At 43.0% G+C, this 144,179-nt stretch overlaps 3 protein-coding genes across 5 annotated transcripts in view; 2 read left to right on the forward strand and 1 right to left on the reverse strand.

Moving 5' to 3' along the window:
- Positions 1-25,151: 25,151 nt before the first annotated feature.
- Positions 25,152-118,376, reverse strand: plekha6 (pleckstrin homology domain containing, family A member 6). Of its 3 annotated transcripts, none has more exons than XM_029501185.1 (28): positions 118,149-118,376; positions 80,142-80,225; positions 79,930-80,028; positions 73,556-73,670; positions 73,316-73,420; positions 72,984-73,056; positions 68,206-68,306; positions 62,061-62,081; positions 61,357-61,526; positions 60,113-60,673; positions 59,305-59,791; positions 56,740-56,826; positions 55,779-55,832; positions 55,522-55,590; positions 55,359-55,439; positions 54,627-54,776; positions 54,350-54,445; positions 53,558-53,669; positions 53,318-53,457; positions 52,269-52,436; positions 51,404-51,476; positions 51,091-51,194; positions 39,980-40,138; positions 39,693-39,845; positions 39,409-39,542; positions 36,435-36,623; positions 35,648-35,755; positions 25,152-27,618 (listed from the first exon to the last, which is right to left on the reverse strand). In XM_029501185.1, the coding sequence occupies exons 4-27, from the start codon at positions 73,652-73,654 to the stop codon at positions 35,692-35,694; spliced, it is 3,450 nt and encodes a 1,149-aa protein (XP_029357045.1). In that variant the 5' UTR covers positions 73,655-73,670; positions 79,930-80,028; positions 80,142-80,225; positions 118,149-118,376; the 3' UTR covers positions 25,152-27,618; positions 35,648-35,691. The 3 variants fall into 3 exon arrangements, with proteins under 3 accessions (XP_029357045.1, XP_029357047.1, XP_029357048.1); XM_029501187.1 differs by lacking the exon at positions 62,061-62,081 and adding an exon at positions 67,176-67,189 and having other exon boundaries at positions 36,475-36,623; positions 61,357-61,520; positions 68,202-68,306; positions 118,149-118,375; XM_029501188.1 differs by lacking the exon at positions 56,740-56,826.
- Positions 118,377-135,652: 17,276 nt separating this feature from the next.
- Positions 135,653-138,517, forward strand: tp53rk (TP53 regulating kinase). Its single transcript, XM_029501129.1, has 3 exons — positions 135,653-135,670; positions 136,921-137,161; positions 137,929-138,517. Exons 1-3 carry the CDS (start codon positions 135,653-135,655, stop codon positions 138,414-138,416), a joined length of 747 nt encoding a protein of 248 aa, XP_029356989.1. The 3' UTR covers positions 138,417-138,517.
- Positions 138,518-141,026: 2,509 nt separating this feature from the next.
- LOC115043054 (natural cytotoxicity triggering receptor 3 ligand 1-like) overlaps positions 141,027-144,179 on the forward strand; it is a 3,658-nt gene continuing 505 nt past the window's right edge. The window contains exons 1-2 of the mRNA XM_029501130.1: positions 141,027-141,428; positions 141,512-141,847. Of these exons, the coding sequence (XP_029356990.1) occupies positions 141,383-141,428; positions 141,512-141,847 (382 nt within the window). The 5' untranslated portion in view covers positions 141,027-141,382. The remainder of the gene's footprint in view (positions 141,429-141,511; positions 141,848-144,179) is intronic.

Below are 144,179 nucleotides of genomic sequence, written 5' to 3' on the forward strand. Positions count from 1 at the left end.
TTTTATTTACAGCTTGATCTCTATTACACCAAGGTAAGAAAAGTGAGCCGACTGGAAAAAAAAACACAACAAAAACCGGAGCTGCTTAAGAAACAGTGAGAATGAGAAATGCGATGCGGGCTGCATATGCAGCCCTGTCTTGTCACACAAGCACAACTTTTGTTACAAATCAAGTTTTTACACCATAAACCCCTAAAGTGGGGCAGAATTGAAATGTTTGGGTTATAAAAAGCTATTTTAAAATTATGATGTAGTAGTGTGGATATAGCCTAACTTTTTATCACTTTTAGGTTAAATGATGATCTTATTGGGGGACTCCATCAGGTAGTTGTAAATATTGATGTATGTCACCTCTGATGACGATGAGAAAGAGAAGAGAGTTTTTCATTGTACCCTTTTTACTCAACTACAGCTAGTGTGTTAAAATAATCATCTGACATGTAGAAATAATGTTTTAAGCTAACTCCTGGACAGCGTTTTTTAGATTGTGCTGCTGATTGTTCTTCCCTCCGGACAGTTGCAGTATGGCGCATTGAGCTCTGTCTCTATCACAGGATGCCCTGAGGAGAATTTTCCTTCAGCCCAAGCACGGATATTGACTCATATTACTCATCATCATTACTCATCATTTGTACTCATCAAAATTGCTATACCTGTACTGGATACTCGTTTCAGCCGAGTATCTGACTCAACTTTCCTAAATATAAAGAATATGTACCAGTGTATACAGATGGATCTAATCATCCAGAAACTGATAGTACTGTATCTGCAATCTCAGCTCCCGGCCAGAGTTGTGGTAAACAGAAGGACATCAGATTACTTAAGTGTATATCCAGCTGAGTTATATGCATCTGGATGGCCCTAGAATGGATTTTGCAAACTAAAATTAAAATAGCCCTGACGCGGCTCAGCAGCATCTTTGTCAGTCTAAAAATAGGTACATCCCACAATCATCAGGGTCTGGTGTTCAAAGTCATGGAGATAAACTCAAAAGTTGTTAGAGAAGGCACTGAGGTTACATTCATTTGGGTCCCTGCACACATGGGCATTTTCAGAAATGAAAGAGTGGGTAAACTGGCTAAGCAAACTGTTGAAAATGAAACAATAGACATCACAATAAAACTTTCCAAATCAGCGGGAAAGAATATTATACGGAATAAAATCAATGTTGACTGGCAGCAATACTGGGATCAGGAAACAAAGGGAAGACATCTTCATACAATACAAAATAGAGTAGATATTGACAGATACAGAGGAGGAAATAGAAGATTAGTGGTAACAATGAGTAGAATCAGAATAGGACACAGTAAAATAAACAGGACACTTTATATCATTGGAAAACATCCAACTGGTGTGTGTGTGATGTGTCAACAAGCTGAAACAATAGAACATATTATTAATTGTAGAAGATATGTCCAGGAAAGACAGAACATGATGACAGGCCATGTGGGTTAAGAGCTTCCTGTCAGCCTGCAAAACAACCTTGTTTGGGTTGCTTGCGGAAGGCTTCTTTCGGCTATCTGAAAACGTCTTCAGTCTCTTCTTTGTCATCTTATCATGGAACTGGGTCTTTGGGCCTTGGTCTTTAAGCCGATCCTGGTTGAATGCCTGATATGCTTCTGTACCAATCTTGTGAGCAGGGGGAAAGGTACCTGTTGAAATGCTGACAAACTCACTTTCTCTCGGGTCAAAAGGGTTCATCCAGTCATCTTCAAGAAGCCTCACAATGGACTGTATATCTGCTTCATCTCTGGTTATTCTAGCCATCTGCAGGTCTGGGTGGCTGTGGCGAGACATTCCACATCCCACCATCAATCTGAGCTGCTTGAGGAACATGCTGCGGTACTCCAAAGTCAGCTAGTACCTCTCCACAGCAGCCCTTTTCAAGCCCTTTATGTATCCTGCTGTCTGGGTATCTCGATTGACTGTTTCCTCAATTGTTTGATCCACAGGGATTCGGCCAAATGGATTCTGGCTCCCAAGCTGAACACTGAAGCCACCCTGCATGAACTGATGGTGCACCTCTGAGTGATCAATGGGAAGACATGAAATTGTGGCAAAGTAGTATGGCAGAAAGCATGCATAATTCAGCTTGTCATAAGCAAAGCACCATGAGATCATAGTATGGATTGATGCAAGCTGGAGCATCCAATTCCTCTCTCTTGCTGTACAAAACAAGCCCAGCATGATCACAGCCATGTCAAGGTAAGACATCCAGAAAGCTGACAGTTGAGAGCCAAGGCACTCTTGGAACATCTGGAGGAGCCGAGAGCAAGATACATCATTCAGGAGCGTTGTCAAGTAGGCCTGGGGCACTTCGTCATGGAAAATGGAGATGCTCTTGAGGGCTTCATCCAGGTGGTTAACCTCTGCTCTACGGTTTACTTGGATCCTAGGCAGAAATCCCTTCCAAGCAAACCTCATACACAATCTTATGTAGCCTGACAGCACGGTTGTATTTGCGGCCTTCCATCACAGCAGTGATGTATCCTTCTACAGTCACTCCGCACTCCACACAAACGTAACGAAGGCCACCATCCTGAAACGTCTTCCCCATGATTGATAGGAAGTTGCACATGATATGGAATGTCCCTATTCTTAGTATTATGTTCTGGAACTTCTAATGCTTACAAATTATTTCTGCCAGTCCAACTACTAAGGGTTCGATCTTCTGGGTTTGACATCCGAGTGAGCAGCCAGATCAGGTTCTTAACCCTGGCATTCTTGACTTGTTTGTCTGCATCCACATTTAGGCTAAGTGGCTGAGGGCCCCACTCTCTTACCAGCATTGTACATGGGGAGTGATGATTGTGTTGGGGAGATGCTCCTTTTCTTGGACTTTTCAATCGTTGTCTTTTCCACTTGTGGCATTGGCCCAATGATTCTGGGCTGCACAGCAATGCTGTTAACTCGATGTGATCTGCCCTCACCACTGGTTGTCTCCTCTAAGCGGGCTATGTTTTCCCCGGCTAGAGTAGTGAAGACTTCCTGGTAGATGTTGCTTGGCAGTGCCACTCCCATCTGGGATCGCTCAAGCTTTTGAAGGCACCATGCATTGTCAATTTCCTCTACCTGTGCGTATGAAACACCAGTCTAATCAGGATACAAATTAGTTCTGTGTTTCCAAACAGAATCTTGACTGAAAATGGCAGTATGATGTGCTTTGGTGGTTTAGTCTTGCCACCAGTGACTGCAAACACAAGATCACTGCCACAGGAGTTGGTGAGCTGTTCAACTCTTTCAGGTGGTTGGGGACACGCAGGCTTCCCTGTAAGCAAGGTTCGCAGAAAGATTGTGATGGACTGTGGTATGATGTGTCCTTATCCTGTTCCACATCAGGTGGCCATAGTTGGCTGGTCTCATTCTTTTTTATGTCATTTCTCAGAAGTAAAGCAGCTTTGGCAACCAATTCCACTGACTCAGCTCTCATAGCATCCAACTCAGTCTGGAGAGCATATGTTCTCTTCACAAGTTCTCTCTTACAAAGATTGCCAGTGTACACTAGAAGTTTTCCATTGTCATCAGGACAGATATGTATAGATTCTGCCAGTTCCTCCTCTAGATTGCAAAGAAGATTCTTCATGGAAGATCTGGTGACTTTGCCGGTGCCATGAGATAACATTAATTCTTCAAATCGCTTCCTGACAGTTGCCATGGGAGCTATATCATGACTGGGGAGAAGATGTGTGCTGATATACAAGAGAAGTTCCTGAAGAGCCTGTTTTTCTGCAGTTTTGCACAGATCAGCAGCATCTTGTTCAGCATCAGCCAGTCCACTGCTTGTAGCTGACTCCCCATGTGTGTATGCATGATAGCATGATCTATCTGCTATAACAAACTCCATGCTGGTGATCGCCAACAGTCTCTCATCAAGCTTCTTGATAGCTGAATCTCATATCTTGCTGTCTGCAAGCAGCTCACCGCACTTTATCAGGTTCTCATGGGTCTTCTGACCTTTGATGTACTTGCTGGCTCTGTCACAGAATACACATTTCTCCTCAAGAACCCTTGAGCTGGTTGGTGTAGCTCGTGCTGCTCTGGCTGAACTCCCTTCAGCTTGCACCTTTGGGACCTGAGCATCTAACAGTTTCTTCATGGTGAAGACCCTCCTGCATTTTCTGTGATACAACACAGGGGATGTAACCCTCAGCTCCCCAGACTGCAGCCCTCCTACCCCATGAATACACTTCGATATCCTGTCCATGAATATCACAAACAGGACTGGTGACAAAGCACAGCCCCAGCAACCCCCACCTGAAACAATTTTGACTTATTGCCAAGAACCCAGACACAGCTCTCGCTTTGGGAATACAGAGATTGGATGGCCCTCAGCAGAGATCCCCTCGCCCCATACTCCCGTAGCACCTCCCACAACATATCCCGGGGAACCCAGTCGTACGCCTTCTCCAAGTCCACAAAACACATGTAGACTGGATAGGCATACTCCCAGGCCCCCTCCAGGATATGTGCGAAAGTAAAGATCTGGTCTGTTGTTCCACGACCAGGACGGAACCCGCATTGCTCCTCTTCAATCTGAGGTTCCTCAATCGGCCGGACCCTTCTTTCCAGCCACATGGATTAGACTAGACGGTAATTGGCACACATTCTCTTGTCCCCCTTTTTAAACAAGTGAACCACCACCCCAGTGTGCCACTCCTTTGGTACTGTTCCAGACTTCCACACAATATTGAAAAGGCGTGTCAACCACAACAGCCCCTCAACACCCAGAGCCTTCAACATTTCCGGACAGATCTCATCAATCCCCAGGGCTTTGCCACTGTGGAGTTGTTCAACTACCTCAGTGACCTCCTCCCGTGAGATCGACGCTGATCCTCCATCATCCACCCCAGAGGACGTGCAAGTTGGATTCCGGAGTTCCTCAAAGTGCTCTTTCCACCTTCTGACTATCTCCTAAGTCGAGGTCAACAGTGACCCATCCTTGTCAAAAATGGCTTGGATATTCCCCTGCTTTCCCCTCCTGAGATGCCGCACGGTTTTCCAGAAACACCTTGGTGCCTTCCGGAAGTCCTTCTCCATGCGTTCTCCAAATTCCTCCCACACCCGCTGCTTTTCCTCCCTCACCACTGAGGCTGCAGCTCTTTGGATCTGTCGGTACCTTGCAACCGCCTCAGAAGTCCCCCGGGCTAACATATCCCGGAAGGCCTCCTTCTTCAGTCGGACGGCTTCACTGACCACCAGTGTCCACCACGGTGTCCGAGGGTTACCGCCCCTTGAGGCACCCAAAACCTTGGGGCCACATCTCCCCACAGCAGCTTTGGTAATAGAAGTTTTGAACATCGACCACTCAAGTTCAATGTCCCCAACTCCCACAGGGATGCTAGAGAAGCTCTGCTTGAGGTGGGAATTGAAGGTCTGTTGGACAAAGGCCTCCTCGAGACGTTTCCAGTTCACCCGCACTACACGTTTGGGCTTACCCCGCCACCTAACACAACTCATCACCAGGTGGTGATCAGTTGACAGCTCCGCCCCTCTCTTCATCCGAGTGTGCAACACATGTGGCCTCAGAGCAAATGACATAATTACAAAATGAATTATTGACCTTCGGCCTGGTACCAAGCATCCTTATGTTTGAACATGGTGTTTGTTATGGAGAGTCCATGGCTAGCACAGAAGTCCAACAACAAAACTGCTTGGGTTCAGATCAGGAAGGCCATTCCTTCCAATCACACCCCTCCAGGTATCTCCATCATTGCTCACTTGCACGTTGAAGTCCCCCAATAGGACTATGGAGTCCCCTACTGGAGCCCCATACAGGACCGATTCAGGGTCTCCAAGAAGGCCAAATATGCCAAACTGCTGTTTGGTGCATACGCACAAACAGTCAGAGTTTCCCCCCCACAACCCTGAGGCATAGGGAGGCGACCCTCTCGTCCACCAGGGAAAACTCCAACATAGTGGCACGCAGCCTGGGGCTTGTGAGTATTTGTCTGGCCCCCAACCTGGGAGACCCTACCAGGGGCATTTGGCCCCAGACAACACAGCCCCAGGTTCACAGGGGTACACAAACCTCACCACTACAATAAGATGATGGTTCTCCGGGGAGGACCTGTATAATGTGATCCACAAAAGTCCTCTGCTACTTCCTGCTAACAGCAGTATTAAAGCCGATTTTTTCGCCCTTGCTCGCTCCTGCACCTGGAGGAATTGGCACCAACTAGTGGTGCAAACAAATATTATCTGCAGGGCCTCTCTGTAACAGCAAAGGTGATCTAAATCATCAGTAGTGGCACACAAATTATGAATGTGCAACACTGGAGAATGGACACTATTGGTGTATGGCATTTTTATGTTCAAAATAGTAAATGCATGATAAATATTTTTAAGCTACTCATCTGCAAATGTTACCATACCAATTAATAACCTGGACATATATAGGAATAATAAAATAGCAACAAGAATTTGCCCTCCCTTTCGATTGTGATTTGTGGTCTGGCTCATGGACTAATCACCCAATGAATTATAAACAGTTGGAGCTGCTTTCCTGTTAGGTATTGGAAACGATGATCCGTGCGGTCACGGCTTATTGTTCTAGTTTTTTTGTTGTGCATAAGTATCAGCTAAACATTTTGCTGAGGGTACACCTCCATGTCTGTCAGGTGGGTGCTGGTTACCAGGCCAGCCGGGTCATTGGACTTTGTGTTTAAATAACCCACCGCTGCTTTTGAATGAAGACTAGGGCTGACTCAGCCGGTTTATGTTTAGGTAGGCTAGGTAAACTCCTATCACAATTTTCTGAGTTTATATCAGAGTTAGTACAGATAAAATCATGATATTGGGTGATTTCAATATACATGTAGCTGTAGAAAGTGACAGCCTTAGTTCTGGGTTGCTTTCTTTACTAGACTCAATTAGCTTTTCCCAGAGACAGTAATATGTACACCTTCTCGTCAAACTTGACAGGTCCTTTGATCTTAGTTGAACTTTTGACCCCTCCCCTCTCGACCAATGACAGCGTTTCCCGCTCGTAACCACTCCCCTGATGTTTCCACGCCCCTGGCAATGAGGTCACAACCAATCAGATCATTCGAGGTCGGGGACAAGCAGAATGGCAGCAAATTCATTTCCAGGTTGACGGGGTAAGAGGGAGGACGTGTTTTGCTAGAGTGAAAGGAGCAGATTAAGTATGTATTTAAAAAAAAAGGATGATATTCACAGAGTGTTTCTCTCTCTACAAAGAGGGAGTACAAAACAGTGGTTTTAAATTATTGTTTTAAATCATGTGAAAGTTGTGTTTTCTCCCTGCGAAGGGGTTACTTACTAGGGTCTTTTGTAATTTCCGTCCGTTGTTCAAACCTCTGTTGTAATGTAATGAGAGGAGAGGATATTGACGGTGATATTCACAAGACACATGGTGTTTCTGTCTTGATGCAAACCTTACAAAGAACAAGTCCATCTTCTCATTCCAAGAAAGGACAAGACCCTGACTTTGATGTGTTTATTACACTGGGTGAAAAGTTTTGTTTATATATGAATGGGTTAAAAAACTATCAGGGTGAATCTGGAGGGACTCGTAAAAAACAGTGTGAATGAAAGGTTAAGGGACTCTGTCTTCACATTACAAGATAGACAGAGTGTGTTAAATAATCTGAAATTTGTGAGTTTCTCTTTAGGCAAAACTTTCAAAAACAAAAAAAGTAAGAATGAAAGGTTAAGGGACTCTGTCTTCACATTACAAGATAGAGTGTGTTAAATCATCTGAAATTTTGTGTTACTCTCTAGGCAAAAAGTGAGAATCAAAGGTTAAGGGACTCTGTCTTCACATTACAAGATAGACAAAGTGTGTTAAATAAGAGTCATTTTTAGACTAATCTGAAAGTTATGTTTCTCTCTTTATGCAAACCTTACAAAGAACTAGTCCATCTTCTCATTCCAAGAAAGGACAAGACCCTGACTCTGCTGTGTTTATTACATTTGGTAAAAAGTTTTGTTTATCTATGAAGGGTAAAAAAAACTATCAGGGTGTGTCTGGAGGGACAAAATCTCGGACTCTGCGTTTACCAGAAAAAACACTCAATTGACCGTCAATCACAGATGAGTTACACCGACGTGACAGGGAGGGGTTTAAAAAAACCAAGAAGCACACAGAGGGCCACAGCGAGCACAGCCTGTGTATTGACAAAACGATCGATTGATAAGTTGTGATCAGTTGACCACTCGGAGCAACGGAAAAAAGAAATGAACAACGGTAAGTCATTTTAAGATAACGCAGTTAATTGATTGTTTCTGAAAAGTTTTTTTTTTTGTGATGTGTATATTTTCTTAAAAGACTTGTTTTTACAGACGGTCTTTTAGAGGGTGAGTTGGAGTGTCTGACTTTTGATGATTTTCCTGATGGTAAGTGTTGCGTCTTTATTGAGATTATATTCATATTATTATTTTTATTTTTTACTGTATTTTTTCCCGGTAGTTTGTACGCAAGATCTGGACGAAATTGAGAGAGTTTTCATAGAAAGTTCTCCTGCACCAGCAACCGCTACAGCCGTGACCGGGCCCATACCAGAGACAGTTCCAGCAGCCGGAGGCTCCCGGAAAGCCATGGCTGAAGAGCCGCGACCGTACGGGGATAAACAGCTATTCCAGGACCCGGAGGTCTCAAGACGGGAGGAAGCTTGAGGAGAATCTAGGAAAAGATCCAAGGAGTCTTTGAGCAGCTCTTCTTCTAAATCTTCTTCCTTTGCCGCTAGCAGAAGAGATTGTAAGTTAATTTTTTCACATCAGCCTGTACTTCAAACTGTGTACCTGCATGAACAGAGCTTCAATTGTGTATAGCTCGGTGGGAAATAATTTTATTTATTTAATTTTTTCTGACTATAGGAAGGAGAAGAGGAGGAATTCGCGCTACAGAAGAAACAGGTCCCCATCATACAGAAGAAGAATTAGATCGCCATCCTACGCGCGGTCACCAAACTGCAGGAGGATTCCATGCAGACACCTCAATAGATTCCTTGACAGGTTGTATGCACTGGCGTATGAGGTTTGAGTTAAAAAAGGTGTGACATGGAGCAAAAAGGGAATGAAGGTTGTCGGAGTTTTTCAGATGACCCTTTTCTGGCGATAAACCTAGCTATAGATGAGTTGAATCATCCTGAAGCTGTAACGAATGCTGTAAATGAACTACGTTCTGTAATTAAACGATTTAACTATAGAAAATGATTCTGTGACCGAGCCCCCCGTCTCTCCTCATTTCTCTCGGCTTGATTCACCTTCTCCACCGGTTGTTTCACACACAGAATGTTTGAATGCCATAGACAGGGCCGTACACCTGTTAGAGATTCAGGAGGGGGGAAACGCAGGTGTAGTTTCAGGGGCTGAGGAGAGGGAGAGGGAGGGGGAGGGGGACAGAGGGGTAGAGCTAGAGGAGGAGGGGGGCCGAGGGGCAGAGCTTGTGGAGGATGAGAGGGAGGGGGGCAAAGGGGGAGACGGGGTTGTGATTAGAAATAGATTCAATAATATAGAAATTAGGCGAATTTTAAATTTCCCGACTCTGACGGGCGTAGCCGATTATGGAGAATTTTACGGCTCTGTGATGGGAGCCACTCATGACCTGTTTGAAAGAGCATTCTCGCATGCACAGCCTCGTGACGTTGTACAGATGGAGCTGAGAGGGGACAGACTGATTAAGAGCGTGTCCTCTATAGTCAGAGCTGAGAGCGCTGACGGGGGTCTCTCCACCTTTCCGAATCTCCTGGACGAACTGGTTCAGTCCAACATGTCTGTCATGACGGACACCGGTCTTGAATTAGTGGTGCAGTTGACTCGCAACCCTCGCAGCGGAAGGAAAAGAAGCATAGATAAAATGTTGGATGAGGAGGTTTTGAAAAAGAGGAGATTTTTGTACGTGGTGGAAAATCTCCGCAACAAAATGTGCTTTGCTATTAATTTGGTACACCTGCTGCATCCCCATCTCTGTGATACAGAGGCTGAGAGAAAGGCCAGAGAGTTTCAGACGGCTGTAGGTTTTGATGATCAGACGGAGGTGACGTTTGATGATGTTTCAAAGTTTGAGAGGGTCTTGGATGGTAAAATTGTAGTATTTTATTGAAACAAAGGCACACGAGCCCTCCAAATTCCTTACGCCTAACCCTAGAAAAGACAAAACTGTGTTTATGTTTTTACACTAGAATCACTATTACGGCATAAAAAATGTACAATCTTTTCTAGGAGCCTGTCACGTGTGTGAGTACTGTTACACGGGGTATGACAGAGTTTGCAGCCACCGCTGTTCAGGGCGGTGCTCCGTGTGTTTGGACAGCTCATGTTGTAAAGTCAGGTTCGAGCCCGTCCTTCGTGTAGATAGTAAGCAGACCGACACGTTCTGTTACAGTCTGAGTAAGCACAAGGAGCCTATTGAGAGAGTTGGGTTTGGGTCATACGCCAGTCAATGTGAGATGTACAAACAGTGTGAAAAATGTCACAGACTGTGGTACGTCGCAATGAACAGCAAGAGCAAACCTCACGTGTGTCAAAAATTCAAATGCAACATATTCGGGGAGGTCACCGAGGAGGAGGAGTCAGGGAGCGAGAAGCATCTCTGTTACATGCAGCCTTTACAGGCAGACACGGATCATAACCAGAAAATAGTCTTTTATGATTTTGAAACCTTCACGAACGACCAGGGCATGCACGTGCCGTATCTGGTGTGCACAAACACCTTAGACGACAGCTACTTGGTCCTCAACGCCATGATAGAGCTGGGCATAAAGCCGTCCTTGGTCATGCAGGGTAGCAAAGTGATTTGTTTTTCAGAAAGCGATTACGGTCATAAATACATAGATTCCCTGAGTTTTCTGACCATGTCTCTCTCCGCCATGCCCAAAGCTTTAGGTTTTGCTGATAAAACCAAAGGCTTTTTTCCTCACGGTTTTAGCTCTGAGCAGCGTTTAAAGTACGAAGGCCCTTAAACTCGAGCTGAGGATTACTGCAGATCGACCATAGCCTCGGCCTGCATGAAAGTATTTCTCACAAATTTTCTCAAGCCCAAAACCTTAGCCATTCCTCCACCCGATCATTACAAACGTCGGTTTAAATCTTATTTGCACAACAGCATACAGTGGTTAGAATGGGTTTCTAACACCCGCGGCATCTTCATACAGCACGCTCTGAACGCTGGTGAAAAACAGCTGGGAAAGTACTTTGTAGACGGTTACGCAGAAGCGGGAGGCGTTAAGTACATATGGGAATATTTGGGATGTTTTTACCACGGATGCCCGGTGTGCTTTCCACCTCAAGAACACTCTCCTCTCACAGGGACCACATTTGAGGAGCTCCACTCTAGCACAGTGAGGAGACTAGAGAGGTTGCGTTCGAAGTACGGCGTCACACCTGTCGTCATGACGGAGCACAGGTGGGCGGAGATGAAAAAAACACACAAGGGGGTGAAAGATTTTCTTAGACGTTACAACGCTCCTCAGCCTCTGTCAACCTGCGAGGCTTTGTACGGAGGCAGGACGTGTGCCATGAAGCTAAGACAAACGGTTGATCCGTTATGTAGACGTGACCTCCCTGTATCCCTATGTAAATTGCAGTTTCCCTTATCCTCTGGGTCGCCCTGAAATAATTCTTAAAGATTTTGAACACCCCAGCAGCTACTTTGGGCTAATCAAAGCCGTAGTGTATCCGCCCAGAGGTTTGCTATTCCCCGTTCTACCGTACAGAACTCTTTCTGGTAAACTGGTGTTCACTCTGTGCCGCGCCTGCGCAGAGATTAATTTTCAGCAGGGGGCGTGCACTCACAGTAACGAGGCCAGGGCTTTAAAGGGGGTCTGGGTCACGCCAGAGTTTAACAAGGCTTTGAAGATGGGCTATCGTTTGGCCAAGATCACAGAAGTGTGGCATTTCGATCGCAGGGACAACACCGTCTTTCTAAAGTACATGCAGACGTTTTTGAAAGGTAAACAGGAGGCTTCGGGTTACCCGCCCGAGGTCGTAGATGTCGCAGAGAAAGATACGTCAGGGACTATCAGACGCATCGGGGTATTTTGCTGGACGCCTCCCAAATTAAACCAAATCCGGCTAAAAGACAAATTTCTAAATTGTGTCTCAACAGCTTCTGGGGAAAGTTTGCTCAGAGAAATAACCTCTGTCAGACGTCCCTCCTCACAGAACCCGAAGAGTTTTTCTCTTTTATGTTTTCAGAAAAGCACAAAGTCAAATACTTTAACTTCATCAACGACAGAGTGGCTCTGATCCAGTGGGTGCATGGAGATCGCTACATCGCCCCTCCCAACAAGGTAGACAATGTGTTTGTAGCCGCTTTCACCACAGCCTATGGCAGATTAAAATTGTACGGTTACTTGGAACAGATGCAGGACAGAGTTCTTTACTTTGACACAGACAGCCTCATTTACACCACTAGAAAGGGCCAAAACACACTGCCTCTGGGCAACTACCTGGGAGAATTGACCGACAAATTAGACGGGGACAGCATACAAGAATTTGCCACAGCCGGTCCTAAAAGCTACGCTTATCAAACCAGGAACAAGAAAAAAGCAGTGCTCAAAGTCAAAGGTATTATGCAGACGCATGACAGCTGTCAAAGAGTCAACTTTGACAGCGTGAAACGACTGGTGGAGTGCTATGTGAGACAGCGTGGTGAGAGTGGGGAGGAGGGGGAGCACGAGGGGAGGGGTTCATTCAAACCCCTCAGCAGAACATTGGATCAGGGAACAGGGATAAAAGGGGATTTCTCTTAAAAAATTCTTCATTTCAGAAAAAGTTTCGCGTTGTGTTTGACAAGAGACGGTTGCTGCCTACCGGTCGTACCTTGCCTTTTGGTTTTTAAAAAAATGTCACACCTTGTTGAAGAAATTGATTTTGATCCTAGATTGGTCCTGCCCTTTTCATGCCAGATTGTGGGACCCAGCGGTTGTGGAAAAACTTTTTGTAAAAAATTTATTGGAAAATTGTCAACATGTGATGAACCGTGTACCTGAGAATATTGAATGGATTTATACATCTTATCAAAGCATGTATGAAGAACTGCAGAAGAAAAATAAAAATATTAACTTTGTTGAAGGACTGCCGGATTCTTTTGAAGATGCTCAATTATTTCCCCCTCGACAAATCCATCTCATTATATTAGACGATGTGTTATTACAAGTGGCGGATCATCTGGAAGTGGTAAGAATTTTCACGCAATACAGACACCATAAAAATATGAGCGTGATGCTGCTGACCCAAAATGTATTTTACAAAGGTAAATTGTACTCGAGATCAATTTACTCGAGATTCTTTCGGTTATTTATTGGTGGACCTCACATCTGTCCAGAAAGATTCAGACTCAGGTCGGGAATACTATCTCGCCAGTGGCCGGTGGTTTACGTGCCTAAAACAAAGTGAAATCATTTACATATTTGGAGGAAAAAAAAAAACAAAAACAGTATGTCGGCGCGTATAAAAAGGAACACTCCTCTACTGATGGCCTTGAGTCGAGGCACGCCGCTGAAATGTAAAGACATTCTCCAGCACTGTTCCACAGACTTTCTTCAGTGTCTCAGCGAGCTCTGTTTAAACGTGCTGAAAGGAAACGTGCCGTTGAATGCTTGTCAATATAAAAAACACGAAAGCCGGAAGAAAATTATCAGGCTGCTGGCAGACAAAAAAACTTTTTTGAAGAGAAAACGAGGGGTTTTGATGAAACAGACTGGAGGTTTTCTTTTGCCTCTGCTCTCTGCCATGGTACCCATGTTCGGTCAGCTTCTCGGCGGTCTGATTCACAAAAACTAAATTATGAGTCAGAAAACTAGCCAGAAGACGTTTCTGCTGAACCCTCAACAGCCGAGCCGACTGACGCAGACGTCAGGCCCCACGGTTGTCCTGGGTACGGAAACTCTGGCTCAAACGATGAGACGTGAGGCCGAAAGTGATTTGGATGAAAAAATTAGGGCTGTATTAAACGAGGCGGGACTAACCCCTTACGAGAAAATTAAAAAATACAATGCCCTGTTGCAAAGATATCTCACCCTCGTCAAACAAGATGACAGAGAGGGGGCGGTGGAAGAGACAACCTATAGCCGATGCAGAAGAAGAAGAGGCGGAACCGTTGCCACAGCAACAAAAACAACAACAACAACAACAACAGGACGACGCGGTCTCTGAAGTACTGCAAAACCTCGCTCCTCGCGATTGTAAAAATGCTTCCTATATCATGAAGAAATTGAGCAAGAGTAATGGTGGGTGGACTCCAAACGGTGAATTTGTGTATAAGGGAAAGACCGTGAGAAGTTCTCATATAATGGACCTGTTTAAACATTTGTCCTCATCTTATAATAAAAAAATCCACAGACCGGTGCCAAAGGGTTGGATGTTTTTTTTAAATACTCTAACGGAGGTCAACATTCCCCTATCCTCTGTGAATAACCCTCAAGCTCACAAACAATACAGCAGACTCAGAATGGGGGTGATGTTAAAATGTCTTTAGGGTAGTATATGAAATCAGGAGGGAATCCAAAAGAGTCGAAAAAAGTCCCCGTTCCGTCTTCTTCCAGTGTAAGGGCCAACCAGTGTTCTCCGGGCTTGTGTCCCGGATGTGTGTTCACAATCATGTAGGCGGGGAGTGTGAAAGATGACGTCAGTAAAGGCAACTGATCCGAGGCCCAGACCCCGCAGAAAACATTTTCCAGTAAACGATGCATGAGAATTTCCAGCTGAAGGTTATTCATTTTTTGCATCGGTTTGACTTTTAGTAGTAATCCACCAACACTTGTCGCTTGGAGTTGATTTCCAAAATAGATTCGTAGCAAGCGATCAGGGTGGTGGTATGATGTAACGGCACCCTGAATCTCATTTCCAGCCTTAAATTTCCGTTGGAAACAGGGGATAAGGTGTCGGCGTCTTCGGCGGCGTTGAGGTTAAAGACAAACAGAGAGTAGCCCTGCTCAAATTCTACCCTGTTGATGCTTAGAGGTCAATCTTTCAAATGTCTCCCTGTGGCGGTAAACATGTTGTAAAACTCTCTGATGGACACGCCTCGGTTAAATTGAGGTTGAAAAGTTTTGCCCGGAATTTGTCTGCCGTCACGACACAGCGCCATGTATGTGTTCTACTCGTAAAAGCTTCGTGGTGCACCATAGCCAAAACAACGTATTTGGGCATGGTCCCCAGAAATAGATTCTCTTGGTTACATATTCCAGAATTCTCCGGGATGGAATAAGTTTTCAAGTTCACCCGGGCCAAAGGATAGAGAGCGTTTCCCTTTGCTAAGGCCGCAGCGTGTCCTAAACGCACCACGGGGGCCACGGTGGTGCTCTCCGGAGCGCGAGTTCCTCCCTTTAGGACGATTTCTTTCGATTGATTTCTTCTTGAGGCCTCCTTTGCGTTTTTTTACCCTCGTCCTTCCCGAAACAACACGCTCCCTGGGAGGTCTCTTCCTAGGTCTTCTAGCCAAAACAATGATACCTCCAGCGCCCTCTTGAGATCCGGGGATCTCCCACTCCCCGCCGCTGGATAATTTACCCACGACGCAGGTAAACACTTCGGAGGCTATGTTTTTAGCCGCTGTTTTGATGTGAGGTTAAGCCATCGCAAAGCCCTTTCTCACCAAAGGCGCTACAAAACGAAATAACTTGCTAAATACAGAGCCTATACCTCTCCCGTACATCACAGGGGACCTGTAAAAGCTGGGAAGTGCTCCCCCTACTTGATTTTCATAATAACTCACAAAATGGTGAGGGTCTGTTTTGAGACTCTGAATAATTTTTTTTTTATACACTGGAAAGCGTTTTGACGGGCCTGAAATGTAATTTCAACACAGTCTTGCCAAAGGTAAAATTGACAGGTAGGTTTTTATCCGATTTAATCTCTATGCGAATGTTTTCAATGTGGTTCTTGGCCACGGGCAGATAGTAAGCGGGGTTGAAATATTGTGTGATCACATCTCCGTACGTTCCCTGCACATTGACGATTCTCAAGATAGGCGCGTAAGCGTCACCCACCACCTGGTGTTGTACCACGTCTGTGTAACAGTAGAGGTGGTACATCCCTGCTTTTATATCCGCGGGATAAGGAGCCATCTTCGATTCAAACTTGATCCATTCTCCAGGCTGTACACCTAGGAGCCACCGGTCTAAAGGGCTGAATAAAGTGAACTTTTGTGTCTGTGTGGTACAACCCTTGGGCTGAATAAAGTGACATAATTTCTGTGTGGTTTACCTCTTTTCACAAACATTTTTAAATAATTTTGAACAAATTTGGAAAAGAAAATACCCCAACAAGTTAATTCACATGGACTAACAAAGTATTCCCCCATTAATAAAGGTCATGGAACATCACATATCAGAAGAATACTTGATTTTATTTTTATTTGTTTAGCATGTATTTTCAGAACAGTTAAAACATTTGTAACAGGTAATAATTGTAACATTGTATTTAGCTAATGCTGTTCAATCAATTATTTTTATACAGGTAAAGTCAACAGTAAGTGCCATGGAGGATTCTAAGCCTTCACTTCGCAGTCCAGGGACAGTGAGTGTCATGGAGTGTATCAGCCAGGTAACTTGCATGCACACTGTAGAAGCACAACATGTGAAAATGCTCTTCTCAAAATTGGCTGTCCTGAAATAGCTGAGTGCCAAAGGAAGGATAATTAAAAGATATTGCTTAGCCATGTCCGCTTACAAGTGTTACAAACAAGTGACGCATGTGTAACAGAATAAAACATTTTAAATGATCAGAATGACAATTGTTATGATAAATGATGGTAGTAATAATGATTAAACTGTCAGTTATAAAAGCAATAACACAAAAAAAAGAACAACTTACAACATTCCTTCATAAAATAATTTCAGGATTCCTTCATGGGACCAGGCCAACGCATTCAAATCGTAAGGACAAGTCATTCCCAGGCAGACAACAGGTATGGAGATTTTTCTCGTAACAGCCAATGCACTTGCATGGCTCTCACCTTTCGAGCCTGCCACAATGAAGGGTTGCATTTCAACACAATCTCTCTTGACAGAGTGCTTGAACAAGGAAATGCACTCTATGTAGGTGTTAAACGGCAGCTTTTGTTCAACAACAAATTCCAAAGTGACCATTTAACCTTAGAAGAGATGCCTAAGCAGGTATTCACCAAGCGTAACGTTTACACTGTAAACATGAACGCGTCAGATCTGATGGTAGGTGGCCTGAGAGTCAAAGAAGACAGTGGTCTGTTGTCCCTTGCCAAGAACCTGGAGTGCCTTTCACAAGACGTCCGCCATGCTGTGCTCATAGTAACTCCAGAGTGCTTTGCAGTTTTCCGAGAAAGATCTGGACGCCATGGATTGTTTGATTCTAACTCTTGATCAGAGACAGGTTTGCCACAGCCCAGAGGAACTGCCATTATGCTAACTTTCAGTGACCTGAGTGACATGGCCGAGCACTTGCATGAACTTTTCATAGAACATGGTCCAGACAGACCCCTGGGCAATCAGTGGATGAGCAGATGAGTGTGGATGCCAATGTCCCTAGGAGAAAAACGGATGTCAGACAACCAGAGAAATTGCACATCAATCAGGCAGTCAACATCACCCATCATGCTACAACAGCAATTCAAGATTTTTCCAAACTGAGCAAGGAAAGGCGAAGGAAAGCGATGAGCAAAGGAAGTGTACCACCTGGAGATGAAAGCACAGGAAGCAGTGAAATTCGGCTGAAAAAAATGCAGGCCAGTAAAACCAAATATGCCCAGGACTTTCATCATCAAAAACAAAAAAAAGAATACATCACCAGACGATGCAACACTGAACCAGCTTTCAAGAGCAGGCAGAAAATGTACCTGAGGGAGAGGTACAGTACCAATCTTCCATTTCAGAGGAAGCAGAAAATGTACCTGAGTACAAAGTATCACCACATCCCAAAATTCAGGCTGCATCATATACGGCGTTGCACTCAAAGCAAAAAAGATAGACTGGCTATAAATGTTGTTCTTCGTATTCGTCACAAGTCGCAGTGTGCACTGAGCATAAAGAGGAAATACAGAGAAGTCGCAAGCCGCCGCCCGGAAACTCCACTGTCTGTGGTTAACCCTTCGATGCAAGCTACTATCACTTCATTTCAGGAAAGGATTCGACATGGGCCCACACATGTTTGCGCAGTGTGCCACAGAGCTCTCTTTCCAGATCAGGTAAAGTATTGCAAGAGAGACAAATATGTCAAAAACCTTCACGTGGTGGCTGATTGCTTGACAGGTAAGTATATCCACAAATGCTCAGCTCCTTGCACTGTACCACAAGAGATGATGGAGGAGTGGATCTGCCACACCTGCGACAGCCACCTCACCAGAGGAGCGATGCCATCCATTGCGGTGGCCAATAACTTGGAGCTAGCACCCATTCCAGCGGAGCTAGAAAACCTAAATGTACTTGAAAGGCAGCTGATCGCAAAAATCTTACCATTTGCAAAAATCGTATCACTGCCGAAAGGACGACAATGGGCAGTACATGGTGCAGTTGTGTGTGTACCATCGGAAATGGAACGCTCTCCCGAGGCCCAGCCCCGAAGCCCAGCTACTGCAGGTCAAGTTGAAACGGAAGATTAAGTACAAGGGACATCAGAACTTCTACACTGTGAACATGAAGAATGTGCTAGCAGGACTAACGACTCTGGAAGAGAAGCATTTGGAATACCGCAATGTAACCATCAACGAAAACGTTACATTTGAAATTCTAGAGGATGATCAGCCAGTCGATTAAGAACAGGTCAACCCAGACGCTGTACAGCCTGACGAACAGCGGCCCAACAACGTGGACCAAGAGAAGGAGGATCTTAGACCAGGTCTGACTTTGGACACTTGCATGCAGCCTCTCGACATAGCACAGGAAGTTCTATCCTACAGAGATGGGATATTCAGCGTTGCTCCTGCCCAAGGGAACAAACTCGTCAGCTTCTTCAAGGTACCAAAACTTGAAGCAATGGCTTTTCCTGTCCAGTTCCCAACTGGACAAAACACATTGGACAAGGTAAGGGAAATAAAATTGTCCCCAAGTAAATATTTCAATGCGAGGCTCTTCTGTGTGGACACCCGGTTTGTGAAGGACCAAACTTACCTCTTCTTTGCGCAATTAGTGATGGAAACTCACATGGCGACCAACAGCATGTCGATCCAAGCACGGAAGGGAAAGAAAAAAACCAATGATGGGAGGAAAATTTCGAACCAGATGCTTCAGGATAAAGAAGACTTGGAAAAACTCATCCAAAACAGGGAAGTGACGCAGTTCATGCAGCCCCTTAGAAGAACTCCAGCGTACTGGGAGAAGACACTTAGAGATCTACACGCTATGGTCAGACAGTTGGGCAGGCCGACCTTTTTTGTCACCTTTTCTGCTGCTGAAATGAGATGGCCTGAAGTTATTGAGGTCATAAAAGCACAGCAAGGTGAAGAAGTGGACTTTTCAAAGCTCGACTGGAATGAAAAATGCGAGATTCTTCAAAGCAACCCTGTCATTGTCATGCGTATGTTTGAGAAGAGAGTGGATGCACTCATTACAGATCTGATCCTGTCGCCAGCGCAGCCCATTGGTCCGGTGGAGGATTACTTTTATCAGGTGGAGTTTCAAGCGAGAGGAAGTCCACATATTCATATGTTGGTTTGGATCAGAGATGCACCAGAGCTTGATCTCGAGGATGACGTTGAAATGGCCGGGGAGAAGACAAGAATCACCATCCTGCCTTGGGAGGGACTCCATAGTTGAAGATGACGAAGACAAAGATGATGACCAGAAAAAACAAGCGGATGTAAAAGGAATAGATGATGTCCAGAAAAAGAAATCCAGAGAAAAAACCAAATGCAAGTCCAACAAGAAATTTGTTGGAAAGAAACAAATGGAGGCTAAGGAAAAGTTAAAAGCGCTGAGAGACTTTCACATGGATCCAAATGAATCATTCCAGGATTTGTCCGACTTGCTGGAGAAATGTAAGATGACCCATGAAGAATACGAAGGATATGTCGATGACCTCACCTGCGGAATGATTGTCCTTAGGATCAGCTCAGCGTGACGACTACAGTTGCGTCATGTATATGATGTCATATGTATCAAAGCCAGAGCATGAGATGACCAAGTAACTCAACACGGTCATTCGCCATGTGAAGAAATCCAACGTCAACGAACGGGACGAAATGAAGCAGATCATGCAAGCTTTCGCTAAGCACAGGGAGGTCAGTCCTCAGGAAGCAGTGGCATCAGTATGCAGCCTGCTACTTAAAAAGTGCACCCGGTCAGTCATTTTCATACAAACTGACGAGGATGGTATGAAAATGCGTCTCCCAATGAGTAAATTGATGAACATGAATCCAGACGATGAGGACGTGTGGATGTCTGGATTTCCTGAGACGTACGCACACAGACCCGCAACGCGTGAATTTCAATTCATGTGTCTTGCTGAATTTGTGTCGCAGTACAGGGTTCTCTATGGCCTGCAAGCTCTAGGACCCAATGCCATTCCCCTCCAAAACGACAAAGGATTTATTCAGAAGAGAATGTCGGGGAAAGCTGCCATCATCTGATTTACTCTTTACTCGGAGGAGAATCAACCGGAAAAGTTTTACATAACTCAGCCCAGACTTCGTGAGGAGTATGTACCGAAGCCTCAACAAAACGCAAGCGTCCATTTTCTACACTGTGCGTGAATGGTGTATGAAATGTGTCTGGGGTCAAAATCCTGAACCCTTCTTTTATTTCATCTCTGGGGGAGCCGGATGTGGCAAATCCCACGTCATCAAGTGCAAGGCTACCGAGATTCTCTGCCAACTTCCCAGGTTGCGGACATGTCCCAGCCTGCAGTGGTTCTTACTGCATTTACAGGTACTGCAGCTTTCAACATTTCTGGAAAAACCTTGCATTTCATCTTGAAGCTGCCAAGAACTTTGAAGACACCATATCAAGGTCTTGGAAACGCTCTGGACAATCTCAGAGCAGTGCTGTCCAATGTGGAGATTTTGATCACAGACGAGATATTCATGGTTTTTAAGGAGCTGTTTGCCTACGTCCATTGGAGATTCCAGCAAATCAAAGGCAACAGGAAACCATTTGGAGGAATGTCTGTCCTTGCAGTTGGCGACTTTTACCAGATGCCACCTCTTGGTAGAGCCAAACCCCTCTGCGTCATTGAGGAGGATGTTCTTGATCTCTGGAGAGATTTCCAGATGGTTAACCTCACATAGATCATGCAACAAAAAGATGACCACGCTTTTGCCGAACTCTTGAACAGGATCAGAACGAAGAGGAAGACGGATTCTCTCAGTGTCGACAACAGAGCTCTGCTCAAACGGGCCATCGTTGAAGCCAAAGATTGTCTGGCCGATGCCCTGCATATCTTCGCGACGAACAAAGAAGTTGATGCTCACAATTCTGCAACTTTGACTGGGCTCAACTTAAAAGTTCAAGAAATTCCAGCAGAGGACTACAAAAAAGACCCCCGGACAGGACGAATGGTCATGACGCATATTTGCATCAAGGGCAAGAAGAGGGATTTGCCAGACAACATACAAGCTGCGTGTGAAGCACGGGTAATGGTGATTCGGAACCTGGATATCGAGGATGGGATTGTTAATGGAACTTTCAGTACAATCAGAAACATTGTCAGGAAATTTGAAAAAGGCGACAGTGACGCTGATAGAGCTTGAATTGGATAATCCAACATCAGGCAAGAAATTCTGCAAGAGGATTCAAGGACCAACAGACAACTTGGTGTACGTCGAAAGATTGGAGGAAAACACAAGCGTCAGAGGAGTGGTTCGACAGCAGTTCCCAATGAAACTGGCATTTGGTTGTACAGCTCACAAAGTGCAAGGCATGACTATGAAGCCTGCAGTGGTGTGTCTGAAGCGTGTATTTGAACCTGGAATGGCCTATGTCGCTCTTAGCCGTACAAACTCACTTGAGGGACTGAAGATCATTGAGTTTGAGGAGATTTATGCTGATCCAAATATAAGGACAGCAATGGACAATATGAATCACGCTTCAATCCAGATTACAAGACCACTGTTGCATTTTGTGAAAAAAGCAGACCACACTGGCTCCACGTTGGCAATCGTCCATCACAACGCGGAAGGACTTCCGTCGCATATATGTTTATATATATATGTATATATATATGTTTTACGATGTAAAATGTCATCATGAATTCAGGCTTGCCGACGTCTTATGCATTATGGAAACTCACTCGACTGGATCCTTCGTTCCCCCAAAGTTTCACTTGGACGGATACAACCTGTTTGCACGCAACAGACACGTCTCATACGCAAACAGACATGGCTAGACATGGCTACAAAAGAGGGCGGTGGAGTTGCAATTTATTACAAGAGCAATCTCTCAAGCAGAGTCCCGGCGATACTTTCAACATGTGCCGGATCTTGAATTTGCTGTTGTTAAAGTTGTGGCCCCCGTCAGAGCGTTGATAGCCACTGTGTACAGACCACCAAATCTCTGTCTTGAAACATTTCTTCCAAACATGCAAAGCCTCTTGAACTCCATGGAGATGATGGATTGCCAGCCTGTTATGGTTTGCGGAGACTTCAGTGAAGACCTGTTCTCCAAAGGAAAGAAAGCCATCCGTGAGTTGTTTCAGTCCAGAGGCTATAGCCAGCTTGTCTCCACTGCAACAACAGAAAAGCAGATACTGATTGATCACATTTATATCTCGCAACTGGATATTTTGTTCTTCTTTCCAAAGTCGTGGAATCGTGTCTGGGTGGCTATTTCACTTGGTTTCTTCCTTGATTTTAGTTGGATTTGGCAGCTGTTAGGCAGAAAATGATTCTCAGAAAGTATAGAGCGTAGACGTTTCATTGCAGGATGGAGTGTTGGTAGGTATGTTCATCTTTTCAGCAGATAGGACCCAGATTAGCGGTAGGTATTCTTGTTAAGCGTTTCAATTTCCTCTGCAACGTGGCTAATCTTGGAGCATGTTCTCCTTCTTTTGCAACCCTTTTTCCCTGTGTTGTGGTATGGCCTCCATCAGAGCCTGCTCCATTTGTATTGTGGTTTGTACTGTGTTCTCTCTCTGTTTCTCTTTATCTGTGTCTATGTCGTGTGCATGGATGTGTTTTTCTCAGTGTGTCTGTGTGTGTGTGTGTGTGTGTTTGTACACACTGCATTGTGTGCTAACACAGGGTACATGTGAAGCGTTAAGTGCTGTAGTGTAGTGCTTAGCGTTAGTGCATGTTGCTACTGTTGGTGCTACTGGTGCTCTGTGTGCTACTCTCTGCTTACATCCACTGCTGCTGGCTAGCCTTTCTAATGGAGGGTGATAAGAGGAGCTGACTATGTTAGTTTCAGTATATAGCCTCTCCACTACCAAGACTCCTGCAGTGCCTCCTCGCAGCCACATACGGAAACTGGGTACGTCACGGTCCTAGGCTGAACTGCAGGGGATCTCGGAGCAGCAGTGGGCCCCAGAGACGCAGCATAGAGGCCCACCACCGTGTGGACATGCCCTGGTGCTCGTCAACCACTGTCCCAGCTATGGCTAATAGCACCCTCCCAACCCCCAGGACACACTCCAGCTCCCTATCCCGGCCCACCTCACACACATGCATGACCAGTTATGTTGCATTTACCTAGATCCCACCTAACATCGAAGACAAAGCAGACACAGAGATAAGTGATAACAATGTTTGATACAAATCTGATTTGATCTTTTTGGATTTATTTCTTTGATTGTGTTAAATTATATTGAAGATTGAATGTGTTAATATGTACACAGTCATTTTTTTTCATTTTTTAAAGACTAAGTTTGTGAAATTCACAACATGTTTTTTGTGATGAATTGACGATATAAAGGAGTTATATTTTTGCACAATGATGTATCATTGAATTGCTTTTTAATATCATTTTTTATAATATTATTCCATTTTCTTTTTGTCTGAGCAAGATGAAGAAAAGTATTACTTTGGGACATGTAAAAAGTTTTGAATCTGAAGTCTCCACTTTGTTTTTTTTTTTTTTATTTCATGTTTAATAAAAATTATGTGCATAATGAACTGGTATCAACATGGTGTTTCATATGATGAATGCATTATTCACAGATTGCAATTATATGTTGTAGTAGAAAAAGTAATCACTTAAGTTTCCTGGCATGGCCTGATGCACTGTTATGTTAATCTGGCATATATCTGGCATAAAACTGAATGTTTACCAAAATGTTTTGTAAATGCTGTCCATGCTGTACTTACAATACAGTAGTAGTATGACGTTATTTATCTCTTTCTCAATTTTCACAAGAGGCTCAAACTATGAGGGCTAAAAGGAGTAGTTGAAATCACTTGTGGGCTGCTGTGCCCACAGTCTAGTGCTGCCCCCACTGTGCCACCCCCAGATGTGACGATGGGTTTACCATCTTCTCATGGGGCCCTTCCTCCTGCCATGTACCTCGATTTGCTTTGTTGCAAATACTTACGTGGTTGCCAGCCACATTTCTGGTTATTTCGTCAATTTGTGCACTGGTTTTCTACATTGTTTTCATTTTTGTTCATTTGCAGTTTGTTTTCTTCTGGTTTAGGTAACCCCCCAAATTTTTGTTCTCCTTTTCAGTTGCTGAGTGCTGCCGGCTAGGGTCCTTGGAATCTTGGTGATAGCTTCCCTTTTTTATGTGTGTGTACTGTGCACCTCCTTTTTGTTTTTGGTTTTGGTTCCACAAATAATTGGGGTGATTTGTTTTCTCCTGGGATTTCTCACACATCTTTGAGTCACATCCTCCCACTGGTAAGCCACAGCGCTGAACAGATTTCCCTTATTTTGCCTCCTTAATGATATGAATGTGACTTTTTTTTAAAAAAAGTATTGATTTTACATAATAAATAAATATTTTTTTCTCAAACTGGAACCACATCCTGTATCTACATTGAGCAATATGAACCTCTGTTTCTTTTGGTTGTTTATTACAACCCTGGTAATTCCTAGGCTGAAACTCGCTAGGTGGCGTAGTTAAATAGAAACTTGTTTTTACCTCTTGTCCACCACCCTTGCTCACCACAATTGTCTGATAATTGATTAATGGGCAGGATGTGATCTCAGGAGACTTGGCAGTGGACTTCATTGTGAAGTGTAAATAAATAAATAAATAAATAAATAAATAAATAAATAAAAAAAATATAATCAGACACTGTGATGAAAAACATATGATTCATGTACAATAACATCCACTCACTCATGGCAGGTTTTCAGAAAGCAAGCGTTTATTGTTTTCCTCTTATGATTTGCATAGTTCAAGCAATTTCCTTAAAGTACCAGTGGTTACATGTAAGAGTCAGTGTCACTGATCCAACAGGATACATACATGTTCTGGCTCCTCATTGTGACAAATGCTACATTTAGTATCAAATATCAGACACCGTCTGTTCATTCTTTAGACCCATGTCAGATTCCAGTGAGTCTAAAAATATCTGAGTCTGTCCTGGAAACATGAACACAAAATGTGGTCTGAAAAACCTATGTGCAAAAATTCTACCTGTTGCGTCCAAAGTCTAAAAAAATATGCACTGTCTGTGTGAATTTGTTCCCTTCTTAAAAAAACAAGAAAAAATATTTTCTGTCCTCCAGTTGTTTTTGTGTTGTGAACATTTCACTGTCAGTCCATTTTAATCCTTAAACACAGTACAACAGTTCTATACACACTGAGGGGAGGAGCCAAGAAAATTACATTGCAAGGGGTTTGTGTGTTTTGGGATCAGGAGGACTTTATAGTTTGCAGGTGAAGATCAACAGATATGACTAACTGATAAAAAAAAAATATTTTATGTATTTAAAAACTGCCCAGACGATTATATCATCACTGTTTACATATAACTGTTTACAGACATTGTGTATTCAATTGATCTCTGACTAATTGATAATTGTTTCTACTCAAAATTCAAACTGTATGAGTAAAGACGTGAACACACTGACAATTTTTGGACAATGGCACTAATGATTATGACATTTCACTTGAATTCATTGTCAACTGTCTCAAAGCAGACACTTAGGTCCCTTCTAGAGCCACATAAAAAGCCAATGATACACACACAAACCACAAACCATGTTGACTATGACTGGATTGCATTCTGAGGTCCTTTGAGTGTAATGGGGGGCTGAAGCACAACAGGAGCTGCACACAGGATGGCGGTCATATAGGTGATAGAGATCTTGTTTCTGTCTCACCTGAATAGGACTTGATTTTAGCTCAACAATGTAACAATGCAAAGCAGAGTGAAGATGGTGCTCATCTCATTCTACTGTTTTTCAACTGAATCTCAACGCTAATCATGCTGTAGTTTCTTTGAGAATGTGCTGAAAGAAATCTCAGGACTCCAATAGTATAATAATAATAATAATGCTTATAATATATAATAATGCATAATAATGCTTATGAACATCTGGAGCAGAAAACTGTTTCAGTGGCAGAAACCATGTGACTTCCTCTCAACACAGCTGGTCTGAGCATAACCTTTAACCACGGGCACAGGAAGCATTTAACATGTGGGTGGGACAGAATCAGGTGGGAGGGGTCTGTGAGTTCTCCTCCAGAAAAACTTGCAAGGAGTAGATGTAATGTCCTGTATTTTGTTGCCTTCTAATATATGTTTTGATACTTTGATCTGTGAGAAAAATTATGGGTTAACTTTGTAATTACTTCCAGAGGAAGTGTTTGGAATATCACATATTTGATAATATTAAAAAGCTAAAAGTAGTATCAGAAGCTGATTTGTTGAATAATTTGGAGCCTGCACTAAAAACTCCATAATGACTGCCACTAACAGTAATTTTTTAAATCAGAATTAAATTTTGTTATGTCAGCATTTGATCCTCAACTCAGCTGCGCAAAAAGAACAAGGATCAGACGCCCCGTGTGTGTGTCTATATCTACTCAATTTGTGAGAATGTGGACTACTTTCTCTCGATACACGAGTGGAAAAGATTTAATAATGAAACACTGTGAGCAATTAATCATTTTAAAAAGTAGGTGGTGGGACCTGTCCCATCCTCTTATGGTAGCTCAGACTTTGGCCTTCAGCAAAAAGGGGTTGTTGGTAGCAGCTGAGTCCCAGCTGAGGAATCTGTCTTCATTAAAGTTCAAATGAACACAAAACACAATCCTGTATTCTTGTGTTTCTGCTTCCTCTGTCTGATCCAGCGTGTGCTAATGTTTGCATATGAGTTGAAATGAAAGGAGAGGAACATGATGGGATGGGGGTGTAGGACTGGAGATCTGGCTGAAACAGGTATCACAATGTCTGTACTCACAGTCAGGTTGGAAGGTTAATTGAACATTCTCTCAGTGTGATGTTGTAAGCTTCAGGATGAGTCTTAGTCATACTCAATGACTGTTATGGGGCCTCATCCTGCTCATTCACTGGCACTAGTGTCACACTTCATCAACATTACTGTAAAACATCTCCTGACCTAAATGAAATATTACACATTGAAGCTGGTAAGAGACAAGCAACCATTTGGGGGTGCAGTGGGTTGGGGTTAGCTTTAAATCTGCCACTGGAAATCTTTCTTAACAGATTTCCATGCTTGTGGCAATTTTGGTGCAAACAAAACGAAGAGTGGAATGTCTTGGGTAATTTCCATCAGTCAGTCGATCCAATGAAACCTTAAAAAGATGCTCCATCAAACTTGACAGCAGCCAGGGCCTGAACTGTAGGACAAGCAGAGACAGACAGGTGAGACACTGTCATTTGCCTGCAGTATCATATCATCAAAAGTCAGAGAACAGGGTGCGTATTTACAGGACATGCAGATGTAAAATGCACTGGATGACTTCTATCCAACAAAAACAAATTCTCAACAAGAGAGGCTAGTATCACAAAGATGGATTTCATCTGAGCGAGGTAACTTCAGGGTGAACCCTGGGTTTTCAGTCTCACAAAAGTGGTTGTACTTTTGGTGTACATTGTCATGGTAATTTATGTGGAATGCCTAGCTTGTCCTGGAGCAGGTTTAGTTCAGGATAAGAGCTACCCAGGTATATAAGGCCGCTTACTGAACAATAATTTCTCTTGGAAAATGGCCTGCCCATTTCCAGACCATCCCACTAATGTGGTGGGTGTAGATGGCTGGGTAGTAAATGACGTGGGCTTGCTTGGGGGGTTCAGCGGTGCTCACCATTACCCGACTGGAATACTGGGCGCTGCGGCATAACGTGGCTGCGGTGGCTCTTTGGGTTTGGGGCCTCTTGTGCTCCCGCACACAGGATTTTGGGCCTGGGGAGCATGGGCCCCTGACTCAACTCTGGGCCTGGGTCACATAATGAAGAATTGATGAAGTATTGGCATTTCATGCTGGTGAATCATGCCCAGGTTGTAAGTAGAGCTCGAACACAAAAAGAAGAAACAGAAGCAAGAGACAAAAAACAGAAAGTAGACAATCTTTAAAGCTTAAGCTTAAAAAAGCTCAAAATTCGCACAAAAATCTGGCTTTCATGTCACTTTCTGTTAGACATTCCCACTGTCATGACCTCCTGATAGCAAAGGCAAAAAGGCTTTCTGGTTTTGAACATGGCAAGATTGTTGAGCTGCATCTGACATCTTGCCAGGCAGCAGTAAGACAGTCATTTAAGTTTCTTAAAAGATCCTGAGGGTTATAGGACAAAAAAGCCAAGTGGTAGACGCAAAAAAAAATTCACCTGTGCTAATCCGGAGGATCCTACGGGCTGTCTGTGAGAGAAGGGCTGTCAGACTCAGTTTTTCCGTTGCCTTGTACACTTCCTGTTTTATTTTGAAAATCTTATTGTTGTTTGCAATTTACTTACCCTCTTTGTTCTTTTTCTCGCCATGAGTTGACTCTCATTTGACTCTCATCTCAATTTTTTTCACCTGTGTTAGTTCCTGTATATTTAGACCCCGCCTCATTCCCCATGTCTCTGCCAGATTGTCTTTGTTACTCCCGTGTGCTAAGCTCTCTAGCGTTCCCAGTTGTTTGCTCCCAGCGTATGACCGGACAGTTTTTTGGTGTTTGATTCTCCTGCCTACTTCGCCTTACAGCTTTGGAGCAGTCCCTCTCCAGCCTGGGGTCCGGTGTTCAATCACTCTCGGAGCACCATCTAGCCTTGGCTGCCCAGACTAACCAAATTATGGCCCGCCTTGGTTCTATGACCCCAGCAGCACATGATTCTGTTGACTCTTCTCAACCTCGAGCATCTCCACATTTGGAACCCAAAGCACCACCCATTGAGAGGTACGATGGCTCTCCCAAGACATGCCACTCCTTTTTGACCCTATGCTCATTGACTTTCGAACTGCAACCTATTACCTTTGCCACAGAACGCTCCCGGGTGGCATATATGATAATGAACTTCACTGGCAGAGCTTGTGAATGGGCTACGGCTGAGTGGGCCAAGCAGTCCCCCACCTGTGAATCTATGACTGCTTTCTTTGCTGCATTTATCCGTGTATTTGGCCACAGGCCGAGAGGCAGCCCGAGCTCTTGGTAACCTCAGGCAAGGCAGGAGCTGTGTCATCGACCACGCCATCCGTTTTCGCACCCTAGCAACTGAGAGTCGTTGGAATAATGAGGCACTGGCAGACATGTTTTACCTCAGCCTTTCAGAGGATATCAAAGACCGTCTCACCACTGTGGATTTACCTGCAGACTCCCGGCAACCGGCAACATGACCGTGAGCGGCTCCATGGACATTCGGCCTATGAGGATCATCATCACTGGAGGCAATATGGCACTGCTACGCCCATTGTGGCCAGCATCCCAGCACGACTCAATCCACCTAACCTAACCCGACAGGAGCCCATGCAGCTCAGCCGGACGCAACTGAGTCCTGAGGAAATGCTACAACGTCAACATGATGGCTTATGCCTCTATTGTGGGGGTTCTGGTCACTTCCTCACCCAGTGCCCAGTAAAAGCCCCAGGCTCACCAGTAACTGGAAGCCTACTGGTGAGCCACTCATCTGTTGGCCCCAACCCAGCACGCTCACTGACACCAGTCCAGCTATCTATTCACTCACAGTCCCTCCTGGATGGATCTGCCCTAATCGATTCAGGAGCTGATGAGAGTTTGATGGATAAAAACCTGGCCCACCGACTTCATCTCCAGCTACAGCCGTTGGCCAAGCCCCGCCAGGCCAGTGCGCTCGATGAGCACCTGATGAGCAGGGTCACTCACCAGACCGCTCTTCTGTCATTGTGCTTGTCAGGTAACCATACGGAGACTATTTCCTTTTTTATTATTGATTCTCCTGTGTACCCTGTCATTTTGGGGTATCCCTGGCTGTGCAAACATAACCCTCACATAAACTGGACTATGGGGAGAGTTTTGGGGTGGAGTCAAGCCTGTCACTCATCCTGTCTGCTTCCTCTCTCTGTGGCTTCCAAGTCTGAAGTCGCTTGTGAATTTCCAGACTTGTCCAGCAGACCTGCGGAGTACCTAGCCTTGAAGGAGGTCTTCAACAAAGCTCGAGCCATGTCCTTACCACCCCATCGGCCATATGACTGTTCCATCGAACTCCTCCCTGGAGCAGTTTTGCCTAAGGGTCGCCTCTACTCCCTCTCTGGTCCAGAAAGAAAAGCCATGGATGAATACATCCAGGGGGCACTGTCTGCAGGGATCATTCGTCCATCCTCCTTTCCTGTAGGAGCTGGATTTTTCTTCACTGAAAAAAAAGATAAGACCCTGCAGCCTCTTAATGATTATCGAGGCCTTAATGACATTACGGTGAAGTATTGCTACCCCTTACCACTCATCTCCTCTGCCATTGAGCTCCTTCAAGGGGCTCAAATCTTCACTAAGTTGGACCTACGTAATACCTACCACCTGGTCCGTATACGGAAAGGCAATGAGTGGAAAACTGCATTCAATACCCCAAGTGGCCATTATGAGTATCTTGTTATGCCATTCGGACTCACTAATGCCCCCGCTGTCTTCCAGTCCCTGGTCAACGACATCTTCCGTGACATGTTGAACAGGTCTGTCTTTGTGTACCTGGATGATATCCTGATATTTTCTTCATTTGAAGTGGAGCACGTGGGGCATGTCTGCCAGGTGCTGCAACGGTTGCTCCAGCACCAATTGTTTGTCAAAGCGGAAAAATGTGAATTTCACAGGTCCACTGTGTCCTTTCTGGGATATATCATCTCACCAGGATCGATCAAGATGGACCCAGAGAAAGTTGATGCCGTCCTCAACTGGCCTGTCCCCACCAACCGTAAGCAGCTCCAGCACTTCCTTGGCTTTGCTAACTTCTATCGATGGTTCATCAGAAACTACAGTCAGATTGCTGCCCCTTTGCACTCACTCACCTCAGCCTCTCGGGACCAAGAAAACCTGGAAGTGGCAGAGTCTGCCACCAACCGTAAGCAGCTCCAGCACTTCCTTGGCTTTGCTAACTTCTATCGATGGTTCATCAGAAACTACAGTCAGATTGCTGCCCCTTTGCACTCACTCACCTCAGCCTCTCGGGACCAAGAAAACCTGGAAGTGGCAGAGTCTGCCTTCCGGACCCTCCTGTCCAGATTCTCTTCCTCTCCTATTCTCCAGATCCCAGACCCCAAGCTCCAGTTCATTGTTGAGGTGGATGCCTCAGACGTGGGAGTTGGAGCTTTCCTTTCCCAGCGCTCCCCTAAGGATAATAAGGTCCATCCTTGTGCCTTTTTTTTCCCGGAAACTCTCATCAGCGGAGCGCAACTATGATGTGGGGAATTGAGAATTACTGGCTGTGAAGTTGGCATTAGAAGAATGGAGACATTGGTTGGAGGGTGCTGACCATTTCTGGTCTGGAATGACCACAAAAATTTGGAATACATTTGAGGGGCCAAACGACTGAACTCAAGACAAGCCAGGTGGGCCTTATTCTTCACCCGCTTTAACTTCACCCTGTTCCCGCAACATCAAGCCTGACGCCCTCTCTCGGCAATTCGAGGCCGAGGACCACCCCCGGGATGCAGCTAACATCTTACCCCCCAACTGTGTGGTCAGAGCGGTGACGTGGGACATTTGAGAGTGATGTCCAGAGTGCACTCCCAGGTACCCAGATTCCTGATGGCTGTCCCCCCGGTTGGGTCTTCGTCCCAGGCCCGCTCCATTCTACAGTTCTACAGTGGGGACACTCTTCCCTACTGAGCTGTCATCCCGAGGTGAGTAGAACTCTGAGCTTGATCACACAGCGGTTCTGGTGGCCCTCCCTACGGGAGGATGCCCGAGAATTTGTTTCTGCCTGTCCTGTCTGTGCCCGCAGCAAGGTCACCCGCAGCCCTCCAGCTGGACTTCTGAGACCCCTGCCTGTTCCACATCAGCCACATCTCATATATCGATGGACTTTGTCACAGGGTTGCCTCCCTCAGAGGGTAAGACAGTGGTCCTCACAGTCATTGACCGTTTTTCTAAAATGGCCCATTTCATTGCCCTGCCTAAACTGCCCTCTGCCCGGGAAACGGCGGAGGCAGTTCTGTTTCACGTTTTTCGGCTCCATGGTCTTCCCCAGGATGTTGTGTCGGACAGGGGTCCCCAGTTCACCTCGCATTTCTGGAAAGAATTCTGCAGGCAAATCGGCGCATCTGTTAGTCTCTCTTCTGGCTTCCACCCACAGACCAATGGCCAGACAGAGAGATACAACCAGGAGATGGAGACAGCTCTGCGGTGTATCACCTCCCAGAATCCTTCCAGTTGGTCCCGGCAGCTCCTCTGGGTGGAGTATGCCCACAACTCGCTCCCAGTGACATCCACAGGCATGTCACTCTTCCAGTGTGTCTACGGCTACCAGCCTCCGCTGTTTCCTGATGTTGAAGGACAGGTTTCCGTCCGATCAGCCCAAGCTCTGGTTCGCCGTTGCCACCTCACTTGGAAGAGAGCCCGGGCAACCCTGCTGCGCACCATTGCAGGATATCAAAGAGCAGCTGACCGGCATCGTACTCCAGCTCCTCCCTATCGTGTGGGACAAAAGGTCTGGCTCTCCACCCGCGACTTACCTATTCGGGGGGGAGTGCCATAAACTGGGTCCCAGATTTGTGGGCCCATTCCCGATCTCCAAGATCATCAGCCCAGCTGCTGTTCATCTTGGCCTCCCTCGCACTATGAAGATCCATCCCACGTTTCATGTATCCAGGGTGAAACCTGTCAGGACCAGGTGTCTGGTCCCTCCCTCTGACCCTCCTCCTCCACCCCAGTTCGTCGCTGGTGGCCCCGTCTACACAGTGAAGAGACTGCTGGCTGTTTGCCGGCGGCGCAGGGGTCTGCAGTATCTTGTCCATTGGGAGGGGTATGGCCCTGAGGAGAGATCCTGGGTTCCTGCTCAGAACATTATTGACAAAACTTTTATTCGGACTTTCATAGACTCAATCCAGGGGTTCCTGGGACGTCTAGGGACGTCCATTGAAGGGGGGGTACTGTCAGACTCAGTTTTTTCGTTGCCTTGTACACTTCCTGTTTTATTTTGAAAATCTTGTTGTTGTTTGCAATTTACTTTCCCTCTTTGTTCTTTTTCCCGCCATGAGTTGACTCCTAATTTGTTTCACCTGTGTTAGTTCCTGTATATTTAAAACCCGCCTCATTCCCCATGTCTCTGACTCCTTGCCCGTTTTGTCTGCCTGATCCTGCCAGCCTTTTTGTGTATGACCCCTGCCTCCATTTGGATTAAAAGCTCTTGCCCTACTGGACTCACTACCTCACTCTCATCAGCTCTGACAAGGGCTGAAAGGACAAAAAATGTCTTCAAACATGTCTCCTCCCATGCCACAAGCTAGCCTGTTTGGACCAAACATGGGACATTGAAAGATGGAAGAAAGTTTTATTTTCTGACGAGAAAAAACTGTAACCTGGACAGTCCTAGTGGCTTCCAATGTTACTGGCATGACAAGGAAATCCCACTGGAGATATTTTCTACCTGGCATAGTAGAGGAGGATCCATCATGATCTGGGGTGCTTCAATGGAGCTTCATTTTGTGAAAGTGACATGAAAGCCAGATTTTAATATGAATTGTGAGCTTTTTTTAAGGCTATGGTATTACATTTTTGATCAGCTGAAGAAGAACCTGTTTGAGTTTAAATGCAGTTTTCAAATAAATTGTCTAGTTTCTACTTTTTTTTTTTTTTTGTCTCTTGCTTCTGTTTCTCCTTTTTGCATTGCAAGCTCTGTTTACAACCTGGGCATGATCCACCAGCATGAAATGCCAATATTTGTCATTTTACTACCAGTCTTAAGATTCTGATCAAGAGTGTATATATCATGTCAAACTGCACAAAAAATTGACAATGACCCATACCCTTACTCAACCGGGAAGTCTGGCAGGTTTTACCATATAAAGGGAAGATTTCATAAATCCAGCATCTAGTCAGCTCTAAATTTAACAGCTTCACATTCATTGACTATAATCTCAAGACTCCGATACAAAATTATCAAAATCTTTTCTTGCCTGTTATTGCCCGTTATTGCTGAGGGGCATGGTGTGATGGTGACAATACGCTATGCTATACACACAAGCATAGTTCATCCAAGCTGCCCCAAATTCACCATGCATAATCATGGTCCCACCCTGAACACAGCTATCTGGTGGGCAACAGGACATCATTATAAATTTTACTTCCAGTATCCATGTATGGGAAAGCATTGAACAGGAAGCTTTAGTAAAAGATAAGCCGTCACTACAAGGGATGTAGTATACTCCTATTCACAAAAAAATGTACAACCCTTTGATCAAAATTTTCTGTTCTGTGGTGAAAAAAAAAAGAGATGATTAATCTTAAAGTTAATATCTCTCCAAAAGTTCCCTTGTGGAACAACTATAAATTCACCTTAAATGGAAAACCTCTAAAAAATGAACTTTGGGAAAGCAAGGGGATAAGAACTATCGGTGACTTGATAATTCCCAGGGACAGAAAATTAAAAGCTTTTGCCAAACTTTCAGACATATATATATTATTGATCAAAGGGACTACTTAACTTGTATACAAATTAGATCTCATCTGACTCTTTTCTACTGTGTCAGAATCAGGAACTTTTCTTGAATCCCAAAATTGTTTCTAAACTGTATAAAATAATAAACAGCCCAGCAGAAAATACTTGGAATATGGCTGGGAAATTAATCTGGGCAGCACACTAAGTATGGAAAAATGGAGCCAAATTTGGAAAGACTTGCATAGAATTTCAAAATCAGTAAAGAACAAAATGATACATTTTAACATTATTCATAGAACATACCTTACTCCTGTTCAACTCCATCATATGAATCCCTACGTATCTGATTGTTGTTGGCATTGTCAAAAAGAAAAAGGTAAATTTTTCCATATGGTATTATTATGATGATGATGATGATGATGATTATTATTAATAATAATTATAACTAAACTAAATTTAATAATACAAATCATTATATTAATATTATAATAATATAGTTGTGAAATGCAGTTTTTCTGTCTTCTCCATTGTGTGATTGGTTGGCAGCAGCAAAACCTTGGGTTCAAATAGTGAGTTAATAATTGGTTTCATGAGACCATTTATCAGGAATGCAGAAGTGAAGCCAGATCACGCGTTGAGATTCAGGGCATGATAATCCAGCTTCGTGATACAGGGCCCATGTCAGTCTGGTTGGATAATGTGTTGAGAATTCTGAGTGTGGACAGACAAGTTTGTACACAAATGCTACAGGAATAGCTTATATGATATTTGTTCAAAAACAAGCAGGAAGTTCGACAAATACAAGCTGGGAAGGACGGACACTCACCTTGACAGACTTACACCTTCATGATGTGGGTGGAGTTGGGAAAGTCAGCAGAGGAATGGAGAGGGGCCTGGCTTGTTGGGGAGGTGGGAGGGCTTGGAGCGCACTGGGCTGGAATGAAATGGTGGGAGGTGGGAGGATTGAACAGAGGGACAAATGGAAGGCAAAACTAAACAAAGAGTGAGGTCAGCATTCACAAGTAAACTGTTCAATCTGAGAGTTTGGAAGGCCATTTGCTGTGAAAGTCATGTCCGTTCTTTCACAGAGACATCTGTGACATCCTTAAAGATAATGCAACCACAAATAAAACAAGTGCAGATTCATCATCATACATACATTGTTTCTCACAGTTAATTGTTTGGCTGTGGCTCTGTCTCTCTGTAATACTGTAATAAACATTACTGCACAGACATTAAACAGTTCATAATTATAATTATTTAATTATTTTGAAAGTGATCAAAGGGAAGATGAAACTAAAATAAAATGAGCAGTGTTCATCGTTGTCATGCACAGATATATAACAAATAATTTTTTTAAGGCCTTAGATGCAGATCTGAACTTCACATGTGACTAATGAGTCATGAAGGTCCAAGCAGAAATTAGGTTGTGATGTACAGAAATTAGGCAGCACGGCCATATCGTGGTTAGTGCTGTTGCTTAACAGCCAGAAGGTTGTGGGTTCAATTCCCACCTTTGGGTTTGATACCGTAGGTAGGAGTGCGAGTGTAAGTGCATGATGAAGATGAATGAATGAATGTACGGAAATTAAAAGTTAAGAGGAGGCGCTCACAATGTTGTGGTGATGGTGGCTGTGTGGACAGCATCTTCACCTGAGAGAATGCGGCTACGACGAGATGCCTCAGCAGCCAGAGCACAAGAGATCTCAATCCTCTTCTCCTGCTCTTGCAGTTGCTGTTGGGAACTTATAGGAGCTCCACTCTCCACTGGGCCATCCAGGACAGGAACCATGTTCTGCAAACTGAAAGGTAAACAAAAACAAAAAGAGGAGTACAGGCAGTAGTAGTCTGATTTCTCTTTCAATCTACAGGTGTGACGGGATATCTAATCAGCTGTACAGGGACCTGTATCACAAAGCTGGATTACATTTTAGCAAGGTAACTTCAGGGTTAACCTTGGGTTTCCAGTCTCATGAAGGTGGTTTACTTTCTATAGGGGTATATTGCCATGAAAATTTATGTGGAATGCCTGACATGCCCCGGAGCGGGTTAAGGATTAAGAACTCACCAGGTGTACAAGTGTGGCTACTGACCAGTCACTTATCTTGGAAAATAACCTGCCAATTTCTAGTCCATTGGTATGGGCGCTAGAATCGTGACTGGAGCTCCCAAGAGCAAGAGAAAAGTTTGTGCACAATTCAACCTGTTTGATTTTCCAGACGAGGTAAGTGGATTCCCTCCAAAGTCTGCTTTGCTCCACTGGGTCAAATACAAAAAAAAAAAAAAAAAAAAAAAAAAAATCTGTGAATTTTTTTTCCCTTTGGCATAAATTTATGGGACACACATACACTAAATCTTGCAGATGCAGTGGGGATTTAACATTCAGGTAATTAATCCTGGTAATTTACACATTGACAGTAATTTTTTGTCAGCATTCTTTGTGGCTTTGTGGCTTTATTTATATAGCAACTTTTATAACAGCCAAAGGCCTTCAAAAGTACTTTGCAGTAAAATAAATAAATAAATAGCTGTATTGCTTTTTCCTTTAATTATTAATTTTTTAGTATTCATATTTACTTGATATTATAGTTTAGTTCGCCATAATGAACACGCAGATTGGTAAGTGAAGTCTGATGACAAAAAGAGATCCCAGGTATGCTCATCCAGCTTTGTGATACCAGCCCAGGTGTGGCCTCACTTCTGTTGTGAGGTCCGAAGAAAGAGGGGGTGGAGCTTCCAATCCCCCACACCCCTCAAACTTCTAAGAAACTATTGCCTCCAACAGAGATTTCCCAGGTCTCTGTTAAGTGCCGTCCCAGACCCTTATCTGAACCTGGCATCAAGAGACCCTGTTTTCCAAAAACAATAGATTGCAGTCAGCGCCACAAATCAGCATGAACCTGCCTCATCCTGCAGAGAGGTACCCCTTCTCTGACCCTCCACTCAGGCTGACCTGATAACCTTATCAGGCAGCGAACGCAAATTGCCACTCTGGAATCTCCCTCTGATCAAGTAAGACTCCAAAGATGCCGAACCGACTTCTCAAGCAAAAGAGGACTTCGTAACTGTTTGAACTGTTTTTCTACGAGCTAATTTGGCAGAGATAGGACTTACACCAAATAATAAACTACTCCAATCACACAGTCACAGTACCACCTGATGGAGAGCCATCGGAACCAATGGTGTGTTGCCACCACACCATAACCTACGTACTTGAATTCCACTCATAAATGTCTGAGAAAGGGTAAAAGAAAGACACTTCATACACTGTCCATGGCCAGGTCTCTGATTTTACACAGCCAGTCAACTGAATCAGATAAAACCATGCCCACCGAAGTAACCACAACAAGTAGAGAAAACTGTACTTATCAAACGATACATTTATCCTAGTTTTACATAACTATGGTGAATAAAAAGCGTATTTTAAATCCAAACACCACCCCTGCTATGCCCTGAAGCTTAAGGGAGAAATTCAATTGGACCAAATTTGCGCCGACAACCAGACCTCCAAATAAACCTCCAAATAAAGTAGTCAAAATTAATGTTTGTGAGTGTTGGCGGAGTTCTGGGGAAGTTCTGAAGAGGAGAGCTTCTCCAGGAGACCTGACAAAGCAATAACAACCACAGCAGAAAAAGAAACTCAGAAGTCAGAATTTAGCTGCAAAGCTACAGGGGCTAAGTTCCAAGTTGAAGCTGAAGCTGCAGGATACCGGAACAAGTTTGGCTGCACAGCACTCAGCCTCCAGCATCTCGAGTTGCCGTGGTAACCAGGGCCTCTTGTACTGTCTGCGGCTCCAGTCTGTTTTCATCAGGAAAGAGAAGGATAATTTAGATATTAATTTAATAACCAAACCAATCGCATGAAAGACAACACTGCCTCTGCAGAGGGACAGGCCAGACCAACAGCCACTTCACTTCGGACATCTGCTGACATTCTTCTTCTTCTGACAGTTGAGTTGTCTACCAAGTAAGGTGGCGTTTATCTGCTTCCCCAGCGAGTTGTTCTGAGTGGTGGTACGAGGCCTGGCTATTAGACAACAGTTAATCAAATTTTAGTTTTAGAGCTCTCCTTCCTCAAACAGACTCCCCCTTGTATTTTGATAAACAATCTGCCATTCATTAGCCCAAATCCTCAAGAATAACCAGCCACATAATTATCGTTATATCATGCCATTCAATTTACATATCCAAGCTCACCTGTTTCACCTAGTTTATGCTTTGATTTGCACCTGTCTATAATGAGCATGTTTTTATTTACCCCTTTTTAATTAATAAAACCCCCATAAATTAAGCCATTGTTACATTCCTTCCTTCAGTAATTGTTATTAAGTCAATTCACAGTATTCTAGATTGAGATTTGATAAGAGGCAACACTATACACAATCCAAGGCACAACACTTCCAAACAGGTCTTCAGATGTAAACCCTGGTCTAATGAAGTCTAAAGGTCTTATATGAGACACAGGTCATGTTGTTCAACCAAAAATAAGCTATGGTTGTAAGGGAAGTTGTGGAGAGGCATGTAATGGGATGGCAGTCCAGTTTCACAGCACAGAGAATAGATCCTCTTCGTTGACATCACACCTACTTGGATTTGGCGATGAGCGTCTTGATCCGCTCCAGTTTCTTCTGCTTCTCCTTCTGCTCAGCAGGGCTAAGAGGGGTATTGTCCTCCACATCTAGGTAGCGCTCTGGGATCACAATCTTCTCAGGAGCCACCATCTACATTGCACATGATGGTCAACTGGTGTACATAAATAAACCATGGGGTAGAGTCCCTACTAGTTGTTTGCCCCAGGGGCTTTGTCACAGGTTTAGTTTTGTTACATATTATTGAAAATTCTCTGGGAATGATGTGTCAACTTGTCTTACCTGTCCGCTGATATCAAGGTCATTGTGATCTGGTCCCACTTGTAACCTTCTGAGACGAGCAATCTCCTGCCGAGGGGACTCCTGCCCTTGACCTCGAACTGCTGCCTCCAGATCTTTGATGTCAATCTCATGAGCTGTGACCCGCCTCCGAACCTGTCCACACGTGCACACACCAAGTTTAGTGAGTGGGTTGAGGTTTAAAAATAAAAGGTTTAATCTATGTTGAATTGTGTATGTACGTTGTGCATGAAGTTCTCCAGGTGATTATGTAAACATAGCAATCATACCACTTTGTAATTGGCTGGAGACTGGCCACCTGACAGGTTTAGACTCCGCCTCTTCTCCCTCACTGAGTTGCTCTGGTTGCGGCGTATTCGCTCATTCTGCTCCTCTATGCTCATCTTGGACTTCATCTCTGCAGAAAACATGGCACTCTTTGGCCGCTCCTGAGACAGAGGGTGATGTAACAAATTTCAATTCAGGTGGTTCAGTTAGAGCTCAGCAGATCTGGCACAACTTGAGCAGCTGAAGTTCATGGACTGATGTTATTCCATGCTTGTCCTGCCTAAATTATTTCAGTTGGTTCTGTTAAGTAAGCTGTCCCTTTAAGAGAGACTGCTGAGTAGGTCACTTATTAGACTTGAGAAGTGATGCCAACAGGTCAATTGCCAAAAGGTCGTCCTATTCCTCCAGTGATCCTAACAAACAACTATGGACATCTTGTGCAGCATTGTTAGTATGTAGTCTTCATTTTTGCTAATGGTCTCATATCATATCTCCTTTTAGTTGTGAAGTGAGTGTGTTCTACAGTGTTAAACGATCTATGAATGTAGCTACCGTCATGCTGTCTAGCATCATGCCTCATGGCTGTTTATTTGTTGTTGCGTCGCACCATCTAGTGGCCATTTTGAGTCACGGTTTTTGCCATGCAAGTAATAATGGTGCATCAGGCGCAAAAAAATAAACAAATACAATGATTTGTGAGAAAGGGAATTAGATAGTTGAAGTCACTTGATTCTTCATGTTTGATATTTAATGTTACCTCTGTTCAGCAATGTAAGATTATTAAGATCATTTAATTCATGTAATTGATTATGAGACTGTGTTTCATATTCCTTCAGTGTCACTCTTTCAATTGTCTTGAGTCTTGATGAGCAGATGGTGTTGAGTTTACTGCCATCGTTTACAGTAAATATAAGCGGGACAGGATAGTGAGACAACATAACAACTAGAAAACACAGTTCTTGGTTGCTGGACACAGACAATAGATTTGAAAGAGAAGTCACTGAATGCTCGATCCTACACATTAGGTTCCATGAAATAATCTCCAGGGAATGCTGCCTCTTTGGCCAACGCTAAAGTAGAGGCAGCATAAGCACAACTTGAAATGATCCTGATAATGGAAAAAGCACCATTAGAAGCACAAATGGTAAAGCTGTCTCTAGAGAGAGACGCAGCTGCGCCAGTAGTAAAAGAGCAGAGATCCTAGAAGCAGCCCATGATCTGCCGTTAGCGCTGACGGTTTGATGAGACCCCCTTTAACCCTTTGGAGCGGACCAGAGAATATGTCGCTGAACAGTTCAACCCACCTCTGCACCTTCTCACTCAGGATGACACTGATCAGCTGTACACACAGTCAACCCTGGCACTGCAGCCAGACTCTCAAGACAGGGCAAGCAGAGAACAGCCCAAATGACGGCAACCTCACCCATACAACAGCGACCAGAGCAACTGCTCATCAGCCACAACTCACTCTGACCACACCTCTAATCCCTAGAAATGCTCATGGTCCACCACATTCCAGCATGTCCAGCCTTACGCCTCAAAATGCTCAATGACCAATCAAGTATGAACAATGTCAGATATTTCACCCGTCGTAAGCTGGTTACCCACTTCAACAACCAGCCGGAGAGCTACAGAGCTTGGCAACAGTCCTGACAGAATGCTGTGAGAGGATTCAATCTGACATTCAGTGAGATGGATTTACTGTTCAAGTGGCCTGGGAAGGAGTCAGGAGAGAATGCAAAATGTATCAGGGTTGTCTGATATGGGACAGAATAGATGCATGCTATGGATGCCTCAGGTTCAGAGGCTCTCTTCCAACGCATCAGCAACTTCCCCAAAATCATCAACAAAGATTATGTAAAACTTCACAAGCTCAGTGACTTTCTGATGGAACTGCAGGCAGCCAAGGCAGACAGAACCCTTCCAGGCCTTCACTACTTTGACACAGCCAGAGGAATAAGTTCTCTGGTCCAGAAGCTTCCCCCCAACCTGCAAGAGAAGTGGCTGTCTCCAATTACAAAGAACGCTATCAAGTCTCATTCCCTCCTTTTGGAGTTTTCATCAACTTCATCTTCCATCAGGCTAAATTTAGGAATGACCCTATCTTCAACTTCACTGGCCAAGCTGATACTCCTAAAGCAGACAAGACCTTTAAAATACACTGACAAAAGGAAATCTCAGTCTGCAAGACAGACATCTCTACTACAGACCATAGTGCTGGAGCTGAGAACCCGATTTTCAGTGCCCCAGTCACAAAAAGCCCCACCCACTGCAGAAATGTCAGGCTTTTTGGGAGAAACCCATAGATGAGAGAAAAGCATTCCTCAAAGAACACAAGATCTGCCTTAAATGTTGCACATCTACAAAACACATGACAAGGGACTGCCAGTATACAGCCACATGCATCAAATGTGGGAATGAGAAACATAACTCAGCCCTTCACTCAGGACCAGCACCACAGACCGAGGAGCCACCCCCCTCTACAAAGCATGCTGGGCAGCCAGCATCTTCAGAGGTTGCAAGCTGCTGCACCACAGTCTGTGGTGGCAATCAGTGCTTAGTGCAGGCAATCAATGCTCTAAAATCTGTCTCATTATTACCCTGTGATCATCAGTGAACACAGCAACAGATCCATGGCTCGTTCTGAGTTCCTCAACACCTTCAATGTCTAAGGACCCCCCTCTCCATACTCTCTCCGTACCTGTCCTGGAGTGACGGAGACTATGGGGAAAAGAGCCTCAGGCTACCAAATCGAATCTATAGATGGGAAAGTCAGTCTTCTTCTACCAAGTCTTGTGGATTGCAACAACATTCCTAATAACAGATCGGAGATCCAAACTCCCAATGCTGCATCCAACCATCATCATCTGAAATCTATCGCTCATCTCATCTCAGAGCTCAAATGGAGTACACCCATCATGCTTCTCCTTGGGGAAGATATCATCACGGCCCACAAGGTGCAAAAGCAGGTGAACGGCCTTCTAGATGCTCTAACTGTGCAGAAACTTGACCTGGGATGGGTGATAGCCGGTAATGTCTGCTTGTGAGGTGTTCACAATCTTTAGACTGTAAACACCCTCTCTACCAGGACGACAGAACAGGAACGCCCTCCATCTTCAAACCCTGCCAAAAACATCCTGCAGTTGAAGGAGAGGTACAGTCAGTTCCAATGCACCAATCATCTTTAGCTACAGACAACAGCGAAACTTACCTGCAGTGGTGAAGCTGAGCAGTTGGGCTCCACCATGTTTCAACGATCAAGGTATGATAACAAGGTTACCAAGGCGTTGTCTCCCTGACAACAGAGCTCATACCTCAAATTGACTTTCATCACTGAGACGGAGTCTTAAAAGGAAACCAGCAGTGAAACAGCATTTCCTCACCTTCGTGGAAAAGGTTTTTTCAAAACAAACTCATCTGAAGGAGGCAAAGAGCACTGGTACTTGCCGACCTTCAGCGTGTATCACCCCACGAAGCCTGGAAGCGTCCGTGTGGTGTTTGACTCAAGTGCTCAGCACGAAGGAGTTTCATTAAACAACATCTTGTTGACCGGGCCAGACCTCAACAATATCAGCTTGGGGTACTCCTCAGGTTTCGGAAGAAAACCATATCAGTGTGAGGGTCCTTCATCAACCAGGACTTCTACGTGGATGACAGCTTGAAGTCGTTCACCACAGTGGAAGCAGCGTAAGATATAGAATCAAAGATCAGATCAGAATCAAATTTGCGACTACATAAAAGTAATGGAGACATTCACATCCCGAGACCACGCTACAGCCTTCAAAGATCTGGATCTCGATTCTGACACTCTCCCCATGCAGCGCAGTCTGGGCTCCGACTGTTGACCTAATGTCTGACACCTTCACCTTCAATTTAGGCAATGAAGAAAAACCATTCACCTGCCTGCCTGCATTTGTGTCAGCCAGTCCCCTTGTTCTTGACAATAAAGAGGTCTCCTTGCCCTGAGCAGTGGCAGCATGAGCCTCCAGAACTGAATCTGGCAGATACTGTATCACCACAAGGTCCATTACGCTCAGATACCAGCTGGCTGTGTAGACCTACGTTCCTAAATTGGACCCTGAAAGTCCAGCCTAAAGAAGACACCCTCGAGCTGGTGAACCCTTGATCAGATCCAGACATCCATCCTCTGGTGTCTACAATGAGCACAACCACTAGCATAGCACAAGCACAGCACAAATTGGGTGAGAGTAGGCAGAGAATGAGAGAAGGATGAGGGGATATTCAAAACAGGTGTAGGCAGGAACATATGATGCTGCATGAAGTTCATAGAAATTATGCTGGATGGAGTTCATGAAGATATGGGAGCAGCAGGAATGGTGTCATTTCAGCAAACATTTGAAAAGAGTTTGTAGTGTAGATAACATCTATCTACAAGGTTTTTCTGTTTTGTTACAGCCCATCTATTGGTTGTTGATTGTGTCATGTCAATGCCAAGACTGAAAGATTTCCATTTGATATTGCTGGCCAAGGCCAAGACTAGGGAAAAAGTGATGTAAAACAGCTGAGATTAGATCTTAAACTAAATGACTGAGATGATTGGAGCGTGCCAACTCCAGGAAAACTCCCATGATTTCATTCTGATTTCGAGTTTTTAGTCTATCTTTGACTGTGAAAACATCAGGTGTAAGCCCTGCATAACGCCCTCTCTGCTTAACTCCATTGTAATGCATGTTTATCTGAGTTACTGCTTTTCTTTCAGCTCAAATTGATCTCTGAAGTCAGTCATTCTCCTTTGACCTCTGGCATCAACGAGACATTTTCAACCAGATGATTTCCACTCGCTAGATAGTTACTCTTTTTCTGATCATTCTCTGAAGACTTTTGAAACTGATGTGCATGATGATCTGAGTAGGAACGTATTTTCTAAAATACTTGTTTCTTTCTTCTGTGTAGAGTTTGCATGTTCTTTCTATGTCTGCATAGGTTCTCTCTGGGTTCTATGGCTTCCTCTCGAAAGACATGCATGTTTTTGTTAATGAATATTAATAATGTGATATGACTCAGAATTTCAGTTGGAAAGCTAATAATGGATTTGCAGATTTAACTTTTATTAGCTATGGCCATGGCATAAATATATACATGAACTGTTGCTGTTTGGTCAGTTGTCTGTTCTTCTAAGTCTTTTCTGATATACACACTACACATACAGATGTGACATAATTCGTAAGCGTGCGGTAAGCGTGTTGCGTCATTTCCGGTCACTGGCGGTTGTGCTCTCTATTGTGCTTGTATTGTTTCCACTGTTCTTCTGCTATTATTTCCTAATTCACTCGAGTAATCAGGCAGAAAATTATTTTCACACCAACACTAGGTTTTAGAAGTCAATATCTCCCCTTTCTCCAAAGTTTTTAACCGTTTCTGTTCCTCCGCTAATCAAACTACCCGATTAGCAATGTCCTCTAGCTCTCTGTCGCCACTCTCTGTTCCTCCTTCTCCTCCTCCTCTCCTCTCCTGTTCTCTGTGCCTCATGTGTAGTTATTCTTCTGCCTCCTTTTATGATAGCACCTCTTGTCATAGATGTAGGATGATGGTAGAAATGGAGGCGAAGATTAATGAGTTAGAATCCCGGCTCCGCACTTTAGCTAGCCCAACTTATGCTAGTGTAGTTAGCCCCCCCCCTGTAGCCGGTGCGGACCAACCTAGACGAGCTCATACGGCAGCTAAGATAGTTTCCTCCCCCCCAGTGGCTCCCGAGCAGCCGGGATCTAGTCAGGGTGGCTGGGTGACTGTCCGAGACAAGAGGCATAGTCGTAGGCAGTAGCCCCCGCCTCACCACCGACCAGTTCACGTTTCCAACAGGTTCTCCCCTCTCAGCGACACACCCGCTGAAAAGCCGACTCTAGTGATTGGTGATTCTATTCTGAGGAACGTGAAGTTAGCGACACCGGCGGCCATAGTGAAGTGTATCCCGGGGGCCAGAGCAGGCGACATCCAGTCTTATCTGAAACTGCTGGCTAAGGGTAAACGTAAATATGCTAATATTGTAGTTCACGTGAGCAGTAACGACACCCGACTTCGCCAGTCGGAAGTCACAAAAATGAATGTGGAATCGGTGTGTACTTTGCTAAAACGATGTCGGACACTGTAGTTTTCTCCGGCCCCCTCCCCAATCGGACCAGTGATGACATGTACAGCCGCATGTCGTCATTTAACCGCTGGCTGTCGAGGTGGTGTCCCGAAAACAACGTGGGCTACATAGATAACTGGAAGTCTTTCTGGGGGAGACCTGGTCTAATTAGGAGAGATGGTGTCCATCCCACCGTGGACGGGGCCGCTCTCATTTCTAGAAATATGGCCGATTTTATTACAAAACCAAAACCCTGACAATCCCGGGTCGAGACCAGGAGGCAGAGCCGCAGTTTAACACGCTCCTCTGCGCCTCAGTCAGAGCGGTCATCTGCCGAGAATAGAATAGAGTCTCTGTCTATGTTTAGGTCTATAGAAACTGTGTCTGTCCCCCGACGACCTAAATTTAGAAAAGTTAATAAACTTAAATTAAACAAAAGAGGAGCTAAAAACAAAAACCTAACTGTAATTAAAACAGCCACAAACTTAGTCTCAAATAACACTGCGATCAAATGTGGACTGTTGAACATTCGATCATTATCATCAAAATCTCTACTAGTTAACGATCTCATAGCTGATCACCATATTGATTTATTTTGTATAACTGAAACGTGGCTGCAGCAGGATGAGTATGTTAGCATTAATGAAGCTACACCCCCAACTCATGTTAACTTTCATATCCCTCGTACCACAGGTCGAGGAGGTGGGGTGGCTGCAATATTTCAGTCAAGCCTATTAATCAACCCCAGACCAAAATCTGGCTGCAGGTCTTTTGAAAGCCTCACTCTTAGTCTCTCCCACTCGGACTGGAAAGGTGAAAAACCAGTTCTGTTAGTTACAGTATACCGTCCACCTGGTCCGTACCCAGAATTCCAACCAGTTTTCTGAGTTTATATCAGAGTTAGTACTTAGTACAGATAAAATCATTATTCTGGGAGATTTCAATATACATGTTGATGTAGAAAGCGACAGCCTTAGTTCTGGGTTTCTTTCCCTACTAGACTCAATTGGCTTTTCCCAGCATGTGAATGAACCCACTCACTTTTACAATCATATCCTTGATCTTGTTCTAACTTATGGCATTGAAATTGACAAGCTAACAATTCTTCCCCAAAATTCTCTCCTGTCTGACCATTACCTTATTACATTTGAGTTTACTTTAATGGGCTCCACAGCATTGAGGAATAAATTCAGCTATAGAAGATGTTTATCTGAAGCTGCTGTGGCTAAATTTAAAGAGAACATTTGGTCATCATTCCCAACAATGCCATATCTAAATCTAAATTTAAATGAGGATTTCTCCCATACGCAGGTTGATGACCTTGTGACTAGCACTATGGCCACACTGCGTTCGAATCTTGATAATGCTGCCCCTCTCAAAAAGAAAGTATTCAATCTGAGGAGGATGGCTCCCTGGTATAGTTACCAAATCCGTACCTTGAAGCAGACATCAAGGAAATTAGAAAGAAACTGGCGTTCCAGTAAGTCAGAAGAGTCTCACAGAGCCTGGAAAGACAGCCCTAAAAACGTATAAAAAAGCTCTCCGCAGTGCTAGAAGTTCATATTACTCAGCACTCATAGAAGAAAACAAGAACAACCCCAGGTTTCTCTTCAGCACTGTTGCCAGGCTGACAGAGAGCCATAGCTCAGTTGAACCAGTGATCCCCTTAGCTCTAAGCAGTAATGATTTTATTAGTTTTTTTTTCAGACAAAATTCTCATGATCAGAGAAAGAATTTATCAGCTCTTGCCTACGTTAGATAAAAATCCCCTTCTGAAGACGGCAACTGCTGAATCAGCTGCGGCGCCTCTTTTACATCTGGAATCATTCTCACCTCTAAATCTCTCAGAGCTAGCTTCTATAGTTTCATCATCCAGACCGTCAACCTGTCTATTAGACCCAGTACCAACTAGCCTCTTTAAAGAGATCTTTTATGTAATTGAGCCGTTTATTCTAGATTTGGTTAATCTGACTTTATTTCTGGGTTATGTACCTCAGGCACTTAAGACTGCGGTCATCAAACCCCAGCTTAAAAAGCCTAATCTTGATCCAGATGTTTTGGCAAACTATAGACCCATATCGAACCTTCCATTTATTTCTAAAATCATCGAGAAAGCTGTAGCAAAACAACTACACGAGCATCTGGATGGGAACAGTTTGTTCGAAGAGTTTCAGTCAGGATTTAGAGCCCATCATAGCACAGAAACAGCGCTGGTTAAAGTCTCCAATGACATTCTAATGGCCTCAGACAATGGATCAGCCTCCATACTTCTCCTTCTAGATCTTAGTGCTGCATTCAACACCATAGATCATAATATTTTACTACAGAGACTGGAACATGAAATTGGAATTAAAGGAACTGCACTAAAGTGGTTCAAATCCTACTTATCAGATAGACATCAGTTTGTTCATGTAAACAACAGCTCCTCCTCATGTACTGTAGTCAGTCATGGAGTCCCGCAGGGTTCGGTACTTGGACCAATCCTCTTTACGCTTTATCTGCTTCCTCTAGGCAACATTATCAGGAAACACAGCATCAATTTCCACTGCTACGCAGACGATACTCAGCTGTACCTATCAATGAAGCCAAATGAAGTCAGTCAGATAGTCAGACTGCAGGCATGTCTTGAAGACATAAAAGTCTGGATGACTGGAAATTTTTTACTTCTCAACTCTGACAAAACAGAAGTTATTGTACTCGGTCCTAAGCACCTCAGAAAAATACTATCTAATCATCTCATCAGTTTGGACGGCATTACTTTGGCCTCCAGCTCCACTGTAAGAAACCTTGGAGTAATTTTTGACCAGGACATTCCTTTGTCCCTCACATAAAACAAGTTAGTCGGGCAGCTTTCTTCCACCTGAGAAACATTAGGAAAATCAGAAACATCCTCTCTCAGGATGATGCAGAAAAACTAGTCCATGCATTTGTAACTTCTAGGCTGGACTACTGTAACTCATTACTATCTGCATGTCCAAACAAATCTCTAAAAGGCCTTCAGTTAATTCAGAACGCTGCTGCACGAATATTAACAGGAACTAGGAAAAGAGATCACATCTCTCCCGTGTTAGCTGCTCTTCATTGGCTGCCAGTAAAATATAGAGTAGAATTCAAAATCCTTCTTTTAACGTATAAAGCTCTTAATGGCCAAGCTCCATCGTATCTCAGAGAGCTCATAGTTCCTTACTGTCCTAGCAGGCCACTCCGCTCTCTAGATGGAGGTTTACTTGTGGTTCCTAGAGTCTCCAAGAGTAAATCTGGAGGCAGATCGTTCAGTTATCAGGCTCCTCTTCTATGGAACCAACTCCCAGCATCGGTCCGGGGGGCGGACTCTTTAGTAACTTTCAAGACCAGGCTTAAAACTTTCCTGTATGACAGAGCGTACAGTTAAAAAGTCCTCTACTCTTTAGGTATGCTGCTGTAGGCCTAGGCTGCTGGGGGAAGGACTGAGCTTCTCTCTCTCTCTCTCTCTCTCTCTCTCTCTCTCGCTCTCTGTCTCTCCCTGTCACCCTCTCTCCCTCTTTCTCTCTAACTCCCTCCTTGCATGCGCTGATAAAAACCATCCTTCTTAAAAAAAAAAAAAAAAAAAAAAAAAAAAAAAACAGTTTCACCCAGTTCTAAGCATTTATACTGCATTTACTAACCATGTTCTGCCAAAGTCTCTGTCTCTCCCAGTTCCTCTCCTCTCTCTCCCTGTCCTCATCCTGCAGGTGGTGACTCATCTCCATCCCATGTTCCTGCAACACCTGCTGGTCCCATATAGCATGAATTCTGTATTACAGCTCAACTCCATGAACTTCATGCAACAACATGTTAATGCCTACACCCCCCCCTCCAATGCCTGCCTGCCTGTCTCTCTCTCTCTCTCTCTCAACCCAACCGGTCGAGGCAGATGGCCGCCCCCCCTGAGCCTGGTTCTGCTCGAGGTTTCTGCCTCTTAAAGGAAGTTTTTCCTTGCCACTGTTGCCAAGTGCTTGCTCATCGGGGGATCTGTTGGGTCTCTTTAAATAAATTTATAAAGAGTTTGGTCTAGACCTGCTCTATATGTAAAGTGCCTTGATGTAACTTTGTTATGATTTGGCGCTATACAAATAAATCTGATTTGATTTGATTTGATTTGATACAGCAGGTTGTTGGAGCTCTGGGTATGAGGTACACCAAAGGATGGTTTTATTACTGTTATATTCCACAGCTCACCTGTCAAACTTACACAAAACACCTACAGTTAGTTTTATTTATTTTCTTTATTGTTGAACAAAATATATTCACTGCCTAAAAAAAGAATGGCTGCTTTACCACATATTTATTCAGGAACGAAACAACCTTTTCCAAGGGAGGCTCCTTTGATTACTTGCAGGGTCAGTTCATAACACATCCAATACTATACTATAGATATACTATCCAATCTCTGTTCATGTTGCTGATTGTACAACACTATGCAATTAGACTTGGAAAATAAGGTGTTGAAGATATGTCACAATTTGAAGTAGATTCATCTTTCAAAATCTAAGCCTAATTCAATGATAATTCATGGTTCATGACCACCTAATTTCAGCCTTGTTAAAAGGTGAGATGTTGAAGCACCGCCACAATAAACATTCATCTTCAAAATTCATACCTGATGGAACTGTACATAATTGCTGTCAGGTTTGTTGGTAAAACTTTGTGGTTGTGAAGAACATTTTATTGGCAATTTGACTCAATAATACCAATCTGTTGTTTTACCAAGAGTATTATAAGTGTAATACTTACATAGTATAACTCTAACTCTATTTCTTATCAGAGAGATGTGTGTTGAAGACTGTTCTAAAAGGTCTCCTACCACTATCAGGACTGTTAAAGTAACAGCAGGCTGAGTCAAGTGTGAGCAGTTATATTACAAATCTGATGTGCATTAATTTGGAGAGCTGTATGTCCTGTTTTCACTGTCCAATACTGCACTTCATGTTTTCACTATGTCTGAAGGTTCCAAACTGTAATTGTTATTTTTACTTTGACACTGACATGTGGTTCCATTTGACTTACCTTGTAGAGGCCATTAGATATTTTGCCACTATGCCGGGAGACGGGAGCATAGCTCCTGTGGTGTTCATCTGTCGGGGACTTGGTTCTCGGAGGAACAATCCCAACTGTAACAAAGTGGACACAAGATGCATTCAAACCAAAGGCAAAGACGAGGCATCTCTTTAATCATGTTGTCATAACCCTTGTCTGGATTGCATCTCTTTTTACACCTGCCACTTAAAAATAGGGTCAGTATGACCCATCTTATGTGGGGTTGTGGAGTTGAATTTATGATTAGCAGAACCTGTTCAAACTTGCTACTAGGCTGATATACCTTTGTTCATGTTGGACTGCCGGTCCTGGACCTGGTCTTGCATCACACTGGTGGTCTGTTCTCCAAATTTGGACTGTAACATGAAACCCATCAATACTAAACATGAAAGCGTCAATGCACAAATTGGACAGATGCATTCGCTGATGATTTATGAGTCCAGTTAACATCTGGCGCTCTTGTCATGGCAGTGGCAAGACTTGAACCACATGAACACCTAATCAACAGTTTCAACAAAAATCATCCTTTCTCAGTGGATTCAGCTTTCGTTCAAGATTGACCAGGTGTCGACCTGAGGGGGCACAGAGACACATTGTCCAGGATGGGTCTTGGTTATTCCTGGACAACTTTTTTACACTGAGAACTGTAGAATCCAAGATGGACTCTGTGTTCATCTGGAAAACTGTTCCACACAGGTCTGCAAACATGTCATCAGCTGTTTTATGAGGTTGTTTGAAGAACACTGACCATGCTGGTCTCTGCCCTGGCCATGTACGAGCTAGCAGAACCCTACCGCTATGTTACCAAAACCACGGACAGAAAGTCTGACAGCTTATTGGTGGCTGCAAAGAATGGCTGCATGCTGCTCATCTTCACCCCTCACATACTAGTTTAGGGGTCAACATTTCACATCATCTTTCATTTCACAGGTTTGGATGTTAGTGGCAGAGGCTTTGGAGACAGCAGAGAGCAAGCAACCAGGTCTGATACAAGATTTCTGAGAGCTCAGGTAACAAGTGGAGGGGAGAGGAGAAAGGATGGATGGTTGGACAGTCTATGATGTGTGTCCAGGTTAAGTATATTCTGACATGTTAACGCTGGCCAAAGGTAAGAACTGGGTGGGGGGAGAGGTGAGACACCGAAATACCTTTCTGATGTGAACGTCTTCACCATCGAGGTAACCATCATCGATGCTCAAGCTGCATAGCCAGGTGGTGCTGTCAAAGGGCAAGGAGTGAATGGAGGGAAGGGAGGTTGGGGAGGGTTCTACAGGATAATAGGCCTTGGGCAGGGGAGGCCTTGGGGGAACACTTTCCTACATCACCATAAGGGCAGGAAGAAGGGATGAAGAAGAGAAGGACAGGAGGAGGAGAGATTGTTGTACATCAGGAGGAGTGATATAAACAGGGTAAAGTGCATCGCAGAAAGGAATCATCAGAGTGATTCTGTAAAATGGAGTTGTGAACGCATGTTTGGGATTCAAGCTAATTGTGGAGTGCTTAATGCCTTTGTATCTAAAGATGACTCTGCATCAACACTCTAATCAGACTATGTTGTTGCACAGTTCATTGGATCAAGTTGCCCCTGGCTGTTGGAGTAAATGAGTGGCTTCACATCTGTATCAGCATGACATGGTGACTGAGCAGCTAGCTGTCAATAATGTGTGTTGTCAGGGCCAGCAGATCTAAAACAAGGGACCGAGGTAGTGCGAGACCTTGACAACTGTGTAACGATATGACAGTGTGATAAGAATCCTGCAGAAGGAAAATCTTACATTAAGGAACAGAACGATATCTGTTTGAGTTTCTGAGACCATTGTGGTCTCCTGTTGAGCACTGAGATAGACAGGAGTCTGGATAGATTACTTTTCTTAGGCCAACCCTGATGTCTTGAATCCAGCCATTTCACATGGCTTCCTGGAAGTCGACTGGGTCTGAATGCTTCCAGTTGTACTTGGACCGAAGTAGATTGTTGCTGATCTTGCTTTGACTGGATATAGAGGTTGGGGGAAGTCTGAGCTGGATGTAGCAGAATGTAGTGTATGCAAGGACTCTCTCTAAGCAGGGCTGTGAAAGGGGCTGTCGCAGGTTTCGCGCTTTTGGTTTGGGGCTTGCTCTTTTACACACTTCGGGGTTAGTTCTAGCACATACACTTGAGCCACATTTTGAGATGAGCTTGGGTGCATCCGGTCCTTACCTCTGGGCCCAGCTGTTTGGTGGGGGATGCCTGGGAGCCAGGCACTGGGGAGAAGGGGCTGAGTGGGCTGGTGAGGCTTACTGAACTCAGGGGACTTGCTGGACTATTGGTACTGAAGGAGCCAGATGCACCGCTGGCCACTGTTTGAGGCAGACAGATGAGTTGAGCGGTCATAAGAATAGATACACAGGACAGACATACTGATATTTCAATTGAAATGAACTGTTCAGTGTGTGGTACCTCTGTGCTTGGCTGTGTCAGTGCCCCTGGACAAGTTACTCTTGTGTAGTCCCTCTAACACATCTTGCACTCTCCAGAACTCCTTCTGGATGTGTCTGCGAACCAGTTCAGTCTGCAAAAACCCAGGAGAGCCAGAATTATGTGAGGGCTGTGGATGGAAGGATATACTGCATCTCTATAAATAATTCTATAAAGAGTAAAGTATTTGGTCTGGGCCTGCTCTATATGTAAAGTGCCTTGATGTGACTCTCTTTTAGTTCAGCACTATAAAATTTAATTTGATTTGATTTGATCTGTGAGGTTGGGGCAGAGTGACAGTGGTTCCTGGAAGGAAAATACCCAAATACATTTTTCATCCATTTCCAGCATGATGGAAGGTGTGTCTCTAGAAACAGGTTAGGATCTATGAGACAGACCTTGGCTATATCCTTTGTGCAACAGTTAATAATACATGAGAAAATTAAGACCTGCAAAAAGTCAGACTGGTTATGTGCTATATTTCCCACTGCACATGGGCAAATTACTTGGATGTTCTGAGTGAGGAAGGGTGGAGTCGGTCGTTGTTGTCGTGCTGAAGTTTGAGGAAAGTCATGAAAACGCACAGTTGCCCTCAAAGTTACTGTACTAACAAGACTAACATAGGCCAGAGATAAAGCTGAATGAATGTTTTTGACACAAGTTCATTTAAAACTGTCTTAAATGTCAGTGAGCTGTTGTTCCCAGCTAGTTAATCATCTTTCCTTTCCCTCACCAACTGCAGAGGAGACACGGTTGGTGACAGGTGGCCTTTACCTGTCCTCCTGCATTGAGCTGCTCCCACAGATCTCCATGAATGGCATTGGCCTCATCCTCCAGTGCTTCAAATGCCATACGAGTGGTAGTTAAAGCCTGACAAAGGTGAAAACACATTTTTAATGAAATTCCATGACTGGTGGGCACCCTTACTAAGCAACATCAACAAGAGCAGCATCTCCATGGATCACTAATGTTTCATCGTCATAAGCAAAATCAAAGTGATCTGATGGTTCAGTCAAGGGCTTGTTAAGGAAAGCTGTTGTAACAGCCTTACACTAGAGGCTTGGGACAGCTCCCCTCTAATGTTGATCAGCTGGTTCTGCAAGGTCTCCTTCTTGAACTGCAGCTTCTCCATGGCCAGTGGCTGATTATGGTATAGTTCCATCTCCTGGTGAGTGGCGACCAGAACCTCTTCCAGGCTGTCCTGGGAACAACAATAATTCAGCACAGACAAAGTGTGTAAATTGTACTATGTCAAGTGTTTCTCGCTGTTGAGAAGCTGCTAAATGAGAATGAAGTCATGGGCCAGCCGGTACTTTAGAGCCATCTGGTGTTGGCCTTGTCCTTTGTGTTCCTCTTCCTTGTGTTGCCCCCTCCCTTTTGTCTGTGTGTGCCTGAGTGGAGGAGCAGCTTTACCTGGGAATCCTGCATACCAGTCTATCATCAACAATCTGGAGCCTCAGCATATTCTCCAGTTTCTAACCCACTCATCACCAGATTGTTGCTCCACCAAGCGTGATAGATCTCTCGGCCTACTCTCATACCAAATCTCCTTGTGCTTTGTGTCTTTTCCTAACTCTGCTACCCTTGTGCTCAGTTTGCTACACTGGAGTACCGGCTTCCTTGCCTTGCCTGCACCGAAACCTAACCGCCTCCTTACTAACCTTCAACTGTACACCAATTAACACCATATCAAACTTCACTTGTCTCAGCCTGCTTATCGGTCCTGATTACCATTTAACATGATAGATGACTCCATAATAACAGTGTGAAGCGAGTAATGCACCTTGTCCATTCTCAGTCTATGTACTGCTGCCTGGTGGTCTTTCAGAATCCGGTTCTGCTCACACAGTCGACCAAGGAGTTTCTGTGTCAGACGGAGCAGGGTAGTTATTAGATGTATGTACAAAGTATAAGACTGTGTCTGTTGGAGTGTGTGAGTCTCTTACACTGGTTTCAATCTCGTTTAGTTTCAGTGTGGGGTGAAGCTCTCTGCTGTAGATCTCATGAAAAGGGACCTGTCAGGACAGACACATCATCGTCATCAATCAAATACCAACTGCTGCAATGACAGAAACTCAAGGTTCATGCTCTTTATTCTGAGGAACTCTAGCATAATGACACACTAGCATATCTCTGTGACATCATGTAACATCAACAACTGTCAGATATTGAAGTGTGAACACAGTTGTGTCTTTTTCCTTACATGCTGCTCTAGGTATTCCAGGTTGCGCTGGAGCTGAAGGTCTAATATGTCCTCCTGAGCCAAGCAGCAGAGTCACACAGACAAAGTTTTCAGATAGGCAAGAGCACAAGCATACAAGAGGTCCTTACATGCTAAGATCTATCTTTGGCTGAGCTGCTTTTGTGTGCTGGGGTTGGACCAGGACAAATGTAAAGGGGCAGTATCTTCCCCTCACCCCATCCTTCTTCACCTGATTGATATTGTCAGGTCTGGGCATCATCACCTTCACCTTCACCAGACTCTGTATCTGTTATGAATTAAGGTGGAGGTTGTTGTGGAGGATGTTAACATTACATAGAAAACTCCGATCACAGATGAGAACCAAAAGATTTGGGTTAAACTGTTGTAAACTTGTCAACAACTGTTGATCAAACAAATGTCCCTACTTGTTGCCACACACACCATATAGGGCATCTGAATCTGCATCCACGCACCACAATTGTTTGCTTGCTTGTTTGTTTTGTTTGTTTGTTTGTTTATTTGACCTAACCCTTATTTCACTAGGTAAATCAATTGAGAAACAGTTCTCATTTACAATGATGACCTAGCCAAGAGGCGCCATCTGAAAAATAAATACAACACAAAATGAAACATATAGGCATGCAAGCAGGATGCAAGGGCCAGATACAAATGAAGTAACACAAACAGTGTACAGTGGACAATTTTTCAATATTTCAAGCTCCTGGTCTCACACAGGGCATACACATGCACACACACTCCCATTTAAACACAGCAAGTTTGGGTCAGCACAGATCAACCACACTGCTGTCCACAGCTACATATTAAAGCTACCCATGTCTGTGAACGTGTGTGTGTGTGTGTGTGTGTGTGTGTGTGTGTTTGTGTAATTGTGTATCTGGCTGTGTGAATGGCTTTCCTTTCCAGTGATTGGGAGATATTTGATGATATTAGTAGCACATACCATTTTACTGTGGATAGAGGGGGAGACAGGGCAGTTATGATGATACAGTCCTTGGCCTAAGGACCTCCTATCACCAGAGTAGTCGTACTAAAGGAAGGAAGGAAAGGATTTGAGTAAAGAAGGAAAAATGGATCAGAATGACGGGCAGCGGTTAAGATATATATGGTGACAGCATATGGAATGAAAACATCAGATTGTCACTGCTCCTGTAATCCACATTACATGTTTTCATTGTGATCCTTAGTCGCATGTCTCACTTCATTGAATTTCCTCAACGCATATTGTAAATGAAACTGCAACATGTCACTTCAAAGGTCCATTCCATAAGAAAGGTGAAGTTATGGTAAAGAGAGGGACAGAGCTGTCAACTGATCAGGGGAAACCCCTGGATGGACCTGGCAAGCCCAAACGAGTAGTGGGGGTAAACTGGGAACGTCTGGGGGAGGCCCCGGTCTGAGAAGCCTTCAACTTCCACTTCTGAAGGAGTTTTTCCCACATTCCTGTGGAGGATGGGGACATCAAACCTGAATGTTCAATGTGAAAAACTTCCATTGTTGAAGCTACAAATGCATCCCATGGTATTACGGTCTTGGGTGCCTCAAGGGGCGGTAACCCTCTGACATCATGGTGGACAATGGAGGTCAGGGAAGTCATCTGGCAGAAGAAGGAGACTTTTAGGGACATGTTGTCCCTGGGGACTCCTAAGGCAGTTCTGATGTACTGCCAGGTCCGAAGGGCAACAGCTATGGCTGTGGCAGAGGCAAAACAGAGTGTGTTGGAAGAGTTCGGTGAATTTTTAGATGGCTCTGAGGTGTTTCAGGAGGGGAAAATGGAAGCCCATCCAAGCTATGTACAGCAAGGATGGAACATCATTGACCTAAACTGAGAAGGTGATAGGACAGTGGACAGAGCACTTTGAGGAACTTCTGAACCCCACTAATCCACTCTCTGTCATGGAGACTGGAGGATGATGGTGAATCATCATCAATTTCTCTGGGTGAAGTCACTGAGGTAGTTAAACAACTCCACAATTGCAAGGTCCCAGGGGTTGATGAGATTACCCCCTGAAATGCTGGAAGCTCTGGGTGTTGAGAGGCTTGAGAGGGTTAACGTGCCTTTTCAACATTGCGTGTGGCATACAGGGGTGGCGGTCCGTCTCTTCAAGAAAGCGGACCAGTGCCAATTACAGGGGTATCACACTACCTCCCTGGAAAAGTCTACTCTAAGGTGCCGTCTTGGTCGTGGAACAACAGACCAGCTCTTTACTCCTTGGGGATTTTTGAAGGGGCCTGGGAATACAATCCACATGTGTTTTTTGGAGAAAGCGTATGACCGGGTTCCAAGGGATGTTCTCTGGGAGGTGCTGCAGGAGTATTGGGGAGGAGGTCACCTTTGAAGGCCATCCGATCCCTATATGCCCAAAGCGCAAGCTGTGTACTGCTAATTGACTGTACACTTGTTTCTGGTGGAAGTTCGCTTCCGTCAGAACTATGCCTTCCAATTCTGTTTGTGATATTCATGGACAGGATTTCAAGATGCAACCGTGGTGAGGAGGGCTTACTGGTCAGTAGCCGGATGATCACATTGCTGCTTTTCGCTGATGTGGTCCTTTTGCACCATCGACACTCAGCACTCACTGGACAGGTTCGCAGCTGAGTGTGAGCAGGGATGCAGATCAGCCCCTCTAAATATGAGGCTAGTTCTCAGTAGGAAAGCGATGGATTGCATTTCCCAGATGGGAAATGAGTCCTTGCCCTAAGTGAAGGAGTTCAAGTATCACGGGGTCTTGTTCATAAGTGAGGAAACTCATGCATGAAATTGGCCAGAGAAACAGGGGCTCTGGTGCAATGCTGCATTCGCGGTACTGCACCAGAGTAGATGGATGGTCGGACGGATGAATTTATGGTAACTTGGTAACTGGACTAGATGTGGTGTTTCAAGAATCTTGAATTATTTGGATTAATGAGAACCTCCAAAGAGGGCAGCATGGCGGCATAGTGGTCACCCCACAATAAGAAGGTCGTGGGTTTGGTTCCTGGCCTGGGTCCTTTCTGTGTGGAGTTTACATATTACATATACTCCAGTTTCCTCCCACCGTCCAAAGACATGCATGTATAGGTCAACTGGCAACGTTAAATTGGCTGTAGGTGTGAGTGGTCATTTGTCTCTTTTTGTCTTTGTGTGTTGGCCCTGCGATGGACTTGCCTGTCCAGGGTGTACCCTGCCCCTCACCAAATGTGTGCTGGGATTGGCTCCAGTAGCCCCGTGACGCAGAAACGGATAAAGTGGATGAAGATGAGTGAGTGAGTGAGTGAGTGAGAACCTACAAAGAAGTCCTTATGTTATATTAAAGATCTTCAACATCTAAAGGCATTAAACTTCTTGGCAGGGTAGTCACAGTATTGCTGTGTTATTACATATAACTTTGGATTGCATTGACATTTAATATCAATCTTTTGATTGTGTTAACCTTTGAAAAAAAAAATAAATCAAGTAATTATGATAGATTGTGCAACTTTTATATATGCAATATAATTCGACATGCACACAGACACAAACACACACCTTTGGGGAGCTCAGTGACCTCCTCAGGCTGTAGGCAGATTGGTCAGTGTAGATCACATCATCCCTCATCCTCCCTCGGAATCGGTCAAAATGCGCCGACAGCGACCGAGCCGGTGAGGCAAAGTTTGGGGGTACAGGTGAGTAGGGCCCACCTGTTGATGATGATGGTGACCTGGGCACAGACCGGGAGCGTGGCTGGATTGACAGACGCCTCATGGATGTCTCCATTCCACCATAATACTGTGCTCCCCAAGCATCCCTGGGCATTGGGGGTCCATACGGCTGATGGGGTCCATCTCGCAGCGAGCGATGCCTCTCCTCCAAAGTCCAGTGTTGGTCATACCCTCCCACAGCAGAGACAGAGCAAATACTGTCAGGTCGGACCCCTGGAGGGTACAGAGGAAAGTCCTCCACATATTGGGAACCCCCAGGGTAGCTGTAGTAGTCACTTAGGACCCCTCGGTTCCCTGAGTAGTAATGAGGGAGGCTGAAGGAACAATACAGGAAGAGATGGACATTATTTAAAAATAAAAACAGCGCGAGACTAGAGGGTTTATCTGTTATCTCTTCCTTGAAATACAGATTCAGATCAAATCAATTTGACATGTGTATACATGGAGATGAAATAAGCACATTAGGAGGACACTGTGTTTTCTCTCTAATGCTCAAGTTAATGACGCTAAAGAGTTCATCAGCAGCTCACGGTGAACTCAGACTTTTATGACATTTGGCATTTCAGTGTTTTTAAAGCTTAAAACTATCTGACCCTCATACAAACATGTTTCAAATAGGTCTGTGAGTCATCTACCTATTGATATCATCCTGGGAGGCCATTCCCCGCCGCTGGTTGACCCACTGCTGCAACTGGGCCATGGAGCTCTTCCTCTGTGCCACTCTCTCTGGAGCTGTTCGGGGCACAAAGCCCCTTCTCAGAACTACATTATCCTGCTGCTCCTTTTGATGCTGCGCTGGACAACAACTCAGCTCTGAGTGTCCCTGAGTCGCACAATGTCCAGTGTAACTACTGGATGGAGGCTGCTTGCTGATACTGTTGTAGGGCATGATGTTGTTCAAGTCATAGTTGCTCCAACCATTTGGATGGTGCTTTAGATCAAGTGCCTTGTCAGTACCAGGTCCTTCCCCTTTATCTCCACCTTCCTCTAGTCTTCTGTTTTTCTTTTTTTCCTCTTGATCACAATTGAGCATACAAGAGGGTTGTGGATCAAGACTGTCAAAACCATTGACCTTTGTGTGGGTGGGTAGCTCAATGTCAGGTTCAGTGTGTTTCTGTGTCAGTGAGTGCTGTTGTGGGTCAGTTGCATTGGTCACAATAATGCAGTTGAGATCAGCCGTGGTGTCAGAGTTGGCTCTATAAAGGAGAGAGACATAGAGAGTGAAAAATAGCACAAATAGGAGAAAGCAAACAAGACTAGGAAGGAGGTTCTTTTGTCTATGCTTAACACTAGAACCGCCAGGGTTCGCTGTGTACCCTGAACTTCCAACAGGTAAGATTTATCCACTACTAGAATGCATTGATTTTCAAACTACAAGGTTAATTTATTTATCATTTTACAACACAGGTTTGCATAACAAAATACTGGCTGTGTCTTTATGCAACTTACAAAGTGACAACATGACAATATATATAGATATATATATTTGTGATGCACTTTTCTCAACAGAAAAAAACAGCAAGATCAAACAGCATGGAATTAACAAATGAGCCCCAAATATATATAGATGTGTGTATGTGTGTGTGTGTGTGTGTGTGTGTGTGTGTGTGTGTGTGTGTAAGGCATTTGCAGAATGTTTTATTCTGTTTGCAGTTAGCCTTCACCATGCAGGTCATTTTACCCGTTAGCAGTTCTAGTGAGTGAGTCCATTCTTCAGTCTGTGCTTTAGTCTGTTCTTTAGTCTGGTCGTAATAAGTTGTGCAGGGTGTACTGACTGCTGCTGGTCATTGTGTTGTCTTGTGCTCTGCTGATAGCTTAGCCGAGTTGTGTCGTATTGCATTGTGTTGCACTTTGTCATGTCATGTCATTGTGTCCTGACCTCTGTTTGTTGTTGACCTCTGCAGCTTCATTCATGGCTCTGATCCAGTGTTCCTGCTCCACATGGCTGTCTGTGCTGAAGTAGTAAGTCCTTGTCCCAGCGTGCTCCGCCTGCATGCAGAACACAACAGGACGCTTCAGCTTCACCTCCCCACCCTCTTCCTCCTCCAGCTGCAGAAGGAGACAGAGCCCAGAGAGGCAGTGTTAACGTCCTCATTTTTTTTATCAACACTTAGTTCATGGCCATAGTGGGTAGTGTAGTTGCTCCACAAAAAAGAAGTTCACAGGTTCAGTTCCTGGGCCTAGGGCCCTTCTGAACTGAGTTTGTATGTCCTCCCTGTGCTTACATGGATTTCCTCTAGGTACGCTGGTTTCCACCCACCGTCCAAAGACATACATGTTTGGGTTAATTTGTGACTCTCTTATAACCTCTTTTATTCATTTCTTTAATGATTCCTTAAAACGGAATAGTGTTTGAAGTCTTGGTGCAAGTAGTGGGCATGCATGTAGTAGTCATGCTATTCAGTCAAATTTATTTATTGTCATTATTGTTGAATAATAATCATTAGTAACAACAATATAATACTGACAGAGAATGTTTAACAACAGAATATTCAGTGTGTAAACCAAACAGAACTGTCTCCAGCTAACATGCAGACATGCAGTGCATCATATTTAATAATATGTAGTGTGCATATGCTGTACCTTCTGTTCTCTCTGCCACAACTGGAGGCAGCAAGACCTCAGGAGGGAGAGGGAGAAGACAATGAGGGAGAGAAAGTGAAACGTGTGGTGTCAAATGTCACTGCTACTCCGGCCTATACCTGTCTTTTTAAGGAGCCTTCTGGATGCTCACATTACAGAGACTAACAGTGTGAAAATCTAAACAAACACAGTGCCACAAGAGGGCAGCATGCACAAACACTCAGACTGCTGTCACACACGCTACTCCATCCTCCTGCTGCATAAACCAAATCAGTGTACTTGCTCTGTTTTCTGGTTACCTCCTGTCAGCTATATAGTCTCCATGGAAACACATAAATGGGCAAATGATTCCATCTGATTCAATCTAATTTTAAATTAATTTTTTAATAATTAATTAATAAATAATTAATTTTTAATAATTTTTTAATTTTAATTTTTTAATTTAAATTTTAAACACATTGAGGTACTCTAGTCTGGACTCAGTGTGTGGATGCGTGTGTGCAGGGTTGTCCTCAGCAGGAGGAAATTATGTCACTGATTGACAGGAGGCATTTCCTTCCGTGATGGAGCCATGTGAGTCTCCGCCTTTAGCAATGACATAAAGCAATGCAATTGGCTTAAAGGGCTGTATCATAAGTAGCAGCAGTAACCTAGCAACAGAGGAGTAGCCGAGAGGAAGACTGAAAAAGGGAGAGTGTGTCTTTGAGACCACCCTACCTCATAGTCCTTCTGTCCATTCATTAAAGAGGGAGGAATAGGCCAGTGAAGGTGACGGAGGATGGGAGTGATGTGTTCTCTGGAGCAGGAGTGGGTGAGCAACCGGGCAGCTGAATTCTGAACATATTGTACATATTGGACAGGGAGGCCATAAAAGATGCGGCTGCAGTAGTCTAGCCTGGTCTGGAGGTGATAAAAAGTGTGGATGAGTGTTTCAGTAGCCGAGGAGGAAAGGGTGGGGCAGAGGTGTGCAATGTGTTGCAAGTGAAAGAAAGATGTTTTGGTGGCGTGGTTGACGTTTGACTTGAAGGAAAGAGTTGGGTCCATGATGATGCTGAGGTTTCGTGCCAGGGGGGAGGGAGTGACTGAGTGACCATCTATGCAGAGTGAGAAGTTGTGGGAGGAGGGGAGGAGGGATTTTGGGCCAAAAATTGTGACTCAGTTTGCTTCATGATAAATTCAATCAGTGTTGTTAACAGTGACGTAAATGTGTCAATCATTACTCAGCCACCAGGTGGTGGTGTCATTGCACAAGTTAGTAGTATGCCAACCACCAAGCTACATTAGAAGAAGAACTGTGTTTTGCAGAAGCTGGCCTTTGTCAGATATATGGAAATATATATGGAAACATCTGGGAATTTAACCAACACAGCTCTTCGTTTCTCTAGGGCTTTTATATGTTGGACCAGGTGAACACTATGCATTAAACAGAACAACTCAAATCACCATTTACCTCTGAGCATATTTACTGTGACATTGTAAGAAACTAGGTGTTTGAGCAATGGAAACGTCATTGACTCTAGTCCTTTCAGGCTGAATCAAACATCAGGGTTCACAGGGAGGCTTTTCATAGTGTGATGATAAATATTTGATTTTTTGGCAAATTTTGGCAAATATTTGTTGGCAGGTATGTTTCTGTCTCAGCTGCATTTTGAGTTCTGATGACATTCAGGAGTTTGGAAGTTGTGTTGGATACTAGAGAATTAAGTGTAAAGTAGGAACAAATGAAATAAAGTTAAGTACCTAATGTTGGACTATACCTGTCTGACTTGATGATTCCAGTACGAGATAATCTGGTATCAAACTTAGTTGCAGGTGGTAACAGCTAATATAGTTGAAAATTACAGCTTTCACAATTCTCTGTGCTGTTTTGATAAAGACGTAAGACAGACCGATCAGATTGGATACTGGTGGTCTCGGGGCTACAACAGTTGGACCCAAATATAAATTGTATGGTTCACTTGTTTCCATTGTTAACTGTGTATGTGTGTGTGTGTGTGTGTGTGTTCACCCACTCTCCAAGTCCAGCCTCGAAGAAGAATGCTGTCAATACAACCATTCAAAAAGCAGCAGTAGAAAGCTATTGAAAAGTATTCCTTGACACACATACACATGCACACATACCACTACAACTACTACATGTTGTATGTACATTGTCATTTATAATTTTGCTCATCACTACTTCATTAACTCATTAATTTTGCTATAAACTGGACTCACCACCCTGCAAAAACTGCAAGTGTGTCAAACCAGACATGTTGTGAGATCAACAGGTGCATTCTGGGTCAAGCTAAATGCTAAAATACTGAGGGTGGCTATCCCAGCTGTTGTGAAACACTAAAGCAGCCAACAATATGGCATAATTGTAAAGACAGTCAGAAAAATAGCTTAGACAGATGTGAGAACATGTAACTCTTATTTCAGTGTCAATACTGACCAAGGACAGAACCCTTAACTACAGACCAGGGGTTGGTACCACAAAGTGGGATTTGGACCTATCAACGTAAATTTGGGTGAAATTTTGGTTCAAACAATGGTGGCTCACTTCTTACTGGAACATGGTAACTCATGCTGAATTGCTAACCTGCTCTATAGCAGGCGATGTTAGAAAGTGAGATCACTGAGATCAGACTTAAATTCAGACCCTATCTCAGAATTAAACCAAAACTTTAATACAAATCGTAATTCAGACTTCAACTAAGTCTTCAATTCAATCTTATAACTGTGTTAATCTGTTGCTGCTTTAAAGAGAAAGGCTAAGTTCCACTGAACATACACTTAAACACACCCATACTGTAGGTGTAACCTGACGACTTTCTGTTGAGTCATAAAGTTACACACACACACACAAAAGCCTGGGTTTAATAATATAAACTCTGCAATGGATGAAGGTATTTACGTGAGTAAGGACTGTAGCAAAACTTTAACATGTTGCACAGGTGTGCGTGTGTATATAGAGGTGTTTTATACAGCCTGGGCAACAAACATTAACACAACTTCAGTTATTTGGAAAAAAATAAAGGATCAAGAGTTATGGGTTTCAGCTGCAGAGTGTTACTGTGAGATATGGGACAAAGTCCTGCTTTTTCTGCCTGCTGGCTCTGAGAGGTCTATATTCAGTGTTAAACTACAGGTAGAACAGGTTTCAACTGCTCTGTGAATGAGCTACTGATGAAAAAAACTGGGATCAGATTATTTGTTCAAGCTAGTCTGGATTCTAGTCTGGATCCTGCAAAGAGACTGAAACTTCCAAAGATCTGATCAAGATCTGACTACAGACCTGACTGTTCCTCTTTATCTTTTTAAAACTGACCAGTTGTCAATGCTGTTGCAGGGGAGGGCCAGCTGATGGTCCTCCTTAGATGGTTCATTGTGGGAGCCATGACAATGTTATCAACCCCTTATACAACCAGAAGGGGCAACATGGTCGAAATATGCCATACCTGTAGTTAATAAGACATATACACACATAAATGGACAAAATGGTATCCTCAGATCCTCTATTAGTGACTTCCTCGGTCATCTGAACAACAACAAGACACAATCAGGGAGGAAAAACAGGAGGAAACCTAAAATATAACAATTCAATAACGACAGAAATCAGTCACAGAGTTGTTACCAGAACATACTAAGAAAATGCAATGATCTCTAAATCAAATCCAGACCAAGTTGGTAAGTGCTGTGATGTGTATCTGTGTTTTATGGTGGATGGTCATAGCACTATTGGTCAGACAACCCACTTCCTGGTGATACCTGGCCTGCCCACATATCTACACACTATCAGCTATAACCTGATGCTGAACTGAGAGGTGAGAATTTCAACTAACCTCTAACCTCTTCAGACATCTGACTCAGTAGAAAACTTAGGAGGACTACCTATGGTAAGGTAGGTTGTAATAACGTCACCAAGTGAGGCAAAGACAGACAGCAAACTTAATTGGTCTGACCGGTGGAAAATGTCGGTCTACAACCTGACATTTTCCACCGGAAGTCAGAAACCTGTTTCTATGAAATAACCAGAATCAAACCAGAACTCAGAGACTACTAGAACTCCTGTTTCCATGACTCCCTCTGAACGTGTTGTTCACCAACATCTTGGTCTCTGAGGGTCCCTCTGAAAAGATACTGTTGTAAATAGTAGTGGCTGGAAAGGAATTACCAGGCAGTTTAGAGGGAGGCATGCTGGGACAGGCCCCTCCCTGCAAAATGTCATCCAATGAGAGAGAAGATGAGGAGTCCACCTCATTAAACACACAGTGGCTAGCATTCTCTGAAATTTATCTCTTATTACGTAAGCGATTGCTGCACTGTGTCACCTGTCAGTACACGTTAAGGCACAACCACATTCCACGGTGATGACTACAAGAATCACACTCTCCCAACACTAAAGACAAGAAGCATGTTCACTGAGGCTGGACATGTCTCTGGATTCTGGTTGGATAGTTTAAGGACCTAATCAGAGAATTGAGACCTGCCTGTTCAGTCAAAATCTCTACCATGCAGTAAAGGTAGGTTTCCACCAACAAAACCCTTAATGCACTCATCTTCTCTCACATCCAGAACATCTCTGTACTACTACAGTGGAGGGTCAAGTCACAGTCCTGCTGTTCCTGTCTCTACATAGATATGCACAAACAAAGCATTAATATGAGAAAAAAGAGCTGATGAGAAAGTGGAACTCATGGATAGTGAGGGAGAAGAGTACAAAGGGAAATTCTTAAGTCACAGACTACATTACAGATAAAATAATTGATTTCCTGAGCTAAAAAAATCCTGTCAGAGCCCTGACACTGTGTCAAAGAACACCGTCAAAACAGAAACAAAAACAAACAAACAAACAGAAAAAACAAAACAGCACTTTGAAAAAAACACTCTTGTGTTGAAGGGTGTTGACTTGTGGAAATAATCTGACTGTGGATTAGTAAAATTATGTTGTAAAGTTGAAAGTCTTCTCTCGGTCCAAGACCAGGCCAGGTGCAAGTGTAAGGTATGGGCCCAGATGGAGTTGTTCATGTGTCTGATAGTGACTGTGATTTACATGATGACCAGTGACTTCAACATCACCCTGATGACACCATCACACACGACTGACTCTCTATTATAGTCTGTTATATTTACCTCCTCCTCCAGCTCTATTTTTTCCTCTATATTTAGAACTCTAATGCATCTGCTCTTGTTCAGATACACGGTCATTGTCAGTCTGATCATCATGATGGAGTGAGTGTCTCAGTGTGTCTACAGTGTGCCTACATAGCCCGGTCTTTGCTCTTTACCTGATAGAGACACACACGCAAGAGGAGAGTGGGGCAGCCAGGAGAGGGAGATGAGAGGGGACAGGAGGGAGAGGGGGAAGCTTTCTCTTCTTACATAAACCTTTAGTCAGCGGATCTAGGGTCAGCCAAACAACAAAACACCTTCATGTTCAGCTCTGTCACGGGAGGATTTGCGGGGGGGCTGTCTTTGAAGCTGATTTTGTATAGGAGACCTTTCTGATCCCTGTCAAGAGCCTTGACAGTCTGACATATGATACAAGGACCCAGAAATGGCGCAAACCTAGAGCCCATCCTCAGTGTGCTATGACATCTGGGGACACAGTGTACACAACATCAGCCACACGTTGTACACAACTGCACATCAACGATAAGAGACTGGGAGTCCCAGTTCAAGGTTGCCTCTAATTGTGCAAAACCATTAGCTCTCCCCTTGATGACACCAGGACTTTCTGGTCCCCATGGGGCATACTAGTCATAAATAACGTGTGACTCAATCATCTACCTTCATTCAGTCACATTCAGACCCACACCCCACTCCAAGGCACAGCAATGCAGCAAGGAGTGTCATTGCACAAGCAGTCTTCCCCTGACATTTGAGTTCTAAGAGCCAAGGTTCTGTCAGGAGCCAAGGTTCCTGACAGAACCTTGGCTCTTAGAACACTCACTATCCTGCAGCTGCCCATTTTTTTAACATGTGCCTCTCAAACTGTAGAGAACTTCCACATATTTATTTTAGCAGCAAGAAAATACAAGACCACAAAGAACCAACAAATGTCCCTGTCAAGAATTGCCTCCTGACATGTCTGAAACACATGAACTCATCAATGTTCTCACAGACATTCCAGGAGGCCTTGTCATGTGACCATGGTACTGACCTTAAAGGAAAACTTGCGGGTGATGTTATCCAATGGTTCCACTCTTCCGATCCGAAAACTTAGAAGTGGCAAACTCCCTAGCACCGTATCCTCTTTCTCATCTGTGAAGATGACAATAGAATAGTATCACAGACAAGAACAGTCACATCCTGAAACAGTCCTGCTCTCCTCACAGGAGCTCCACAATGACAGTTGCCTAGAATAGATATCCATTGTGGTCTGAGGGTCCCTGTGATAACCATGGGCAATGACTCACTCACTCACAAACACACACGGACACTTACAAAGGCCAGGATTTAGCAGTGATAAGCAGAAGCACAGAGCTGACTGAATAATCAAAGGCATGAAAATTTCAGCAGCAAAAAATTAACCACTCTGAATGACTGAGATCCTACCTTGGATCCCCAACGCTGCGTTGCACCAACACTCTGCTCACTCAGAGTGTGTGTTCATGAGTGGGTGTGTATGACGGAGGGGGAGAGAGAGAGGAGGAGAAGCAGCAAATGAGAGCAAGGGGTAGAGCGAGAGATCTGAGAGGGGGATGGGCTTGTGCAAGCATACAATACAATGAGAGAGAGCAAGAGGGAGACATCCAGTGAAAGAGAGTGACTTGAGATAATGATCTGACCATGTGACTCAGTGTTGCAAGAATCTCAGCTTCGAGCCAACTGTACCTGCTGCTTGTGTACACCAATGAGATCTCGCACATACATACACCCCTACAGAAACAAACACACACAGATACACAGGGAACAAATCTGGCACTCCCACTTATCTGCAAGATTTATCAACGTCTGTGATTGAAGCACAACAACACACAATTAGACAGCAGAAAACAACCGGTGTGATGATGATGATGATATTACGATACAGAAGGAAAATAAAATTATCCATGTGTCTGTCTTAGGTATGCAACAATATTCAAATATTTTATTAAAAATATCCAATATGTCCTGTTTGGTTCAATACACAAAGGCAAACAATGGCAATTCGGTGCGTTTCAGCCCTCACAAAACTTTATCAAAACTTGGTACAGCGCATGCTGTGTGATGAGATACACTCAGAGCAGGCACAGTAGAGAGAGCAGCACTGCTTTTTTCACTCTGTCTTCAGAGGCAATCAGAATTCCCTGAATTTCCCAGGAGCCAATCAGCAGTCAGTATGCAAATGCTGGAAAAAACAGTGGAGAGTAAACCTTGAACAAACATTGCGAGTGAACGGGATTCCATCCTCTTCCCAACCCATGGTGTGGGATCATTTTGGATCGGACTAATCGGACCAGTGATGACACGTATAGCCACATGTTGTCTGGCTGTCAAGGTGGTGTCCTGAAAACAACGTGGGCTACATAGATAACTGGATGGCTTTCTGGGGGAGACCTGGTCTGATTAGGAGAGATGGTGTCCATCCTACCGTGGATGGGGCCGTTCTCATATCTAGGAATATGGCAGATTTTATTACAAATCCAAAACCCTGACAATCCCCAGTCAAGACCAGAAGGCAATGCCTCAGTTTAACACACTCCTCTGCGCCTCAGTCAGAGCGGTCACCTGCAGAGAATAGAATAGAGTCTCTGTCTATGTTTAGGGCCGTAGAAACTGTGTCAGTCCCCCAACCACCTACATTTAGAAAAGCAACTAAATCCAAATTAAACAGAAGAGGAGCTAAAGACAAACTTAACAAACTTAACTGAAATCCAAACAGCCACAAATTCGGTCTCAAATAGTATTGCAATTAAAAGTGGACTGTTTAATATTTGATCATTATCATCATTTTCCTTGCCACTGTCGCTAAGTGCTTGCTCATCGGGGGATCTCTTGGGTCTCTTTAAATAATTTTATAAAGAGTTTGGTATAGACCTGCTCTATATGTACAGTACCTTAATGTAACTTTGTTATGATTTTCTATACAAATAAATCTGATTTGATTTGATTTCATTTGGATTTGGTGTCAACTATGATGATCAGCAAACAAAGCACAGTGTACAAGCATTGCTTTGCGGTTGTTTAACTATTTTGAATTGACACTGCAACTAATGTCATGTTTACATTTGTTAATTTTGTTTGTCACAGTTAAGTAGTTTATATGAGTGGGTTAAAAGTTTGTTTATTTTTATTATTAGATACACTTTCTTTTTGATATTGCCTATTTTTGATAAAGAGCATATAAGATAAGTGCTCCCTTTTTATAATACATTTTGTGGTTTGTCTACATCTGTGCTATTCGCTGATATTCTATTTGTAACAGTTAAGTAATTTCTAAGTATGGTGGCTACACTAATGTTTGCTGTTTATTTTTTATTGGATACTGCTCTGTTTTTTATTGAAGGGTGTTATTTTTTTATAATACAGTGGCTTGACTATATCTACTTGCTTTTAATTATTTTTACATGCAGTATATTGCCTTTTCTAGTGAGTAGTTTTATATTAATTATGCCCACCCTAAATTAAGACTGACCGCACTAAAGGGCACACTGTTGACCCAGAACACCGGTGCAGTATGTCATGAATATTTACTGCATTAAAAACCCTGAACACTGGAGGCCATGACCATGACCTTGTACACCCTGAAAACCATGAATACTCTGACCACCCTCAAAGCCGAAAACACAAACCACCTCAATCCCTGACCACTGTGAACACTAATGACCCAGACTACTATGAACACTGAAGTGTGAGGGTCAGGTCTTGTCTTCCTTCTGTCTGTGTCTCTTGCATTCCCTCCTCATACTGTTCCTGGTTGGTCTCAGGTTCTGTTTGTGTCCATGTGCCTGCATGTATGCAGCTGGGGCATGACTACCTGGTCTTTCCTGCCTTTCACCTGTCCGCAGTGAACCTGTCCACCCTCAATACTACACCTTGAACACCTTGAATGTCCTTTACCTTAATGACCTTGAAGACACTGAAAACCCTGTCTACCCAGACCTCCCTGAACACAGAAAATCCTCAAGATTAAGGCCACCCTAAAAACCCAGAACATTACTGAGCACCCTAAAACGCTGAATCACAGCCAACAGATAGCTTTGGATCACAATTGATCTTGTCTTTTCAGTCATTAGCATATGCTGCATCTGTTTGAGGGTTAGGGTTAGGCCTGTGAAATACAGCCCACTCCTCCCTCCTGTTCATACTTTAGCCCTTGGTCCTCACTGGTATAGCAATCACTGTGGTAAATTGCACTGTCACACATTCCTGCCTCGATCATTCCCTCCCTCTAAGTCCCCTTCACCAATACACAGCTGGGCCAGGCAAAGAGGGAAAGGAGACTGGAACAAATCAGATGTGTTCAGAATGAATAGAAGCCCCCTGTGTACAGGGAAGAGCGTCTACATAAGACATAAAATACAGACAATGTGTGTCATCACCAGTCTGTAACATAAGCAATGGCTTAACCCTGGTCACTGTGATGTAGTGACTCAGTCAGCACCAGAAGACAAAACAATGTAACCTTTAATCCTGTGGGGGTTTTGTTCTTATCTCTGCTAAAAGTGTGTCTACTGTACATCTCAAGTGCAGCAATCATCTGGAATCTGCTCAAGATTATTAGAGGCTGAAAAGTGCAGGAAAGGCAGTTTCGCGAGTTGGTATGACAAGGGTCCCAACACAGGACAGTTAAGATGCAATAACACCTCCCTGTGGTGTCTTTAACACTGGAAATCACTAAGAGAAACATAGTTGAACATCAACATACACATCCATCTATCTACCACTTTTCCATTTCCAAGTTGCGGTGGGTGCTGGAGACAATCCCAGCCAAAGTTCCAGCCGAGGGGCAGGGCATACCCTGGACAGGTCACCAATCCATCACAGGGCCAACACACAGAGACACAGACCAACAACCACACTCACATTCAGACCTGTGGGCAATTTAGAGTCACCAGTTAACCTAGATATTATTGTGCGGCAACAGGGCTAACTACTACGCTGCCGAGTTGCCCAGACATACACATATTTAAACAAAAATTTTCATAAACAGAATGTGAATGTTTCAGTTTGGACTGTAAAGATTTTTTTTATTAGGTGACAGTCACCTTTGACCAAATTCTAATCCACTCAACCTTAGGTCAAAATAAACGTTTGTTTTTTTTCTGTTCTACCTGGGTTTTTGCGATATCAGGATCATGAGGGAGAGAGAGAGAGAGAGCTGATCTGAAAGCAAGAGGCATCCTGATGCAATAAACCATTTCTATCAGCTTTACTCTCAGTATTTCTGATATAACACTTGTTATACAAGAATTCATCCACTGGAGAGACCTCTATGTCAGCAATCGCATATAGGTCAAAATTAATGAAAATGTTTAAATATTGTGGGGTTTATATTACACTGACTCGCATTATGAAATAATGAGTTCACAATGATGAGACATGCTACCTTGACTCAGGGCTGCAAATATTGAGCACTGGAAAATAACATATTGCTCACTCCAATGGCACTAGTCCCTTAAAAACATTCCAAAAAATTGTCAGTCAATATTTGACTGAATCCAAATTATTATTATTCCTGTATAAAAGTAGGTTAAGCTGATTTTGCATCGGCTTCACTTAATTATATTTAAATATATAAATATTGTTTGTTATACTTAAACTGCCATTCTGGATGTACTTTCTCTCTAGCTACATCCAGAACTTTCTTTGTTCTTTTTAAATTTCTTAAATTTTAGTTACAGTTACAGTCAGTTGAGCTCTCAGGGTCACCATACTATCAGACTACTGTCACTTACACTGTCAACAGTTGCATCTGATTACAGATTACACAGTAAAAATTATATGAACACAAACCTTTGTAGTAGAAGAGACATCTGTCTGTGAGGACGAACCATCTCTTATTCCACTGCTTGACTCCACTGCTGGCCTATAGGAGCATACATCACACACTCATCATCATCAACACCAGTATCAGAATCTACATCTAAATCAACTTCATCATTCATAATAAATCCCACTGAGAATAAACCAATGCAGCTGCAGTGGGAGATGTGTCTCTGTACGGCACATGAGAGCCTTCTTATTTAACCTTGAACTGAAGAGCATAACTAATGGTGAGAGGGAGGTGCCAATCTAGATTGATGAGCTTGAGTCACTTTCTGTTGCTGCAGTGGGCATGAACTAACCTGCTTGTACAGCCAGCCCTGTTTGGTGACTGCTGATTTTGGATTCCTGCGCATAGAGTTGGAACGTTTCCCAAAGGTTGCTGCCTTTCTGGGAGGACGAGACACCTACAGGACAGCAGCAAGGCAGAGAAGCATATTTAATTTATATATCCATTCACAAAGATGGTGAAGTAGAGTGAGTCTTTTGGGTGTTTACCCTTTACAGTTGAGTTTGAGTGTGTGTATGTGTTTGTGTCTCACGTGGGTGTAAGGCTGGGCCTCTGGAGAAAGGTCTGACACCATGGTCTTGATTTTGCAGTGACTGATCCTTTGAGCTGCAGTGTTCACCTTCACGTTCATTCCCAGATCACAACTCCTGCACAGAATGACAGACACTCAGATGATTAGTGTGTCTCTTCTCCCACCCAACAGACTAAAAAAACCTGAAATCAAGTGGTCATGTGAGTAATGATTCCTAGCTGCCAGGAACAGGGGGGATTTATAAAATATTATTATTATTATTATTATTATTATTACTACTACTATTATTATTATTAATAATAATATTAATAATAATAATAATAATAACAAATAAATAAACTAAGGGGATAGAAGACAGTTCAGCAAAAAGTGAGAGACTAGAATAAACTGACTTGGTCTGGATCCACATATAAGAGGTCAGAATCTCCAACATGGACATGGGTGGTTCAATATCTGCATGTAGCACCAGTCTAGCTGGGAACATTCTCTAACTGCTAAAATCAAAATTATGCAGCAAAAATCAGCTGACTCTGGAAGGCATTTTATGGAAAATAAGTACTGGTCGGTTTAAGTACTTCAGAATAATACAGTATGTTGAAAATTCAAATGTTGTGTTTTCACAATATTTCAATGTAGAACTGTTGGACATAATTAATGTAAATATGGAATTTTGTCACTGATGTACTATATGATTTAGTCTAGTCCAACCATGTGCTGCATTAATTAAACACGTTTATGTTTTATAGTTCCAGGAGAGGGCCCTGAGGAAAAAACAGCCCCATAGAGGTGCTCAGCAGGGCCAGACAGGGAAACAGAAGAACCATGCAGGTCCCCTGGAGACAGAAAGGAAAAGAGCAGCCCCATGCAGATGCAAACAGGACAACAGAGCAAGAAAGGAACATTGTTGCTTCTTCAGAAGCAATCCTACTGTTGGATCTACACTCTACACTCATGTTAATTTTCATATCCCTTGTACCACAGGTCAAGGAGGGGAGGTGGCTGTGATATTTCAATCAAGCTTATTAATCAACCCTAGACCAAAATCTGAGGCCTTTTGCAAGCCTCACTCTTAGTCTTTCCCACTCAAACTGGAAAGGTGAAAAACCTGTTCTGTTAGTTACAGTATACCGTCTACCTGGTCCATACTCAGAATTCCAATCAGAGTTGAAAATGGCAATTCCAGCAACACGGAAGAGTTTCACAGAGTCTAGAAAGAAAGCTTAAAAACTTATTTAAAAAAAAAAAAAAAAAAAAATATATATATATATATATATATATAGTAAATAATAAATAAAATATAAATATAAATAAAATATCTAAAAAAAAGTTCTGAGTTTTCTGAGTTTTAAATCAGAGTTAGTACTCAGTACAGATAAAATCATGATACTGGGAGATTTCAATATACGTGTTGATGTAGAAAGTGACAGCCTTAGTTCTGGGTTTCTTTCCTTACTATACTCAATGGGCTTTTCCCAGCATGTGAATGAACCCACTCACCGCTACAATCATTTCCTTGATCTTGTTCTAACATATGGCATTGAAATTGACAAGTTAACATTTTTTCCTTAAAACTCTCTCCTGACTGACCATTACCTTATTATATTTGAGTTTACTTTAATGGACTGCATAGCATTGAGGAATGAATTCAGCTATAGAAGATGTTTATCTGAAGATGCTGTGGCTAAATTTAAAGAGAACATTTATTCATCATGCCCAACAATGCCATATCTAAATTCAAATGAGGATTTCTCCCATACACGAGTTGATGACCTTGTGATTTGCACTATGGCCGCACTGTGTTCAAATCTTGATGATGCCGCCCCTCAAAAAGAAAGTAATCAAACAGAGGAGGCTGGCTCCCTGGTATAATTCCCAAATCCACGCCTTAAATGCAGACATAAAGGAAATTAGGCGCTCCAGTAAGTTGGAAGACTCTCACTGAGCCTGGAAAGATATCTTAAAAACATATAAAAGAGCTCTCTGCAGTGCTAGAAGTTCAAATTACTCAGTACTCATCGAAGAAAACAAGAACAACCCCAGGTTTCTCTTTAGCACTGTAGCCAGGCTGACAGAGGCCATTCCTCAGTTGAACCAGTGATCCCCTTAACTCTAAGCAGCGAAGATTTTATGGACTATTTTACAGATAAAATTCTTACAATCAGAAAGAATTCATCAGCTCTTATCTACATTAGATAATAATCTTCTACTGAATACAGCAACACCTGCATCAACTGCAACACATCTGGAATCATTCACTTCTGAATCTCTAAGAGATAGCTTCTATAGTCTCGTCATCCAGATCGTCAACCTACCTATTAGACCCAGTACCAACTAGACTCTTGAAAGAGATTTTTTTACTTAATTGGTTACAGCTAACCCTAACCCACGTACCGTCTTGCATTCAAAAGTCACCCGATCACATTTCTGTTTGGAGAACCGATTGCGTTAGATTCAATTGTTTGACAGATATGACTATGACCTGGACGAGTGCGAATATGCACAGAATGAGAGTGATCTAATGAGTCTGCTGAACGTACTGGTATGTTTAGTAGGGCCCTCCTAGCCCATATATTTCGGACAGACGTTTAACAATCAGTGTTGCCACCTCCACAGTAAGGAAAGTCAATCAATCAATGAATTTGCATAACGTTATTCTTTTGTAATTTTTTCATGCTTCTCTGACTCAAGTTAACGAGCAACTCCACTCTAGCTTTGAGGAAAAAGTGATTTGGACTACTCCTTTGAGTTCTCGTAGTTTGAAAAGTTTACTTTTTATGTGAAAACGGTTTAATGTATTGGGAAGTTTTCCTCCGTTTTAAAATTTGAATGGCATTTCTACATGCAGGTATGAGAGAGCGAGGTGACTAATAAAGGGGAATTTTTGTGGAGATTTTTTTTTTTGTTTCAATTAATTTCCTATGGAAAATTTTGGCCAGTTTTTTGGGAATAACTTTGGGAATAACTGGGAATAAATAGGAATTGCAAAACTAAAAACATGAGGAAACAAAGCATCAACTTTCACTATGCAGATGACACTCAGCTCTACCTATCCATGAAGCCAAATTAAGTCAGTCAGATAGTCAAACTGCAGACATGTCTTGGAGACATACAAGTCTGGATGACCCAAAATTTTTTACTTCTTAACTCTGACAAAACTGAAGTCATTGTATTTTGCCCAAAGCACATCAGAGAAATGCTGTCTAATCATCTAATCAGTCTGGATGGCTTTAGTTTGGCTTCCAGCTCCACTGTAAGAAATCTTGGAGTAACTTTTAAACTGGGACATGTCCTTTGTCCCTCACATAAAACAAGTCAGTAGGGCAGCTTTCTTCCACCTGAGAAACATTCCTCTCTCAGGATGATGCAGAAAAACTAGTCCATGCATTCTTAACTTCTAGGCTGGACTACTGTAACTTATTACTCTCTGGATGTCCAAACAAATCTCTGAAAGGCCTTCAGTTGATTCAGAATGCTGCAGAATGCTGCTGGACAAATATTAACAGGGACTAGGAAAAGGGATCACATACTAACTCTCCTGTCTTTAGCTGCTCTTCATTGGCTGCTGGTAAAATACAGAGTAGAATTTTAAATCCTTCTGTTCACATATAAAGCTCTTAATGGCCAAGCTCCATGATATCTCAGAGAGCTCATAGTTCCTTACTGTCCTAGTAGACCACTCTGCTCTCTAGATGGAGGTTTACTTATGGTTCCGAGAGTCTTCAAGAGTAAATCTGGAGGCAGATCTTTCAGTTATCAGGCTCCTCTTCTATGGAAACAACTTCTAGTAGGGGGCGGACTCTTTAGCAATTTTCAAGACCAAGCTTAAAACTTTTCTGTATGACAGAGCTTATAGTTCCATTCCTGCCTATACCTGTTTCAGTATCCCACTCTCCTGCTCTCATTCTCACCCTACACTACCCCCCCCCCACCCCGTGCCTCTCTCACTCTCGCTTTCGCTCTGTCTCTCTCCCACTTTCAACCCAAAAGGTCGAGGCAGATGGCCGCCCCCCGGAGTCTGGCTCTGCCCAAGGTTTCTGCTGCTTAAAGGAAGATTTTTTCCTTGCCACTGTCCCCAAGTGCTTCTTCATCATGGGACCTGCTGGGTCTCTTTAAATCATTTTATGAAGACTTTGGTCTAGACCTGCTCTATATGTAAAGTGCCTTGATGTAACTTTGTTATGATTTGGCGCTATACAAATAAATCTGATTTGATTTGAAGGAAAAGTGATTTGCTCCGTGCATTGCAGAACACACAATACCTCTAAAACAGGGGTCTCAGACTCGCGGCCCGCAGTACAATATTTTGTGGCTCACACCTTAATATGAAAGTATAATATTAGTGTGGCCCGCGGAGAAAGTGTCGGGGCTAGGTGCGTGACAGTGCATGCGCCAAACTTCCACCAGTAAGTGGAGAAACATTCATAACCCTGTGGAGAACGAGGAAGAACTGCTTTGGAGACGAAGAAGAAGAGCTTGTTTACGTTCAGCGCACTATCGGTAGTTATCATGGACGCTATGGACATTGTAGAAATAAACCTGTCATCGGTGCTGGAAGAATAATAAAGTCTATGTTTATGTTCCCATCAAAGCCTGTATCTGTAGCGCACCAGTATGTAGTATTTAATCGTATTAATAAAAACAACAAACTGCAGCGTTTCACTGTTCAATGAGCCGTTTGTATATACATAGCATGCACAGGTAAACACTGTGATGGATGGAGACTGTCCAGGGTGTAATCACTGCCTTTCACCCTGTGTGAGCTGAGGATAAGCACCAGCACACCCCGCGATGCCAGTTGGTACGAAGCAGGTGAAGCTCCGTCACAAAGCGGAAATGACTTTATGCGTTAAGACGTTCTCTTTGCGCAATTAGCTAGCTAAACACTTGTTTGAAACGTGAAACAAGAGCACCACTAAGCGGAATCAATTAGATTGTGCCATACCCCAGTCATGTCTTTATCAAAGCCTGCAGTGAAGAGGAAGGTTGGTGACGAGCACAGACAATTTCAAGAAAAGTGGGAGACGCAGTATTTCTTTGTTGAGCACAGGGGCATCCCCTCGTCTTATTTGCACAAATAAAGTTGCAGTGCACAAAGAATACAACATCAAACGGCATTATTCAACTAAACATGCTGAGGAATGTGCAAAAGCCAAGGGGATGAGAGAGCCAAGCGGGTTGCCAGTCTTAAAGCATGTCTACTGTATACTGAGGGTCTCAACTGCTTCCTCTCTCAAGCCAAATGTGGTTGAGATTTGTGAGAAGAAGCGCTGTCAAGTCTCTGGCAGCAAGGAGATGCCATGTTCAGAAGAACCGTTCATGATTTCACTCAATGTTCCATTCATGTTTAGGACACTTCATGTTCAGAAGAAATCATTAAAACTGTTAATGACATTTGAGGACTTTTTTTTTGAGGAATCCCTTATGCGGCCCACCCTCACCCAGACTCTGCCTCCAGCGGCCCCCCAGGTGAATTGAGTTTGAGACCCCTGCTCTAAAAAGTTTACTAAACATGACACGTTCTACCTCTCAGACGGTAAAATTCAAACAGAGTGCCACAAGAGAATATACTATATCCAATATACATAAGAGAACATATCATATAAGAGATGGAGAGAAGACATTCCTCTCTGCCTGCTCGGTATCAATCAGCAAAACAAGCGAGACACAGTCCTAAACATACAGGTAACTTTGTTTGAACTGAAAGAAGGTACTGGTCTCAAAGAAGCTAGAAAAATATGAGACTGTTTTTAAGCCAGATCATCAAGCTAAATTTTATTTCAAAGGTCAAGGATTCAAAATATTGAGTGGATGAAGTTCATAATTTATATTTTTTGTATTGATGCTCATGGAGAGGCTCATTTTGACTTTCTTTCAATCAAAGATGTTCTTGAAACAGTCCATCTTTAGTCCATTTATCGAGAAACCATCACAGAACTCATCATTGAGGAGCTAAAGAGAATGTGGATCGCCTTCTCAGAATCTTTGTGGTTTTGGTTTAGATGGAGAATGTCTGAAGAAAGGATCCAAATCAGGGATTTGATTACTCCTCAGAGTCACTGCGTTAATCACCACCTTGCACTAGCATGTGGGCACATTAATAACTTTGCAAAGTACATTAAGGTTGTTGAGACAACATTAAGACAGGTTTGGAAATGGCTTCAATCCACAAAGCCCTTAGCAGTATTTGTGAAGCCCTGTAAAATCACAAGAAAATGTAATATTGAAGCTGGGAAGATCCATCCATCTATCCATGAGGAAAACTTTATCAGGGGCAGCTATCTAAGCAAAGAAGGCCACATTTTATACCCTAGCTCTTCCGGGGGAATCCCCAGGCATTGCCAGGCCAGCCAAGAGACATAGTCCCTCCAGCTTACCCTGGGTCTTCCTCCAAACCGGGAAATGCCCGTAGCACCTCCCCAGGAAGGCGTGCAGGAGGCTTCCAAAAGAAATGCCAGAACAACCTCAGCTGGTTCCTTTCAAAGGGGAAAGGAGGATAACTTGCGAAAATTCTAGAGTTATTACTTAAAAGCAGTATTTTTCATATTAATATTGTGTTAAAGTTACGTTGTGACTGTGTGTTACTCACTGTAGATAGGAATGTATCAGTCTTGACTCTTCAAGCTGGATTGGGCTCACTGCTGGTCCAAGAGGTCCACTGAGGTCATGTTGACTACAAGAAAGAGGACACGATCAACAAAGGATGTGAAATAAGATATTACACGTGCTGGCAGGAATATAACTACTTGGAATCAATATGGCAGAACAATAATGACAATATTATATTAACAGTTCCATCCATTATGTCTCATAGTTGATGGGAGTGATGGCTGTGATTTTTATTTCTTTTACCCTGATGCCATCCGTGTTCCTTTTACTGATATTAATGAGGGACTAAGCTAAAAAGTATGAAATCATTACCTAATAAAAAAAGAAACAATGAATGTTACTCCTCATAGGTTTGATTTGAGTTGAACACAGTCATTCACAAATGAAATCATAAATTTTTTTTGATATATATAACATTTCCACATACAAAAAAATAACATGCACATTTACACACCAGTCACATATTGGGATCAGTTTGGAGTCAATCATCACACAGTCAGCTGATGTCACCACATGGTTAGCTTTTGTCATTACAGTTATTGCGCCTGCTGTTTATTGAATACAGCTCAGCATTTAATGCCATAGGTCCTCACAAGCTAGTCACTAAGGTCAGGGATCTGGGGCTGAACTCCTCACTCTTCTCCTGGGTCTGGAGCTTTTTGACAGACAGACCATAGGTGGTGAGGACTGTAAAATACACCTCTAACCCACACACCCTCAACATCGGCGTCCCCCAAGGCTGCATTCTCAGTCCTCTGCTCTATTCGATCTACACCAATGACTGCAAAGCCAATCTCCCCTCCAACATCATCGTCAAGTTTGTGGATGACATGGTGGTGGTAGACTTAGTCTCCAACAGAGATGGCCTATCCGTAGGAGGTGGATGCAATGTTGTCAAGGTGCCAGAAAAACAACCTGCACCTTGGTCTCCAAGACCAAGGAGATGATTGTGGACTTCAGGAGGAAGAAGCAGAGAAACCATAACACCCCTCTCAGGATCTATGGGACCCCAGTGGAGAGGGTGCAGAACTACAGGTGGCTCAGCATCCACATCTCTGAGGACTTAACATGGACATCTCATCCTGGTGAAGAATGCAAGGAAGCACCTGTACCACCTCAGACGGCTGAGGAAATTCAAAATCCCCACATTGCTGCAGAGGACAGTTTACACCGCACCGAGTCTCACCGGGAGCATCACCGCCTAGTACAGCAGCTATACTTTCATGGACAGGAAAGCTCTGCACAGTGTGATTCGCTGTGCTGAATGCACCACCAGGAAAGCACTGCCCACCCTGCAAGAGAACTACACCAGGCACTGCACCACCAGAGCCTGGAAGATCCTGGATGACGCTCACCTCTTGACACTTGGAGCCCAGCGCTGCCTTACTTTACCTATGACTATAATAAATGTTTCAACTGCGAACTGAAGATTTCTCCAACTCCTTCTTGGGCTTCCAATAAAAGAATCGGGTCAACAGATTCAGAGATGAGAATAATTCCAGATGTAAAGAAGTGTACAAAAGATCCTCCCTCTGTATGTGTTTTTCATAGTTTTTTGCCAACTGCAAATTCTTACACTGCTCAGGTCCTTAAATGCACCATATGCGCTCAGCTCGGTCCAGAGAAAAACTTCGTCTGAACACCATAACAACAGTGTGTGCGTCCATAGAGCAGTGAGTGATAAGTTTATTCTTGTGTCACACTTTGTGAATGTTCATGTTAATCTATATAAGTCTGTTTTGAAGGCTTTACAGTAGTTTTTGCCATCGGGTTGTTTTATGTGATGTGCAATTAGCGCATCACATAAAACAACATAGAGCAACGTGGAGCTAGCTGCTAACAAGCAATAGCCTGAGAGGTTTAAGTGGCTATATTGTTTATTTCTGTTGTTTATACATTACATACTGGATGTTAACGGATTAATGACAGTTTATATCCATTTTATGTTTCATCCAAGCCTGCAGATTAATGCTTATTCTGGTTTCGTTATCTGGATAGAGATATCTACCTCAATATATTTTATGTCTAATTTGTACTTTATTTCGAATCACACACACACACACACACCCACACACACATACTAACTCAGATAAACAGCTTGAACTTTATTAAAGGACTCTGCTTCTTCTTTATGCACCCTGAACATTCAAACCGTGTCCTGACGCGACACTCTGAAGCGATTGCTACCACCTAAGATCCAGTACAGTCAGTCTGTCATACAAGTAGGTGTTGCATTTGATTCAGGTGTTGCTGTATTCAGTAGGAGATTATTGTCTCATGTAGGTAAGAGCTGATGAATTCTTTCTGATTGTTAGAATTTTATCTGTAAAAAAGTCCATAAAATCATCACTGCTGAGAGCTAAGGGGTCACTGTTTCAATTGAGCTATGACTCTCTGTCAGCCTGGCTACAGTGCTGAAGAGAAACCGGGGGTTGTTCTTGTTTTCTTCTATGAGTACTGAGTAATATGAATTTTTAGCACTGTGGAGAACTTTTTTTATATAATTATAATTATATTTATTATTTATTATTATTATTTATTAATGTATTTATTATTTACTATATATATATACGTTTTTAAGCTTTCTTTCCATACTCTGTGAAACTGTTCCGTGTTGCTGGAATTGCCATTTTCAACTCTGATAGGAATTGTGAGTATGGACCAGGTGGATGGTATTCTGTAATTAACAGAAATGGTTAGGGTTTGAGTTTGAGTGGGAAAGACTAAGAGTGAGGCTTTCAAAAGGCCTACAGCCAATAGGCTTGATTGAAATAATAATAAAAAATATAAATAATAATAATATAATAAATAATGAATAAATATTGCAGCCCCCCCCCCAACCTATGGTATGAGGGACATGAAAATTAACGAGTGAGGGGGTTTAGATTCATTCATACTGACATACTTATCCTGCTGCAGCCAGGTTTCAGTTATACAAAATCAATCAAATCAAATTGATTTATATAGTGTCAGATCATAACCATAATTATAATCGTAAAGTCACATCAAAGTACTTTACATATAGATTAAAATGATTAAAAGATACCCAACAGATCCCCCGATGAGCGAGCACTTAGTGACAATGGCAAGGAAAAACTTCCTTTCAGAGGCAGAAACCTCGAGCAGAACCAGGCTCGGGGGGGCGGCCATCTGCCTCGACCGATTGGGTTGAGAGAGAGGGGGAAAGAAAGAGAGAAAGAGAGAGAATAGTAGTCCTCTTCTGTTTAAGTTGGGTTTTGTAACTTTTCTAAGTTTAGGTGGTCAGGAGACAGACACAGTTTCTATAGAGCTAAACACAGACACAGACTGTATTCTATTCTCGGCAGGTCACCACTCTGACTGAGGCGCAGAGGAGTGTGTTAAACTGAGGCTCTGCCTCCTGGTCTCGATTCGGGGTTGTCAGGGTTTTAGCTTTCTAATAAACTTGGCCATATTCCTAAATATGACAGAAGCACTTTGCAGCCATTAGCGCAAAAAGATGAAATTATTTTCCTTTCCAAAGGAATTGAAAGAGCTAAATGCAACATTACACATACAGCAACTAGTTACAACAGAGAGAATGAGTCTGTGCCAGAAAACCTCTGCACATGTCTGATGTCAGGAGATTAAAAACTCAGTAACTAGTGTTTCTGAACTTTTTTTTTTTTATGTTTTTATTGATTTTTAATAAGAACATACAAAAACACATTCCCACATACATTCGAGTTGTAAAAAAAAAAAAAAATAATAATAAAAATAAATAAATAAATAAATAAATAAATAAATAATAATAATAATAAAAAAATAAATAATAAGATTATCACACTCTATAACCTTACAGATAAGTACAATCCATTAATAAGGGTGCCCACACTTCTTCAAATTCTTGTACTTTAACCCTAATTAGCTTTTCTAATGTAACACACATTGCCATCTCTCTAATCCAAGATTGTGCAGAGGATACCTTAGTCTCTCTCCAAGATAGAGCATCATCATCCTCCTGGCCTGTAGGAGGCCAAAATTGATCAGATACTTACAGTTAATAGAAAAGCAATCCAGATATATCTCCAAAATACAAAGCTTTGGTAGGCAGTGTACCTGAATACACGTAATTTCACTTAGAGTGTGTGTGAGCTATTTTCCAAAAAGCTACCAGTGTAGGACATTCCCATACACAATGAATTAGGGTAACCCTCTCAGTCAAACACTTCACACATGTATCTGGAGTGCCAGAGGACCATAATTAAGTTTCTCAGGGTTTATGTATGTCCTCATCAGCCACTTGTGCTGTAGCAGTTTCATTTGAGTATTAATGGTTTCTACTTGAACTTGAACAAGCTGTCGCCCACTCAGCTTCATCAAGATCTTCCTTAATGTCTAAACTCTTCTTTTATCATGACTAGATTATTTATCATATGAGACAAGGGCTGAATATAATATAGAAATTTGTAGTTTCCCATTCATGTGTTTTACAGCAGCTTTGATTAGATAAAGTGCTTCAGTTGTAAATATTTTTTTTGGAATTGAATATTTCAAACAAATGTCGTTAAATGTTACTAAAGTGCCCTGAATATACAAGTCTTCAATCAATTTAATTATACATTTTATGTTTTTACACGTTATTATTTTTATTAAATTACATGATATTTTATGTTTAAATATTGAGGTATTATTAATTTTATTAATTATTTAATTTAGTATATAATATTTTATTATTATCACTTTCAGTGTTTCCAGTCTGTTTTTTATGTTTTGAAGCTAAAAGGAACCTTTTGATGTAGGTTCCACCTGCCTTTGTTTTGAGAGCGTTCTAGCTCTGCCCTCGTGCGCGTTGCCTCGTCGTTGAACATGACCTCTAAGTGAAGTAAAATAAAGTCTTTCTGTCCTGCCGTAACGGTGCCTTTTTCATTAAAGAATTATATACAACCTTGTAACCCCCAACACCCACGGCCCTGGCATGCTACCCATCCAGAAACCAGAGTTACAAACTGGTAGCAGTTTTGCTTAGTTTTTTTTTCTTCCGTGAATTATCCTAGGCAGTCAACTAGCTAACACCGTGTGGAATCTACCGGACTACAGGCCACTGCCCCAGCATTCTGCAAGTGTTTCTCTACATTCTCCTTGACGAGAAGGTTTTGTGGACAGTGCTACAGCGCTAACGTGGGCCAGTGTTTTTGTTTTGTTTGTTTGTTTTTTTTCACCTGGTCATTTTAAGTTGGACAGTTTGGGAATCGTGTTGTTGCAGTCGGTTGCGGATGGCACCAAGGACGTCATTGAGGACTAGGACTCTCACTCCGACAATGACGGTGCAAGCAGCGCGACCCAGAAAGACACGACAAAGACGGTTCTTCACTACAGAGTGGAGTTGCCACCATACTTTAACGGTGATGCTATGGACAAAGAAAGTTTTTCTTTGTGGAATACGAGGGGGCTGTTGTTACCCCCAGATGTGCAACAGGACTATGACAAACGTGCAGCTAAGCTGAATGAAACCATACAAAAAAAATCAGTCTGACCCATCTGCTGGACTTTTTTAGGCCGTTAAACAGCTCTCTGATGACCTTCAAGCTCTCCAGCTGGAAGTTTCTCAGCTGGGACGTAATTCTGACCTCGCAGCACAACAATTGCATTCCACGTGTTGCTGCTTCCACCCAAAAACCAACAGGATGAACAGAGATATCGGCGTGGCAGAGAAAGATACCGTTGCTCCCCATCTGCATCACCTGACCGTGGCGGATACTATCCTGCACATCATCATCACAGATCCAGCTGGTCCCAGTAGTAATGATCATAACTATCACAGTCTCAGCCGGTCCAGCAGTTATCATCGCCCCAGATATCCCTCTACTCATTGTGACAGACAATACTCACCTACCCCTCCAATTTTCTTCATCTCACCGATATGATCATCATTCTGCTTACCAGCAGGATCGCTTCAGGCAGGAAAGCCCAGACAGGCACTACTTCCCTCATCGTCCAGGTCCACAAGACCCACATAATGGTGACTTTAACAGACACACCTCCAATGACTCTGACAGATCCAGGTATGATTCACACTCTCTCCTCTCTGCCAGGCAGAGACACCAACAACGAGGAGAAAGGGACTACCATGTCAGCTTCACTGAAGAAGACCCCCGTCAGGGAAAAGAGCGGTAGCAGGTGCTGAGGGCCAAGTGTCTGCTGCTACCAAAAGTGAGGCCCAACAACAGAAGTCACCTCTCCCTTGTAAAGCCCCCACACGTTATGTAATTTCTATTATAGAGAACATTGCCACCAAAGTCTTCTTAGACTCAGGGTCAGACATTTCACTGATTAGTGTGGCCTTTAGGATGTCAGTCCCCTCTTTGAGAACCAAACCTATGCAATGCTCAGAGCTTTTACCTTGGGCAGTGACTGGTGACTATTTAGATAACCTAGGCACACTTCCTATCACCATCAGGCTAGGTAATGAGATGTTCATCAACATAGTGGAAGGGGTCAGGAACATTGCACAGCTAGTAATCCTAGGTTGGGACTTCCTGCTTTCACTCCATGCAGTATTGAACGTAGGGAAAGGTAAAGTGGTAAAGTGGGCTGTAATACCATTGTTCCTCTCCTGCGTGCTACTGATGTGGCTCCTTTGAGCTGTCATGCTGTCACAATATCACCCGTAGTTGTTCCTGCTATGTCACATATGACTGTTTTAGCTAAGGTTCAGCCCACTATTGGTGTAACTGATCTTGACACAAACTACACAGGTATCTTAGAGCCACATCCACCTAGCTTCCAAGGAATGTTAGCAGCACAGACGCTAGCTCATGTACAAGCAGGGTTGACTGAGGTTAGAGTAATGAACCCCAATAATGATGAGCTCCACATTCCATCTGACATCAGATTAGATGATTTTCATGCACTTGATGAAGACCCCGAGGTTGACGTCCATTTTGAGGAACCTAGTGTATCCACAGTTACAGCTAGGACAGAAGAATGCTTTCAACAGTTGTTACCAGATGTTGACCTCAGTCAGGCAAAAATTGTTGATGAACAACGACACGAGCTTCAGTCTTTATTGATGCCCTACAGTGATGTTTTCAGTGCTAGTGATCAAGACTATGGACACACAAACAGTGAGACACAGTATCTGGACAGGAGATGCGCCACCCATTAAGCAGAGAACATACAGAACCTCACCAAACGTAAGAGCAGAGATAGGCAAGTTCAGCGACTCTTTTCACAGAACATCATTGAAGAAAGTTGTAGCCCCTGGTTTTCCCATGTTGTGCTCATCAGAAAGAAAGATGGTAGTTACAGGTTCTGTATTGATTATAGAAAGGTAAATGCAGTCACCATTAAGGACTCGTATACCCTACCATGACCTGCAGATGCTCTTGATAGCCTCTCTGGTGCTTGCTGGTTCAGCACCATGGACTTATGTAGCGGATATTGGCAAGCAGAGCTTGAAGCACAAGACAAGGAGAAAACAGCTTTCAACACTGGCAGTGGACTGTACCAGTTCAAGGTTATGCCTATGGGCCTAACCAATGCTCCACCAACATGTCAGAGACTAATGGAGCTGGTGCTTCATGGCCTGCACTGGAAAGAGTGTTTGATTTATCTGGATGAGGTCCTTGTTTTCAGTTGCTCTTTTGCAGATCACCCACAGAGTCTCACAGAGGTTTTCAGCCATTTTTGCTCGGCTGGTCTCAAGTTGAAAGCCAAGAAGTGCAAGTTTTCACAAACACAAGTCACCTTTCTCAGACATGTTGTCTCCAATCAGGGACTGCAACCAGATGCAAGGAACCTTGAGAGCATTCGGAGATGGCCTACACCCAGGACAGCTACAGAGGTGAGAGCATTCATTGGACTGTGCTCTTAATACCATAGGTTCACAAAAGGTTTTCTGTCATCGCAACTCCATTGCACACACTCACACACAAAGGAGCAATTTTCAAATGGACTGTTGAATGTGAGGATGCTTTTCAATCCCTGAAACACGCTCTCACTCATCCACCAATTGTGGCACACCCCATTTTCACACACCCTTTTCTCCTGTACACTGATGCTTCACAGGGCAGCATTAGCTCTGTGCTGTCTCGACGTCAAGATGATAAAGAATGTGTTTTTGCCTACGCAAGTCACACACTCAGTCCCTCTGAAAGGAAATGGTCTACCGTGGTCTGACCGTGAGTTCTGGGCAGTTGTTGTTAATTATAAATTTTATGTTGTTACTTATCATTGTTTTTATTATATTACATGATGATATTTTATGTTTAAATATTGAGGTATTACTAATTTTATTAAATATTTAATTTAGTCTAGAATATCTTATCACTTTCAGTCTTTCCCTTCTGTCTTTTATGTTTTGAAGGTAAAAGGTAAAGTATGAGTAGTATGATGTAGGTTCCCCCTGCCCTTGTTCTGGTGGGGACTGATAATACTGACGCATCATAGAGAGTTCATTGCCTCGTCGTTGAACATGACCTCTAAGTGAAGTAAAATGAAGTCTTGCTGTCCTGCCGTAACGGTGCCCTTTTCATTGAAGAATTATTCACAACCTTGTAACCTGCAACACCCACGGCCCTGGCACGCTACCCATCCAGACAGGATTCAACACACTCCCTTGTTGGCGCAAACATGAAAACCGCCATCTGTCCTTCCAGGAGTAAACCGTGCATTATACCAAATAGGTGAAAATTGGGAAATGTAAAGTTTTAGAATCTGATGAATAAAAATATAGGCTTAATGGCAGCTTAGATGTTGATGCTTGTCCAATATGAACCCATGCTGGATGAGAGTGTGTGACAAAATAGCACTACGCAGCTGAGCTGCCCAGTAATACCACTAAACTGGGGTTTCTGTCATTCCGATAAACCTACAAAATACCATATTAATTTATTTAAAAAAGGATTTAGGCACTGGTGGGAGTGACTGAACCACATATAAGAATTTCGGCAAGATAGTCATCTTAATTATGTTGATCATTGATATTGGCAAAGTTGTCCATTTTTCAAGTGTGTCTTGCACCTCTCTCATCAACAGTTCATAGTTTCCCTTAACAACTATATTAATTTGGGGAGTAATCTTAAATCTAAGATAGGTGAAGCCTTCACTCGCATTAAAACAGGGTGTATTTAAAACTGGGTTAGTTCTTTTGTCCATATTCAAGAAAAATATAGAAAATATAGATTTTTTTGCATTATCCAGAAAACAGATGTATCAATTAAATGTAATAATGTCTGGATGCTGCTTGATAAGCCTGACAAAAAAAGAATCTCGTCTGCATACAACGATATCCTATGTTCATGATCTCCGATTGTTATACCTGACAAGTTGGCTTCAGCTCAAATGGACATGGCTAAAGGCTCAATGGCCAAAGTGAACAATACACTCAAAAAGTGACTCAAGCCCCTCTTAGAGGTGACACATTACCATATTGTTTGCCTAGTGAAAATATATTGAATCCAACAAAACCCAAATATGCTTAACAAATGTAACGTAAAATCACCAAGCAGTAAGCGTCCGCCATTTCCAGCCTCTGCTGAAGACCGCAAGAGTGGCTAGTCAGGTGCTAGTTCATTTGCTGGTGCTCGGTCTTTTTTGTTTATTTAGTGGACCTTATAGATTCCTGTGAAATAATGTGCATGACATAGATGGACATGTGTACACTTGTGATACAGTAGAGAAGGAATTTCACTTTTTATTTTCAGGTCGGAGTTGGCCGGTGGTGGCTATAGAAGCAGTTAACCGCTCGGGTTGAGTTTTCAGCTAACGTTACTAACTATATTGTTGGGCAAGCACAGACATGACATTGTTTTCATGTGCTCCTATGTGTGTGTGTGTGAATTAATGTTGTGAACGTTGTGAGCTTGATTTTACATGTAGCTTCAGTGTTGCTTTACAAATGATGTGATAAAAACAATTACATTATGAGTAACATTTGTATGTGTACATTGGCCAGTATTTAAATGCAATTTTAACATGAAACAGTCCTGTAGGGCAGTGATTATTGAGGTAAGGCCCAGCAGGTGGGCTTTGAAAGGTCAAAATATGTAGATGAAACATTTTTAAGTTTGAAATGACCATTAACATATGTGTGATTTATTTATAAAACACTATTAAAAACATTTTATGTAAAACCTATGGTACTTAAATCAAGAGTTATTCTTCATTTATCACATTTATAAAAATCATTCTTATCGGCAGTCTCCTAAGGAAGTAGGAGCCTCTACATTTCATTTACATGTGTGCTCATGTAGAGAAGTAGCAACAGAGATTTTTTTCTGCACATAAATAGATATCTCAGGCAGTATGAAACAGTTCCATGTGTGTTTCTAGGATGTACATTTGAAACAAATGTTTATAGTACATTCCACACACGCAAAAACAGGGGACACAACCAACATTCATTGAAAGATTTTAAAGCTCATGTCCTCAGTACAAACACTCAGATCAGTCAGAAAATTCAGCAGATGTGACAATACAGTCCTTGGATATAAATCATGACTATGTAACTTTAAGTACAGTTGAGGCTGCAGGTTTACACCTGCCAAATATTAGCAGAGAAAACTGCTTGCATTCTCTTGAAGTTGGAAAATATTATTCACATTCCAAAGACCGTTATAGATGAGATCCTTTCCGAACTTCACATCATATTAAGTGCAGCAAATTTACCTGTCACAAAATCTACCATTTTTTGATGTATTCCACAATCAATACAGCCAGTTGAGCACATATTAGATACTCAGAGAAATCAGAAATTTCAAGATTGTAAAAAATCTTTACAACAGTTGCTCTCTCATAAAGATGTGCTTGAACATATTGAAATTCAGAGAAAAGACGACCAGCTATTAGCTTATCTTCAAGAATGCAGAACTGCAACAGATTGTGAGTACTATAAGCAAAATCGTTTTCTGTCTTTTGAAGGGCTGAGAATAGCAGTAAATCTTTACACTGATGATTCTGAGATCTGCAAAACCCTCGGCACATGTCGGAGGAAGCACAAACTGTGCGGTGTCTATTGAGTTTTGGGTAATTTGCCACCAGGTCCAACTTCAACACTACCTCAAGAATGCTTAGCCCAGTGGTATTTAACTCTTCTGTGCAAATCTGACGATTTGAAAGTCTATGGCTATGAAAAAGTGTTTGAGCCTTGTTTGCAAGACTTAGAGCAAGATATTAGAGCAGCACCGTGTCTTCATTTCATAGTGTAATAGCTGACAATCTAGCAGCCCAAGGGATAGGTGGATTTGTTGAGTTTTTCTAGCGGGTCAATATGCAGGTTTTGCACAGGAGATAAGTCAGAATTTCAAACTAAAGATGTGTGCTTGGTTCCAACCTGGAACCAGAGATATCCATGATGTTCATGATGTCTGCGAGGGAGGATGACACTGTCTGCTGTGGTGTCAAAAGACAGTGCATTTTAATTAAACACCTCTCACATTTTCATGTCAGCACTGGTTATCCTCCAGACATTTTTCATGATCTTGAACTTGTGTACTGTATTAGTTTTTTGATCTCTGAAAAATATTTTACTCTCAATCACCTCAACACATTGATCCAGAAATTTCCATACAAATGGGGGGGGCAAAACTAATCGCTCCAATTCTATACCACAGTCTTTCACATCAAACAAAACTATTGGGGGCCATGCACATGAAAATTAGAACCTACTGAGATTGCTTCCCTTAATTATTGGACAAATTGTCACAGAAAATGAACCACCATGGCAGGTAATTCTAGATCTGAAGGACCTAGTTGAGCTGGTCGTGGCCCCTGTTCACACAGATGAGACCATTTAATTAAACACCTCTCACATTTTCATGTTAGCACTGGTTATCCTCCAGACATTTTTCATGATCTTGAACTTGTGTACTGTATTAGTTTTTTGATCTCTGAAAAATATTTTACTCTCAATCACCTCAACACATTGATCCAGAAATTTCCATACAAGCTGGTCGTGGCCCCTGTTCACACAGATGAGACCATTGCATATCTGGAGGCTAAAATCTATTATCACAGACAGTGCTATCTTGAACTCATTCCGAAACATCACTACATAGAGCACTATCCTCAAATGATCTGTTGCTTTGGACCTCTCATTTCACTGTGGACAAGGAGATTTAAGTCCTCCTTAGAGGTCACACATATCTCACTTGTGCCTAATGAAGGAGTAGGGAGTAGTGTCTGTACTGAAGCAGAGATACCCAGATATGACTGAGGTTCATTTGGCGAAGATTGTATCTTGCAATGGTATACGATACAGTGAGGGGATGCATATTGTACAGGGATCTGCAGATGGACTTCCTAAATTCCACACGATCATTCAATTGTGCATTCTTAAGGAGCAGTTGTGTTTTCTTGTGAAAGATGAATGTGCATGGTAACAGGAGCATTTTGGTGCATTTGAACTTCCATCATCATCTACTACAGAGGTTGGCCTCATCCAGCTTGGTAACTTGGGAGACCCATATCCCCTTTTTGAGTATATGATTGGGGGTTTGTGCATGGTGCTGCTGAAAAGATTCGTCATTGTCAGAGGTTAAGTGCAATTGTTAAAACTTAACCAGCCTGTGTCATGGTCTTACAAATTTTGTTTCTCACTGAAATTACACGAAAACCCCTTGTTTTCTGATTTTGAAGCAAGAGAGACACACTCACACATTCAGAGAGAGGGGGAGAGAGAGGGACCCTCATACGTATATCATTCACATATATATAGAGAGAGACGTGCAGGGAGCACTGCTGTTTCTGTGCGTGTCATCTTGCTGGTTTTGATTGATCATAATCCTCCAGTCAGTCCATATTTAACGACGCAGGTGGGCGGAGTCACAGAACTGAGAAACAGGAAAGACTTCTGTTTTCAGTGTGTCCAATCTTGTGTAAACAGGTAAGTACCACTGAAACATGTCATAAATGGATAAGTGGATCAGAGGGGGTCATTAACAAATTGTTTGACCTCTTCATCTTTCAATCTCTTTCCTTGTTGTTATTCTTAGATTTAGGCTAGTAACTACTATTGAATTTATATTTTTCAGGCTATTAACCCACTATTTCCATCTTGTTACCATGCCAAAAAGTGAAGTGCTCTGTTTCATCTGAAATAGAACACTAATTTATTGGTTTCTTCTCCTTTGTTTCTCCTCTCAATTAAAGGTGTTCTGCCGACTGACAAGTCTGAATCAAGAAAACTGCCCCTGGTTTCTGGAATTCCAGCAACAGTGGAATAACTGCATACAACAATAAAGACATTCTTTCAGGTGAAAGAGGATTTTTGGTTGCACTATATGGATGCTGACTTCAATGGATTCATGAACCTAACTTCAGTGTCTGAAATTCAGAACAAAAACACAGTGAAGGTAATATCTACCCCAGTCTTGGCACCTGAGGAGCCTTACATCACCTTGTACCCAGCAGACCCAGATCAAACCTCAAGTTCTGAAAACTCAATTTGGGATTGAGTCGGGATTGTCCTCGTGGCCTCAAGTTTTTGTCATCCCAAAGTTCACTTTCAAGGCTGAATTTGAACTACAGCTATTTTATTTATCCATGGGAATTAATTATGTAAATTTGTAACTCATATGTGTTATAGCCCTGCAACTTTAAATGAGAGTAATAACAAAAAATAAATAAATTGCTTTTTTGTCCTGTTTTTTCAAGTTGAATGATGAGTTCTGGAGGATCACCACAAAGCCGTTGCAATCAAAGTTCCTGGCACAGCTGGACCACTTCTCAGAGAAGCTTCTCCAAATATTCCAAAACAAAGGAAGATTGAAGGGACAGAAGATAAAGAACATCCTGCCATTAAAAGATGGAGTGAGTGAGAGTGAAAATGCAATGGTTATTCTTCAGCTTTATTGGGTAGGTTATTTTACGATTTTCTTGTACATAGATAGATCATATTTGATCAATATTAAGATATAAACTCAATTATCCTTATTTGAACAAGTAACAATACTGCAATCATGTGCTTAATCATTGAGCTACACACACCAAAAACACTACACTTCCACAGCCTATTTTACTCCCTGTTCCACCATACTGGACTAAATATTCTCTTGCTTTATGGCCTGTGTTTTAGTTTTAGCACTGTACAAGTCAGAAGATTTGTTTGAGTAGTGTTGATCTGAAAGTAGACATCAATCTTATCTTCTACATATTTAACAAATTCTGGATTTTTAAGTAGTGATCATTAATGACTATACAGTCATACCAAGAATTCTTAATTTTGGATACCAGTTTTTGTGACACTAAAAAATAATCAACATGGCATCTGGACTTATATATTCCTGAATAGCATGAGTATTCCAATTCATCTGGGTTAATTTCCCTCCGGACTTCAGTTAAGTTTAAGTCTGTGACATATTGTAAAATCGTTTTTCTAGGTTGTTATTTATGGGTATCACATTTCGTAGAGCGGCCTACTGAGTGCAATTGAAATCCCCACCAATGATGTTCAGGCCGTACAATGAAGGCAAGAATAACAAAAGTCTTCAGAAAATTTTTGATTGTCTTCATATATGCTAGCCAGATTTAGTACAAGGGACAGGATCCTACCCTGAGCAATTACAAATCTTCCTTGGGGGTCCTGGATAGTATTGGTGACTTGAAAGGGAATTTTGTGGATAAGAATTAGAACCTCCTGTGCCTAATTGTTATATGTGGCATGTATGACTTGGCTGGGCCACCTTCTTTGTATTTGTTTATTTTCAGTGACTGTAATGTTCATCACCTGTCTCAGTTTAGTTGGCTTACTGGGTCCTCTGTCATTCCACCTTGTAAATCTTAAATCCACAGTTGTGGACTTTCCATGTTGCTTTAAGTGCAATAAGATAGATGACCATGTAGAGTGTGACAGAAAATAAAATAGAAAATAGAAAAATTAAAAAAGCAAGACTAAGCAAGACATAAAAACACGCTCCCGATTCCCTTACTTAAACTGAACATTGTAAGGGCAAGTACCAATCCATGAGGAGTGGTTCAACTCTAGGCACTTCACTCAGACAGCCCACGTGGTCCCCCCCAACCCTGCATCCCAAACTGAACATTCAAACATTTATTGTCCTAGAATGATAGATATCAAACTAAGAATTATTAACGCTTCTTAAATTGACTGCCTCTGTAGTCTGCGTCAAGTAAGCAAGTGTATAATTTACAATAGGCACATAAAATAACTGTCCACCAAATATGGTAGTAGCAACTTTGCCTATAAATGAAATGAAGCACAAATTACAGAATGTATATCAATATACCTTTACAATACCTGTATTAAACTACAGTGCACCTATGTTGTCCATATCAGCCCTTCTGTAGTTACTAGTACACCTTGGCATTTAGAAATTTACAAGTCCAAGAGGAAGTTCTCAGCTTCTGCTGGTGTGGAGAAAATGACTATCTTCCCATTGTGTAGAGTCTGGAGGTGGCCTGGGAGTATGCCTATCCAGTCTACGTGCGTTTTGTGGACTTGGAGAAGGAGTAAGACCAAGTACCCGGATATCTTGTGGGAGGTGCTGTGGGAGTATGGGGTGAGGGGGTCTCTGCTGAGGGCCATCCAATCTCTGTATTCCCAAAGCGAGAGCGGTGTCCGAGTTCGAGGCAATAAGTCGAGCTTGTTTCAGGTGGGAGTTGGCCTCTGCCAGGGCTGGACTTTGTGACCAATCCTGTTTGTGATTTTCATGGACAGGATATCGAGATGTAGTCATTGGGGAGGAGGGCTGCAGTTCAAGGAGCTGAGGGTTGCATCCCTGCTTTTTGCGGATGATGTGGTCCTCTTGGCTCCATCGGTCTGTGACCTCCAGTGCTCACTGGACAAGTTCAGGGCTGAGTGTGAAGCGGCTGGGAGGATCAGCACCTCGAAATTTGAGGCCATGGTTCTTAGCAGGAAATCGGTGGCAAGCGTACCCCGGGTAGGAAATGAGTCCTTACCCCAGGTGAAGGAGTTTAAGCATCTTGGGGTCTTATTCATGAGTGAGGGTAAGATGGAGCATGAGATTGGCTGGAGAATTGGAGCAGCAGGGGCGGTGTTGTGTTCGCTCTATTGCACTGTTGTGATGAAGAGGGAGCTGAGCCAGAAGGCAAAGCTCTCTATCTACTGGTCAGTCTTTGTTCCTACCCTCACCTATGGTCATGACTGAAAGAACGTGGGTACAAGCAGCTGAAATGGGTTTCCTCAGGAGGGTGGCTGCAATCTCCCTAAGAGATCGGGTGAAAGGTTGGGCCATTCCAGAAGGAGTTGGAGTAGAGCTCCTGCTCCTTCATGGAAAGGAGTCAGTTGAGGTGGTTCGGGCATCTGATAAGGATGCCACTGGGACACCTCCCAAGGGAGGTGTTCTTGGCATGTCCAGCTGGGAGGAGGCCACGGGGCAGGCCAAGAACCAAGTGGGTAAGTGTTGGTATATCTCCACAGAGATAGTCCGCAAAACTCTTATGCACAGCATTGACCGAGCCATTTATCTTGGCTATACATCTCTCCATGTTGTTTCGTTTTGTCCCAAGGCCATCGAGAGTACTTATCTTGGTGTTGATAGTCTCACGGAGTGACTGTAGTTCCCTTAGCACTGTAGCCAAGTCTGTGGGCTAGCTTCATTGTTAGCATTGTCAGCTACTGCAGTAGTTGTAGTTTTAGGTTTCTGAGAGTCACAGTCTTTAAGCGTTGTTTATTTAGACATCATTTTAAATTAATTAGAAGCATTAGTGATTAGGACTTTGCTAATTTTTTGCAAAGTTGTGAGGAGCACAAACTTTAAGCTACCATCTTGGTCTGCGACACCACAGTGCCCCCCGTGTTTCTGAACTTTTATTTGTAACTGATGCGAAAGGTTCCATGTATAACAAAAAAATATTGCTTGTGAAACCGGTGTTCAGTAAGAACTGCAGTCAATGAGGACCATCATGGGATCAACCAAAGCACCTATGTTCTGAGGGACTAGGAGTATCTGAAGCCTTTAATGGGTCCAGTTTAAGTATTGGCAGAACAAGAGGAAGGAGAGGTGTGGAGCACTCACTGGGACAGATTAGGGCTTCAGGGAGAGAGCAGGAGTGACCCCACGTGACTGTATGAAGAAACCTTTAGTGCCAGCAGTGCCAGCCTTGTAGGTAACATGGGCTCTTGCAAATGTCAACCTGGGTTTCTGTTCTCATGTTTAGTCATATGGGGCTTCATAGGTAAAAAAAAAAAAATATTGTGATTTGAGATGCCAGTCTATGGTTCTATGTCACTGGCGAACTGACTTTCCCTCCTCCCAGAGTTAAAAAACTAAACCTGCGCATTGGAGTATCCTAGTTCTCTGTTCTCTGCTCTATGGAAATTGAAAAGGTGAAAATTTCTAGCCTGGAGTCTGAGGGTTTGGATATTCTCCTTTGTGATGTTGTTGACATCTATAGAATAATAATTAGAATCAAAACCAGAAATAGTTTTCTCTGATCCACTAGGGTGTTATTTAGTGGATAGAGTATTTTAAGATATCCTGGCCATCACTCGGCCACAGTCCCCAATGAGTCTAGTCTGGTACCAATCACAGAACCAACTCTTTCTGCCAGTTTGTGCTACCTTCCATCTTTCTGTTTTATGCTGCCTCCCCAGCAGTCTCCAGCATAGAACAGTATATTTCCCACCACATTCATGCATTCATCTTCCACCGCTTATCCATTTCTGGGGGTACTAGACATTACCTTGGACAGGTAGCAAGTCCATTATAGTATTTTTCCACCACAGACATCTGCATCTGTGAAGACATCTGCAGCATTCTTCAACTGATGCACTTTGCTGGCAGCTCTCAATATTAATCTATTTTTATTAAATTTTTACTTTTTAATTTTCTTTTAATTTTTATTTTTGTTACTTTTTCATTGAATTTTCTGCCAAGTGTTAGCTTTTTAAAAAAACAGCTACTGATGGATACGTCTGTGGAGAGAAGAGTTTACTCAAGAGAGGGGCTTCTTTCTTTAAAACAAAGCAAATCTGGAAGATACCACTCAATTCCAGCAGAGTTTTAAGGTTTTTCAAGGTTGCCATGCTGGTGCAAAGGTCAAGGCCAGGAGATTGAGAGAAAGCATTTTCTACCATCAAATATCAGGTGGAATGTAAACTCATTACAATATGCTTCGCAGGTCCTCACCAAAATACTCAGCTCATCACTTTTGTTTAGCAGGCTTATGCGCTTTACTGAAACCAGGGTGAATAAAAACATCTTAGACTCCTGTGTGGAACTACCTGGCTTCACTCTGATACATTCAGACAGAGATGCTGAAGCTAGTGGCAAGATAAAAGTTGGAGAATTAGCCTTATTTGTGAACCTAAGATAGTTAAAACTACTCTATTCCTATTCTACTACACTGTAAAAGTGATATTAGTGGGATTTAACCCTTTCAGACTCTATGGGTCAAATTTGACACGTTTTGACATCTGACAGCAGGAAAAATATTCTCAAATTCATTTTTTTAGCCTGAAATTTGACGACTTTTCCTAATGTGACCCCAAAGTACCCAAAAGTGATTTTACATTTTATACTTTTCGAGGGTCAAATTTGACCGGACCTATTCAGATGGATTTTAGCTCCACCAGTGTAGGTCAAATCAAGTAAGATGGTGGTTTCATTCTTAAACCCTATAGGCCATGTCTGTGTGTGCTTGCTATGGGACAGAGTTCAAGGTGGGCCTTAAAACTGTCATCTGTTGAGACACTGTCATGACACCTTGGCACTATGAGGCAGAACAAACCTGAGATGCCACCCGCTCTGATTGCTACAAGGGGGAGAGAAGTCTTTTCTTCCAAGTTTGCTTTCACTGAGGACACCACAGTTGTCCCATATTTGCAAAAGAAGAATGTCATTCTCATGAGCACATTACATGAGGCAGCAGAGGGGAGTGCTTGGAAGGACAGAACTATCAAAAATGTTTTCATCCATCATTCCTGCAGGGCATGGAATGGCGCCACTTTCAATGTGCCACCATAAGAGAAGTCCTGATAACACGACCCTACATTGTCCAAGCTGGCCCAAATTCGTCAAGTATAATCAGGGTGCCACGCTGAAAATATATATCTCATATAACTGATTCATGTGCAGAGTACCATCTACTGTGTACCAGAACTCGGCACCCCTCATAAATAAAATCACTCCTGCTGCAGAATTTATTATAACAACTTTACATGCACTGAGTATCATTTTGAGACTTTAAAGATGAAGTTATGAAGATTTTTTTTTTTTGGCAACAACACCTCTTGGCAATGACAATGGCGCCAATTTCAATATGTTGAAATAAAAGACAAAGTCTTTATAACTCCAGCACACATGGTCCGATCTACCCCCAACATTGCAGAAATGATAAGACTCCAGCCCTGAACACCTCGATGTTACAATACTGAGTCACACGCAAAATGTCAACTCCTGGACACAGACGATCAGCCTAATAACACAAACATAATCAGATTTTAGATCATATTTACAACATGTGTTCTTTATCAATTTTATGTCATAGCGTATTGTAAAATGTAGAGTTCTATAGTGCCACAGAGTGGACACAAAACAGGAATTTCTTATAACTCCATCATAGATTGAACCAATCTGCCCCTAACTTTGCAAACATGCTTAGACTTCTACACTAAACAAGTCCATGTGTCAATAGTGACTGCAACCCTGGATGCAGGAGTTCAGCTTTATTACACAAACATTGGCTGATGATATTTACAAGTTGTGTTCTCCATATTGTACATTTCCAGATGACATAAAACTGATGGGTGTCCTCTGATGCAGATAGTGGACACGTACAAAATGTTGCAAGTTTCATAATAAATAAAGCGAGGCCTGCACCTTTAATGTTGGTACTAGCTTTAGCATCTATATTTTGCAGGTCTTCACCAAAATCTAAAGCTTACTTTTGTTCAGCAAAGAGTTCACATTCCCCGTGATGATCTCTCCAGAATGGCAGAGACGGAGGCCAAAAAAATTCCACAAAAAGCATCCTAATGCCCAGATGTCCAAACATTTAAAAAAATGTTGAATGTCACATTGTCAGTATAATGGTATGTTGCCTACACATCTGTCAATATTGATAAACAGCAAACACTACAATCTAGTGAATTTGCTGTGTGGCACTGCATTGCAGTTGTCTCTGACCTCCAAGCTCATGGCCACCCATTCCTCCAGACCATCGTTGGTAGACACACGCACACCTCCTTACTCACCTTACTCTCCTGTCCACACGAAACTTCAACATCATCCCCCAGATCAGTCATGAATCAGCAGCACTGGAGACGGGACAGACGGATAGGGAGATGGAGAGATGAACAGAGAGGTGGAGAGCAGTCTGAGTGATGGAAAGGATGTAGAGAGCAAGCGCTGTCTTCGTCTCTCTCTTAAAGGCTGCATCCCTCTCTCTGCCCAATTCCCCACCTGTCCCACCCTCCCCATCTCATAAACTTACACGCACATACACACACATTGCCTTGTGGCTGAGAATAGCAAATCTCATCTTATTCTGTCCCCTCAGCCTGGCTGATATACACTATTACAGTCTCTTTCTCTCTACCCAACCCCTATTGTAATCTCATTTTCTGATCCCCGTCTCCCTCTTTCCTTCATCTTTTGGTGTGTGTGTGTTTCGTTTTGGGGTGATTTTGTTTTTCTTTTTGTTTTGTTTTTTGCAAACAAAGAGAAAAGAGAAAACAGAGGAGTAAGGGAAGTCAAATGGCTGCTGGCACAAACTGAGTGACTGTTTACGGTAAGTGTGAATTTGAGAGTAATACATGTTAGGTAGCTAGTCCAGCTGCGTCAGGGGTGAGCAATCATTTTCAATGAAGCGCACTGGCACCACACAAGCATTTCAAAATAAAAGCAGATTTAGATCATTTTATTTGTATCTTTAGCCCAGACATGGGCATCGTGTAGGCCACACAAAGTGTGGGACTCAGCCCGCACACTCGTTAAAGGCTAAACCTTTGCCTTATGAGGCAAATCTTTAGCGTCATTAGTAAAAGTCCTTTGACCTTGTGGACTGGAAGAAGCGATCGCGCAAGCCGCACAATGCCCATTCCTGAGCTAGGTAATGCTGTGACCTTGACTTGTTGCCTGTAGAGTGTAAATTACACGCTAGACAAAGACAAAGTTGTCCCACTGAACAGTGTTAAAATGTGAGATGAATTGTATTCTGTGTTCATCAGAAGTGAAATGAATCTCCTGCATGGTAAGCAGCAGAATCTGCAGCGGAGTTTGAGAGGTGTAACACCCCAGTCTGGGGGTTTGAAGAGCGCAACCCAAAAAAGAAAATGACCAAAACAAATGGTTTACCAAACAAGGTGAGCAATTTATTCTAATACACACCAGCCAGCAGCCAGGATATGTGTCAAAGCTACTCTTCTGGGGGAAAGACAAAAAGACATCAATAAACCTACCTCCCTAAACTAAACAAAAACAGAAGAAAACAGTCAAAAGCAAATGGCAAGAATCACCAGATTAAAGTCTTGCACCATTAAGGACCACTGCATCAGCTTCTGATTGGTGTTTTGCATCTGTTGCAAAAGTACAAGTGGGTTGTGGTCGGTGTGGATGACGACAGGGAGCGGACTGGAGCCGACATACACCTCAAAGTGTAGCCAGCAGCAGTGAGAGGGCCTCTTTCTCAATGGTACTGTAATGCAGTGGTCCCCAACCGTTTTTGCATCACAGACTGGTTTAATGTCAGACAACATTTCCACGGACCGGCCTTTAAGTTGTGGTGGATAAATGCAACAAAATAAAATGATAATCGGCATAAAAAATTTGCTATTTCCGAAATATAATAAACGTGAATCCACTATGCACTCGTATGGACCTTATTAGCAGCGTCCTCCTAACATCACATCAACAACATAACATGAATAACATCTTCTCTGCCCATCTAACCCTGAACCTAAATACAGCTTTCTTTTTCATAGAAGTCGCAGGCTCTTCTTCTGTCTCTTCACTGGGCCTTTTCCCCTTCACAAAGAAACTTTCCTTTTTTAATAATTTCAGTAGCTTTTGGGTTTAATTTTAGCGGTAATGTATCACATGACCGAGACAAGCGTCTTGACATGAGTCAAGAGTGAGTCATAGACGGATGTAACGGAGAGAATCCGGTTATTTTTCAAAATAGAACATAGTTCAGATTCATTTAATAAATAAAACATAAATAATGTAAGTTATTTATTCTTTATGTGCGGCCCGGTTCAAAAGACCCATGGACTGGTACCAGCCCGCAGCCCAGGGGTTGGAGACCACTGCTGTAATCTGCATGATACATGTTGAACTTTCTCATCTTATAGGCCACGCCTCCTCCATGGCTCCCAATCAGCACAGGGCAGCACCTGGAGGTATCCTAACCCAATCAGAGACAGAGTGGGGAGTCAGCACAGATCCTCAAAAAACATAAGCGGCTACACCAGAGCAGCAACATGAACGAGGAAATAATATGGCAGACATTCCAAATACGGCCGGAGCTGGAACAAGGGGATTACAATTGCCATTGCTGAGGCAGAGCTGGTGGCTGAGCTGGTGGCTGAGCATTAGCTTAATTGAGGAGCTGACATTGAATTGACATCTGATCCATGAACTGCATTTCAGTGATAACTTGGGCTCTAACAGGTTTAACATTTTCCCTGTCACAGGACCTGAGGTTTTTAAAACTCCAGGTGTCCAGGTAGGTGCTGACAGCAAGATGTTAACATCGGGAGGACAGACTCAAGGAGTATCATCATCATGATTTTTGTATCTCTAGACACGATTCCAACCTGGAGAGAGGAAAACAGAGCAAATGACAAAGCAGACGGGAAGGAGCCGACAGGTGGAGGAGGGCTGAGCAACAAAGTGTCTCTCTGTCTTGGAGTTGGACGCCATTGTCAATGCTAGCTAGGGTAGGCAAGTGTGGTATCCAGTTCGAGACTTGTTATAGGAGCATGTGCAGAGAATTACAGCCATCGGACTTTTATGACCATGATTTTGGATCACAGACTGAGTACAATGGAAGTTGGCTAGTTTGCTAGCTAGCTGGTGGCTAAAGCAGCAGTAAAACAATTAATTTAGATAATACATTGTAATTCGCTGACAGTGTAATTTGAATGTCTTAATATGGTCTATTTTTATTTAGTCTGATAAAGTCATAACTATGATGACTAGTATCACTTTGAAAAATAACATAAACTTAACCTGAATATCCAATATGACTAAAAATATAAATTTCACTACTGTGTATCCACTACATGGATATTCTTGCTCTGTGCCGGCATTGGTCCACCTGAGGAATTTTTTTTGTCCTCATATGCAACTTGGTGATCTCTGTTTTGTGAATTTTTATATGTTAATATATATTGGTGGCATTGCCATAGTGCAAAACAGTTTGTTTTGGCAATGCTCATTCACATGAGAGCAAAACACCAGTGAAGGGAGGAGACGGGGGAGCAAAGCAGGCAAGATATGCTGATAGTGCTGTAAAGTGTGTGTTAGGTGTTAATCTGTCCTTACAGATGTACATATGTTTGCATTTTTATTGCATTTTCTCCTCCTGCTTTTTTACTTCTCAACTCTGACAAAGTTATTGAACTTGGCACATTAGAGAAACACTATCTAATCATCTAATCAGTCTGGACAGCATTAGTTTGGCTTCCAGCTCCACTGTAAGAAACCTTGGAGTAACTTTTGACCAGGACATGTCCTTTGTCACATGAAACAAGTCAGTAAGGCAGCTTCCTTCCACCTGAGAAACATTAAGAAAATCAGAAACAACCTCTCTCAGGATGATGCAGAAAAACTAGTCCATGCATTCGTAACCTCTAGGCTGGACTCCTGTAACTCATTACTATCTGGATGTCCAAACAAATCTCTGAAAGGCCTTCAGTTGATTCAGAACACTGCTGCACGAATATTAATAGGAACTAGGAACTAGGAAAAGAGATGACATCTCTCCCGTGTTAGATGCTCTTCATTGGCTGCTAGTAAAATATAGAGTAAAATTTAAAATCCTTCTGTTAACATATAAAGCTCTTAATGGCCAAGCTCCATCATATCTCATAGTTCCTTACTGTCCAAGTAGGCCACTCCGCTCTCTAGATAGAGGCTTACTTGTGGTTCCTAGAGTCTCCAAGAGTAAATCTGGAGGCAGATCTTTCAGTTATCAGGCTCCTCTTCTGTGGAACCAACTTCCAGTATCGGTCTGGGGGGTGAACTCTTTAGCAATTTTCAAGATCAGGCTTAAAACTTTTTTGTATGACAGAGCTTATAGTTAAAAAGTTAAAGTCCTCTACTCTTTAAGTTAACTATGCTGCTATAGGCCTAGGCTACTGGGGGAATGACTGAGCATCTCTCTCTTTCTCTCCCTCTCTCCCTCCCTCCCCCTGCATGTGCTGATAAGAACCATCCTTCTTAAAAAATCCCTGTTTCTCCCAGTTCTAAGCATTTGCACTGCATTTACCAACCATGTTCTCCCGAAGTCTGTTTCTCTCCCAGCTCCTCTCCTCTCTCTCCCTGTCCTCAGCCTGCAGGTACTGACTCCTCGCCATCCCATGTTAATGCAACGCCTGCTGGTCCCATATGTTCATGAATTTTGTAGTACAGCTCATCTCCATGAACTCAGCTGATCCATGTGCTGAGAAGACCAGTACGCCAACTTTGTTATCTGAAGCTAACAAAGAACAATCGTCTTCTGTGATCTTCCCCGCTGCCGCCGAGGGATTTATCATATCGCCATTGTGATTCAGCTCGACCGAGCTGAATAACGCAGTGCGGACACTTGGAGCGGGTCTCTCTCTCTCTCTCTCTCTCTCTCTTCATCTCCCTCACTCTGGAGGAGCGGAGCAACCAAAGTAAGAAGCTTTAGTCTGGGCAGAGACAATTAGAATAGTGTGGGGAATTCACATAATATGTTTGAGTCATAATCTGGTACTGTAACAAGTGTGAGAATTCATATAATATGTTTGAATCATAATCTAGTAGTGTAACAGTAAAGCAGACAGCTTAAGAAAACATCTTACGTAATCATGGCCTTGAGGAGCTGCTCCTGCAAAGCACAACAACCTATGTAATAATGGCCTTGAGAAAACTGCTCTGAACAAGAAAGAAGGGGAGGGGGATCCGAGAGCTGCAAAGACTCACTGTCATTCGAAAGCAGAAAAACAACTCCATAATAGGATAATATAACAAAAAACAGGTAAATCCGGGGGTACAAAAGACTGGGACCTCTCTTTGTTGTCCAGAGCATTTTCACACACAGTGCTTGCATGTAATGCTCTTCAACGATCGTTGAATAAAGAAGTGTTTATCCTCACCTGGTTTACCTGTCTTTGCATTAATTTGGACTTTGGGACAGCAACCATGAGAGAAGCATAGCAAGTGTGGTTGCAACAATTTGGGGGCTCGTCCGGGATTGCGAGACAGGTCCGCTAATCTTCATTAGGACGGGTTCAAGGAAAAATGATCAGTCAACTTCTACTCGCGACAAAATAAAGGTAAGCAGACCTTTTCTAAAAACTGCACTATTGAGCATTCTAAAATAACATAAGAAGTTGACTGTGAATTAAGTACTTGAATAGCATAAAAGTGAGGAAAAAGAGGAAAGACTGAGTTAGGGTTTAGAAGGTCCCCGACTCTCCGGAGTCAAAAGCAGCCACTCGGCACTGAGTTCAGGGTTTAGAAGGTCCCCAACTCTCCGGAGTAAAAGCAGCCACTTGGCACCGAGTTCAGGGTTTAGAAGGTCCCCGACTCTCTGGAGTCAAAAGCAGCCACTCTGTACTGAGTTCAGGGTTTAGAGGTCCCGACTCGGGGAGTCAAAAGCAGCCACTCAGTAAATATCTTGACCGTGACAGGTTCTACCAGATTCTGACGAGGATCTGGAAGTGTCAGGGACACTAGTTTGGTTTTTGAAAGACTTTAGTCCAAGGAGGTGAGATCTCCTGAATTAAAGGTCGTTGTTCAGTTATCTGTAATTACAGAAAACCGGACAGAATTCGATAAAGGAAAGAAGACGCTGTGTTGTCAGTATCCACACACACACACACACACACACACAAGGGAAGTGTCCTGATATCTGTAAGGTGTAGTGTCAGACTGAAACTGACTACTGTGGAAACCTAACGGTGATAACACAAACAGTGTCAGTAGAGGTCAAGGACCAGTTGCTCGGAAAGTAAGTGTCATACAAACTGGTTGGCTACACTGAGCAGGTAGAAGAAAGGTCAGTTACTCTGAACGAAAGTGTCATACCAACTGACCGGCTGAGAGATTAATTAGGATGGACGTGAATTCTACAGGGAGATAGATGATGACGGGTGGGGACCACCAATCTGGAAGCTGTTGCTGACACAAGGTCAAAAGGTAATATTAGCAGCCGCTACAATATCAGATAAAAAAAAAAAAGGAAGAATTTGAAAAAGAAATCAGAGGGAAATTTGAAGAGGCTTTAAAACAGGCTGGCAAAGATGGTACGGAGATCGAACTATTAGGGAGAGGAGCCATATGCGCAAAATACCCCCTGCCCACTGTAGCGGCGGTACCTAAGTTTAAGTGGGAAAATAACCAAAACCCCAGAGATTTTCTAGATAAATGTAAAGATAAGTGGATCCACTACACCGGTGCACACCCTGGTAAGGCTCTCCAGAGAGAGCTGTATCGACAGGCTGTTCTGGAGGGGGTGCCCCAGCAAGTTAGAGAAGTTATGAAAGACAATCCAGACATGGCAGGGTGCGAGTGGCACATGTGGGACAGGCACCTCATACATCACCTGGCCAAGGCTCAAGACAAAGGTAGCCAAGAGGAGGAAACCATTAAAGGTTTACAGGCTCAACTGTTAAAACTACAGGTGGGAGAAGCTAGGCAGAGAGCTAATGACAAAAAGAAAGACACTAATTTGGGAAAGGCAAAGGTTATGATGGTTTCGGGTGGATCTGACTTTCCGGACCTGGATCCCACCCCACCTTGGGAAGAGCCAACACACCAGGAAACACCTCTGGTGATGTGCCAAGGAGGATCAGGAGCACCCTATAATCGGGGGCGTGGGGGGTTCAGAGGTCGGGGCGGCCGAGGCAACTTCTCGGGAGGAGGGAGCAATGACTGGTGTTACTGCTGTGAAGAAGAAGGGCATTGGGCTTGTGAATGTCCGCACAGGTCACGGAGACGAGGAACAGGATATCCTCAGATCACACCTCGAGGGCACCCTGGTCATGGAGGCGGTGGGAATGGTCTTCTCCAAATGTCAGCTTCCGGTGGCCAGTCCTGGCCATCCCATGCCCAGTGACACACCCCACAGAGAGACTTGGGTGGCATCTTAACGGCAGACCCGATGCTACCCGTCTCAGTCGACAAACAGGTGCTGCCATTTCTGGTCGATACCGGCACAACATGCTCCACGATGAACACATCTCGACCAGCTGCACTGTCAGACCAAACTACCACCGTCATGGGTTTCTCTGAGGAATCACAAACTGCCATTGACCAAGCCACTGTTAACCACCGCGGGGAAGCAAAGCCTTATACATCCGTTTACTCTCCAACCGTGCCTGTCAATCTCCTAGGTAGAGACTTGTTGATAAAACACATCCATAATGTGTGGACCAGATGGACTCACATTGACTCTACCAGATGGGACTGAGTTGCCCTGTTCCAGGAACCCCTCTAAACAAGGCAGTTATCTCCTCCAGCCAATGCAAGGTTCCTATGCGGACATCTATTGGGCCATGCTGAAACCTGAAACTACTGAACACCGTGGCATTCTCTCAGCCTTCATGAGGTGGAAGCCCTGGATTGCGTCCCTCGAGCCTTACATGCCTCCCCCTGATCCTCCACACGTAACATTGTTTTACGATCATAACCAAACAGAATGGTTCCAGGAAAGGTTCCGAGAACAATTAGAGGGGAAGGACTGGCAGATCTCCACCCGAAACATATACGTCGCTCTTGTGGCAGCAGCGGTGTCTCTTACACCAGAACAATTGCAGTGGTATCAGATGTCAGAGGAGGCCGTCCCACATGTGTCTCTAGCCTTACATCCTAAACATCAGGCTAAAGAATTGGGTGGGATGGTAAAATTAGTATTAGCACAGGATGATTGGGTTACCACGGACATTCGCGGAGTACTCTATTCGGCTAGAGCCAACACATACTCAATTCATGTAGAAGCAGTGGACAGTTCAGTCTTGGAGGAGGCCCACGTCTCCCGCTTCCACGGAAGAGAAAAGACAGATCACCCTGAGGCTGCGTCTATCATCGACTCTCTACCAGAGTCCCTATGAGCGCAGGGCCCGACAGATGTGGGACTGGTGAAATGTGAACCATTAAATTTTGAGGTTAACACCTCTGATCCAGTGTGGCTCAATCAGTACCCCCACAAGCCCCAAGCAGAGGAGGGCATCGCAGACACCATTCAGGGCCTCATATCACAGGGCGTATTGGAACCTTCTGTGTCTGCTTGGAACACTCCCATTTTATCAGTCGAAAAGAAAGCCACAGGTAAAGACAGAATGGCACACGATTTGCGCGCCATTAATGACATTTTAGTGACTACAACCGTACCAGTGCCTAATCCCTACGTGGTCCTGACTAACCTGGCCCCATCGCACGAATGGTTCGCCTGTATTGATTTGGCCAACGCATTTTTCTGTCTTCCTTTAGTGGAGGATCGCAGGGATATCTTTTCATTTACTTCCAAGGGAACTCAATGGAGGTACACCCGTTTACCTCAAGGCTTTGCACTCTCCCCAGGACTGTTCAATCAAGTCCTTAAGAATGTGTTGTCTGAGCGTGAGCTCCCAGAGGGGGTCACACTGGCGCAGTATGTGGATGATTTACTTCTGGCCGCACCTGCGGCAGTAACCACCTCACGAGTGTTGTTTTGCTTGGCGAGGGCAGGATTTAAGGTCAGTAAGTCGAAACTTCAGGTGACCCGTAAACAGGTCACATTCCTAGGTCGTGTACTATCTCAAAAGGGGGCCAGTCTCTCACCAGCACACAGAACTACTATCTTGCACCATCCACAGCCGCAGAAGGTCAAAGACATGTTGTCGTCCCTAGGTCTTACGGGGTACAGTCGTCAGTATGTCCCCAACTACACCGGGTTAACTCAGCCCCTGAGAGCCTGTATTCGGGAGCAGGGGATGAAGAACCTCAATTCGGATGTCGTTTGGTCTCAAGAAGCGCCACATTACAGCTGCCCATTCTTCCTCAATGTTTCTGGAACAGGAGGAGTAATGAATGGTGTCCTGGTCCAGAAAAAAAGTGGGGGAAAGAAAAGTGTTGATGTATGTGAGCGTAATGCTAGACAGAATGGAACAACGACACCCCCAATGTACACAGCATGCAGCAGGTTTGGCCAAGTTCATTCAGAAAACCGCCCACATAGTCATGGGACACTCCCTGAAAGTTTTAACAGCACATAGTGTAGTAGCACACGTACACTCTCAGGCATTTACATTAACCTTGCTGCGGCAACAGAAACTGAGCAGAGTGCTGGATGCCCCCAACATCGCATACACACAAGGGAATCAATATCGCAGAGAGGATAGGGATAGGAGAGCCACACATCTGCGAGGAACAGGTAGCAAAGGAAGAGAAAGTCAGACCAGATCTACAAGCTGAGCCCTTAGAAGGGGGAGATGAGAAGAAAGGGTTAAAAGCAGGATATGCAGTTTCTGCAGGAACAAGCAGGACAGTTCACTGTGAAAAAGGCAGAAAAATTGAAAGGAGCACAGTATGCACACACGGCGACCAGCCGCCATTTTGGCTCCGACAAGTGTGTAGCTGACGCCACTCTGTTGCCATCTTGGCCATTGCAGACGTCACCCACATGACTCTCCGGCCATCTTTACCACAGACACACACACACACACACACACACACCCCTCAAGATCCATAGATAGACTGACGCGATTGTGGTTGTTGTTGCTGTGCTATTGTGATTATAATTGCGGTCACTATTTATTAGTGTTGCTGCATATGATGTTACTATTGTTACCGCTATAGCTATCACCATCGCAAAGGCTATCCAGATTGCTAACCTGTTCTTATTACATGTGTGTTACCCGTTGTAGTTTAGTAGCTGATGTGTGTTATTGAATAATCAGACAATGACAGCCATTTATCCAGAGTGATGTTATTTCGAATAATAATTACTGTGAATAAATTCTGTTATATGTTAAACCGTTGTCGTTTCTGATTATTGTGACTAATTGCCAGTGCTCAGATTTAGTGCTTCTGTTAGCCCTTTTGAGACTTGATGTTGATTTTGCTAATTTGGACATTGGTCCCTGGTAACAGGGTGGTGCCCCAAAATTTACTACTAATAGTAAATAATTCTAGATATCAATAATCAGTTTCATAATCATTGATATTAATTGCCAATCTCTAAATGTCCCCTACTAGTGCACAACAACTCCTACTGCTGGCTAAAAATCAATTGGCAAACCACTCCGAAAGTGAAAGTGCTTGAAAGCCTGTCTGCCAAATCAAAACACATTGTGAAGGGATCACAGCTTGGAGGCCACAAATTGAAGGCCTTTAATTGTAGGCAAAAGCTGTTGAACTTTGGCTGCGATTTTTAAGATTTTATTAGTAAAGCAGCCCGTAAAAATCATAGCTTTTAAGAACTATATCAATCAATGGTTCCACTGAGCTATGACTCTCTGTCAGCCTGGCTACAGTACTGAAGAGAAAACTTGGATTGTTCTTGTTTTCTACATTCAACGTTGAATAGTAGGAGGACTATATTAAGGTGCCAGCCTCCTTCATTATTTTCTTTTTCAGAGGAGCCACAGAATCAAGATTTAAACACAGTGAGGCCATGCCATTTAAATCAAATCAGATTTATTTATATAGTACCAAATCATAACAAAGTTACATCAAGGCACTTTAAATATAGAGCAGGTCTAGACTAAACTCTTTATAAAATTATTTCAAGAGACCAACAGATCCCTCCACGAGGAAGCACTTGGCGACAGTGGCAAGGAAAAACTTCCTTTTAAGAGGCAGAAACCTCGGCAGAACCAGGCTTGGGGGCGGTGAACATCTTTCTTGACTGGTTGGGTTGAGAGAGGAAGAGAGAGATGGTGAGAGGGAGAGACACACACAGGGGGAGGCAAAGTTGGGTAGAGTAGGGAGAGAATGAGAGCAGGAGGAGAGGATATTCAATACAGGTGCAGGCAGGAACATATGATGCTGCATGATAATCATTTTATTATTATTTTCTTATTAATTCTGATAGGAACCAGAAAACTCCAATAGAAACTCTGAGTACGGACCAGGTGGACAATATACTGTAACAAGCTGAACTGGTTTTTAAATTTCCCAGTTTGAAAGGGAGAGACAGAGGATAAGGCTTTCAGAAGATCTATAACCAGATTTTGGAATGAAATATCACAACTACTGATGGTATGAGAGATCTGAACCTTCTTCTCGTCTTGAGACATAATAGCAAATTAATTATTTGTAATTATTTACAAAGTTCAACTCAAAATCACTCTTTGAGGAAACAAGCTGGTATGAAATGAATAGCAAAAGTAGCAACAAAAGATGCAAGCAAATGCTTGGAAATTACGATAGAATTAGAAACATAAGGGGCTGGGTGTGTCTGGACTCAAGTGCAAAAGAGCAGCAAGGCAGAAGTACCAAGTCTGTAAAACAAGCTCTTTAATCCAGGAGGTAACAAATGGTCAAAATCCAAAAAGACAGACTGAATCGTGCAGACAATTCATACAGGGAACAAGCAAAAATCCCAAAAATTTGAAAATAGCAAAACCAGTCATACACAGGAGGAAACCAGAGATCAGAACACCAGAGAGTTTGCACACAGAGGAAACTAAAACAATCTGGCATCAGAGGGGAGGGAGCACAGTTTAATTACTCTAGGAGAGGGGAGACAATGAGACACAATTGGAACACTTTCTGGCTGGGATGTTATCATAGAGAGGGACAACAGGGAGTAAAATTAACAGCAACACAATAGACCAAAAAGTACAAAATAGAACAGGAAATACCTACAAATTACCATATGGATCCTGACAGCAAGACAAAGTTTGGAAAAATCTAGACAATGTATCAACACAAATCACAAGGCTAAGCTTAACACAAAAGATCTAAATAATAACATAACTCAGGAAACTAGAAATAGTAAAGGACATGGACTTAAAAGTGAGATGGCTAAGTTCCATGGCACAAGACATGACAAACTAGCACAGGACAGACAGGAGGTGCAGACTGTATGTACACAAGGTAATGGGTCACAGGTGAACACAATGAGGGCAGGGAAAGACAATCACACTGGCACAAGAGGAAGGAGAGTAGGAATTTCAAAATAAAACACTGACACTGACAACACAGAGTTTCAGGTGTTTTGCACTTGTAGGGCCAATTTGGTTACTGGCAATCAAAATGAATAATTGATTGCCAATAATTAGTAGAAATAGCTACTAAAAATAGTAAATCAGGGACCAAATTTACTAAATTACAATTCAGTGTCATAAGGTTGCTAAAGTTGGAGCTCACACACTGACTGTTATGAATCCAGAAACCCTAAATATAAGTGTATAACCACAATAATCACAAACAACAACAGATTTAATTATAACAGGATTTATTCACAGCAATAATTATTACAAATAGCATTACTTGGGATGAAGGCTATTATAGTTCAATCATCAAAAGCTAACACTAGTTATTAACTACGACAGGCAATACGCATACACATTGTGGCGGACACTATGGGCTATGCCTCTCAACCAGCAGGACTGTGAGCTGAGGGCGTGGTTTAGGTTCCCAGGCTTTGGTGTAAAGTTGTTCCTGTTTCAGTTTGGTTTTGGAGTAGAGAAATAAGTTTAAACTCGCCTTTGTCTCCTGTGGTTTTCCTAATCCTCCCACATTGGAGACCCTGAATTGAGCATGTTTTGAGCAGATGAATAGTGTGACTCCACTTTGGCCAGGGCATCCCATCTCTCACAGCTGGCAGTTCTCGTTCCAGCATGTTGAGGCACTGAATGGCAGTCCACACGACGAGTCATGCAGCTGTTGCACGCCCTTCTGCAACACAGTAGATACGTTGACCCACAAACATCTTCTGCTTCAGAGTTACAGCCTGTCTGCCACGGAGAGGGCAGATAGAATCCTTTCCCTATCCGGTTTGGGCGACAGGACGGCCGTGGATCTCATGGACAATATGCTAGATGGTTTCCTTTTCCCGTACATTTTCCAGCACCAGGTCCCATCTCTGTGCGTGGCTCTGGCTAACTCCCCGTGTCTGTCCGCTGGTGACTGCTGAATTTTGGCTGAGAAGGCCGATCGGGCCCTGCAAACAGTTCGCTGTCCAGAGTGTCACATCAATGCCCCTGTTGACAGTGAAGGGGGATGCAGATCCGGCCATGGTGGCTGGAGTGACTGCCCAGAGATGGTGCAGGAATGGCCTCTGTTTGTTCCTCCAGTGGTTCAGCGGCAAGGCCAGGCGCTGCATCCCTCTGTGCTTGTTGAAGGCACTGGGAAATCCCAGGGCCAGTGCTTAGTAGCAGTTGTGGGCACTGGTGGACATAGTGAGCTGCTCTTCATCAAGGACAAAGCGGCACAAACCTTCCACAGGCTGATGGACTCGGTGTTACGTGACCTAGCCTTTGTGTTCATTTATCTGGACAACATATTGGTGGCCAGTCCATCAGCTGAAGAACACCTGGCGCACCTGAAAGAGGTTTTCTGTCGTCTGGAGAAGCATGAGCCTGATATTCAAGTGTCAGTTGAGGGATTGTGGCAGTCCTCCTCCCAGATCAAATGCCTCCTCCAGGAAGGGGGGATCTGGGACACCAGGCAGTGTAGGCATATCTCCAGTTCCTAGTTGAGGCAGTCAGACTGGCCATTGGACTCAGGATGGTACTCTGATGAAAGACTGACCATGACACTGATGAGCTTGCAAAACACCTTATGGAATCTGGAGCCCAACCGAGGTTCCTGGTTTGACACAATGTCCCTGGGAAATCCATGGATGTGGATAACTTGATCTCTGCCTTTTTGGGCAAAGCAATAAAATCAGTCATCTTTGAAAATCTGTCCGTCACTGTCAATACAGTGGTGTTAACTTCTGAGACTAGGAGCTAACCTGTGGGCACATGGTGACTGGGAAAAACAAGCGATTTTCTGGGCAAATACTAGCTGTTTCGCTTGTTTCACCTTTGTATTTGCCAGGTCACTGCTCCAACCACACGGTTTTGTGGAGGGATGGATTCATGCTCCTTGGCAAAGGGCTCGGGGTCAAACAGACATGACAAGGCATGACTTGGTGTTCTGGGACTCTGGCCTGTAACAGAACAAAATTCAATCTGTTAAAAAACAGAGTCCATCTGGCCTGGCAATATTTGCTTTTGCAAATATACTCCAGATTTTTGTGATGATTCCAGACCAGGAAAGGGTGCTGCGTCCGCTCCAACTAATGTCTGCACTACTCCAGTGCTCCCTTAATTGCTAACAACTCTTGGTTCTTTCGGCTGCAGGAAAGCACAGGGGGTGGAGCTTATTGTCCGTCTCAGACCTCTGAGATAAGACTGCTGCCAATCCCTCATTGCTAGCATCCACCTCCACAACAAACTTCAAGCCAGGATCAGGAACCATGAGAATCAAGGCAGTCGTTAAGCACTTCTTCAGTCTCTGGAAGGCCCCTTCAGCTTGAGGCATCCACCTGAAAGGAGACTGGAGAGATGTGAGAGCATGAAGAGGAGCAGCTATGGCGCTGAAGTTTCTGATAAACCATCTGTAGAAGTTGGAAAATCCTAAGAATTGCTGAACATTCTTGCGGTTATCAGGTGTTGGCCACTGAGCCACAGTGCTAATTTTAGCTGAGGAATGTTAATGATTCGGCATGAAAGTCACTCTTTTCAGCTTTTAAATAAAAAAGGTTCTCCAGCAGCCACTGGAGACCCTGCTGTGCATGACTTATGTGAGATTTGAGATCTGAGGTGAAGATCAATATGTTGTCCAGGTAAACATACACAAACTGGTTTAGAAACTCTATTAGAACATTGTTAACCGTTGCTTGTAACACAGCAGAGGCGTTACACAGACCAAAGGGCATGACCAGACATTTATAGTGTCCATCAGGTGTGTTGAAACTGGTCTTCCATCCATCCCCTTCTCAAACAGGAATTCTTCAGCTCGAACTTGGTGGAAACCTTCATCTGCTGACGCGGATCAAAAAGCTGTTGACATGAGGCGCAGAGATACCGGTTCTTGACAGTGATGTGATTGAGGGGGCTGTAATCAATGCATGGTCGGAGGGCCCCGTCTTTCTTGATGACGAAGAAGAAGCCTGCACCTGCTGGCGATGATGGTGGATGGATCAGGCCTGCCTGGAGAGATGAGTACTCTTTCATAACTTTTCTTCTCCAGTCAAGACATTGACTACAGCCTCCCTTTGGGTATAGGAGCTCCTGGAATGAGGACAATAGGACAACCATAAGAGCTGCGAGGAGGCAGAGAAGCTTTGCTTTAGCTAAATACCTCTCCAAAATCATGGCAACAACAGGATGGTGGAGAGCCTGTAATAGAGGCAGGAAAAGAGTTATTAATGCCTTCAAACATTCTAATACCTTCTCTGTGCTCCACTCCAGCAATGAAACAAACAAACAAACAAAAAAAAAAAACCTTCATGAACTCATGAAGGTCATTCACAAGAACTTTGGCTGGTTCAGTCTCCAGGGGCTCAGGAAGCTGCTCACTCGTGAGCCCAATCCATCTCAAAAAGACCCAGTCCATCAAACTCTCATGTGCCCCGAATTTATCAGGGCCTTTACCTGCACCTTGGTGCCACCATTCTGTATTTGGGCGTCTGTCAAAGCTCTGGGCAGGGATTGAGGAAAGGACACTCGCCAGTAGTCATCATATCTGCTGGCTTCCCTGTTTTCCTCATTGGATATGCTACTTGAAGACAGCCCTGCTGGCCGTGTTAGAAGCACTGCCCTTCCTTAAGATGACATTGGCGCTCTTCCACTGAGATTCTGGCTCTTCTTAGCTGGATGGGTTCTTCCTCTTCCTCTCACTGCGCTCCTTGGCCTATTAACTAAGATGCAAGGTCAATGCAGCTTCATTTGTTCGACACAAGTCAGTAAATTAACCCATTCAACACAATGTTTATGGGTCATTCAGCTGCTCATAGTGATAAAGTCTGAGGCTGATGCTTCCCAGACGATCACTCTGAAGTCAATTTTACATCCGATCTTGTGATTAGTGTATGTGATTCAGGTACACAAGACAAAGAGGCTGACTGAAGACCCTCTCCCACACAGACTATGGGTTCCATAAAAACTCCATGCAGACCATGCTACATAAAACAATATTCTGATGTTCCTTGAACACCTCACATGTTGACTATACGTACATATTAGACACAGTGCATATCATTTGTAGCCCATTGTTGAGGGATTGAGGCAGCAGCACATCCCAGTGGAGTGCCATAATGTGAAAATTAAGGTGGCTTTTGTTGCAAACTGTACCAATACGAGGGGCCATTGAAGGTCTCTTTCTTCTTGGGGACCCGGTCTGCTACTCCGGAAAGTGCCTGTCTTTGTTGCTCCTCTACAGAATTAAATAATCTCACCCTTGTTCAGTCAGGGCAGGAAAATCCACTGCCAGTCAGTGTCAGCTGATTTAATACTGTTTGCAGGGTTGTAACGTGTACAGGATCAACAGAGACATGGTGTATCAGGATCCGCATCCGGTTCCTATCCTAACATGTGGACTCCTCTACATGTTACATAACATCCAGTTACTCAACTGATCACTGACACATGTTCTCTGTTAAACTGTTTATGGACAGGAGTGTGTACATCCGTGTGTCAAAAATAATCAATGATGATCAAAGTAAAGAACAGACACACTGAAAGGATGTGGAAACAAAGAACCTAAGAGAAAACACAGACTTTGGCAAGTTGAGGCAGACTCGCAGTGTGATTAGGAGGAAAATTTAGGACAGTTTGATGTTTCCTGAGGGCAGTGTTCTTATGACAGTGTGCAGGCAATGTGAGATGTGCGTGTGTGTGCATGTACATGTATGTGTACGTGTGTGTGAACCATTGTATGTAAGTCTAGTCAGAGGGACAGGAGCCAGCACACTGGGCTGTTTTTGCCTCTTTTCTGTTTAAACTCTTTAATGTCATAAGTGGGAGTGATGGAGGCCTGGGCAGGGGAGAGAAATGAGAGTTAAGAAGATATGAGTACAAGGAGAGAATAAATTTGGAAGAAGAGAGACAGGTGAGTCTGGCTACAGAGATCTTTATTTGTATTCAGGGTGCACACACACACACACACACACACACACACACACGTACGTACAGGTTTCAGTCCTGCAGCCATGTATTTATTTTATCTTATTGTTTATTTAACAGGGACACAACATAAAACATTACCACACGAACGGTAAAAATGTCATGTATATAAGATAGATAAAGCTAGATAAAGCTAATTTGATCAATTTATGATCAATATTAATGATAATGATCAAAGTATATTTTACAATACATATTAGAAACAGAAACATATTTGTTGATCTGACAACTGAGATAAATACTTTACTTAATCCTAAAACCAGCAAGGAAGGCAACCAACTAGGACATCTTGGTAAGCCATCTAAGCTCTCATCTGATCTTCAGTCACTCACAGCTTTACAAGTTTGTCACATTCACATCAAGCCTTTGAACCACAGAGGGAGTTGTTACCTTTTCAGACTTTATTCTTCTTCACCTTCTGTGAAGTGTCAGGATCACAGCAAAATACACAAGAGCAACACACACTAGGATCTGTTCAGATTGAAAGTCAACATTCTCTCTACTAGAGACAAATGTTAACATGAAAAAGTCTGGAGACAAAGGCACACACTTTGATATCCAGTGGTCACACCCCACAGACATGGATGTGGTCAAGTCATCGCATTAGACATCAGCAGCTTCATTTTCAAGTTTCAGACAGACACGCATCAACAAACACATACACATGTCCCACAACAAAACTCCTCCATCTTTGAGTCCCTCCTTCACTCTACACAATTTGAAATAAAGAACGCATGCCGCAGCTCTTACCTTTTTTCACCATCACTACCATCACTATCTGCGTTTTTCGTCTTTGTTGCTCTCTTGCTCCGCTCTTCCTGCCAGTAGCAGCCGTCTTAAATGTCTTGGGGCTTGGGTTAAACAGGGCAGTCTCCAGTAAGTACCACTAGTCTAGGGAAACTACGAAAGAGGGGAAAACACAGGAAGAGTTTCAATGTGCATATGAGCAGAGAATTGAAAGAAAAGAGAAATCTGAAACCACTGGAGCTCCAGAAACAAGCCCCCTCTCCCTCCTCCTTCTCTTCCTCCTCATTGCTTTCACCCTCCATCTCTGTCTCTGCTTCCCTCCCTTTCCTCTGTTCTCCCTAATCTCCTACTCATTCATTGAGGCACCATTTTCATTCTTCCTCTCACTCCTTGCGCTCTCTCCCTTCTCTTATTTTCCCCACAGAAGAATAAAAAGACCCATATTTTCACAAGTCAATTTGGAGTGTGAGACACACAGAAGGAACAGAAGCAACACATCAGACCTGAGATGGCAACATCAAGCTGGGGAACAGAGAACACATCCTGTTTCAATGAAACAGGCTGTTCAAAGTTAAGAAAACTGTCAAAATGGTCAAAAAAGCCTCAAATGTCCCAAAGCAACAATGTGTTGCCTCATCTCTCAATTCTTCCTCACAGCACAGTGTGTACTGATGCAAAGTAATCAGAACAAATCACAATCAGAAATAATTTATGAATCCAAAGGGGAAATTCCGTAAATACTGAAGTAAGTTAACTGTAGCCCCACACATATCCACAGTCCCTTCTGTGTCTGAGTGAGGGTGCAAGAGTCATTTAAATTATAAGTGTAATAGTCTGTCAGATTTACTCACAGGGGTTTCTTACTGAAAACGCAGGTGTTAAGGGACAAGTCCTTTGATGAAGAGAATATCCTCCATTTTATCCATGCTCCTTACAAGTCCAAACAAGCCTAAACCCCTCCCATCCAACCAAAAACACACACTATTTAAGTCTAATCACATCACCTGGCCTTTAGACACAGACTTGCGCAGGCATACCTCTGCTCCAAAGTGAAAGACTCAGGAAGCATTAAATTAAACAATATCATGTTGGAACATGTCTAACTGAAAAAAACCAGAGAAAGACAAATAGCGGTCAGAGCATGCATAGAGCAGCCAGACCAGTCAGAGAAGTGAGAGTTCAGGCAAAGCAATGTTGGGCTTCTATTCTATATATCAATGAGTGAGTTAAAATTGCCTATTTAACTAGTAAGTACCCAGTAAATCAGTATCTTTGAGTTACAATACTAAAACAGAGTTGAGAGGATGGTGGTTTTTGCTCATCTCTGAACACTTGAAGTAACACATCCAGTCTTACTTCAGTGTCAAGCTATGTATACCTCGTGTAATTTATTATCAGAATGACCCCAAAAGAATTGCATGAATTGTTTTTACCAACCCAAAGTAATGAAAGTCATCATCTGTGTGTGCGTGAGTTTGCAATCCCAGAATAGCTTCTGCATGCTTCTCCACTCTGTAATCAGTGTGTTCCATCATAATTTGCAATGAGAGCTGCTCCCTGGGCCCAAGGCTTGACATCAGTCTGAACAGAGGAGTCTGTGAGAATAGTATCAGACACATGCTTGCAAGCAGGACACACAAAGCATAATTGTACACAAGAAGTGCAAGCTAAGGTTGTTTATTTTGGTCATTGGGTTATCAATGGATAATCTGTCAGCACAGGCAATGATACCGATCCAAGAAGCAAGGGCTAAAGCTGAAAATCCCAAAACAGGTCATTACATGAAGAACACAGGGAAACCACAGAGAAAACGCTGGATCTCTTTCTGATGACAGACAAAATGATCTGGCACAGGAAGATAGGGACAATCAAGACAATCACACAAGGAAACTTGACAGGACATGGGGAATAAAGACAGACTTCAAAATAAAAAAGAAAACACACACACACACCCTGACGAGACAAGAAGAAGGAAGGAGCATACAATCACCAGGCCCTGACAAATAGAGCTTCTTCTCAATTTCTTTCTTTTTTCTTCTTTTCTTCTTTCTTTTGTTTCCATTTTTCTGATTTTTGATGTTACTTCCATCCACAGGACAATAACTGCATAACTACTGGAAATTACATGTAATTTGGGAAAGGGGTATCTTGGACAGACCCAAGGCCCAATCCCAATGTTCACCATATTCACTATCCTTAGCCTTCACCTACTACCCTTTCACCCTCGAAAAAGACGCCGTAAGGGGTAGGACTTTGTAATCTTCCATAGGGATTGGGACACCCCTTGCTACGTCACTGCGTGTCACACCGTGGTGAGGTTGTCTCATCTGGGTTTTATTGTGTCTTATCATTTCTTGTTTTATTTTGAAATTCCTAACTCTCCTCTCATTTCAGAACACTTGCCCTTCCTCATGTATCCAGTGCGTCTTCATGATTACCAATTGTCTCCACCTGTTCCCCATTTCCCCCCACAGCTCAAATAGTCTGTCTTCCCCTTGTCTTGTGGCAGTATGTCATTGATTCATGCCCCACACCAGCGTTACGTCCATGCCACAGTCCTCGATTCCTTGTGTAAGCTTTTGGTCCTTGATTGAGAGAATTTTTGTTGTAATTTCTATATCTCAGTTTAGCCTTTTTTCATAGCCTTTGTTTATCCTCTGTATGAGTGACCTTTTGTTTGTAGATCCTTTTGATAGATTAATGCTCATAGCCTTTGTGTTTTCCTCTTTTAAAAGTGATTTTGAGTTTCAGTAACGTTTTATAGAAGTACCTTTTTGATCCTCTGCTTAGTAGCGTGAGTGAGTTTTCGTTTTATTAGTCAGGGTTTCCCCCTTTTTGGTTTTTCTGGTGTAGGATTATCAACCTCCTTTGAGAGCGATTTTTGTTTTCTAGTTGATTTAGAACCTAGTGACATCCCCGTAATATTAAAGTTTCATAGCTCTATTTGTTTTTCACTCGGTTCTGAGATCATTGCTGCCCAGAATAAAGTCTGTGTCTTGCAAAACCTCTTTGTCTGAGTCCTACCTGAGTCTCGGCCTGACACTGCGTAGTTTACGTTCGGGAATGCAAGAGACAGTTCAAGTAAATTTCCATCAGCATGATTTTATTTTTTTATGTAACGCCCTGACCCTGTTCGTACTCTGTCAATCTATGTAAAATTTGTCAATAAAAAAAGACAAAACAACAGCAAAAAAACAAAGGAATTTATAGTCACGATCGTCATGCTTCAGTTGATAAATAAACCAAGGCCCTACCTTGGGATATGCATATACTCACTCGCCTTTAACTCAATGGTGTCACGCCACGATTTCTACATTTAAACCTAAATAAAATGTATGAATAATAATCATTTTTTAGTTGATGCCTCTCAAAGCACTAAATACAACAATGTACTTGAAATGAATATAGTAGCAAAAAAGTATCTCAATCCAGTGGGTGTCAGACAAACAGAGCTTTCCTTTCCATCACCCTCTCTTTACTCCCTAAGTGTGTGAACAGGTGTGTTGATGTTGAATATCTGAGAGATATGGAGGTGCTGAAATGGAGATATCAAAGAAATGCTTCAGGACATGTGTGTTATGATCGATAAAAGGGGTACTGGATATGAGCTGGACTACTTGCTTCTGAACCAACTGAAATTTGTGGAAAAGTTTAGGAAGAAGACAAGTAAAGATAGAGTTACAGTTGTCATGCGCTGGAGTAATAATGCTCTGAGTTCTATGTGACAAAAGTAAGTTATAAATGTTATAAATAAATGGGAAAATGCAGCTCGTGTGAAGTGTGTTTCAATGTGCAAGGTACTGTTGTGGTACAACTTATTTGGGGCACCATTAGTTGGGGCCTGGTAGTTCATTGGTGATTGGCTATCAAATATTGACAAAATGTTGAATATAAAAGATATTAATGTTAAATTATAACTTTGTTTAATATCAATGTTAACCTTGGGGCACCACCCTAAAAAGTGAAACAACAGCCAGATCACCAATTCAGTCATAAAATAATATTCATTTAGATCTCTTGACGGGCAGACGTAATGTTTAGCACAGTCGCCCCACAATAAGGTCGTGGATTCGATTCCCAGCCTGGGGCTTTTCTGTACGAAATTTGTATGTTCAAAGACATGGTTAAGCATAGCATCAATCTCCCAACTTTTAATTAAGTCTATGGTTTTAATGTAAAATCTAAACCCTCTACCTGCCACCTTTCTATCTACCATTAATGGCACAACATTAACCACATCTAAATCATGCATGTGTGTCTTTGGCCCACTTTTACTAACATTTTTACTATTTCCCTTTTTTGGGAATTTAGTGTATTGTTCCACTGTTTTGCTAATGACACCCAGCACCATATGTCAAGCCCAATTCCACCCTTCCACTTCCTTACATTGTCTGCTGGTAATAAATCCTGATCAATAATAAAACTGTGGTTTCTCCTCGCTTCCCTCATGCAGTCTAGAGAGTGGATGACTAGAAGGATAAAAGTGAAAAAGTCACAATAAGAACTATTGCATGAAAATGCAAGCAGGCATTCTCTGGTCCTGGGAGCTATGTTGTCTGGAGCTTCTTGCTTCTGGTTCGGTCACCAATGGCAAATTGGTCTCAGGGCAGACAAAGAATGGTCCACAAACACCCAATGAGCAAGAGGACCCTGCCCAGAGGTTGTCCAGGGCCCCTGTCTGGAGCCAGGCCCAGATGGGGAGCCTGTACACAAGCGCCTGGTGGCCGCTTCTGTCACTGGGCCCGGCTGGGCCAAGCCTGAATAACCTATGTGGCTAATGCTCCTCGTCCCTGTGTACCCACCATCCATGGGGAAGACAAAATGGGGTCGGGTGCGCTGCGGTGGAAACGGGGAGTTCCGATGAACTGGACCCAGGTGGCATAGACTGGCCCTTAGAGCGTGGAATGTCACCTTGCTGTGAGGGATGGAGTCAGACCTGGTGCAGGAGATGGAGCGCTACCAGTTGGATCTGGTAGGGCTTGCTTCCACGCACAAGCCCCTGGCTGAGTGGTGCTGTGTTACAACAGTGGACAAGAGGGTCTCTTCCCTGTGCCTTAGGGTGACAGGGGGGAAACAGCTTAGAGTATTCTTCCTTTTTGGAGAACCTCAATGGGGTACTGCATGGTGCCCTGGTAGGGGACTCCATAGTCCTACTTGGAGACTTAAATGCACACATGGGCAATGATGGAGCAACTTGGAGAGGTGTGATTGGGAGGAACAGTCTCCCTGATCTGAACCAGAGTGGTGTTTTGTTATTGGACTTCTGTGCTAGTCATAGACTGGCCATAAAAAACATCATGTTTGAGAATAAGGAGGCTCATGGGTGTACCTGGTGCCAGAGCACTCTCGGCCAAAGGTCGATGATCGATTTTGATTTTGATTGATTTTGTCATACCATCAGATCTTAGGTTGCGTGGTGTGGACAATCGGGTGAAGAGAGGGGCTGAGCTGTCAACTAATCACCATCTGGTGGTGAGTTTGGCCAAGTGGAGGGGGAAGCCTCTGGACAGACCTGGTAAGCCCCAATATGTAGTGCAGTGAACTGGGAACAGCTGGAGGAGACCCCTGCCAGGAGGCTTTCATCTCCCACCTCCGGCAGAGCTTTTACGACAATCCTGTGGATGCTGGGGCATTGAGCTTGAGTGGTTGATGTTCAAATCCTACATTGCCAAAGCTGCAGTGGAGAGCTGTGGCTTCAAGGTCCTGGGTGCCTCAAGGGGTGGCAACTCTCAGACACCGTGGTGGACACCAGTGGTCAGGGAAGCCGTCTGGCTGAAGAAGGAGGAGTTCTGGGGTATGTTATCAGTGGACCAACAGGCCTGAAGGGCTGCGGCCTCAGTGACTAGAGGAGGCAAAGCAGCCGGCGTGGGAGAGGCTTGATAAAGACATGGAGAAGGACTTTTTGTCGGCACTAAAGTTGTTCTAGAAGACTGTCTGGCATCTCAGACAGGGAAAGCAGGGAACCATGTGAGCCATGTACAGCAAGGGTGGGACGTTGCTGACCTCAAATAAGGAGATTGTCGGGTGGTGGACGGAACACTTGTACCCACCCTTTGGAGTAGAGACAGAGCTAGAGGATGAAGGGGGGTCATCGTCAATTTCCCTGAGGGAAGTCACTGAGGTAGTCAAACAACTTCACAGTTGCAAAGCCCCAGGGATTAATGAGATCCTTCCTGAAATGCTGAAGGCTCTGGGCGTGGAGGGGCTGTCATGGATGACACTTCTCTTCAACATTGCGTGGGGGGGCAGTTCCAAAGGAGTGGCAGACCGGGGTGAGGGGTGTGTGTCAATCCTTTCCAGAGGTGCTGAAAAGTAGGACGTGAGGGCAATTGTCTAATTGAAAAGGAACAATGTGGGTTCCGTCCTGGCTGTGGAACAATGGACTAGCTCTTCACCCTTGCAAGGATCCTGGAGGGAGCCTGGGAATATGCTCAACCGGTCTACATGTGTTTTGTGGACCTAGCGAAGGCAAATGACTGGGTCATCAGGACATTTTTGTGGGGGGTTGTTGCGACCAGCTCATTTGGGGAAAGGGAAGTAACATAAAAACCCCAATGGTAAGAGGTAAAATAAAAGGTGTTTATTAATAAAAATAAGCAGTTAACAAAAGAAGGTGGCCAACGGGGAACACGAAAGGACCACAGTCAAAACATCAGCACAAATGAAATGACAAAACCAACTGACAGCGCATACAAAATGTCTACGAAGGTAGATCTTAATTAAGCACAAGAATCCCGAATCGGGGATTCAGGATTCGGGACAAAAGCATATGGCCACAGCGCGACGGCGAGTCAGAGTATGGGGAAACCCAGCTCGCCCAGAACAAAGGATTGACAGCTGTTTTATACTTGGGGGTGGAGACAACAGGCGGGCCCAGCTGATCAGCTGTTCGGCTACAGCTGGAGCAGCGAGGGCGCGAGGTAGGTGGTGCCGGTCCCAGGGAATTCCTGATGACGTTGGTATCCCCCCCCCACAACCACCAAGAGATAGAGAGAGACAGACAGATCCCCAATAATACGGCGGCGGCCATAACAGGGGTGTTTTGGGATTATGGAGTAAAGGGGTCACTTTCAAGGGCCATCCAATCTTTGTCATGTCACCCATCCTGTTTGTGATCTTCATGGACAGAATTTCTAGGCATAGTCAAGGAGGAGAGGTGCTGCAGTTCGGGGGGCTCAAGATCGCATCACTGCTCTTTGCGGACAATGTGGTGCTGTTGGCACCATCAGTCTGTTACCTGCAGCTCTCACTGGACAGGTTCGCTGCTGAGTGTAAAGCAGCTGAGATGAGGATCAGCACCTCCAAATCAGAGGCCATGGTTCTGTGGGATGGGAATGAGTCTTTGCACCTAGTAAAGGAGTTCAAGTATCTTGGGGTCTTGTTCATGAGTGGGGGGACTTTAGAGCATGAGATTGGCCAGAGAATCAGAGCAGCAGTAGCTGTACTGAAGTTGCTGTATTGCACTGCTGTAGCGAAAAGCTCTCGATCTTCAGGTCAAGCTTTGTTCCTACCCTCACCTATGGTCATGAGAACTGGGTCATGACTGAAAGAACGAGATTGTGGGTGCAAGTGACTACAGGAGAAGCCAGCAACCCTTCTGAGGATGCTCATTTTAGAGATAGGGTGAGGAGCTTGGTCATCTGAGCAGTTCAGAGTAGAGCCAGAAGAGGTGGTTCAAGCGTTTGGTCAGGATGTCCACTGGGCGCCTTCCTTGTGAGGTGTTCTAGGCATGTCCAGCTGGGAAGAGGCTCCAGGTGGACCAAGGACCAGGTGGAGAGATTATTGCCACTCTGGCCTGGGAATGCCATGGGATTCCCCAGTCAGAGCTGGTTGAGAAAGGGAAGTCTGGGGCTCCCTGCTGAAGCTGCTACACCCGCGACCCAAACCTGGATAAGCCATCCTCAACAAAGCAGTGCCGACTGTGGATCAGTTCATATGCACATTTTGTACTATTCAAGGTTTTTCAAGGTTTGCACTGTGTTCAACCTATTTGTATCTGTCATTATGATGATTGTTTTTTAACGCTTTGATTTCTACTTTTCATTTTCTCTTTTGTATAAATTTCCAATTTAAAAACGCTTGCATGCTGAGAGCAAAGTGAACCATAGTGAAATTCCTTGTTTGTATGCACAGATTTGGACATTAAAGCTGATTCTTATTCTTCCACCATTTGAAATTAAATGCATTCTGACTGTTTCAAGTTTACACAAATCTCTATCCAGTGCATTTTCCATTAGATGGGCAGAGCAAGAACACATCCAGGCATTTACAATGGAAATTCTTGGCTAGAATTGAAATCAGTTTTGCCAGGAAAATATTGAACGATCATATCTTTTTAATAGACAATGTATATTATAGCTTATTACGCACACGTTTTACTTTAAAATAATCTTACAGAATACTTGAAAGTTAAGCACCTCTTGCAGAACAGCACCTCTACCTATGTGGAGGGTGAGGTTTTATGCAGTTTTTGAGTCTTTGAAAATGTCCTTTATAACATCTTCTAAATGGTCGGAGGCCATCATTGCAATGTTGTGCTCTGCTAAAAAGCCTACTAGCTTTACCTTTGCAGTTTTCACAGTTGTTTCAAGTTGTGCCTTGGACATTTTCTGCAAACATGCTGGTAGACCTTAGGTAATTTTTCAAAACAGTACGCTTTTCCACAACAACAACAACAACAAAAAGATCTACTGCTAATGCCAACAACAGTACCCAGTCAAGCTGGGATCTTTTTCCAATTAATTTTTGTAAGCCTGTGGGCGATGTCACTTACTTTTTGAGTCTGTAGTGCCTGCATCTGCCTCTCTGCAACACAAGTCCTCCATTTCCTTTTATGTACTTAATTATTAATCTCTTGCATCACCATGTGGTACACCCCATGTCACCATGTGCTAAATCATATGTTGATTGACTGCAAAGAGGCACATGACACAATAGCTAAAAACAAATGTAGCATGTATATGCAGGATCCCTATTCAGATTGTAATTAAATGAATTAACTCAGCCATGCAAAGAAGCAGTCAAATTACGATACATTATAGGATTTTTGAAATGATTGATTATTCTTCATAGGGAGTGCAAAATTGTCGTACAAAAAGTATAACTATTGTAAAACCCCTGAGCCCGGTTCTGCCTGAGGTTTCTGCCTCATAAGGAAGTTTTTTCTCATGGGGGATCTGGTGGGTCTCTTCAAATAATTTTATAAAAAGTTTGGTCGAGACCTGCTCTATATGTAAAGCGCTTTGAAGTAACTTTTTTATGATTTGGCGCTATATAAATAAATCTGATTTGATTTGAACTGGCAACACTGATGGCACAGCACTTGTGCTGTGACTGATGATATTTCTCACAAGACCACAAGTACAGATAAGAACGCATATTGACAAAGGCCTAGTATTATCTCTGACTTTGAGAGAGAAATATGCGCAAAGTTGACAAGGAGAAGAGAAGAAGAATCCCTTCCAAACATCACAGAGAACCACAGTCAAAATCAAGATCTTCCCTCATGTTTCTATTTATGGTTCCTGTGTTACTTACCTCTTGTCTTTTTCTAGGTGCCTGCAGAATGAAAATCAGTTTTTCTTCATTTAATTTTCTCATGATCCTTCTGACAAACACACCCCCCCCCCACCCACCCAAATTCTCCTCAGGGATCTGATGATGGTCTTTGTTCATGAGAACTCGCGGCTGTGCTTCCCCAGGCAGGTCCTGTTCCTCGAGACAGAGGAACCACACAAAGAAACAAAGACCAGCTTTAATTTAGTACTTCATTGTACCAAACATTTTCATGGTCCCTTGCTGATAAACACTGGCACCGCATTTCTTGATAATTTATTCACAGTATGGGACAGTGTGAGACAGCGTGAGACAGTGTAGAAAAGTGTGGGACAATTGTCATTGTCAATGTCAGCTTTGAACACTGACACTAAATGCTGAAACTCTGGGGCACAGTCATGCAATTAATTGTCTGCAATAACTCTCAACTACCTGCATCTTCTATTTATCCCCATTTTCTTTACTCAGTCATTCTATCCTGTATATTTCCTGTTACTATGTTAGGCTAATCCTAATCCTCCTCCCCACATCCCTGGCCCCTCCTTTACTTTCTCCCCCAACAGGCTATCCCTCCCTCATTATTGAGGCTGTTACCATGGTTACAAAGGTGTGAGTATGAGCCTGTGTGTGTGTGTCTAAACCTCATCATCAACATTCTCATCATGGCAGCTGTTCACAAAATAATATCAGAAGACAGCTCTATTCATCGCTGCAGTATTTAATTAAAAATCTATTTCAACTGCCCCCCACCCCCACCCCCACCCAAAGGACACTGTCACGACCTCACTGTTGTATACATACAGAGATAAGCTGGTAAATAAGGAGGTGCTGATATGTGAAAAATGGCTTGGAATCAGAGGAGAGGACAAGATGGTTAATCCCTGGTTTATGGTCCTGCGTTAAATCAATGCCATACCTACGCCGTTGCTGTGACATCATCGTGAGCTCTTCTCTGTCAGTCCATTTCATTGCAGTGAAATTCACCACCACAGCAGTAGGGGCTGCACTACTTTCCTGTATGGTCATCATCGTCTTAAATTAATTTTTTGTTTAGCTTCCAGCTTGAAGAGTTGCAAAGGTGCTCATATTTTCTGACTTCCTCAATGAGTCGCTCTTTGACTTGATCCATGCTCCATCCGTGTAACACAACAAGATGTTTAAAAATGGTGGGGATTGTGCAATCTGGAAATACGGAACTGGAAATGCGTTGTTCCCAAGTTAACCAATCACAGCCCTCTCAGTCTGCGTCGCCTCGACATGTAGTTAAATTTTTTTGGAGGTGCGGGTCAGGCTACACCAGGCACTACGGCGAACCTCCCTATCCTAGGACGTAGGTACAGTGTTGATTTAACGCAGGACCATAAACCAGGATTAACAGTTAAAATGAATTCATAGGAAATGAACAAGTACAAGGGAAATACTGATCATTGATGAAAGAGGACATCTGAGGACATCTGGTGGTCAGAAGGAGAATGACATGTGTGTTTGTTGTGTAAAGCTAATTCTTTATTCTGTGGTGACAACTGGTGGCCTGGTAGATGCTCTTTCTTTCTCTCACACACACACTCACACTTTTTATGTCTTCACACAAACATAAAGTGCAGCTGAAGCCTGAATCAAAACTTCATCCACCTTTGGCTCTGATCAGCTCTGGAGGATTCAAGGGAATTGGCCTGGATTATCTTAATGCTGCCATGTGGCTTTCAACACAGCACTGTGTCACATGACATATGACACACTCACAGAAGAACAAATCTGGCTCTTTATGTACCTGCATTCTCACTTCTTATTCAAGATAATTCACTGCAAGTTAACACAACCATATTTGTAGCTGATGATAATGACAGCGTCATGACTGGACAGAGCAGGAGGGAGGCAACTGTTGCCTGTCAATGTAGAGTTGTAATGTTGGCAGGCACTTCCCCAAACCAATGTGTTAATTAGTGTGGAACATGCAAATGGCGTGGGCAGGGTCAGGACAAACTCCTAAATGCTGATTGGTTGACTTTTTTTTTTTTTTTTTCTTAATTGGAGAGACAAAATGAAGCCTCTGATAATGCTTGCTGCCTCGTTATTTGGTACAGTAAATGTGACACATGCACATTTTGGCTTTCATTTAAATAGAGTAGGCAAAATAAACTTATACCCATGGGACTAATGAGCAGTTTGTGTTTACTTTAGGAGTTAGGTAATGATGCTTGGTGATATCATGATGCTCTTGGTGCTAATAGTGAGGAGAACAAGTGCTACAAGTCATAATCAGACAGACATTCATGACAGTCAGAATACTGTTAGTATTTGTTCGTCTAGAACAAGAAATAGAGGAAGTGACTAAATGTCCAAGTTGTGCTGAGCATACACTGAAATACCAACCCCCCATCTGGGTGTGCGTTGCCACTCATTATATTCTCTCCCCCACACTTAACATAACTGATTTATCAACAACAGTAAATACTGCCAAAAATATCTATAATAGCACATCAAAAATTTCAAGTTTTTCAGTTTGAGAACTGACAACATACACATGCTGTCAATGAAACCCTCAGTGAGACCCTTCAGTGCCAAGTGTCTTCAGTCCCTTGGTTGCATAAGCTTCACAGCAACACACAAACCAGGTATAACACTTACCAGTCACATGTGGAAATGCTGCAATGTCCCCGCTGCTGTCCTTTACACTGGGTTTCCGATGCCTGCCCTCCAACACACTAGTCAGCCCTTAGTCACAGCTATGCTGAATGTCACCACCGGCTAACAATAGATCCTCCCAGAAGGAGAGCCCAGCAAGCAGCTGGTTGCACGACAATAAAGGCAATCTTTCCTCAGAGTGGGATGGATACACAGAGGACAGCGCCCTACAGAGCATGCCCAGCAGAAAATCCCTGGGTATTAAAACATCACATGACCTGCCATCCATCGTCAGTCACAGAACAAGCACACAAGACATGAGCAAGGAGAGAAGGAGACAGGGAACGAATGAAAGTGAATGGGTGGAGCAGGGTGACATTACGGTGCTGCTCAATTCTCCCTTTTCATTAGAGCAAGGAGAGACAGAGAGGAGGCATGAGCCAATAAGGTTTGAGCTCCTCAGGACAGAGAGTCCAACAGCAGTAGAAACAAAAATGGAGCAAGACAGAAAAACATACAGCTTAATACACACTTAAGAGCAGGAAGCCAGATGATTTTTCATGTCATCTGTCATATTTGTCATGTTCAGTGAAGATGTCAATCGGTGGCACTTATCTCCGACCATATGAAAAAAGGCTAATCCCAAATGTAACACAAATGTAGGATAACAACATGTAATTAGCCATGTAATATCCCAATAAATTTGAGGTGTGATATTTCTACAGTAGATTTTTTAATTTTAATCTCATTATAGTAATGTCGATTATTTTCACTATTAATTTCTTTTGCTACCATTATTTGTTGGTGCCATATTAATTTCTAAGATGTTCTCAGTCTGGATTCTGTAATATGTAAGAGTAGGAGATTACAGCATCCATGTTTCCAGAGCTCAGGTTTTCAGGAGCCTCTCATAAAGTAAAAGCCTTTTGTATGAGAAAAGCCAGTTGTGAATAATCAGTGCAGTTTTACTCAGAGACATTCCAGCATGTTGTGAAAACTGAATATACCATGGCAACATTGAGAGTAGTTAGGATCAGAATTACGTTAATATCATTGCACAACAAAATTGAAAGTGCATTCCTTAAGGTGCATGAGCATATAATAAAAAAAAAAAAAAAAAAAAAAAAAAAAACAATCCTCTAAAGTGCTTTCTTGCATACATGCAATGGTAATGGTAATGGTAAAGAACAATGGTAAAAAGGCATAAGCGGTTTTTGTCTGAGGTGGTTATTCCTTAGTGTTCTGAGGAAATAAAATCTCTGCTGTGCTTTCTTAATGACAGCAGCAGTGTGTATGCCCCAGGTCAGGTGTTCCTCTATATAGACTCCGAGGAATCTGAAGTCTGACACCTTCTCCACACAGCTTCCACTGATGAACAGGATCTGCGTGTCCCCTTTATTTGTCCTGAAGTCTCTTGATGATTTCCTTGGTCTTTGTTGTGTTCAGGGCCAAGTTGTTCTTTGTGCACCATGCCGACAGCTGCTCCACCTCATCCCGTATGCAGACTCATCCCCCCCTGAGATGAGGAAATAAGGAGGGATTAAAAATACAAACAAAAAAATAAACAAAAACAAAACAAAAAAAATATTTCACAAGGGAAACAGGAAACACAGTACTTCCAGTCTACAGAATGAACATTTAAAACATTAAAAAAACGGGACAGACGCAAAAAATGCAAAACAAAACAAAAAAAAAAATAATAATAATAATAAAAATAAAACAGGATTCCACATATCCAGTGGCGACCTGAGTGGAGGAAAGATTTAACTTCAAATGTAACTTCATGTTGTATATATTTTATACACAATAATAAATTCATACAGGATTAATCAAAATAATAGATTATGAACAATCTTTGAACAAATCTTACTTGCGATTTTGCATTTCTGAAGTTTTTTTTTTTTTTTTTAGGAACAGTAAAAACATTTTAAAATTATTAATAAAAACAATAAAGAATGGCTTTCAACTTCTGCACTTTGCACAATGAATATGATATTTAACCAGTGTGACTGAGCGCCGGCGAAAGCGCTGTCATTCTGGCCGGCATGCGTTGCTTTCTCTCTGCCGGAGAGCGCCGGTGCCGGGAAAGCACAGCGCGCAGCGCTCCCACTGTATCGGCAGAGCCACACTCTAGTTAAACCGTTTCTTGCAGGCCCGCACTTGTGTCTCGCGGTCCTGCACTCCCACAAACGTTTCCCCACTCCCGAGACTCTTTTTCCCGTTAGAGGCGTTCCAGGGTGGACATTCTGCGCCAACGCGACACACACTCCCATAGATACTCATACATAAACACTTACCTGCTGCTCCTGCTGCCTCTGGTCCAAACCGAGGCACTTCCTGGTCGCGCCCTGAATAGCGCTGAGTGGCATGCTTCAGAGGGTCAGGTGACCACGGACCACTCCATTAATGTTGAATGGAGTAATATTTTATGATTTATACTGGTGGTGATTAATACTGGCCGCCACTCTGCCCACTGGTGTGTGTGTATGTTTTCCTGTTTGCCAAGCTGCCTGCCCTGATGCTCCACACCTCTTTGCTCCATTGGTGCGGCCTTCAGGCACCTGACAGCTCCACCTTCATCACCACCTGGATTCCTGATTGGTGCAGCCTGTCTGCAATCTGGCCAATCCCAGCCGCCCCAATCAGGAACAACTGATTCAAAACCCCTGCCAACTTGTCAGTCTGGGTGGCTGACTGTGTGTGACAGTTTGCCACTTTGTTCGTGGCTGTTATATTTTGTAAAACCTAAGATAGCAGGCCATGTTATAGCTTGTGTGTTTGGATTGTGAAAAAACTTGACATTCTGTGAAACCTTGGAAGTGGAGGCTAGATTGAGTTTAGTTATTGTCTCCTTTGTACCCATTGGGTTTATAGTCCACTTTAGGTTCAGGGGTGCTGTTTCTGTTGTAGTTTTGATTTTTAGTTAGCTTTAGCCAGCCTTTGTTTTCCTTTTACTTTGAACTAGTCCTAATGGTACTGTTTAGCTCTTAGAGAGTCCTCTTTTGGTTATATTCTGTTGTAGAAGGTACACAGGTCCCCCTCAAATTTGAATCTTTTCTTTTAGAAAGTCTGATTCTGATTTATGATTTTTTTTTTTTTTAATGCTTCTTTCACTTTTTGAAAATGCTTTATTTAATATGTGAACAAATTTACCCAATTAGGGCTCTATGGCATCCCCCTGTGATAATCATGTAACTTCCTGGATTTTAAAACATAACTAGTAATCTTATTGTTCCACTTTTTATCCATAGGATTACATTCTCAAATCAAAAGATTTGGTAGTGCTGACAAAGAATATTTGTATACTCAAAAAAAAAAACTTTAATCAGGTTCATCAAAGGAAGGGGAGTCACATTACATATTTTGTCAAATTCCCTTTTATAACAATTTAAACTAGAAAATTCCTTGGCAGAAATTTTGAGAGTGACTTGGGGGGGCTGCTACCAGGACATCGACTTGGCAGATGTACAGATATACTGAACCGTGAGTATACATACACCCTGTGACACAATTGTAAAAACTGACCAATGCTCTCTATCTGTTGTCTGTGTGTGTCAGCTGTGTTTCTGTGTGTGTGTGTGTGTGTGTGTGTGTGTGTGTGTGTGCATCTGTATATTTGTCTTAGTGCATGTGTATATTTGTCTCTGTGTGTGTGTCTGTATAGGTGTGTGTGAGTGCGTCTAAAATTTTTTTTGCTGTGTATTGCTGTAAATATGTGTAAGTGCATCTGTATATCAGTGTGTTCTGCAGTCTAACACAATTGTCAGCAGTAACAGCTCTCATATCAGAGGAGTCTGGAATGAGTACATTGAAGGATTTCTTCTCGTGTGTGTGTGTGTGTGTGTGTGTGTGTGTGTAAATGTCAATGTCAGTAGTAACAGTTGAGCTGCTCTCATATCAGAGAGGAGTCTGGAATGAGTACATGGATTCTTCAGTCAGAGAAGAAATCCTTCAAACTGATGGCCATAGTCAGCTGTGTGTCTTTCTGTGTATGTATGCGTTTGTATCTCTTTGGGTTTGTCTGTTTCTGTATGTATAATTGTTCCTATGAACAGAGCTGTATATGACTCTTTTGTGTGTCTGGCTGTGTTGTTGTGTGCCCATTCGTCTGCATATGCACGTGAGTGTGTCTGTATATCAGTCTCTGTGTGTGTCCTGCAGTCTAACACAAATGTCAGTGGTAGCAGTTGTTCAGTTGCTCTCCTATCAGAGGAGTCTGACTTAATTGACTGCAGCTGTGTCTGAGCTTGGATTGCATCATCCTTCTCAGAGCCCATTAGAAAACAGGTTCATTTCTCTCGGGGAGCCTCTCACTCTGAGGCTATTTGTGACAAAACGGTAACTCCTATCAGAGAACGGAGCAGCACTACAACAAGTGTCTGAAGCTGTGCGTGTATTTTAGTGTTTCTAGGGTGTAAAATGTGGACAGGGGAGTGAGTTAAAAAATGTGAACTCCTCTCCTTCCGGCCAGAGAAAAATACATGGGGAGTAATAGGAGAGAGGAGGGGTGAGCATGTTCTTTAGAGGGGCACAGTTCAAATTTGGTTTGTCCGACAGTTAAAGTAAAGACATTTTTCAAGAGAGGACAAGAATCTCTACTACTTTGGAGAAAATGAGGCGCGTACCTCAAACTATGTGGCCGTGAGGGCGATTTTAAAAATATATTTTTTTTTTAGAGAATCTTCAGCTCACTCACGCATTCTAACTTAAGTGTCCTCCACTCTAAGCCACCAACATTCCGTGCAATACACACACGGGAAACTAACATTTTCAGCAGAAATGAGGTGATGCGAGCATCACGCTTGAACAATCGCTGTTCGAAAAGTATAAAAGATATCAAAGATGAAAACACCATTTGAAAGACAATAAGTTTTCCTCCGTTTTGAAGGTAAAATGAACTAAACTGAACTAAAAATAAACTGTGTAGCTGGACGTATGCCAAAATATCAGAGGTTTGAAAAAGGTGAAGATTTTCGCCGTCTCTCATAGGAAATGAATGGAGTTTAGTTTTTTTTTTTTTTTTTGCCACGTTTTCGCCGTTTACGGTACCAAAATATCGTATTCTACCCTGAAATCGGATAGCACACCGATCCCAAACAGGTCCCCGATGATGGACTTCATTCAATTCAAAGCCCTCCGACAAGAAGCGAATCAAAACTTTTACGGAAGAGGAATACAATTTTTAATATTAAAAAGAATAATAAACGCGCAGGATAACAATAGTGACTCTGTTCGGAGCCCGAGTCACTAATAAAAAGAATAATAAACGTGCAGGATAACAATAGCGCATCTGTTGCCTCTATAGCCATAGAGGCAACAGATGCACTATGGCTATAGAGGCAACAGTGACTCTGTGCAGAGCCCGAGTCACAAATAATAAACGCGCAGGATAAAATTAGTGACTGTGCGGAGCCCGAGTCACTAATAAAAACTTTTAAAAAGAATAATAAACGCGCAGGGTAACAACAGTGACTCGGGCTCCGCACAGTCACTGTTGCCTCTATAGCCATAGAGGCAACAATATTTTTCGACCAAGTCTGTATGACTCAAAAAGGTTACAATCCGTCAAATTAGTTACAAATATACCTTTTTCAAACACGCTCACACACCTGCTGCTCATCTCCTGTGACTTCCCTTTATGCCCTTCTCATTGCATTATCCCACATTTAGGCTCAAAACACAATGCTCCAATTGATACTATAACAGACAAGTTGCCAATGTCCAGAGCTTAGGAGGGTGATTCAATCACTTATCTTATTTTTGTCAATGGCCTGGCCACTGCATTGTGTAAGTTTATTAATCTTTTTGTCTTTTAGTCTCTGAAACTCAGTCATGGGTGTTGACATCATTCCTTGAATAAATAGTGTAAGACTGTATCATGCTGATGTCAGTGTCAAAATGAAAGTGTTTAAAAACAGCCAAATGAGGATTTATATCATAGATATTTTCAGGGCCAGTTATAAGAATCCCTGAATCCCTGGACAAAATTTGTGTTATAGATGTCAATATGGTTGTTGTATACCAAAATGAGAATTTCAAGAGCCTAGATACAGTGTAAACATCCTAAAGTAGTGATTTTGGCTTTAAAGTGTGCCCTGATGTTTTTAAATATGGTATGCTGTGTGTGTTTGTTCTTTGTATGTTTTTTTTTTTTTTTAAATGAGAAAGTTGCCTTTAAATAAAAGTTGTTGTTGTTGTTGTTATTGTTATTATTATTATTATTATTATTAGACATTCAGAACTTATAGCAACATTAAATTATTGTAACAGTTATGACAAACGAATTTATGATGAAGATAAATAACACATCTCCTAGTTTTACTAGTGTTTATCCATTATAAAATATCAGAAAATAGAAGTACAGTTGACTATATATTTTTTTTGCTGTAGTCATACTCACATTTCGTATCTAATACAGTGTTTAAAATTAAATAATCTAAAGAAGACTGAAATTATATTATTTAGTGAAAACATGTTTGACTAAAGTGTCTTTTCACAAGTATTTTTGTCACTGACGCCTCCCTCTTTTGTGGAGGTTATGGCCAGCAGGTGGCAGTACGTACAGCAGATTCATTGTTGAGAGATGACACAGTAGAAGAAGCTGGGATTAAATGTGTCTCAGAAGAATAACATGGCGGTCGCAGAACTACTCAGCACGGCGACGTTAGTCAGACAAGGCGCCGAAGCCAGGCTGTATCGGACAGAGTTTCTCGGAAAGCCGACGATAGTGAAGGAACGCTTCCCAAAGCGGTACAGACACCGGGCACTGGACGAGAAGCTGACTCACCGGAGGACAGTACAAGAGGTCCGTTCCATACTACGCTGCCGGAAGGCAGGTACGTCCAGAGGCAGAGCCCCTTGTCCAAGCTGCAGGCACCATGCGGTTATGCCGCTGGAGAGAAAGTAACGTTTCGCCAGTTCGTGTAAATCAGTTCGTCAGCCAATAAGTTAGTCAGTTTCAGAGTCAAGTCGTGTGCCAGTCAACATCTTACGTGTAACGTGAGCACCAAAATCTTTGGAGTCAGGTTTCGCCACGTTGGTATAAAATCCACATCAGATCTCAGACTACACGCAAAACAATATGCCACGTCTCACTGAGAATCTAGTCAGTGTTCTGTCTGCCTGAATAAGCTCCTGCAATACCTCCAAAAGGCATGGCAAATACGACTACAAATATTACTTTTTTTTTTTTTTTAACTTAGTCCCAGCAAGTCACCAGAAACTGTGTGATTCCTCTTTATACAGTGAATCCTACATGTTCATATGCCACCACAAATACCACTATATAGATTAATCTGTCTGAATATGGTTCTGGTATGATTCTCTGTTGGAACACTAAAGTCAGTAGCTGTTTTGTAGAAAGGAAATATTAGTGTGTGGGAGATATTTGACAGAACTGTCTTCAGTAGGAACCAAGAATGGTGAAGGAGGTAAGTGTGGTGGTCTGAAATTGTTTTCTTTTTTTTTTCCTTTTGTGGGATATCCTAAAAGCTGCAGAACATAGGCACACAGCCCTATCCCTTAACTAGTGACTTGTTAAATCACAGATTTATAACGATATAAATTATGCCATTTGGTCTAACCCTAACCCTTTTCCTCACAGGCATATCTGTCCCTGTAGTCTACTTTGTGGACTATTCCACCCACTGCATCTTCCTAGAAGAATTTGTGGGTTACTCAACTGTGCGTGACCATATCACCTCCGTACAGCGGTCCAAATCCAGTCAGGACCAGAATCTTGAGTGGCTGGCCCAGCGGATAGGCCAAATTCTTGCCAAAATGCATGACGAGGATGTCATCCATGGAGACTTGACCACCTCCAACATGCTGCTCAAAGGTGGCTCGGAGGACCAAGACTCTGAACTGGTCCTCCTTGACTTTGGCCTGAGTTACATCTCTGTGCTGCCAGAGGATAAGGGGGTGGACCTGTATGTGTTGGAGAAAGCATTCCTCAGCACCCACCCCAACACCGAGGCACTTTTTCAGAAGCTGCTTAAGAGCTACATCATGTCCTCCAAGAAATCCCAAGTTGTCATGAAAAAACTGGACGAGGTCCGGGTGAGAGGTAGGAAAAGGTCCATGGTGGGATGAAGATGGATCTGCGGACAGGGATAAGATCCTGAAAGTATGGTGTCGTGAAAATGCTGTTTCTGTGTATTAAAGACTGTCAGTGAAGTTACAATAAAACAATATCTGGGAATAGTTTTTTTTTTTTTTTTTTTTTTTTTCATTGTGAAGATATTAATACAGTCCATTGTTGCTGTTAGATGTTTGAGGAACGGAAAACAGTCCACACCTGGTTATGTCAGACTGAGGTCAGCAAGAAACAATCCAGAGCATGTCTGTGGCCTGACATCTGTCCTAACTTAACTCTAACTTGGTCCATTTAAAAGGTTTGTCCTGTCAGGTGTGCTGCACAGGCCAGATTGCAGGTGTGAGGAAATGGCACCTGTGACATAGACTCAACTGGCTTTTCCCAGCATGTGAATGAACCCACTCAACACTACAATCTTATCCATGATCTTGTTCTACATATGGCATTGAAATTGACAATTACAATTTTTTCCTCAAAACTCTTTTCACTGACAATTACCTCATTACATTTGAGTTTACTTTAACTGACTGCACAGCATTGAGGAATAAATTCAGCTATAGAAGAATTTTATCTGAAGATGCTGTGGCTAAATTTAAAGAGAACAAGGAGTCAACATTTCCAGCAATACCATATCTAAATTCAAATGAGGATTTCTCCCATACACAGGTTGATGACCTTGTGATTAGCAGTATATCCACAGTGTTCAAATCTTGATGATGCTGCCCCTCTCAAAAAGAAAATAATCAAACAGAGGAGGCTGGCTCCATGGTATAGTGCTCAAATCCGTGCCTTAAAGCAGATGTCATGTAAATTTGCAAGACAATGGTGTACCAGTTACTCAGAAGAGTCACAAGAATCTTCTACTGAATTCAGCAACTCCTGAATAAACTGCAACACCAATTTTACATCTCCTCTCTGAATCTATCAGAGCTAGCTTCTATAGTTTCATCATCTAAACCATCAACCTGTCTTTTAGACCCAGTGCTGACCAGCCTCTTTAAAGAGATTTTATACTTAATTGAGCTGTTCATTCTAGATCAGATTAATTTGACCTTATGGATTATGTACCCCAGACTCTTAAGACCACAGTCATCAAACCCAAACAAAAAAGTGAAACTTGATCCTGACCGCAGACATTTCTTGAAGACATAAAATTCTGGATGACTGCGTCTTCCTGACATCTGGCCCAGACAGTTGTGCTCTCTTGGATAGAAATGTAGGCATGTGGACTGCAGGGGACACAGTCTTCCACAATGAACCCCTTGTCGACCATTATGGCCATAGATGGGTTTAAGAGAGCCACGATGCCAGACTGCTTTAGAATCTCTGTCACTGATGCCGCCTTCATAGAGAGATGACACGAAGGTTACTGCGCCATGTGGGGCCATTCTAATTAATCCTTTGAAGGTACAGTATGATTTATAGTTGGAGAACACCTCGCTCTGAAGGAGAAGAGAATTTGGTGTTTGGCAAAGTAGTTCAGTACAGTCCAAAATTACTTGAGTGTCAGGGTAATCCTGAAAATTTTCTGGCAAGTGCACTTTGGTTGTTTCCCCGTCCAGCCAAATACCCACAGCACCAAGGACTGTATATAGAAAGTTTGCCCATGTATTGATTGTGCAGCTGACAGTTGGCTGGTGGATCTTGAACCTGTGTGCCAGATCTTTCGGCATCAGACCCAATGACAATGAATGTTCATAAACAGAAAAAAATCATCAATGGGTTGGAGAATCTGAAAAGAATGATATTGTGACCTTATTAGAAGAAATATCTTTTAATAGAGGGATAATTTGAAATGATGGTGTAATATGCTTCATAAAAACAACAAAAAAGTATTCACCGTCATTTAACTGTTTGAGGGACCTCATCAGTCTTTCCCACACTCTGTGCTCTTGTCACCCGTATCATTTCTTGGGTGGCTGGCTCTATCTGTTTCCAGAACGCCATCAGGTGGGATGTGGGATAAGTGGAAACCGCTTATCATAACAACATCCTCTGCCTTTACACCCTCACATCCACTGAGGAAAAACTTAAGGAAAACCTGGAGTTTAAACCTTTGATTTGAGCCTACCTTGTGAAGAATGTCTTTATCAGATGCAGCAAACTGCTCCAAGCAGAACTTGCTGCTGATTTGATAAATTTTCAAGGCCAGGCTTAAAACTTTTCTGTATGACAGAGCTTGTAATTAAAAACTCAAAGTTCATTTACTCTGCTGCTATAGGGCTAGACTGCTGGGGGAAGGACTGAGCACCCCCCCGCCCCCCCTCTCTCCATTGCACATTCATCGCCATCCCATGTTCCTGCAATGCTTGCTGCTCCCATGTCTTCATTAACTCCATACAGCATAATTTCTATGAACTTCATGTAGCATCATATGTTTCTGCCTGCACCTACATTGAATATCCCCTCCTCTTGCTCTCATTCTCTCCCTACTCTTCCCAACTTTGCACCACCTGTTTCTCTCTCTCTCTCTCTCTCTCTCTCTCTATCTCCCTCACTCAACCCAACCAGTCGGGGCAAATGGCTGCCCCCCCTCGAGCCTGGTTCTGCCCAAGGTTTCTGCCTCATAAAGGAAGTTTTGCCTTGCCACTGTCACCAAGTGCTTGCTTATGGGGGGATCTGTTGGGATTAAAAAATTAAATCCTGAAAAGCGAGAACAGGGGGATGTGGTGACTCTCCCTTTAAACCTGGCTGAATTTGATTGTTGATCTACAAATGAGTGTGTGCCACTTCAATCAGATGCAGACTGTTTGACAAACTGGCTCTTCAACAGTGAATACAATGGATTGCAGATGACTCTACAACATGTGTGGTTGTCTGCAGGGTTACAGGAAGGAAAGTATACCCACAGGTCAAAGTCTAATGTGAATTACAGGAAGCTCACACCCAGACAACTCTGCTGGAGTTGTACGGTGCCACAGCCACTGTGTGATTCCTGGTCCAAGAAAAGGTATTTGAAGAAATGCACACTGTAAGAATATTCCTGCTTGCTGCTGTGCTTTCTGGAGGTGAGTGTGAATCATTGTGTTGGTGCCAGGCTGTAGAGTGAGGGGCTCATGTGTGGACTACATGTTGCTCTCTGTGTCTTCAGGATCAGCTGATTCCAGCAGGAAGCTTAGTGTGCTGGTGGGCACAGACGTGACAGTAAGCTGCTTGTTTGACGCACTGAACCAGTTGGTGGAGTGGAGTGCTCTGACTGTCGAATGGAACATGGTGGATAAACATGCACAGAAGAACATGGTGTACACATTTGAGGACGGGAAGGCGCATGTGAGCAGAGACAACTCTGTTGTGGACAGGAATGGGCTGCTTCGGAGCAATGCTTCTCTACTGTTGCGTAATGTGACTGTGGCAGATGAAGGGCTATACACCTGCAGGGTCATCACACCGGTGGTCCACATCGAAAGCACATCATTGGAAGTGCTGGGTAATCATCTGTTGCCTCTGTCTTTTTCACTTGAAATGCATCTTTAGTCGCACACTGCTGACATCAGCTCTCTAAGTACTTTATTAGGAACATCTGTTAAACTATGCAAAAATCATCATCAATCATTGGCCAACAGAAAATAAAACATATTAATAGTAAAAATATATATTTTTATGTAATAATGTAAAAATTGCGCATTAGTCTGATGACTTAATGTACTGTTGACTCAAAATTCTAATTAAGAATTTAATCAATAATAACAAACAAAGTTTCATCCTCATTCAAGCCATTGGATGAAAGTTCCACTTTTTTTTTTAAGTAATAAACACTAATACTTAAGTGTCTATATTTATTTTCTTGTTAAAAGTGCTCTATAGTAAAATGTATTATTATTATTATTATTATTATTATTATTATTATTATTATTATTATTATTATTATTAAATTTAAAAATGTTGATGTGTCTGTTGGTACACCCACATTCAAAATGGTCACTTGACCCCATGATCTGGCCAAAATAGACGGTGGTGAAGGAGAATATGAGTTTCTTAGTTGAAGCCAGTCTAACAGTGGCTAACCCGCAGAATAGACCAAAACCCGGGAAATCTAATTAAAACAGATTTATTTATATAGCACCAAATCAAAACAAAATTACATCAAGGCACTTTACATATAGAACAGGTCTAGACCAAACTCTTTTTAAAATTATTTGAAGAGACCCAACAATGAGCAAGCACTTGGCGACAGTGGCATGGAAAAATTTCCTTTAAGAGACAGAAACCTCAGGCAGAACCAGGCTTGGAGGGGCAGCCATCTGCCGCGACTGGTTGGGCTGAGAGAGGGAGAGAGTGAAAGAAAGAGAGAGAAAGGCAAAGTTGGGTAGAGTAGGAAGAGAATGAGAGCCTGAGGAGAGCCTATTCAAAGCAGGTGTCGGCAGGAACATATGATGCTGGATGAAGTTCATAGAAATGATGCTGTTTGAAGATATGGGAGCAGCAGGCGTTGCAGGAATGGGTGGGGTGGTGATGATTCACCACCTGCAGGATGAGGACAGGGAGAGAGAGGAGAGTAACTGGGAGAGACAGAGACTTTGGGAAAAATGGTAGTTGATATGTTGGTGCATGCAAGGGAGAGAGCGAGAGAGAGAGCTGCTTTAACCAGTGCAATTTCTGTGCTGTGATGAGCTCTAAATCCTGACTGAAACTCTTCAAGTAAACCGTTCCTATACAGATGGACGTGTAATTGGTTTGCTACTGCTTTGTCAATGATGTTAGAGATTAATGGAAGGTTCGATACGGGTCTATAATTGGCCAAAATATCTGGATCAAGATTCGGCTATTTAAGTTGGGGTTTGATAACGGCAGTCTTGAGAGTCTGAGGTACATAAACCAAAGATAACATCAAATGAATCAAATCTAAAATGAATGGCTCAATTAAGTAAAAATTCTCTTTAAAGAGGCTAGTTGGTACTGGGTCTAAAAGGCAGGTTGATGAAATGGATGACGAGACTATAGAAGCTAGCTCTGAGAGATTCAGAGGTGAGAATGATTCCAGATGTACAATAGGCATTGCAGTTGATTCAGGAGTTGCTGAATTCAGTAGAAGATTATAGTCTAATGTCTTTAAAGAGGATAGTTGGTACTGGGTCTAATAGATAGGTTGATGGTCTAGATGAGAGGTATCTAACTCTGGTCCTCGAGCGCCACTCTCCTGCATGCTTTAGACGTTTCCTGCTCCAACACATCTGATTGAAGGACTGGACTGAGATCCTCTCTCTCTCCCTTGCATGCGCCGACATATCATTAATCATGTTGTCCCTGAAGTCTCTGTCTCTTCCAGTCCCTCTCTTCATCCTGCAGGTGGTTAGGGTTAGGGTTATCATCGCTACCCCATGTTCCTGCAACGCCTGCTGCTCCCATATTTCTATGAACTTTCTGTGAACTGCTGCACCTGTGTTGAATAGCCCCCTTCATGTAACTTTGTTATGATTTGGCATTGTATAAATAAATCTGATTTGATTTGAAGTCAGCGGAAGTTGCGTTATTTCAATAGTTATCATCGTTGCCTGGTGTAACCTTTGTGGTAAAATTGTTAGCATGGTATTATCCTCTGTCAAATGGGGAAAGACATGCATGAGGATAGAAACTTCACATTTCTCCTTTGGTTTATTCTAAGTTTTTGTCGGCATAGCAACAGGTACACTAATTTTGACACTGGGAATGGATTCGCTTAAGTCCCCAGATGTCACGAGACACTAAGAACATACATATGACCAGATCAATATTTGTAAACTCAAAGTTAATAATCCTGTTCTTAGCAGTGCTGTGCTATG

This window comes from Echeneis naucrates, chromosome 5 (assembly GCF_900963305.1).
Source record: "Echeneis naucrates chromosome 5, fEcheNa1.1, whole genome shotgun sequence".
NCBI classification, from domain to species: Eukaryota; Metazoa; Chordata; class Actinopteri; order Carangiformes; family Echeneidae; genus Echeneis; species Echeneis naucrates.

What these genes read in the sequence shown, in the direction of transcription:
- plekha6 (XM_029501185.1), bottom strand. Translation starts at nt 73,654, where the DNA reads ATGAACGTGAAGGTGAACACTGCAGCTCAAAGGATCAGTCACTGCAAA. An exon ending in TGTGGCAGAGAGAACAGAAG is followed by an intron (nt 61,527 to 62,060) that starts GTACAGCATATG and finishes CTCCTTCTGCAG; the next exon opens with CTGGAGGAGGAAGAGGGTGG. An exon ending in TCCCAGGATGATATCAATAG is followed by an intron (nt 59,792 to 60,112) that starts GTAGATGACTCA and finishes TTGTTCCTTCAG; the next exon opens with CCTCCCTCATTACTACTCAG.
- tp53rk (XM_029501129.1), top strand. An exon ending in ACTACGCTGCCGGAAGGCAG is followed by an intron (nt 137,162 to 137,928) that starts GTACGTCCAGAG and finishes TTTTCCTCACAG; the next exon opens with GCATATCTGTCCCTGTAGTC.